The sequence below is a fragment of the Lethenteron reissneri genome, chromosome 19 (genome assembly GCF_015708825.2).
Source record: "Lethenteron reissneri isolate LAM-NWPU_2019-01 chromosome 19, ASM1570882v1, whole genome shotgun sequence".
NCBI classification, from domain to species: domain Eukaryota; kingdom Metazoa; phylum Chordata; class Hyperoartia; order Petromyzontiformes; family Petromyzontidae; genus Lethenteron; species Lethenteron reissneri.
In genome coordinates, this window is record NC_083797.1 from 11,311,088 (window position 1) to 11,455,266 (window position 144,179).

The 144,179-nt window shown below is 48.7% G+C and overlaps 3 protein-coding genes across 5 annotated transcripts in view; 1 reads left to right on the forward strand and 2 right to left on the reverse strand.

The window, feature by feature from the left end:
- Positions 1-19,062: 19,062 nt before the first annotated feature.
- On the reverse strand, positions 19,063-111,020 carry LOC133344252 (GRB2-associated and regulator of MAPK protein-like). The gene is given in 8 exon segments (XM_061554327.1): positions 19,063-21,538; positions 21,541-22,102; positions 28,731-28,918; positions 29,579-29,737; positions 29,739-31,202; positions 37,645-37,775; positions 78,985-79,125; positions 110,589-111,020. Coding segments are annotated over 8 exon segments (3,294 nt in total). The 5' UTR covers positions 110,689-111,020; the 3' UTR covers positions 19,063-20,989.
- Positions 111,021-117,575: 6,555 nt separating this feature from the next.
- PAK1IP1 (PAK1 interacting protein 1) lies at positions 117,576-137,985 on the reverse strand. The gene is made up of 10 exons (XM_061554328.1): positions 137,862-137,985; positions 133,955-134,120; positions 132,835-132,955; positions 129,113-129,187; positions 128,647-128,699; positions 127,984-128,129; positions 124,657-124,754; positions 123,916-124,015; positions 122,727-122,847; positions 117,576-118,899 (listed from the first exon to the last, which is right to left on the reverse strand). Exons 1-10 carry the CDS (start codon positions 137,925-137,927, stop codon positions 118,637-118,639), a joined length of 1,209 nt encoding a protein of 402 aa, XP_061410312.1. The 5' UTR covers positions 137,928-137,985; the 3' UTR covers positions 117,576-118,636.
- Positions 137,986-139,003: 1,018 nt separating this feature from the next.
- TRNAU1AP (tRNA selenocysteine 1 associated protein 1) overlaps positions 139,004-144,179 on the forward strand; it is a 29,492-nt gene continuing 24,316 nt past the window's right edge. For 2 of the 3 annotated variants that reach the window (XM_061554330.1, XM_061554331.1), the window contains exon 1: positions 139,005-139,239. In XM_061554330.1, coding sequence (XP_061410314.1) covers positions 139,216-139,239 — 24 coding nt within the window. In that variant the 5' untranslated portion in view covers positions 139,005-139,215. Of the gene's footprint in view, positions 139,240-144,179 lie in introns of all 3 variants that reach the window. The other variant, XM_061554329.1, reaches the window with a different exon arrangement.

The window sequence follows — 144,179 nt, forward strand, 5'->3', positions numbered from 1 at the left end:
GGTATAAAATGAATTAAATCACGACGTTTCGATCGCAACACAAGCAATCGTCATCAGGTGGGAAAACCACAGCAAGAAAATGTGTTGCTGAAGTGGGAGAGAGATGCCGTGGTAAGAGCTTATATAGGTAAGAGAGGGGGGAGGGGGCAAGGGAGGGGGCGAGGGAGGGGGCAAGGGAGGGGGCAAGGGAGGGGGCAAGGGAGGGGGCAAGGGAGGGGGCAAGGGAGGGGTCAAGGGAGGGGGCGAGGGAGGGGGCGAGGGAGGGGGCAAGGGAGGGGGCAAGGGAGGGGGCAAGGGAGGGGGCAAGGGAGGGCGCAAGGGAGGGGGCAAGGGAGGGGGCAAGGGAGGGGGCAAGGGAGGGGGCAAGGGAGGGGGCAAGGGAGGGGGCAAGGGAGGGGGCAAGGGAGGGGGCAAGGGAGGGGGCAAGGGAGGGGGCAAGGGAGGGGGCAAGGGAGGGCGCAAGGGAGGGGGCAAGGGAGGGGGCAAGGGAGGGGGCAAGGGAGGGGGCAAGGGAGGGGGCAAGGGAGGGGGCAAGGGAGGGCGCAAGGGAGGGGGCAAGGGAGGGGGCAAGGGAGGGGGCGAGGGAGGGGGCGAGGGAGGGGGCGAGGGAGGGGGCAAGGGAGGGGGCAAGGGAGGGGGCAAGGGAGGGGGCAAGGGAGGGGGCAAGGGAGGGCGCAAGGGAGGGGGCAAGGGAGAGGGCAAGGGAGGGGGCAAGGGAGGGGGCAAGGGAGGGGGCAAGGGAGGGCGCAAGGGAGGGGGCAAGGGAGGGGGCAAGGGAGGGGGCAAGGGAGGGGGCAAGGGAGGGCGCAAGGGAGGGGGCAAGGGAGGGGGCAAGGGAGGGGGCAAGGGAGGGGGCAAGGGAGGGGGCAAGGGAGGGGGCAAGGGAGGGGGCAAGGGAGGGGTCAAGGGAGGGGGCGAGGGAGGGGGCGAGGGAGGGGGCGAGGGAGGGGGCAAGGGAGGGGGCAAGGGAGGGGGCAAGGGAGGGGGCAAGGGAGGGGGCAAGGGAGGGGGCAAGGGAGGGGGCAAGGGAGGGGGCAAGGGAGGGGGCAAGGGAGGGGGCAAGGGAGGGGGCAAGGGAGGGGTCAAGGGAGGGGGCAAGGGAGGGGGCAAGGGAGGGGGCAAGGGAGGGGGCAAGGGAGGGGTCAAGGGAGGGGTCAAGGGAGGGGGCAAGGGAGGGGGCAAGGGAGGGGGCAAGGGAGGGGGCAAGGGAGGGGGCAAGGGAGGGGGCAAGGGAGGGGGCAAGGGAGGGGGCAAGGGAGGGGGCAAGGGAGGGGGGGCGTTGCGTGGACGCTGGAGATGGAGACGTGGAACTGTACTGGGGGAAGTGGGCGGGGCTGGAAGTGGGAGGCTGAGAGAAAAAACAAATTTTCTTGCCGTGGTTTTCCCACCTGATGATGATTGCTTGTGTTGCAATCGAAACGTCATGATTTATTTAATTTTATACCTACGCGATTTTACCGAAAGAACCAAAGAGTATGGATCCCAGCAATCACGAAAACTTCAAATCTAGATTACAATTTCACATTGGGGTGGTCAAGCCAGGCAATCGCATCGGGAGCAAACGGAGTGCATCATCGCTGGGGTCTGCTTCGCATTCGTTGGAACGGGCATTTGCGTCGTTATCTATCGCACGGTCCGTTCTGGATGACCACGGTCGCACACGAGAGAGTTTGACATGTTCCATCTGTGCATCATGCAGTGGATGTGGTCTCGGGTGGACTGTGAGCTTCGTGGAAGATAACAAAAACAACACCAGAGATGTTCTGCGTTGGGTCTTTCACAAGGTGACGGAGTGCAGTAATATTTCATCAGGCTCGCAGACATCTGAGGCCACCCACCTTGAAACGCCGCGAAATTCACCCACGGCTGCAAGCATCTCAGCCACACGAATTGGCTACCGGAGCGGAGAGCAAACAGTATTATCCAATCTTGATTTGAATCTTGATTTGAAGCTTTATCCAACTGGCAACGTGGATCATTGTTAGCGTCACGATCAGTTCACTTCCCCTCGGTGCAAAACAAAAACAAAGATTCTTGCCCTGACGGGAGGTCACGGAAATGACGGAGTTTCGTGTCAGCGCATGGCCCACCAAAGGTGCAGCGGTGCTGAGATGTTAACTGCCTCGCCTGGTATGCAGGAGATCGTGGGTTCGAGCCTGACCCTGACGCCTGCTGCTGTATAAGTGGAGTTTGCATGTGCTCACCATGCTCGCGTGGATTGTTTTCTCCGGCTCCTCCGCTTTTTCCTCACCTCCACATTTAGAAACACGCGTTTAGAATATTTGGCCGCTATAGATGTCCACGTGCTAAGCCACATTGGTGAGCTTTCTTTTGTGATAGCAAGGTCGCTTCTGAAAAAGAGCTATATAGCTCAGTGGGCCTGACTTGGTAAAATAAAACATTGTGTAGTTTTAAAAAATCCTCTTTGGCCCTCACTAAACACAGTTCGCCAACGCCGCATGAAAGGTGTCCACACGTTCCACAGCGATGATTTTTGTTAAACAAAAAAAAACGCGTGGAGTTCATGTGAGTAGGGCCACTTGGCAGACTAGGAAGCCACTGGAGCTATGGACTTTGAAATAATCTCGATTGAAAACTCATTTCTTTAGAACTGCTTTTTGTCGTGTGTTCGTTTCTTGTCCGTTCCCCCGCACCTCCGATTAGCGCGGTTGGCTACGTACGCTGCAAAATAAGTTCAACGTGCATATGGATAATATCAAAGTGTAACAATTTGGCATCGTCAAGTAGTTAGTTCACATTTTCCTACACAGTCTCGAAATGAAATGTACACGATATATATACCACTGTCAACACAGTCCCTGCTGTTTTAGTCCCAGTGTCCAACAAGGGTGGAGGTTGTGGTCATTCAGTAAAGCACTGCACGTTTAATCTAGATTTGAAGTTTTCGTGACTGCAGGGATCCATACTCTTTGGTTCTTTCGGTAAAGTCACGTAGGTATAAAATACATTAAATAAAATCACGACGCTTCGATCGCAACACAAGCAGTTGTTCTGCTGCATCGGTTCCGCCTGATGACGGTCACTTGTGTTGCGATCGAAACGTCGTGATTTAATACAAATTTATTTTATTTTATACCTACGTGACTTTACCGAAAGAACCAAAGAGTACTCTGCACGTTTGTCTTGCAGCAATTAACACTCACGCCATATAGTGGTTTTTTTTGTTGCAATCTCCATTTACGTCCCTATGAAAGTGGGCCATTGGGTTGGGATGAACCTGAATGTGTTGTGCTGCTGTGCGATGGTGGAGTATGAACGTGTTTGAACTTTTATGAATGTCTATTGATCGTAGCCAACCGTGTCAATCTGCAAGCGCGGCGTTACCGAGACGATGTGTGTCTGCCAAACCGGTGTCTGAGCGATAAAAAAACACCTCGCGGTTCGTTTCAAATTATTTACATTTGTCCCCGTCCGTTCTGCTCCTCCTGCTTCTAATCATGACCAATTGTCGTCATCATCATCATCATTCGTGTAAATATGGTACGACTAAACTAGACTAAATTTCGATTTAAAGCTTTCGTGACTGCAGGGATTCATCTTCTTGGTTCTTTCGGTAAAGTCACGTAGAAGGGAAGTAATAAAATAATAAAAATAAAACATAATAAAACAATTCTCACGACGTTTCGGCCACAACGCAATCTTGCCAGATAAGGCTCACTGAATCTATATGGCTCTTTTTAAGAAGCGACCTGGCTATCACAACTAACAATAGATCAACAAAGTGGCTTATCGCGTGGAAATGTAGAGCAGCCAAATACACAAAACGCGTGCTGATTCTAAATGTGGAGGGTAAAAAAACAGAGGACCCAGAGAAAAATCCACGCGACCACGGGGAGAGAGACACCGCAAACTCCACGTATACAGACCTCCTGGTCGGGATCGAACCCACGACCTCCTGTATACCAGGCGAGGTATTTAACATCTCATCAGAGTCGGGATCGAACCCACGACCTCCTGTATACCAGGCAAGGCAGTTAACATCTCATCAGGGTCGGGATCGAATCCACGACCTCCTGCATACCAGGCGAGGTAGTTAACAAATCATCAGGGTCGGGATCGAACCCACGACCTCCTGCATAACAGGCGAGGTAGTTAACATCTCATCAGGGTCGGGATCGAACCCACGACCTCCTGCATAACAGGCGAGGCAGTTAACATCTCATCAGGGTCGGGATCGAACCCACGACCTCCTGCATAACAGGCGAGGCAGTTAACATCTCATCAGGGTTGGGATCGAACCCACGACCTCCTGCATACCAGGCGAGGTAGTTAACAAATCATCAGGTCGGGATCGAACCCACGACCTCCTGCATACCAGGCGAGGTAGTTAACAAATCATCAGGGTCGGGATCGAACCCACGACCTCCTGTATACCAGGCGAGGTAGTTAACATCTCATCAGGGTCGGGATCGAACCCACGACCTCCTGCATACCAGGCGAGGTAGTTAACACATCATCAGGGTCGGGATCGAACCCACGACCTCCTGCATACCAGGCGAGGTAGTTAACAAATCATCAGGGTCGGGATCGAACCCACGACCTCCTGTATACCAGGCGAGGTAGTTAACATCTCATCAGGGTCGGGATCGAACCCACGACCTCCTGTACACCAGGCGAGGTAGTTAACATCTCATCAGGGTCGGGATCGAACCCACAACCTCCTGTACACCAGGCGAGGTAGTTAACATCTCATCAGGGTCGGGGTCGAACCCACGACCTCCTGCATACCATGCGAGGTAGTTAGCATCTCATCAGGGTCGGAATCGAACCCACAACCTCCTGCATACCAGGCGAGGTAGTTAACATCTCATCAGGGTCGGGATCGAACCCATGACCTCCTGTATACCAGGCGAGGTAGTTAACATCTCGCCATTCACGTGGCTTGAAGGAACAGGTTGAGGTGCGTCACACCACGAGGTGCGTCCAGCAGTGAGCGGGGCGAGTGAACGCGCGCTCGCCTAGAGGAGGGGAATGTTCGTACAAAACAAAACCCCACGCGAGCAGATGGAACAGATAATACACAGCAAAGACAGGATGTCAACATGAGGAACTATATGACTGCAAGACTGACTTCCATGGATAAACGCAGCACGTTTGTCAATAGCGTTGCGCTAAAAAAAAAAGTTAACGAGTACACATCATGGGCAAAGTTTAGAGCAATGTCACTTCCTTATAGTTTTTTTCATGAATAGTGGTTCTGTTATATATGTATATATTTGTCACGTGCGCTTATGCGCCACTGCCAATGGGAGTATCACACACACAAACTAAACACGTTGTTTTATTCCTGCGCATCGATGCATTTATCCAGCAGCACGAAGAGAACACCGATGGAAACGGGATAACGCATTTCATTCGCATGGCATCTGCCGACAAAATGTTTTGTCATTTTAATGGGGCGAGTGGAGCGTGGAAGCGGGGGAGCTTGCTGGTAGACAGGGAGAGAGAGTGAGAGAGAGAGTGTGAGGGAGAGAGTGTGAGAGAGAGAGTGAGAGAGAGAGTGTGAGGGAGAGAGTGTGAGAGAGAGAGTGAGAGAGAGAGTGTGAGGGAGAGAGTGTGAGGGAGAGAGAGTGTGAGGGAGAGAGAGTGAGGGAGAACAGGGACCAGTCCTACACCATCCCCGGACGAACCATCCATAACGGCATCTTCCTGGTCAGGCACCTAATCGCGGTGTCCCAGAGCTTAGGCATCCCAATCGCGTGTCTGGCTCTTGACCAGGAAAACGATTTTGACAGGTGGACGACAAATACCTGCTGAGAACCCTCCAGACCTTTGTTTTTGGGGATGGCTTTGTCCGAACGATCCGCCTACTCTACACCAAGGTGGAGTGCATTATCAAGGTCGACCTCACTGCCTCGGTCAAATTCGAGCGAGGAGTGAGACAGGGATGCCCATTATTGGGTAAACTATATGCCCTGGCTTTAGAGCCTTTTCCTGAGTCTCATAAGGCGGAGAATCAGCGGCCTGGTGCTCATGGAACCAAGCGTCAAATTGGTCCTGACGGAATATACCGACGACGTCCTCCTCATCCTGCGCTCCCTGGATGATGTCGCCCTGCTGCACGAGTGCCAGCAGGTCTTTTCGAAGGCCTCCTCATCAAAAATTAACTGGCAAAAGTGCAGCATGCTACTGGTTGGAGCGTGGGATATGACCAAGTGTCCCGAGAAGGCAAAAGCCATCAATTGGAGCACAACATCGCTGCACCATCTGGGGATGTACCTGGGACCAGAGGAGGAACCAACGCAGAGGAACTGGTTCGAGCTGGAGGAGAAGGTGAAGGAGCGTCTGGCCACCTGGAGTCGCCTGTGCAAGTTCCTCACCTTCAGCACAAAGACGTTGGTGGTGAACTAGCTGGTGACATCCATGCTGTGGCACCGACTCTTCTCCTGCACCCCCCCCCCCCCCCATGAGCCTGGCGGGTCTGCAGTGCTCCAAACAACTATTCTATATGGACCTGCAGGGCCTCCCACTGGGACAACTGCCACCTTTCTACAGAAGCGTCCTGCAGACATGGAGCTCCCTCGCCGTCAGGAGGCTGAAACAGCCGCGAACGGCCGAGGATCTGGTCTTCAAACCAATCCTCAGGAACCCGCAGACAAAGCTGCCATCCACCACCGCCACCTCTGGCATGGAGAGGCGCCTCGCCAACGCTCGGCTCACCAGGATGGGAGATCTGGTGGAGCCTGGAACACGGGGTCGGTGGCTCGGACCAGCAGACAGTCGTTCGGATGGCTGCCCGGATCCTGGCCGAAGCCAAGGGGGCCTTCTCAGCGGCAGCGGGGAGAACGCCCCCCATCGACGTTGGGGATGACGAGGCCCCTCTCGGTCCCCCTCCACCGGAGCTCTCCGTCGTTCAACTGCATCGTCAATGCCGACAATTGAAGGCGGATCACGACCTGTGCCGGCTGGAAGACCTACTGGAGGTGGCCTTCACTAATGTCAAGAGGAAGGTGCTCTACTCCTACATGGTCCGGTTTCACCAACAGGACACCCTGAGGAGCCACATGGACCAGGCCTGGAGGAAAGCCCTGCCCTGCATCTCTCCGGAGAGGCCTCGCTGGAGGCAACTCTACTCCAGCCTGACGTACAACCGCATCGGCGACTTCAGCTGGAGCATCGCCCTCGGCACCATCACCACCAACGCCTCCCTGGCGCGCTTCACTGACATGTCCCCGGAGTGCCGGTTCTGCGGTAAAGTGGAGACGGTGGCGCACCAATACGTGGAGTGCAAGAGCCTGGACTCGTTGTTCAAGGTCCTGAGAAACAGCCTCCTAAAGTTCAGCCTTCACTTCTCCTTGACGGTCCTCATCTTTGGATACCCGAAGGGCGACGGATCCCAACATCTTCACGGGCTGGTCAACGTGCTCGTCGGCTTCGCCAAGCTCGCCGTATACAGGGCGAGGGAGGTGGCCGTGGAGGGGAAACGTCCTGTCCAGCAGCCTGGGCATCTTCCGCGCTCTGATCGGAGCCAGGGTTTGGCTGGAGTTCCGCCATGCCCACCGCGGTCGGTTTGGCGTCATCGTAAGGCGAGGGGGTTGGTGGCTCACGTGCGGATCTGCAAACTCCATCGCAACGCTACGTAGAGCTGCGAGGTGGCCAGCAGGTGCCAGTGCAGCGGATAAGCGGTGTTCGTGGTCCTGTCTACTGGACATCTGTGAAAAAGAGCTTTATGGCTAATTGGCTTCCTCCGATAAATAAATGTGATTCTGATTCCATCTGCGATAACTTTTCCTCGTAATCTTCACTCATGTTTTTCTCTCTCTCCCCTGTGTATTCAGGTTTAGTTTGTTGTCATTCCACTCCGCTCCTCCGATTAGTACGGTTGGCTACATACGGTGCGGAAGAAATTCAGCGTGCATACTCCCGCGTACAAAAACAACCATCCCAAGGCAGGAGCATTGTTGAGACTCAATGAGGAGTGATTGAGTGATTACAGGACATGCAATGATGCGCATTCATCGAATATAATTGATTATGCTCGCAAATTACGTGCATCAAATGGCTCGTGAGATAATCAAATGACTTCCAATTTATGCAAAACGTACACAACTAATGTGCAAATATTAATGTAAGACTAATGGCGCAAACAAAGGAGAAACAACAGAATGAGAAATAGCAAATGAAAAATAACAAAGGAGAATGAACAAAGCAGAAACAATGGATGTGAGTAACAAACGGGAGACAACAAAAATAATCGATACTGGGATCAAATCGCTGCCCTTAAACCGGACAACTCATAACCCAGTGGACAGGGGAACCGTTCGATGTCTAATGAATTCACGCGATTATCATCAGCGTCGTCATCCCTCTGGGATCGGGGAAATCATCGGCACTATCTGATGAGGCTGTGCACATTGCATGATGGAATGTCAACAGCAGGCATACAATAGGTGGACTTTGCTCTGCAAAAGTAATTTTGACTTCACACCACTGGCTACGGACCAAACACGACCATATGAAGGGCCCTCACCTATCTGAGCATAGGGATACCCTTAAACAATATATATGCGATTGCCGTTCCTGATGTGAGACTTACTTTGAAATAAATAATATATTGCAAAGAGCCAGCCGTAAGCAACACGTGTTGTAAATCCTTATTATGTTCTTGGAGCTGAGAAAGTTGACATTTGGCACAAACCGAGCCGAGTCTGTGCTTGTAATGAAAAGCATTCATGACAAAACAGAAATGTTTTTAGATTTTCGATAACTAAAAATTGCAGGGCAAGATTTTTTTAAATCATTTTTTGTTTAACACGTAACTTTCGCGACCAATGTTGTCCATAATTGAGTTTTTTTCTTATTAGATCGCATAAATGTTAAGTGACAAACTGTACTAATTGGCTGTGTCGGATGGTGACGGTTTTAACGACACATTTCCATTTAGGTGATCTAACCCAAAAAAAGCCTCTATTCAGCTTTTTTGTTTGTTCTACGTTTTTTGAACCTCGCCATACGGAGGTTCTCGACTCTCCCGTTTCCATTGGCAGTGAACTCAATCGCGGTGCTCTGATTTTTCCCAGAACTCGAATTTATGGACAATTCCATTTCGTAACAAACAAAAAAGTGCCCTGTCCAAGTTTTTCCGAGTCACTTGAGAGAACTGAACCGTTCCCGCCGCCCACCGTACTATCTTTCAATCGTCGTGTGACACACGTGTCAGCTCGAACCAGGTGCTGCTCACGGGGAATTGAAAGCAGTGGGAGAGGAGTTAAACAAATAATCTCGGAGAAATCTGGATCCTGCCGAATTGTCAGCAACCTGAGGGCAATTTGAGTATGCGCTCCAGTCGTGTGCTTTATTAATCGTAAAGGTTTTTGGGTGAGATCGCGTAAATAGAAATGTGTTAAATCTTGACTTAAAGCTTTCGTGACTGCTGGAATCCATCTTCTTGGGTCTTTTGGTAAAGTCACGTAGATAGGTTCAAAGAAAATAATTAAAAAAAATTACCGAAAGACCAAAGAATATCGAAATGTGTTGTTAACCCACCAGCACCCGACGCAGCCAATTAGTACGGTATGTCACAAAAACAAAACGTAGCAATGAGTTACTACTTCAGCACTATCGGTGTGTTGGGGAGTAAACCCACAACATTTACACCCGCGTAGGACATTTCGAGGATGAATACAACCAGCTTCATCAGGCGATTTGCCAGAAATATAATGAGCCAATTGATGTGTAGGATGTCCCATTATGGAATAAATAACCACATAGTAAGTGCGCACAATCAGGTCGATAACTCCGATTGCTACCGTTACAGCGCATCGCGATACATACCACACGGGACACACAGGGCGCCGTGACTGTTCACAAGGGGGCAATTGCACGCGTGTCAAAAGTGTCCCCTGCCTGCAGAAGCTTGCTCGAGTGCTCCGAGAGATGGGGAGCTCTGAGCTGTGTCGAGCGAACAGACGAGAATTGAATTCAAACACCCATTTCATTATAAAACGTTGCAAGCACAATTTCCCAACACTGCATGTTTAAAATGTACAGATGTACAGTCCTTTTATCAATCCACTGCCGGATGAGGGTCTCTCCCGTGCCTTTTGGTCTCAGGGGCTGTCTGACTATACTTCACCACGCTGGTGAGCGCGGGTTGTTGCAGGGAAGGGCTCGGATCCGGATCAGACATTACTTGCTAGCAATGCGAGGCATTGCTGGGAATCGAACTCGGGTCGCTGGGTTTATAGCACAGTGTGTCAAGCCCTGTGCCACTTTTTCCACCGCATATATACAAATTGATTATTGCACAGGCGATTCAAGGCACGTTTTGTGCACCTAAGAATGTATGTTAGTTGACGCGTCTATCATTACACCGTCTGACTGCACAGACAAGCCACATTGTGTATGATACACCAGAAGGAGACCTACACAGTGCACACAGTCATGGCAACACAGCACAAGCCAAGTCGGCCACGGTTAGGCCATTTAATCAGATCAAATGTTGCTCCAGAGGAATATAAAAAACAACGAAAGAAATATACCGACAAAAGTACTGCAATGTTGCTTCAACTAAAAGTGATTTAAATAGCCAAACATAATGATAGTGTCATAAAACGAAACGATGTTTACGACTCGTAAGGCAATGTTTAGTAACGTGCAAGCAGCTGATGACTTATTCTAAAGTACCGTATCCTGAACAACGGCGGTTAGTTCGTTGTTAACCTACACATGATATAATCATAACAAAAACAAACTAAAAATGACAGATTGCTAAACGTTTGTGCAGCGGTAGCGTTTGTTGTTTTAACTTGCTGACCTCACCCTCCTGGACATCTGTGAAAAAGAGCTTCATATCTCATGGGATTCCTCCAATATAAAGAAAGTTTCTGATTCCGAACTCACGCGTTTAAGTGACGTCACAGACTCACGGCTGCGCAGGGCCGTCTGGGTATTTGCAATATGGCGCTGAACAGCGTGCTGTTGCGCGTGCGGGAACAGCAGCGTCGTGCGATCTAAGCATCCTGGAGAACGATAACAATAAAAGGTTGTAGAAGCTGCAGAAACGTTCAGTAGTTGACCGTGCAGACCGGTGACGCGCCTGTCTCTCTCCCACAGTGCACCTTCAACAATGAGAATTCAACCCCGACGAAATTTGGAGAGCTGAATTGAGTTCAAAAGAACTCACAAAACAAACACCTTGTCGTGAAAGACTCAACGCAGCAAATCCCTGGGATTGATCTTCCATGAAGCTCATGATCCACCATAAAACTCATCTGCACAAACCATAGCAGATGCGAATACCTGATGCACAAATGGAAAATTGAACACTCTCCAGGAGTTTGCGACTGTGGTCGTACAGAACAGACCGTAGCAACGTATCACGACGTAATGCCCGATCCACAAATACGAAGGAGACATCACAGTGATGCACTACGTTGATACTCATGCGGGTAATCTGGCATGTCCACCCGAACGTGAAATTGTAGTTGTTGGTCTGCATCTACATCAGCCGTACGAAAAGAAGAAGACGTGTACCCAAGTTGTGCAGAAGGTTTCAACAACAACAACATGGACACGAGTTTGGTAAAAAAAAAAGTGTTAACGTTCCAAAAACACAGGCCCTGAAATGTGACCGTGTTCACATCTCAAACGACCACGTGCGCTCCTGTGCCACTCAGGGGTTACAACACCGATGGAGGGGGGAGGATGATATTGCAAGAGGGGCGACTTGAGATGGAAATAAAAAAACGGTTTCATACCGTCAAATAATATTCTCAAAACTTCAGCGGCCCTGGTAAACAACTCCCCTTGGGTTGGCAAGAACGTGAAAACGTAAATGTACGCCACGAATCGTCCCATCAGCACATCATCCAAACCTACGGGTCGCGAACAACAATTCAGTGCGCGCGGTAGCTTAACGCAATTCAGATTTTTTTTGTAAATGCGGCGCTTTCAATGCTGCAGCCGGCCTGCGAAGCGCTGCGTCGTGTAATGTTTTTTGTTTGTCATGAGCTCTGTGACACCCACCGAACGCTGTTCGCGAATGGCGGCAGCCGCGTAAACAGCATCGGCTCATAGGGCATCAGAGGGCATCAGTGGGCATCGAAATGAGTGAATTTTTTTCAACGAAATCTTAAAGCGTACATTTCTTTTTTTAGATTGGCATTTAATGAGGATGGTTGTATTACGTATTTATTATGCATTTTATTATACTTTTAGTTCATTATAATGTGATGTTATTTTTAAACGTTCAATTCTTATTCGTGTTTACATTGTGTCAGTCGCCTTTGTATTGAGTCCTGTAAAGCACTCTGTATCTTGTTTTCTTTGCACGAAATGTGCTATGTAAGTAAAGTTTCATTTGATTAGAGGGGCACCGTTTCCTGCATTGCAATCTCAGCGACGTCATCGCGTCAGTTTCTCTCCTTCGAACTCCAAACTTCAACGTGAAGTTTCTTCCCGATGCTGCTTACGCGATCGCGTGGCCTATTTCAGCCGGAACAGTCCACAAATGCTGTTCCCGGAATAATCTTGGCACGTCACATACCATCTGACCTACTTTGTCCCCGCTGTACCCTACATTCCTATAAACCCGTTCACCGAATTAAAATAATGCATATAGATACAACAATAATGAAGGATTATTATGGATAGGCATGCTTTGTACTCTCGCGGTAGTCAGTGTCGTTGTGACATTATCAGCTCGGGGGGGGGTGAGGCAATCGGTCAGGTGGGGTACCCCACTATTTGATTTGTCTCGCACGGTCGCACCTCGTCTGTTATAATATCGCGGCCCCCTCTTGCCACATCATCGTTACACAAGTTGTTCTTTCACGGTGTTTCTGAGAGCATATCTCGTCGTGGTTGTCAAGGGGGCCCCAGCTCGTAGCCACCAGGTGGGGCCAAGGCACCCCCTGCCTGCCCCACGCTACGCTCGTTACGCTACTGGGGGGTGGGGGGTAGTCCCTTATGCCATCTTCCTTACGATAAAAAAATTAACCCGTAAAAACAAAGTTTTTCACTCTAAATCCTTTATATGCGTGGCGGCTAGAGTCCTCTCGTCCTCTGGCTTGAGGTGGCTGCAATCTATGGGTCAGATGATTGTCTGCCAGCATTAAGCAATTGGTAATTAAATATTTATTTATTTCCCCTAAACAGTGTAACATTTTGGAAAAACAATTTCACGAAAATTTATTGTCACGCACAACGAGGTTGTGTGGAAAATGTCAGCTCGATTGGGTCACGGGAAGTGGGTTAAAAAACGACCGAAAGATTTGCACGGTCGTAAGCAAGCAAGCAAGCACGTAAGCACGCAAGCAAGCGAACTTAATATAAAGGATTTAAAAATGCTACTTACCACTGTCAATCATTGCTCCTCCGATACAGGGCCGTGTAATCCAATAGGCACTTCAGCAATTGTTTCTTGCTGTGGTTGTCCCACCTGATGACGGACGCTTGTGTTGCCCCCGAAACGTCGTGATTTAATGTATTTTTCACCTACGTGACTTTACCGAATGAACCAAAGAGTATGGATGTCTGCAGTCACGAAAGCTTCAAATCTAGGGCCTCCGGAGAAAAAAAAAGAGTGACTGTGTTTTTTGTTTGTATGCTACACGTTTTTTTTACACCAAGATATCTTCTTGAATAAATATATTTATATTGGCCGCTCGTTGCAATTTCTTTGCAGCGGTAACAAGCCGTTGACTCGCTGTGAGTGAGGCATATTACATCTAAAATAAGTCAAACAAATCTTTAAGCTTCAACGAAGGAAAAGCAACATGACGCTCGCCATGCGGTCGTCCCGTGAGAACAATGAATTTGTTATCGATGCAAATGAAAGGCATCTGTTTAAAGTTGCACCATCCGATATGATAATCATAGTAAAAAACAAATAGTTGAATAAATGTTCGCTAACATTTTCAAGCTCACCTTTTTTTTCAATAATTTCTCATTAAATCTGCTTATCTGCGGCAAACAGCGCACTCCCATCGAATAAGGGCACGGACTACATAATGAAGGTGTCAGTTACGACATCTGTCCAGCGGATGGGCGAAGTTGGCGTGAAACAAGCGGAGTGACAGCGGCGGTAGTAGTGACATGGGGCAGCAGCAGCAGCAACTTTATAAAGTCATCACCAAAGGACGACGAAACAGAAGTGCCTCAGGCCTACAAGAACCTTAATCCAGCCAATCAACTGCTTCCACGATGCCAACGGTGGCGTTGTAAGAGAGACGCAAAGGATCAACTACAAATGCAGCCGAGTACAATTTACAGGCAGGACACATGGAACGTTGGGCCAAAGTCTAGTCCATTGGTTCCAACCTCATGCCAATTGACTCGCAAGGGTCAACTACAAATGATAGTTCAGTATATAGCCGGGATACACATTGGACGTTTTGGTCCGCTCGTTAGAAACCGAATGCCACCGGCGGTGACCCAACCGCTTGCCGTGTATAGGGGCCAGCCATTGAGTAGGTACGCAAAAATCTGTCAAAACGTCACCGCTCCACCCCTCCCTGTACGCACGCGGACTTTTAACACCCCCCACCTGCGTACGTACGCCTGACGCACCCCCTCACCCACCTGCGTACGTACGCCTGACGCACCCCCTCACCCACCTGCGTACATACGCCTGACCCCCCCCCCCCCCCACGTGCGTACGTACGCCTGACGCACCCCCCCCCCACCTGCGTACGTACGCCTGACGCACCCCCCCCCCCCACCTGCGTACGTACGCCTGACTGAGCTGCTTGTCTGACAGCTGAAGAAACTGAACTGTGGCTCATTTGAAGGCCAATGTAGACAAATTATTATCGAGGCTTCACACCCCCTCCCCCCGTTTCCTATGCATACGTACATTGCCAGTAGACCTCCAATACGCAAGCGTACGCATTTGGGTTAATCCCCCCCCTCCCCCCCTCCATGCGTACGTACTAAATGGATGGGCCCCTTAATGGGTAAACTGTGTAAAATAACAACGGTCAAAATGCTTCTCAAGAGGAAGATGCACATTTGTAAGAAGGACTACGGTAACATATCTTGGGTTCGCACCCCCGCCACCCCTGCCTTCCAGGAACAAACGATTGCCCAATCGATGACATCACGCTGCCGGCAACCCATGGCAAGCAGATTTGGGCTAAGCAATTGGCTCCTCGTGTTGCTGGGAGGGCGGTGCTACGTCGGTGTTTACGGGGTTCGTGGGGGTCGCCACTCGTTCAGGAAAGCCGCCTTTCGACGACACCTTCCACCGACCGCTGGGAATGGGGTAAAAAGATAATTACGTCGTTGCGAGCGTTTCAATAAAGAGCGAGCATCACCATCAGCATCATTGAGAACGCTCAAGAGCAATGCGCGTGGCTATTTGCAGTCGTTTCGTGGGTGTCTGGTTAGTCCCGTTGAGTCCAGTGATGGGTCATTCTTGCAATTCAAATCCAGGGAGTGTTTTGTTGTTGTTGCAAGACGCATGAAATACTGGTTCAACGTGTTACCGAACGCTATACAGTCGTCACAATACATCGTTTTTTTTGTTCATGCTTTTAAATGCCATTTGCTTAAGGAGATTAGTGAATATTTACAACTTTCAAGTGTTGAGCATTGTTGTAAAACCTTGTTCCGTAGCAATATGCCCCCCTCTTTTTATAAATATAAAATTACAGTAATGCCACAACTTGACTATGAGCTGCAGTTACCAGGATTAATATATCACAGTGGGTGGGCACTTAGTGAAATTAGAAAATCACTCCCAACTGCACCATTTGTATTAATTTATACTTAATCGATGACAGCATAACATTCATTATCTGCAGGTAAATGAAATCCACCCAGCCACGGTCGATCCAATGCTGGATGAAGGCCTTCCCAATCCACCACCAGCTCTCACGATCCTGACAATTCAACAATCTACCAAGTGTCACGTGGTGTTGTGCCCCCAGGTGCAATGGGCATTGCAGTCAGTTCTTCTCTGGGCCAATCCCAAGGCAGGAGAGCTAACTCTCTACCTGCCTCGTGTGACCTTTAACCTTGAGCAGGGCACATTACTCGGAAGGAACTCCTGAGAACTAATTGTTGTGTTCAGTGTGCTGTCCCCCTCTTCCCGCACCTCCGATTAGCACGGTTGGCGATGTACGGTGCAAAAGAAGTTCAGAGTATATAACACACTAAATGCATTCTGCCAGTATTCATGTTTTTACTGTGTTTGCAATTGCAATTCGCTATTAGCACCAGACTTTCTGAGAACGATCAATTGCACCATTAGGGAACTGCAGAATTCTCAGAAAAATCGCCAAGAAAGCTTGAGGGCTTCACTTACGAAATTACGTGCTCAAACGAGCGAGCTTGAGAGAAGCCGAGTTGATGAGTCTCACCGACCACCCGGGATGACCTGAGACACCGGACTTGTGCACTCAAATCTTTGGACACGCTCTATAAACCGTACATATTCCGCTTCATGTGAGATTCGGACTCTTTGTCTTGTGTGGTGGCCCTTAATTATAATAATAAATAAAAATTGAAGGTGGCAGATGAGACCAAATTAAATCATAAATCCTTAAATTTCGATTTAAAGCTTTCGTGACTGCAGGGATTCATCTTCTTGGTTCTTTTGGTAAAGTCACGTAAAAGGGAAATAATAAAAAAAAAAAAAGAACAGGGTTGTCCGACACCTGAGGACGGCTGCTTGCGTTATGGCTGAAACGTCGTGAGAATTGTATTTTATTATGTTTTATTTTTATTATTTCCCTTCTACGTGACTTTACCGAAAGAACCAAGAAGATCATAAATCCTAGCCAATATTCGAATATATATTTTATAACGTAGTAAGAAGATTACATGGGTTTTCACGGTTGTGCCGTTATATCTGTCGGAGCTGCTTCTTCTTGAACAAAATTGCAGAAGCTACCATGACTTGGGAGCGAAAGGTCGGACATCGTGCTGGACAACATGCGGTGCGACCCACAAACACATCCAAGAATTGAGGATGAGTCAAAGGTCATGTCTGTGGGCCTCGAAGTGAAACTCAACTCCCGTTTGTTACTGCTCAGGATTTGTGAGTAAGATGTGTTTTATTCCATTTAACGTTGATTTTGAGGCCCACTGTCCGTGCCAAAAACTAATGTATATTAATTGATTGAATACTTAAGAAATAAATAGCCTCCTTAACGATTGACACCACTTGAGATGTTTTTTTCCCCGTTATGTCATTCTGAATACGTGGATACGATGAACGTAGCCACTTCGTTTGTTGCTTAATTCATTTGAACGCATTTCATGGGAAAGTTATTCATTCCGACAGGCTAGGCACATTTTTGCTCAGTAATTGAAATTCGTGGGTAGACTGATGGATTCTAGATTTGAAGCTTTCGTGACTGCAAGGATTCATACTCTTAGTTCTTTCGGTAAAGTCACGTAGGTAAAATTAATAAAAAATAAAACAATAAAAATCACGACGTGATTGTGTTGCCTCTGAAACGTCGTGATTTTTATTGTTTTATTTTTATTAATTTTACCTACGTGACTTTACCGAAAGAACTAAGAGTATAGACTGATGGATCTTTGACGAAGCAATGTTGCTCGCATGGCAAAATTAAAACGAGAGCTGTACGAATTATGCAAGTACTTTGCCGCATTGGGAGCTAATTGCACGGCGAGTTAATTGCATTGCGAGTTAATTGCATACGGAGGTTCGCTTTGACGATTGCTGTTTGAGCGTAAAGTCAACAGACGTGTGTCCTTGGGGGGGGGGGGGGGGGGGGTGGGAAACTGGTCCACACAGTGCCAGATTTAGCTAGTGCGGGGCCTGTAGCATATGTTAAAAAAGTCGCCCTCAATAAAAAATCACATAAATATTAAACACACGTTTTTTTTACTTGTATAGTAAAGTAATTGCATGTTTTCATTTGCTATATGGCCAGATAATACGACAAATCGTTAACCTTAAACACCCAGTCGTTCATAAAAGTTGAAGGCGGTATAGTACTATAGTAATAGAGAAAGTGCAGAATCACTGAACCGAAATTGATAGCTTGAAAGCATTTAGCGAGGGGCCCTTGAAAGAGCGGGACCCGTAGCATATGTAGCTACTTTTGCTACTGGGATAATCCGGCACTGGGTTCCACACCATGCAAATGTAGAATCTTGCTTGGGCAATGGGACACTTTTTCCTCCCCCCTTTGGTTTAATTTTTGGGCGCCTAATAAAAACGATTGCAGCATTCCATACACACCAAGTCAGCATACTCGGGCGTCATGAACTACCAACGAGCAGTGCCGGATTATCCTCGTAGCAAGAGTAGCTACATATGTAGCTACGGGCCTCGCACTTTCAAGGGCCCCGTGCTAAATGTTTTCAAGCTATCAATTCCAGTTCAGTGATTCTGCACTTGCTCTATTACTATAGTACTCTACTGCCTTCAACTTTCATGAACGACTGGGTGTTTAAGGTTAGCGATTTGTCATATTATCTGACCGGTATAGCAAATGAAAAAATGCAATTACTTTACTATGCAAATACACAAATTTGTGTTTTAATATTTGCGTGTTTTTTTTTTATTTAGGGCCCCTTTATGACATATGCCACAAACCCCTGCACTAGCTTAATCCGGCACTGCCAACGAGTGAATTTATACAAACATAAAATTGACTTGACTGAAGGTAAATGAGTGGGGGCCTTAAGAACAAGGAGATTATTTATATTATTTAGCTCCTATGAATAACCAAATAATAATCCACTTTGTTGAGCTATCATTTGTGGCCAGGTCGCTTCTGAAAAAGAAGGCAATACCTCAGTGGGCTTTTCCTGGTAGGATGGGGATGGTTTAGTTGTATTTTTATGTGTTTGGGCGATTCGTTTACCTTTCTTGTACTTTGCACGACTATTATGCTTTTGTATTGTTTGTTGTTATAGCGTCCTTACCTGCCCGTACTGGACGTCTGTGAAAAATTGCGTGAATGATCATCAGATTCCTCCAGTATAAATATTCAGATTCAGGTAAGCACGGCTAATAAAACAGATTGTGTATATTGCGTGTATATGGAGAAAAAAAACACTGGGAAAATAAAGTGATTTTGTTTGTAATGACGGCGAAAGAAATCCAAAACGCTTCGGTCAATTGTAGTCAATGTATTTTTTACAACGGAGGACGTGACAGGCTTCAAAAATGCCACATTCATTGTTCTGTGCTGGGTCTGAAGGCCATGAGGTGAAGGGCCGGTCCGTCAGTCTTGCTGCAACGGCTCCCACACATCACGGCGCACGCGTTAATCATTCATCATCATCACAGTGATCGCTGGAAAGGCATGGCCGTGAGTTCGATAGACAGAGACGACTCGCGAAACTTTAAAGGAGGGCCCTAGGTCTTCGACATCTTTAACACTCAACGTTCTTGACAGTTACTCCGCAAATTCCCCTGTGGCCAGCGAATGGCAAAACAAAATATTATGATTCAGCATTTGTAACATGACATCAACATTTTTTGTTCTAAATCGCAATAGCTAAATAACAAAACATTGGATACTTCTTCTTGGTTCTTTCGGTAAAGTCACGTAGAAGGGAAATAATAAAATAATAAAAATATAACATAATAACATTATTAAAATAAAACATAATAACATTATTATGTTTTATTTGTATTATTTTATTATTTCCCTTCTACGTGGAAATAAAACATAATAACATTATTATGTTTAAATTGTATTATTTTACTATTTCCCTTCTACGTGACTTTACCGAAAGAACCAAGAAGATGAATCCCTGCAGTCACGAAAGCTTTAAATCGAAACATTGGATACCGTTTTTTTTTTTAAATGGAAACGATTCTTCTTACCGGACGCCTGCAAGGCATCCGGAGTAACCATTGCTGATATCAACGCAGTTTGTGTGGCTTGTCGCGTATTCAGGATGTTCACGAGACAATTTAGTGAATGACTGAAAAAGTGGAAGATAACTCGGAGCAATATTTGCACATCGTTGAAGAACCTATGTTGATCTTAATACCTTGGAGACGGCATTCGTGTCAAATAAAACAAGCACAAACATTGAACGTACTAATTCTTCACAATCGTTTTACGCTTTAGCATAAACAATAGAGTTTCTAACAGATGCTTTACATACTCGTATATACAAATTATATAAGCAATACTGTGTAAGAAATGGTCAAAACATTTTAAAAATGGAATATTAAATACAGCATTAACTCCTCTTTTCCATCATCATGTTATCCATGATCCCTGATATCTTCCGATTTTCTGAAATAACTGCTGGGTGCACGAACATGCGGATAAGAGTCGTGTTGAAAATGTCATCTTAATTATCCGTATTTTTCACGGATAAAAGAGTCATACAGAAAATTCATACGATTCCGCGCATTCTGAGAACGGAGGAGTCACACGGTAAAAAATGTATCTTGATATCCGTGTTTAGCTGTGACTTTTTGTGGACAAGAGGAGTGTTTTTTTCAGCGCTCCCCCTCCCCATTACCCAAGTCCCATCCTGACAAAACGACACAGAAGAGAGCCGTTGTCACTGCACGAGTTCGCGCGTGCGGTCCTCGGCGGAACGATCCTCGTTACCTACGGTTTCGTTCACGTTACACGACGCATGCGTACAAAATGGAGGCTTAAAAATGAGCCCAAATTTACGTTGGTGCAGTTTTATCTTCTTTTTTTTAGCATTCGCCGAATCCAAAGTTTTCGACCGCCCCTCGTATATACATACATACACACACATAAACAGGATGCGTAAAGGCCTTTAGTTTTTTTGCGAAAGGTTACTCAAAAATAAGTACAACAAATTAGTTGTGAAATGAAGTTAGTGCTTTCACGTTTTACCGCCAAATCAGTTAACGAAGCCGGCGCATAACGGCCTAACCATTGCTTAGAGCATCGTGAGAACGTTACAGTAGACAGCAACTCTGATTAATGCCAATAAATAACTGCACGGTGTGCGTTCGGTTGTGGTGTAAACCAACGGACGCGAGCGCTCGTCGCAAAGGACTTAACGCGGCGTCGCTCGCGAACCGTCGACGTCGCCGGCCTCACAGTTTTGGGCGCCACCCAGCGACGAACTGCAGCAGCTTCCTGGCCTGCAGCTTCCCCAACCCAAAGTCGTTGAGGAGCATTTCCTCCGACAGCTGAGCGAGCAGCGACCCGTCCACCTTCTCGGAAGAAAATTTTGCCACGGGCCCTTCTGGCAACCCGAGAAAACGCAGGCACCGGCACACGCCCTCCACTGACAGCCCTGCCAGGTCCAACGGGGGCCTCCAGGGATCTTCGCCGAGCTCGTGGCCGCCCGGGCCCGTGTCTGTGTCCGACAGCCTGAGGTAGGCCTCGCCGCCCATCCCCAACGAAAAAACCTCTGTCCCGTTTTCCACCGGAAGCTCCCAGGACGAGATGAGTGGCGATGGCGCGAGCGGGCCCTGGTGGAGCTCGGCGGCGCGCCCCGGTTTCGGAGGCCGCGGTGGAGAGAGCGGGCACACGGGCCCGGCGGCACCCGGCGTGCCGGGCTGTTGCACTGTTTCCGCAGACAGGATCCTGTCAAAGGGCGGGAGGCTTCCGCGCGCGAGCAGCGACAGCACCGGCTGCTTCACCACGCAGCAACCGTTGTGCGCGGGCGCGGGCGGCCGCCTCTCATCCGGCGCGGGCATGAACGGGTCGAATGGGTCGCCGCCGTCCGCCGGGCTCGCCGAGCCACTGCCGAACGGAGGGCAGAGCGAGGGAGGCGGAGCGCCGCAGCCAGTCGCCCACCCTCGGGATGCCGGCGACTCCTCGGGGCTGTCGGCGCCGCAAACGGCCGCGGGCGCGGTGGCCCCGGCGTCGGCCCGGCGCTGGGGCGCCTGGTGGCACCGCGCGTGGGCGGGGACCACCGTAGAAGAAGTTTACGTGCTTGGACAGCGACGCGTCGGGCGTCAGGTAGTGGCCGCCATCGCTCTCGCTGGAGCCCCGGCTCCACGTCTCCGACCAGGAGGTCTTTACCGACTGGCCGTCGGAGAGAGAAGGCCGGGCCGAGCGGTCGTGTTGAGGGCCAACGGTGACGGCGCCGCCGACTGCCACCATTGCTGTGATCGCAGGTCCAGCCGCAGGGGTAGCAGAAGCCGGCTCCGGGGTCCGTGTTCGCTTGGGCCATCCACGTCGCGTTGCTCCTCACACCCCTGGATAAACAATTCGCGAGAGTCAAACCACCGTCAAATGTAAACGTAGAGGCCTGAATTTTCCCGCTCAAGTGACTGCTGACTGAAGAATATCCACAAGAGGGAGCTCTGGAGAGCCCCTCTAAAGAGGCATTTGGCCTACTCTTCCATGCTGACCAGACGTCATAGAAGAGGTGGGAGTACCCACAATTTGCATCATCACCACCCGCAGACATGCGTGTGATGGTGGTAGTGTACCTGTGAGTGTAACCCGGCTACCCGAGTTCGATTCCTGCACACGGCCAAAACCAGTGATAATTATCTAAACTGGTTCCGAGCCTCCTCTAGGTCGACTCAGCCTCAAATGTGTACCTGATGCGATGCATAAACATCACTACTCAAGAGAAAAAGGTGGCCGGGTGAGGTACTGACCATCCACCCCCTCGGGCCGGCCTTCATAGGTGCTTGCTAACAGCACTTGGCCCAAAAGTCTGTTCTACATTGGAAGCCTCACTCCCCACCATCAAAATGTATAATTTCCATCCCTGCCTCTGGGCCAACAATGGAGATGTTCGTTATTCCATGGAGACAGAGAGATTGCGAATTCACATTCGTGACACAACCTTCCATGGCGAGTGCTCTTTGCTGCACAAGTGAATGAGAACACCGTATAATATCTGACATTTCACTAAGCCAACAATACGATCGTCAAATTACTTGCAGGAAAATTTTGTACGCGTAACATTATACGTCTGCCTCCGCAACATAATGCAATGTGTAAAATGTATAGACCGCCATCGGTCAGTGAATAGACTCACGTTCACTTATTTTAATAAAGTTAAATGGCTGTCGGCAGCTATACAACATTTCATATGTATTACCGCGAGGAAGTCCACAAAAGTTATTTTAAAACACTTTGAGTCAGCAATTTCGAGGAATAGAAGCCCCCCTATTTAGTCAGAAACGGAAATGCGCCGCTCCCAAAATGGAAAGATGAATGGGCTCCATAAAGCGGGCATTACCGCCGCCCGCTTGCGGATGTGATATTTACGGAGATTAATGGACATCGGCGCTGTGGAGGGCTCGATCCATTCTTAAACGGCCGTGGCACTGTACGGCACTTCCCCTGCGCGTGACCTTGGCAGCTCACTCGAACGGCGAAAAAACCTGAATGAGTGTCGGGGCTCCTCGGTGACGATCAATAGCATTTCGTTGTGTTTTCTAACAGCAAAGCGGCCAAGCATAACGTTTGAAGTGAGCGAGGAGGAAATAAACCACCCCGGGCCAGCAGTCGACACAACGCCTCGCAAACAAGATTCATGAATGGAGAAGAGAAGCAACATTTCTCCCAATGCAAGAGTGGAAGTGCACGTGTTCGCACAGAGACCTTTGCAAATACCAAATAAATGCTCGAGACGCACTATAAGAGAAGCCCTGTTCAGTGCACAATGAGGCGGTGGTGTGGCCCGTGCCGTACCATGCCCTGCTGCCTGTTCTCTCCCGCGCGTCTCAACTCTGCACACGACTCTGGATTCGGACCGTGAACCTCTGCAGTAAGTGGCGAACGCGCAACCGCCGGGCGCGTGTCACCGCCTCCAATTGAACCCACACCGACGCTGGGATTGCAGCTCAGTGCATGAACCCCTATGACACCGCTTGCTACATTACAACCAATACTTACATGCAGACACACACATTCACTCCATGTGTTGCATTGTAGTTGTAGGTACGTGATGATTACCACCCCGGCGATGCAATGAGTCGTCGCAATTCGGGGTCTGGATTCGATCCAAGAGTTCAATTATTTTCTAGGCTCGTTTTTACCAACTCATTCTTTTAAATAGTTTTTCACTTGTATGGTTATTTTGGTTCCTTTAGCCTTAAATGTTTCATTAGCTGATCGTTTGCATGCACAGTGTATGCAAATCGTAAGTAATCTATTTTCAAGTGCAGGACTTTATACACGTAAATCATCGATTTTAAGTCGACGAATCGATGCATTGCTGGATGCCTACAAAGTCCAATGTTCGATGGAATCTGCACCGTGCGCACTCAGGGCGGGTTAGCACGAAGATGCGCACGCCCATCTGCTAAGAGGCGCCACTGCCATTAAATATTGAGAGCGTCAGCCTGGAGCACATGTGGGGCGTTTGGGGCATCTGCGTTGAGACTGCGAGGCAGGAGAATCTGGGAGAGCGAGTGAGAGCGAGTGCGATGGGGGAGAGAGAGTAATCAGAGAGACGGATACATAGAATAAAAATAAGGCCCATTGCAGTATTTACCCAGAAAAGCCTCACCGAGTCCTAAGACTTGCAATCAATTGTTCATTCATCTACAGAACCTACTTACACACCGTGTAAATAGGTCGTGCGTCTATATGCAGTTTAGGTCCTTTTATCGGAATATTTATTTGTACTGGAGGAGGAATCCGATGAGCTATGAAGCTATTTTTTACAGATGTCCAGTCGGGGCGGGTCAGAACGTTACAGCAACAAACAATACAATGACACGATAGGAGTGCAAAGTACAAGAAAAAAAATCACCCAAACACAGACAAATAGAACGAAACCATCCCCATCCTACCAGGCAAAGCAGTGAGCTAGGTAGCTTATTTTTCAGAAGCAGCCTGGCCACAAATGATAGCTCAACAAAGTGGCTTTTCAATTGGACATTTATAGCAGAAAAATAATATAAATATCTTATTTTGACATGGGGGACCCATACCGCAGATCCTCATATCCGCGGGCGGTTATCCGCAAATCGAAGTCTTCAAAGCGACGCCAGCTACTCATTTAACACCGAGTCGACCTAGAGGAGACCCGGGATTGGTTCGGATAATTGCCACGGACGTCAGTCATGGCCCAAAAACTCGAGCTCGGGAAACGGTCAGTTGCGCTGGGTAGGAACCGAAGAACCCTCCCCGGTGAAGGCTGCGTGGACCACACAGCCTTGTGGGGAGGACAAGCTGGGGGGGGGGGGGGGGGATGTCGACGGACAATTTGGCTCCTCCTGCTTCCGTGTGTGCCGAGCAGCAACTCTTCGCTGTGAATTTAAAGAGACCGAGTGTGTGTATTGATCGTGGAGAAGTGCAATCAAATAATGCCCGCCGCCCGCCACAGTCTAGGGAGATCCCATCCAGCAGTGGATTTGCAAAATAGCTATGTATACATACGTACATACACTCACGATGGATAAACAGACATTTTTCGATTTAAAGCTTTCGTGACTGCAGGGATTCATCTTCTTGGTTCTTGTGGTAAAGTCACGTAGAAGGGAATTAATAAAATAATAAAAATAAAACGTAATAAAATAATATAATATTATGTTTTATTTTTATTATTTTATTACTTCCCTTCTACGTGACTTTACCGAAAGAACCAAGAAGATAAACAGACATTGTACGGTTACACAACTTACAACGTAAGAGGTGCAGCACGGCTTGAATGAATTGATGATTTAAGGTCATAATTGCATTCAGATAACTCATAACCTGCAATGGGTGAACTCGTATCACAGACTTCCACAGTATGACGCACACCTACGGATGAATGATTAAATGTAAGTCGAAGAGTCACAGAGGTTTTACCATCCACCTACAATTCGGACGGTTGGCTACGTACGGCGCAAAAGAAGTCCAACATTCATACAAGTGCTGCTGCGTGGCGCTCACTTCCTGTCAAGGCAGTGTTTCTTCACACGTTGTCAGAGGGGGTGAGGGCTACTTTTGCCAATAAGGCATTACCAGTGTGACGGCCGCCACACATTTGGAACCATTGGGGTTTGACTGCAGCACGACGAGGGTGTTTTCACATTTGTGTATTGTCGGGGGCCGCACGTCAGGAGCCGCATTGAAGGCCACCAAGGGGCCTGCCATTTGCCCGCGGGCCTTGCAATGAAGAACACGGTGTTACGGGCTCAGTCGTGGAAATTCGCCGTTTCCTGAGTGCGAGTTTTTATCAACCGCAATTGCGATGATGGGCCGAATCAAACCGCCGGCCGAGATTCCAAGATCGCAAACCACCTCGGTCATTGCGGGAGCCGTGAACCCTAAACCCCCCCCCTGCCCCACGCTACTCCGCCACCAAACCGGACACGCGCCGCCGATGGATGGCGGTGTAAATAGAAACAGGAACAATATCATACGGCACGAGAGACAATGTCAGCTTCTGACCCTCATTTCCCAGTAAACCCACATTGTTTCCGTCGGTATTGCAACAGCTGTTTGCTCTCGGGCTGCACTGCCAACGGGATCTGGATCGCTGTCTCAACACAAAACGTGTGTGTGCACCAAACTCAAACAACTGGTTTCCAAAACAAAAGATAATATTGTGCGCTGCTCTCAGCTTAAAAATAATGAGAATGTTTTATATATATACACACACACATTAAAAAAAACACTTAGCAACAATAATAGCAACGAGCGCTCACAAGCGAGTGTCATAGTGCGCATTTAAGAATGTTTTTTACGATTCATGCAAATTATAATTGTATCTCCTTATTACTACCATGCTCATGTATGCACCTCCAATTATCACGGTTGGCTACGTACAGTGCAAAAGAAGTTCAACATATATATACATTACGACTACGCTCATTTTTGGGGCACCGTGATGGCGAGATGTTTAACTACCTCGTCTGGTATACAGGAGGTCGTGGGGGGTTCCATCCCAACCCTGACGCCTGCTGTATATTTGGAGTTTGCGTGTCTCTCTCCCCGTGGTCGCGTGGATTTTTCTCCGGGTCCTCCAGTTTTTCCCTCCACGTTTAGAATCAACGTCACGCGTTGAGAGTACTTGGCTGCAATAATTCCCACGTGACAAGCCACCTCGTTGCGCTATCATTTGTGGCCAGGTCGCTTCTGAAAAAGAGCTAGAAAGCTCAGTGGGCCTTACCTGGTCAAATAAAATTGTTTAGTTAACTTCTGTCAACACTGGGTGAACGGATACGAATCCGTGCGTAGAACACATACAGAAACACACTCGCAAAGTTTCGTACACATGTGATGTGGCGCACGCATTGCGGAGCCTAAGCATCGATATTAATTGATGTTACAATGCATCGTTGCACACGCACACACAGACCCCTAATACTCATCAGCCAAAACCTCGCCAGCAAAAGTGAGTCGTGGACTGCACCGTCCACTAAACATAACTGCCGGGCGCTGCGATTAATGTGGCCAACGACCATCTGCACATGAATCATCTCTCAGAAGCAAGCCTCCGGCCTCCGACATTATAGCCCCTCATTATTATTTCATTAGGAAGTGAGGTCATTGTAGTACTCCCTCCCTCCCTGTCTCGCTCTCCTGTCTCTCTCTCTCTAGCTTTACGAGGAGTGGCAAGGGCTCGTCCCCCGGAAAAGCGGCGTCCGCGCTTTGTTTCTCCCGCTTACGTTTTCTCGCGACGCGTCGGTCATCATCCGTCGTTCGTTTGCTATTTTGCTCGCTTCCTCGCCACCGCCTGTTCCGAATGACGCGACGACGTCCGGACAACCGGCTTGAAGCGCTGCACGCCGCGCCATCGGTCGCGATCGCAGGCAGCCCCCCCCACGGGGGGAGCGGCACCGCGCCTGGCACGAGCGCCACTCAGGGACGCCGCGTACGTCATCGGGGAATTACGGCGCTGCTGATCGCGGGGGCCCCTGTGCGCGCGCTGGTGGGTTCGGCCTTTCCCACCGATTTCCAGCAGAAATATGACAAGATGTGGAGAGAGCAGCGGGCTTGTCCCTAATCTTTTAACCAAATTTTTGTAACAATCGCATTTTCCTTTGACAGAGTTCGCACTACAGATTAGCACGGATGGCTTTCGTGCGGTGCGAAAGAAGTTCAACGTGCGTACATGCATATGTCGTCATAATCTTCCAAGCATCGTCAAAGCACCGTTATCCTCATGGGACCTCCTTTTCGAGCAACAAAACAGGTGTTGAGATGTTAAAACACCAAAACTGAAACCTTTTACAAGGAATCATGTCTGCATTAACCACAATGCTTGTGGTCAGAATGCAAACAAAAACATACTCTGATAGTATATGCATTGTCCTTGAAACTGATTGGTCCACACCAGAGACAGCTTTCTTTCGAGCCTCGTCTCAAACAGTGTTAGACCAGAGGATCCCAAAAGGTGTACAGCCCAAAGACAACGCACTATCAGGGTAATGAGAGCTTGGGGTGAGCAGACAGTACCTATTCTCATATTCTCATATTTTAGTACTGGCAAATGAGGTCCCATGATAAGGTGTTAAGCCAATCAGGGTCACCACTTGCAGAAGGAGTGCCGGCAATCGGTGATCACACTTAAGTGGTGTCGGGGATTTTATTGCGCAACTATGCAGCGCGGAAAAACTGATCACGGTGCCGCATTAAGGATTACTATCTATCCACCCATCCCATCATGCATCCGAACCTAGCCAGGCGGTACTGCCGTCAAGAGATTACCCATACTGCCCTGTAAGAAAGTTACAAGTTCTCATGCCGGATGGGCTCAGGCCATCATCCCTACGGAATTCAGGAAATTGTTGTCACCGCGCCGGAAGTTCAGCAGCGCGCGTCGTTCCCGCCGTGGGTTGAGAGAGTTTGGGCGGAGTGTGGGGGGTATGGGGTTGGAGGGGGGGGGGAGAGTGGGCGGTGGTGGTGGGGGGGAGGGTCACGTACACGTGGTGCAGCCCGGACGAGTAGTACGAGAGGCTGGGGCTCGGCGAGCGTGCCGCCGCTTGGCTGAGCTGCGGCCGGGGGGTGCGCGGAGGCAGCCGGGGGCTCAGCGTCGGCGTGGAGGGGGGCTTGGTGCTGCGGGGGGGCACGGGGGGCGCCTGGGCCTGCATGGCTCGGCACTCGGCCTTCACCTGGAAGGAGACACGGGCGCCACGCGCGTGCGGCGGTGCCGGCGGACGGGCAGATTAATGGAGCACGGGGGGGATCGATGTTTCATTCCACTGCCAAGATTTGTTGTTGGGTTTTTTTACTGCAAAAGCTGTCACTTTGTTTCGAATGTTGTTAAGCAAAAAAAAAATGTTTTAGTTTCAACTCATAAAGATTGTCAGTTTGATGTCAGGTATTGTATCTGAGCTATATGTAACAGAAAAACACAGGTGACGAATAGGTTCAGGACAGAACTTCTGAGCAGGGGTGGCACGGTTGATTCCCAATGCCACCACAATTTGAAAAATAGTCGCAATTTAATTCGATAATTATTTTTCCCCAAATGGTTTCACCAGAGTAATGATTCACATCCCTTTATCAATCAACAGGCCGATGAATGCCTCACCCCATGCCGCGTCAGTGGTGGGGGTATTATACAGCCATACATCACCGCACAGGTCAGGGTAGGTTCGTGAAGGCAGCGAAAGGTGCCAGATGTATCGTTACAATGCACGATTGCGAGGAACGCGCGATAGCAACCGACGGCGGTGAGCAACCCCAACGACGGTGAGCAACCCCAACGACGGTGAGCAACCCCAACGACGGTGAGCAACCGATGTATGCCTGTCCTCGCCGAGCCTCACCGCCTGCGACTTTGGCGGGAGTGGCGGCGGGGGCAGCGAGCGGTCGTGGTGCCCGGCGCGTGGTGGGGAGCTGTACACCGCGGCCGCCGCCGCCTCCCTGGCGCCTGGCGCGTCCACCTCCCCCCGGCATCCCCTCCCTCCCCGCGTCAGCAGCCGGGGGCTCCCGGCGGCCACGGCTCGCTCCGACCACAGCTCCTCGTACGGAAGATCGGCGCCGGGCGGGCGTCCCGAGTGCGACGACGACGACTGTTGCGGCGGCGGCGGCGCGCGCGGCTCCTCGGGCAGGACGTACTCCCCGTCGTCGTCGCCGTAGTCGTCGCCGCCGTCGCCTCCGTAGCCGTCGCCGCCGTAGCCGTCGCCGTCCGTGCCAGTTCTCGTCGTTGACGGAGCGACGGTCGCGCGACAGAGGCGGCAGGGCCGCGACCCCTCGGGGCGACTCCTCTTCCGACGAGCACGTGCGGGAGGAGCGGGCGAGCGACGCCTCGCTGCCGCCGCCGCCTCCGCCGAAGCAGCCGAGCTGGAGCCGCCCCCCGCCGCCCCCGCCGTGCCCGCACCCCGGCGGCCATTGCTGGAAGGGGCAGCCGCTGGGTTCGCGCGTGTAGGGCACGTGGCCGCCATGCGGGGCCGGCGCCGACCTCCCCGGCTTGGGGCTCGACACGTCCCGGCCCCCGGTCGTCGCTCCCGACGAGCCGCCGCCGCCGCCCGCAGGAGGCGGGGGGTCGACGAGCGGCGCCTCCCGCACCGCGCGCGAGAACTCGTCGATGTCGAAGCTGCGCTGGACGAGCGCCAGCCTGTCGCGCACCGCCCGCTCGTAGGCCTTGTCGGCGCAAGCCAGCCCCTCGGGCAGGGCGAAGCGCGGGAGCGTCGCGCCGACCTGCAGCGTGAAGTGCAGCGGCAGCGCCGTCTCGCCGCCCAGGCCGTCGGGGCGGATCGCGCAGCACACCGCCACCATCTTGGCGCGGATGCCCACCAGCTTGTAGCGGTGTCCCTCCCGCATGCTGTGCTGGTCGTAGGGGTTGCGCGGCGGCGGCGCCGACGGCGGCTGGGGTCCAGCGGGAACCCGGGACGTCGTTCCGCCTCCCCCTCCCCCCCCTCCTCCTCCTCCTCCACTTCCTCCGCCCCCAAACACGACGACCCCGGCGGGCACCATCCCGCCCAGGCCGCCGGGCCCCGGCACCTGCACGCTGACGGGCAGGCGCGCCCGCTCCAGGATGGAGCGCAGCGTGTGCTCGCCCTCGCGCAGACGCAGCTCCAGCGGGCTGCGGGTGCCGAAGCGGCCGCGGCACTGGAAGGGCAAGCTGAGGCTCTCGTTGGTGCGGTGGTTCATGCAGATGAGGCACGGCATCTTGCCCTTGGACGGGCGCAGCACCGACGAGGGGGCGTTGTTGTTGCCGCCGCCCCCTCCGCCGCCGCCGCCCGAGTTTCCGCCGCCGCCGCCACCGCCGCCGCTCACGGCCGCGTTGAGCCGGCCCAGCTTGCGCAGGAGGGCGTTGAGGCGGAAGCGGTCGCGGCCCGGCGGCTTCCCGCACAGGATCTCGGCCTGGCCCATGAGCGTGAGCTCGTCGCCCGTGCTCAGCGAGAAGTTGTAGACCTCGCTGTCCTCGCTGAACTCGCCCGACGCGACCTGGGCGCAAACGCAGCAGCAGCAGCAGCGTTAGGGCGGTGGCCTTCTGTGGAAAGGTTTACAACAACATAAAGAAAGATGATCCCCGTTCTAAACGCGTTGTGACTTGCAAACTCCGCGACCGGAAAGTTGGATCCGCGTCGTGGTCAATGAGATTGCTGGCGGAACAGCGGAGCGACGTGCACGTGCCGCGCTCAGTGAACCTGGCAACCCGTGTGTGATTCCCGGCCATGGCCGATGTCAGTGGGGAGCGATCTCTAAACTGGTCGTGGGCTTCTCGCGCCCTATGACTACGCGTGCAATGAGCAGCATGGTGAAGTATGATCAAGCACCCCCCCCCTCGCATAATGAGCAAGTGTTCATGCAGCAGTGGATTGACAAAGAGCTTTAAATAAAATCTAATTGACTGCAGATGCTGTCATTCTTATCTATCTTCGGTGATCTCAACTTAACACAAAGTTCAAAATCTCTTCACCGTATATTCATCACGATGGCACAGTCAACACTCCTGCTCGAATGGAGCCTTCAGAATAATGGGCACAGCTAAGATTTTTTAAAGTTGGGTGAAAACTCTTGCCACACGCCCTAACAACTGCGCCACCCAGTCAGGCAGATTGGCTCTTACCTGCTTACGAATGAATAAAATAGCTCAATAAATGTATCAAGGGATTGTTTAATTTATTTAATTAAATTACGATCTGACACAAAGAAACCACACACTGAATAGTTGCGTGAAGGATTCATACGATTTAAACTATAAAACAAAAAGCGACGCTTAATCATTAATGCCAGGGTCTGCCAGCGCAGCAGCAGCAGCGCACGCTGTAATTTAAAACGACAACGCAAACGCGAGCGGTAATTTTCACGTCCCCCAATTAACCTACGTGAAAAGGTGCTTCAATTTCGCGCGTCCATCCCAGAAAATCGCTCGTCGAAATCGAGGACGCCGTTGGTAGGCGCGTGAATTTTGCCGGCCCTCGCAACAAAGTCGTCGACCCTCAATACACGGGACAATGGATGTTTTCCCCCCCTCCATTTCAGACCAAAACACGCGGAGACCCACTCTGGGCCTTGGAAGCGTAGCTTCATTATTCGATTTGCATTGGGAATGATCAATCATCTCGATAGAGGCAGGCGGGGGCAACTCCCTATTTCAAGGTTCGACTGTGGGCCCTCCCTCCCCTCCTTTCTCCCGACTCACTTTTACTGAAATAGCCTTGGATGTGTTTAACCCGTATAACAATCATATGTAGGCTACAACATGATTGCAGTTGCGCCGTGTATTGGGGTTTAGAGAAAGACAAGTCTCAGGGTGACAGTATTAATACAACGATGCCGGACCCATCGGTCAAGGATTTCCCCAATTGGGGGTGGATCGCACGACTTTACGCTGCTCAAACTAGATTCTGTTTGTCTTGGTGTGTGTTTCGCTCGGTGTGTCTTTGTGTGTGTCTCTCTCTGCGTGTGTGTCTGCCTATGCTGTGCCCGTGTCTGTGTTTTATCATTCATTCTTACCCGATGATGGTTGCTTGTGTTGCAACCGAAACGTCGTATTCTATTATTATCTGATTTTATTTTCTACGTGACTTTACCGAAAGAACCAAAGAGTAATTTACGCTGCTCCATTGATACGACAGCAAGATGCGTGAATCATCGGGATTGGTCCATGGTAGTAGACCCCGGGTACTGTTTTTATTATAATGAAATAATGTTGTTCAAACAATTTTCTTAATATTTTTTTCCGTTTTTTATCTGTTGATTTGAGTCCAACCCTGTGACCGACTGGGCCCCTATGCGTTGCATGACGCTACCAGATGCCCTCCCCATAGTTGTGCCCCCGGATAGAGTCATCAATAGAGGTATCAATAGAGGTATCGATAGAGGTATCGATAGAGGTATCGATAGAAGTATCGGATGCACTCTTTTGCCTTCGGAAAACAAGTGCAGAATTGGATTTCCACGACAACAATAACGGGCTCTTGATACACAAAATATGAATGGTGCTTCAAAACAAATGTTAACACTTATATGGGACTATCGTTTTTAATGGAAAATGAACGAAGACACTGTCACATGATAACAAATATATGGTAAGAGCCATCACCGTCAACACGTGGCCTGGAATCTTCTCGAGGTGGTCTCCAGAGCCCGGAGGCACATCTCTTGTAGTGTTGCCGCAAATTCTCTTAAGTGTTAACATTATTTTGAAGCACCTTGTTTCTATACTCCTGTGCAGCTTCATAGGCTGTTGGGCAAAGTGCTCTAAGAGAGCACCAATGAAAGCCTGCTTGACACACGAGGGGGTGGGGTGTGGCCGGAGGCATTACCGGTCACCTTTGTCTCCCCGGCGTTGATGCTTAGCCCAGCACACAAACATGTATGAACATACAGAGACAGATTCCCCGTGTCGCCTTTAATATACTGTTGGAGCAAGTGCTGGTCGCAAGCAGCAAGGAAGGCCGGAACGGCACACGAGGGGGTGGGATAGGCTAACACCAAGCCTGGCTACAATTTGTCTCTCCAATGCTAATGTTTACACACCGCACCAGGTACTAATTTATCAGGCCGAATTGACCAACGGGAGATGCATAACCTATTCAGATATTCGCCATTGGTACTGGTCGTTGGCGGGAGTCGAACTCTGGTTCGTTGGCGGTTTTCATAGTGCAATGCACTCAGCCACTATGCCACCCCGTGCCGCAGAACACGTGAACACACACAAACACAGAACACACACACACCCCGAGCACACGCTCACACACAAAATACACACACACACAGAACACACGCACACACACAGAACACAGGGGCACGCGCACACACCGAACACACGAGCGACAGTGCAAAGGAAGGAAGGAGGCTGCATGGTTCCGTGGCTCAACACACCGCGGCCCCCATTAGCGCACGTGTCTGCACGCACTGCGGGGAGGGCCGGTGGATCTACGAACCGTGGCCACCACACAGCGGTAACAGCGTGCACCTTGAACCCCCCCCTACCCCGCCGGTGAGAGGCACAGAGAGAGAGAGAGACGGAGCGTGCGAGCGAGCACGCGAGTGCGTGAATAAAACGACTGAGCTTTGCAACAATTGCGACACCAGGTTTTCCTTTTTTACAGCCGGCAGCGGAGAAAAAGAGAAAAAGAATGGGCATTTAAAACATCGACGCTCGTCGGAGTGTGGAAACACCGTGGCAAACCGACTGACATCAACCCCGCGAAACATCCCGCTACACTTGCTAGGGTGGACGAGAATTCCAGCTACTTTCGTACCGTACGAAGCCAACCGTGCTCACCGGAGGTGCGGGACTGTGAAACTATGAAACAAAACGAAAATGTTTTTATTTCACCAGGTAAGGCCCACTGAGCTGTAAAGCAATTTTTTTAAGCGACCCGACTACAAATGATAGCCCACCAAAAGTGGCTTATCACGCGTAAATTTATAGCCAAATAAATCTATAAACGCACGTTTCTAAACGCGGAGGGTAAGACCGGAGGACCCAGAGAAAAATCCACGCGACCAATGGGGAGAACATGCAAACTCCAAATTTACAGGTGTCGGGATCGAACCCACGGACCTCCTGCGAGCGAGTTAACATCTCGCCACCGTGGCGAGACGTTCACTAGCGAGCGCTTGAGCAGAACGCATTGGGGCCTCGGAGGGAGGATGGCCAACGTATGAGACTGCTGATCGAATGGCAGCCAAGACGGAGGGAGGACACAACTGGCTGACAGCTCAGAGGCCCGTGCGGTGAATCACTCCATACAGAGCACGGAGGAGCACTGTCTAATGCTGGCCTGACTCCAGAACTAGTTCTGCAGTGTCTCCTTCTGGGGCCCCGACACGACACGAGGCTTCGCTAACTGTAAGCCCTCCGGGAGGGGCACACGTTTCTTCAGCTCATGACAAAAAAACATATTAACGGGTTGAGGAGAAAAATGTAATACTAAACTAAGAGTCGTGTCAATTTTTGATTTAAAGCTTTCGTGACTGCAGGAATTCATATTCTTGGTTCTTTCGGTAAAGTCACGTAGAAGGGAAATAATAAAATAATATAAACACCTGATGATGATTGCTTGTGTTGCAGTCGAAACGTCGTGCGAATTTTTATTGTTTTATATTTATATTAGTTTATTATTTCCCTTCTACGTGACTTTACCGAAAGAACCAAGAATAGTCGCGTTAATGTTTTTGTTTAACCGCTAACTGCAATTAGAGAGAGAGAGGCGAATTCTTTTTTAACTCCCGGTCTTTTATTTTGGCACGAACCAACACGCTTGAACGCAGGGCACGAGTGCCAATGAAGGCCTCGCATGTTTGAGCGAACAAATTGCTTCCGCTGGCTATGTGGTCCGAGGAAGCAGCACTGACGCTCTTGGCACCCTCCTATCGATTTGAACCTTGCGTGTTTGTGGGAAATCAAGAGGGCAGCCCTTGCCAAACAAACCCCCCCTCTCTTTCCCGCCTTCCCTTCCTGCCTCCACACACGCTCGCACAGATCGACTCACCCACACGGACTCAAAGTCAGCATTAGATCGTTCAACTCGGGGCCAAGTGTGGCTTTCATGAGCAACCACTTCTCACGGCAAAGTTCACGACGTCGCCTCGCTAAACCGTCATCTCCAAATCCGCTCGAAAGTCACGTTGGGGGCTGCGGCGTACGTGCACGCCAGAGGGCCGTGCTTTCGTTGCGAAAACGGTTTTCATTCACCGTAGTTTTTACCTCTGTCAAACACGAGCTCCGCGCACAGCCTCACGGGACAATTACACGAAAGTCATATTTGCAACGCGCGACGCTCGCACGCACGTTCAGCAAATTTGGCAGCGAGTTTAACGTGTTTTCCATTGTAGACTAAAAGCACTTAAAAAAAAAGCTATCTTCCAAACGCGGGAGCTTATTCGCTTGAATTGCGTGCAATTGTAGAGTGCACGACAAACAAATGACGTGCTCTAATCCCCTGCTTTTAAAACCGCCTTTATTTAGCACCCGGCGAGGATAAAAATTACCCCTTGGCTCCTTGAAATGTTCAATAATTGACACTGCTTCAGAGCCAACTGGGTGTGCATGGAGACACGTGCCACCAGCAATAAAGACCCATTGAGATTACAGCTGCCAAACAAAATGTGCACACACCACACACACACCACACACAACACGCACACCACGCACACAACACACACACACACACCACGCACACACCACGCACACACACACCACGCACACACCACGCACACAACACACACACGCACATAACACACACACGACTCACACAACACACGCACACAACACACACATGACACACACACACCACGCACACAACACACACAACACACACACACCACGCACACACCACACCCACCACGCACACACCACACACACGCACGCGGGCACAGGTGCACACAGATGCCATTGTAACATTTTACTCTCGTTACAAATTGGTGCCAATTCGAATGTGGGGGCGTGAGCAAAACAGTCAAACAATTTTACATCCAGCCAGGTGAGGTTTTTTTTTTCCCTCTGTCTGTAATGCGCAGCTGATAAACGAACACGGAGCCAGGTTTCAAATCACGTACGACAGGTTCGCTGAACGGGTGACGAGGTTTGTTTGGTAAGAGGGCCAGAGCTTGAACGGGAGGTAAGAGGATGTGACGGCGGAGGGACAGGGAACAAACAGGGGTCTAAACGCGAGCGAGAAGAAGGAGAGCTTTATAGCTCATCAGATTCCTCCAGTGTCAATAAATATTCTGATTCGTATGGGGCGCCACGGTCGTGAGATGTTCAATACATCGCCTGCTAGACAAGTTGTCAGCTCGATCCCGACCCGAACGCCTGATGTATATTTGGAGTTTGCATGTTCTCCCCCGTGGTCACGTGGATTTTTCTCGAGGTCCTCTGGTTTTTCCCTCCACATTTAGAATCAACATCACGCGTTTAGAGCATCCGGCCACTGATATAAATTTCCACACGAATAGCCACTTCATTGAGCTATCATTTGTCGCTTCTGAAAAAAACATCTATATAGCTCAGTGGGACTTACCTGGTAAAAAAATGTAATAGCTTATAGTTTAAAACCCTCACTGGTGACACTAGTGGACAAATATCCCAAAGCACGTATTATTCCCTCCCGAAACAAAATCTCTTGGGCAAGCGAATAACTAACCAGGCAGCACGACTGGCGAACACCTTGGCGAGGAAGGGGTGCAGGCCCCAGCGGTAGTTATCGTTAACAGTGAAGAGTACCTTGACGATTTAAAGCTTTCGTGACTGCAGGGATTCATCTTCTTGGTTCTTTCGGTAAAGTCACGTAGAATGTAAATAATAAAATAATAAAAAATAAAACATAATAAAATAATTCTCACGACGTTTCGGCCACAACGCAAGTAGCCGTCCTCAGGTGGAGAACATTCTACGTGACTTTACCGAAAGAACCAAGAAGATGAGTACCTTGACGCTGAAGGAGATGTCTTCCATGACAAAGACGCGGTCTGGAAACGCCTTGGCCACCTCCTCGACGCTGTTGAAGTACTGCACAGGGTCCTTCATGTCCCGCTCCTGCTCCAGCAGCTTGAACTTCCCTGCGCCGGGCGGAGGCGGGACGGCTCGCGTTAGAAGACAGCTCGATTGACGGCGGCAACGGCTTCAGCACAGATTACAAAACCGGGCCTTACTTGCATGCGGTCAGGTCTGTGGCGTGTACCATGTGCACTGTGCGTGCACAACAAAAAAGCTCTCAGCCCTTAAGCGTTTACGCAACAAAAAAACACCAGTTCCTGAAGAACTGCATTGTGGTCACCGTATCATGCGTGTCACCGTGGCACGAGTGAGCAAATGTGACGAGCCAACAGGCAGCGGTGAGTCAGAGGCAACCGGTCTGCACGTTGTAATTATTGATGAATCGAGGCTCCGTTATATCTCGACGAATTTGCTCGGTCCTCTAGACAGGTCTCGTCCTTCTTAGAGCTCATCAGTAGGGTACAGACACCACGTCAGCCCAATTGTGAAAGAAGTTCAACATACACGCATATAATTGAAATTACACGCAGCAACATCGCACCCCCAACTGCACAACACGTGACAGGATCCTCCTGCAAGAGAATCATGAGCCTCAGTGAGGCTTTCCTGGGTGAACAAGCAAACAAATAATATGAATCATGAATGCTGCGCTGTGCGTGAGTGTGGATTGGGTATGTCTGGAGCAACGGTGGTGCATTGGTTAGCACATTGCGCGACAAACTCCGTTCGATTCCAACCTCTGGCTAACATCAGCAGTAGCAAGTGATATCAGACCCGGTCCTGGGTCACCCGTAGGTCGACTCAGACTTAAATTAGTACCTAGTACATTGTGCAGTGGGGAAACGAAGGTGGTCAGGTGTGTGGTTGGTCAGACCACTCGCTCGTGCTCCGTGCCGGACTTCATAGGTGCTTGTCGACAGAGTTGACCCCAACAGTCTGGTCAAGTGCGACAAGGGATATCTATATGCCTTTGCTATTCGGCTTGTACGCTGTGCATTTCCCACTGCCCTAGTTCAATGAATAGTCACAATTTTACTCATCTCAAGTTTATTTTTACCGTCTCAGTTCGTGTTGTTTCTCAACGCCTTCATCGCATTCGTACGGTTGTGTTGGCCCTATTCGCGAAGACGTGACTTTACCGAAAGAACCAAGAATATGAATCCCTGCAGTCATGAAAGTTATAAAATCGAAATAAAATCAGTGTACCGTGTACATCAACCGCGAGTGACCGACGCTTATGCGCGCTTCTACGCGGGCGTTCCCGAGCCTGAGAACCGAGGTGGAAGATCGATTCCGTCGATGCTTCACGTCGCAAAAGAGCGGCGCGTTCCGATTATGCCATTCACAAGAATAGCCGCCAGTGGAACGACTTCTATGAATGGTTCTGGCTTCACACTGCTGGGGTTTGTAGTCGTCACGGTTTGCCAATGCTTGTCACGGTGATCACGGAGTGCCAATGTGAATGTGCAGTCAAGGTGCGGGCAAATCAAAGCCACTCTCACTTATCCCCGGCGCTATAGCACGCCAAGTACGTTTAAAAAAGAATATCAAACAGAATACAAAGTGCACTGTCAATGATGTTAGGGCCTCACGCGTTACGTACTTTGTTAACTGTATCTATGGTGAGGAATATTTTTTGCGCGCATTATGTGTGCGAGTGTGGACATGCGTGTGTCTATCTGCGTGCTTGCGTGTGGGGTAATGTAGCGGTTAGCGCTGCGCTGCGCTACGAACCCGGCGACACGGGTTCGATTCCAGCTCACGGCCAACACCCAGTGACGATTATCTTAGCCGGTCCTGGGCCTCCCCTAATTCGATTCACCCTCAAATGAGTACTTGCTGTAGTGTGTCAAATCATCGCCACTGGGGAGACAAAGGCGGTCGGGCGTGGTGCTGGCCACCCACCCCCTCGTGTCCTGTTCCTGCCATCATAGGTGCTCACTAACAGCACTTGCCCCGACAGTCTGTTAAGGCTATGTGGGCGAATTGTCTTCTATTTGCATGCTTGCGTGTGTGTGTGTCTTTATTGTACATGTTAGTGTGTGTGTGTACTGAATGTGCATGCACGTGTCTGCGTGCATGGACTAAGTTGGCACAGCAGGGAGCACAGTCTGTGCATCTGTCAATCATCTCAATCAGTCAACCCATTACGCCTGGGTCTGTCCCGTGAACTCCTTGCCAGCGAGCCTTCGAAAGTTGATGTTGCCTCGAGGTGCACCCAGCCTGGCACAATCTCTGTGGTGATGTCACAATCACTCAGCGGCCAATGGCAGTTGCTGCTGTTCATTGTGGCAACATTAACCGCTGCGTTCGTGCGCTTCAGAACTCAACGACGCAAATTTGATTCCTGCTTAGGGCAACATCATTGGCGAATATCCGATCTTGTTCTGGGCCTCTCCTAGGTCGACTCAGCCTGGACCACAACACCTTCTCGTCCACTGTGCCGGCACTAATAGGTGCTTGCCAAACAGAACTTGCCCCGACAGGCTGTAAGAGGCTGTACGAGGTAGCTTTGTCTGTGTGCATGAGCAGTACCGGACATTAGCCCCCATGACATCTGTTTGCTCAAGTTGCAAAGAAGGGAAATGTTAACCCCGGTCAAATGTGTATATTGTGTGTATGTACAAGTATTGCACACGCGTGCACGTCTGTATGTATGTTCGTGTGTGGGGAGCGGTGGTGTAGCGGTTAGCGCGTTGCGCTATGAACCCGGCGACCCGGGTTCGATTCCCGCTCACGGCCAACACCACAGTAACGATTATCTGAACCGGTCCTGGGCCTCCCCCAGGTCGACTCGGCCTCAAATGAGTACCTGATGCGGTGTGTAAACATCGCCACTGTGGAGACAAAGGCGGTCGGGCGTGGTGCTGGCCACCCATCCCCTCGTGTGCCGTTTTGGCCTTCATAGGTGCTCGCTAACAGCACTTGCCCCTACAGTCTAAGGCTATACGGGCGATATTTGTCTTTGTGTGTTGTTAGCGAATTGCGCCGATGAAGGTCGGCACGTCACACGAGGGGGTGGGTGGTCAGCACCACGCCCGGCCGCCTTTGTCTCCCCAGTGGCGATGTTTACACACCGCACCAGGCACTCATTTGAGGCCGCATGAACGGTTCAAAGACTCGCCACTGTTAGCGGTCGCGGGCGGGAATTGAACTCGGGTCTCTGGGGTTCGCAGCGGGGTCACTGGGGTTCGCAGCGCGCTAACTGCAGCGGCACCGCTCCCCGCAGAGACATGCACGCACAATGCACGCCCACGTGCGTGCCACGGGCAGCACTTGAGCACGGGCAGCACTTGTGTCCTGAGAGTCCTTCGTTTTTAAATGCCACGTGACAGAGATTCGTCTCTGCGACGCGACGCGGTGTTCGCACGGTGGGGATGAGTTTTATGGCTTCCTCGTAACCCCCCCCTCCCCCCGGGTAAAAAACACCGAAGGTGATCATTAAACAACAACTAAAAAAACCGAAGAGTTCTAATAACTTCCCTGGGTTCGGAGAGGGGGTTTGTCAACATGCCGTAAACCTCGATGAATACCGTGTTTGTTTCTCGCTGGAAGGTAGTAAAACTAATAACAGCAGATAACACGAAAACATGAAAAAAACACATCAGCGACGAACACCCAAGTCAGATGGGTTTCCTTTAAAACGACGGGAAGGGGCGGGTTCTCATCTCCCGTTTACAGCTGAGCGAGTGGTGGATATTCGGCATTCCTATGGCAGGGCCAAGTCATTCCACAGGCCAGCATTGTCGCGTTCCCCACACGGTTGTCGTCGCTTTATCCGACCGTGAGTGATGATGGGTTGAGTCAGCCCCCCCGACCGAGATTCGAACTCGCACTTTTACCCTTTGCAAGAGGCCTGTGCTTCGCAGCGTGTTGAGGTTGCTCTGGGCAATGCTTGTTTTATGAATGCTCATTTTATGAATGGCCTGCCTGCCATTCACACAAAGACAAAGATCCCTGAAACAGACTGTAGGGGCAAGCGCTCTTTAGCGAGTAGCACCTGTGAAGGCCGGCACGGCACACGAGGGGGTGGGTTGCCAACACCACGCCCGGCCGCCTTTGTCTCCCCAGTGGCGATGTTTACACACCGCACCGGGTATTCATTTGAGGCCGAGTCGACCTAGGGGAGGCCCAGGACCGGTTCAGATAATCGTCAATGGGTGTTGGCCGTGAGCGGGAATGGAACCCGGGTCGCCGGGGTTCGTAGCGAGGCGCGCTAACCCCTACACCACCGCTCCCCACCCCACTCACACACTCACTCACACACACTCACATACTCACACGCACGCACGCACTCACACAAAACAAAGATACAGATCCCCCATATAGCCTTAACAGACTGTAGAGGCAAGTGCTGTTAGCGAGCACCTATGAAGGCCGGAACGGTACACGAGGGGGTGGGTGGCCAGCACCACGCCCGACCGCCTTTGTCTCCTAGTGGCAATGTTTACACACTGCACCAGGTACTCATTTGAGGCTGAGTCGACCTAGGGGAGGCCCGGGACCGATTCAGATACTCGTCACTGGCGTTGGCCGTGAGCACACACGCACACTCAAGCGCACACACACACACGCACTCGCACACACGCACACACTCACTCACACTCACACACGCTAAGCATGTTCATAGCATTGGCTCGACGCACTTCCGCCTGTCAATCTGATTGCGACATCTCAGCGCCCCGGGAGCCTCTTTGGCAGTCGGCCAAACGGAAGTGTCTCGCGCCCCCCCCCCCCTCCTCCCTCCCCCCTCCACCACCACCAGTGACCCGAGGTGGGCGTGACTGTGACCACAAGGAGGAGGAGCTCTAGGTGTTGAAGCCCCGCCCACCGCATTCCGCCCACACCTACAGGGCCGTCCATAAATGACGTCACGTGATTTTGGACGATTTTTGACCCCCCCCCTCGTCACAAAAAATTTGACCCCCCCTCAAATATGACGTCACAAAGCTCTGCCCCCCCCCCAAAATCATATTATCATTTTGAATATAAAACATGCTTCAAATCGCTTTAAACTATTGTCATTGTAGTGCGTATTTAATGTGGCGCTGCACTCTGACGTTGTAGGAGAAAACATTTATTAAAAAGTATATTTAATTAAGTAGAACGTGTTGTCCATATTTATTTAGATTTGCGCATTTTGATGTGACGTCAGATTTCTCAAACACCCCCCCCCCTCGTCACACATCGTCACAAATGTCTGACCCCCCCCCCCCCTTAGGTGCGTGACGTCATTTATGGACGGCCCCCTACGCCGCTACCCCTACCCCCGATTCCGAGCATGGGAGCAGTTTTTGACGTGAATATTTGGAGAGGGAGGGGGGGGTGCCAGGGGATTACTTTATCTCTCACAGCAATAATCGCGGGTGCATATAATTAATAAATTAATAGCACTATTAAGCTATTAATGTATTGATTTTAATATGTTCATCGAATCATTAATAGCACTATGTAACACGATTTTTGTCCCTGGGTAGTAAGTGTTATTTTTTTATTTCTTATGCCTCATATTTAGAAATTGGTTATTATTCCCCACAAACGTTGCTTTTGTGACCAGGACTTTACGTGAAGGAATGACAAAAATGCACACCACGTTTTCTCACTGAAAATAGGTACATTTCTAAATATCACTGTCCTGCTCACAAAAGCAAAGTTTGTGGGGAGTAATAGCCATTCTCTGTACTTTTGAGGCATAAGCAATTAGGAAATAACACTTACTACCCAGGAACAAAATTTGTTTTTGTTACACAGTGTTATTTTACTTTTAAATCTTCATTGTAAACTACTGAAAATAAATGGATACATTTGTCCAGCTTCAGAATAATTATTTGTACCGGATAAATCCAAAGAGCTGTAAAGCTCTTTTTTTCACAGATGCCGCCCCCCCCCGCCCCCTTCCCCCATTGGGGAACCACGGGGAGCCTCATGACTCGGATCTGGAAAAATCGAGTTTGGGAGCGGATGAGCGGCTCGGGTTGAAAGGCGGCGGTGGGTTTGCCAGCGTTTGCTCGAACTCCGTCGGGCGCGACGTGGCTTGGGTCTCGACCACGACGGCGACGGCGGCGATGGCCAATTTGCGATTTGACGGCGGAATTTCACCGCTGCTGCCGCTGCCGTCGCGCCACGACTCGCCCCGTGAGAACGTCGCTCGGCCGGTACATCCCTTTCGGAGCAACTTTCTTCCTTCCGCGAAGCAACACAGCAGAGGCGCGCGCGCGCGTGCTACGGCTCGTTGTCGCACTGCAATGATACGACGTGAACTGATCACCGCGATCGACATCGTTCGTTATCCAGGTGGGAATCCAATGCGTATTTCAACTATAAATAGGAGACGCGTGCAGCAATGCACGCGGCACACACACACACACTAAATATACTTGAGCAGGTTGCACCCTCTGACAACACTCATCCGGGTGGGAGGCCACATGCCCAAGTGCCACATACTTTCCTGCGCTCTATTTCCGGACTGTGACCTTCATAGCAACCCCAGAACCATAGACCAACCACCCCCCCCCTGCATCTCTCACCCCAACTCTCCCCCACACACCCACCCACCCACCCCAGCCAGACTTCCCTGCACCCCACACGCACATAACGCACCACCCACAGCTCGCTCTCTCTCTCTTGCTGTGTAGTAAAAAAAAACGCGAACTCACTCTGCGTCAGAGTCCCCAATCAGCCGCAGGTTCACATTTCCACGGCGATGTCATGTATTAAATGAAAAATACAAAAACTGGTTTACGAGTTCGCCCACGTGGTGCATGTCTGTTGGACGTCGTTCGCCACCGTACATAGCCACCGACCTGTGCTCATAACGACGACAGTCCCAAGTCCACCGCCTGCTAAAGACTCAGCCCCCGGTTTTAAATTCTGACAGCCAAGACGTGACGGTGGTGATGATATCGTAATAATGATCGTGGGGTGATGGTGGTGTTAATAATGATAGCATGATGATGGCAGTGATGCGTGATAATTATATCACAGTGATGATGATGGCAATGATGGGAAATAATGATCGGATGGTGGTGATGGGTAACAATGATAGCACGGTGGTGATTATGATGGCAATGATGGGTAATAATGATACACGGTGATGATAATGATGATGGGTCATAATAACGATAGCATGGTAATGATGATGAGTGGATGTGACTGTGTCGTGGTGCCCTGGAGTTGCTGCATTACCCCACACACACTCTCTTTAAAAAAAGGTCCCTCCGCAGGGCTGAGGGGCGATGCCCCCCCCCCCCCCCCCCGATTTCAAATATTAAACGACGCACTGTGAGTCTGCTGGCTCGGCGCACACGCTAAATAGGAGAGTGCCCAATATGAGCCTCTACGCATTTGGCAATTTCCTCCACGAGTTTTCGCTAAATTCGGACCGGTGGCAGCTCGGAGGAGGGGCATTTGATAAACGGTGGCCAAGTTGGGGGGCTGTGTTTGAGGCAAGGCCGTAGCTATGGAGTCAACATTGGGGGGGACTAAATCTCCAGGGGGTCTGGGGGTCCCCCCCCCCAGAAAAAAAATCTCAATTTGAAAAGGAATTTGCTGCCATTTCCTGCCTAAAATATTTAAAAAATTCACTAACACATAGGATGAACTTTTTATTTATTTTTTACAATAATGTCGAATAGTGTATTGTATTACATTGCTGTTTTTTTCTTTTTAACCTTTTCTTGTTTCATTGTATGTAATTGCAGAGTTTCGGGATTAATAAAGTACAACCGTAACCACAATCATATAAACAGAAATCTATTTTATAGCAATATATTGGGGGGGGGGGACATTTTAAGCATATTTGAATTTTGGGGGGGATGTGTCCCCGAATTCAAATTCCCAGCCATGGCTCACATCAGTTAGCCGTTACTGACACCAGCCCTGGTCATCAAGTCCAAGTAACCAACCACCACCACTGACCAATGTGGTCATGTATGGTCGAACAAGGCCCACGACCAACGTGGCTCCGGGAAGCCTTCGGCATCCAGCAGTGAATTGACAAAAGCACCTTACGCGACCACCGCCAGCGACTAATTGCCGCTACATTCACACGCTCAAGTTTATACAGCAACACATATATACGAATAGAAAAATACGGATCGTTACGTGGGCGTTTCGATCCGTGAATCTTGAGCTCTGAGAATCCATATTAAATCGGTGCACGGTTACAACTGTAATCCGTGAGCCTCGAATGGCCCCTCGCTCCACGCCTGTCCACCCACTGCCAGGCCCCAGCCCGGGTGGAGATTCATGCCCCACGTGGCATTACTTGTGTAGTGACATAAATGGGGTCACTATGGCGGTTAGCACCAGCGACCGTCACAAGAGTGGAGCTATGTGTCTTGGGCCTCTCTCGGGCACCAGAGTGGGCATGCAATGGAAGCAGGCCCTCGGGGGCTTAGTCCTGGTGACAGTGACAGAGAGGTCGAGTGAGGACATGGCAGTCTGGGTGACTCCGAGAGGGCACGTGATCGGACGAGATGGCAAGAGGGGGGCCCAAAAGAAGGGGAGAGGGACACGTGATGTAGGGGCCAGAGTCTTCGGGAAGGATCTGGAAGGGGCCCTGGCCAAGGGCAGAACCCGGCCACGCCGCGGCCGATGAAGGCCGAGTCCCGAGCCCCGATCAGGGCTGTTCTCTGAAATCAACCCTCGGCGCCACGTCTCTCAGATCGTCGGTCTTCGCTCGGCATCGTGGGTCAGTCAGAATGTTACGGACTGACCCGGCAATGTAGTTGGCCCGTTGTGGCTTAGTTAATACTCAAGTGGCTATCACCTCTGTTCTTATTCAGTACGTTTATGTCGTTACCCGGTTGGGGTGTTAAAATAAACGTGTTGCCTCCGTGAAGAACACTCCACTTGCAAGGCTTCCTCTCTCCATCCTACCCTGGATCACCCTCCGCCACCCCCCCCCCCCCCAACCTCCTCTCTTCCACCCAGCCCATCCGCTGGACTTCCGAAGGAGCTTGGGTTACGGCTGCAGCTGTCAGCAGCGTCTGTCAATCATTGGCTGCCCCCGCGCGCACTCCACAGGACGGTGGTGGGGGGGGGGCTGCAGGGAGAGCTACCCGGCCAGGAGCGCAAAAACTGGAGGACCTGGAGAAAAGTCCACACAACCAACAAGAGAACACACAACCTCCAAATATGCAGCAGGCGTCAGGGTCTGGATCGAACCCATGAACCTCCTGTAAAGCAGGCGAGGAAGTTAACATCTCGCCACCGTGCAAGAACTGATGATTGTAATGATAATCTATTATTTACTTATTTATCTATCTACAAAAACGAAACTAATTTGTAGGACTTTATTTTCAGGAGGGTCCTGCATCCGGTTCCTCCAAGTTTTCCCTCCACATTTACTGACGTTTAGATTAACTAGCTGCTATAAATGTCCACGTGATAAGCCACTTCGTTGAGCTATAATTTGTGGCCAGATCGCTTCTGACAAAGAAGCTCATAGCTAAGTGGGCTTTACCTGGTAAGATAGAAAACATTGTTTAGTTTTAGATTTGAAGCTTTCGTGACTGCAAGGATTCATATTCTTAGGTTTTTTCGGTAAAGTCACGTAGGTAAAATTTTTAAATTAATAAAAGTAAAATAAAAAATAAAATAAAATATATTTTATTTTTATTTTAATTTTATTAATTTTTATTTTTTTACCTACGTGACTTTACCGAAACAAACCTAAGAATATTGTTTAGTTTTATTTGTATATATATTTTCGAGTGACTTGCTTACCTTTCATATACTTTGCACTCATATCGTGTTTTGTACCGTTGGTTGTTGTAACGTTCTGATCTGCCCCGACTGGACATCTGTGAAAAATTACTTTATAACTCATCGGATTCCTCCAGTGTCAATAAATATTCTGATTCTGGGTTTCAATTTCTGATTTTAAAATGCTTTCAGCCAATTAATGATGAGTGTTCATACAACTGGGAGGAAACCGGAGCGCCCGGAGAAAACCCCACGCAAGTGAGGGGGCAACGCTCTATCCCCATACAGATGGTCAACAGACGGTGATTCGCCGACTTGCTGTACTGCCTTCGCCTAGCGAGCCAGGGTCTGGCACCTCCTCGACGCCCACGGAAAGGGAGTTTCACAACGTAAATGTGATCCACTATCCCTCGCTGCCTCCACACCCCTGGATCACAGGTCATGTGCACAAGGCACAACCGCCCGGCTGATGATGGCGATGATGATATCATGATTATAGTATTAATGATCAGTCGATGATGATGATGATGATTATCAGATGATTGACGATGATAATTATGATGAATAGACGGCGATGCTCGTGTGCTTATGATGAGATTATGATCACAATGATTATGAAATTAAGTTCCAATCATCATGATCAGATCAGACGCGCACGCGTGAATGCGTGAACTTGTCCGGTGAGCAATGCAAGCGAGTCCTGTCGAGCCCATTCCACCGGCACAGTCAACAAACGCTCATCGTCTCGGTTCAACACGGAGGCCTTTCGCGACCAAAATCATCCGGCGCAGAGGTTGTGTCGCACGGTGGACAAACGAGTCTTGCGTGCAGCACATAATCCACCGTAGTAAGGTGAGCTTAGCCACACGCCCCCCGCCCCCCACCACCCACTTCTAAATTCTTAGCCAAGTCCAAAAAATGTCGGTGACAAAAATGAGCACGATTCATCTTCTTGGTTCTTTCGTTAAAGTCACGTAGAAGGGAAATAATAAAATAATAAAAATGAAACATAATAAAATAATTCTCACGACGTTTCGGCCGAAACTTCGTGAGAATTATTTTATTATGTTTCATTTTTATTATTTTATTATGTTTTATTTTATTATTTTATTATTTCCCTTGTACGTGACTTTACCGAAAGAACCAAGAAGATGAATCCCTGCAGTCACGAAAGCTTTAAATCGAAATGAGCACGATTATTTAGCGATGGGTGCCATGGCCCTTCTGCATACACTCAGCGAGGGCAGAAAACACGATAGACACAGGCCCATCGTTTACGCGTTTAACATTCGTCTCAAGTTTGTTTACCAACCGTGTCGTGCCCCCCCCCCCCACACTTCGTTTTGTGGTGCCGGGTGTCCGGTCATTACTGGGCCCCCATCTGCCACGTCCACAATCCACGTGCGGGAGACACGAAGCTTAATCTTCTTCGCGAGGACCCACAGGCTGCCCCCCCACCACCACCACCACCACCCCGCTCCTGTTTACATGCCCCGGTTAAGCCGCGATTGTGGCTCCGTCAGACCTCACCAATCGCCATTTTCCACCTGTCAAACACAATCTGCGTCTCTCCGCTAAGCACTTATGAATAATGACAGTCGAGTCAAAGTGCCCTCCTCCCCCCAACCCCTTGCCCGGGAGGGCGGCATTATCTTCCGAGCGTCCTGGTTTGGCCGGGAACGTCCCGGATTCACCAACGGCGGTCCTGGTTGTGTCCGCCCACCCATCAATAGAAATTTGTGAGAATGTGACTCTCGTCTCCCGGTTTCATATTTTGTGACCTCATAACGCAGGCAGAGGTCGGAGTGCCTGAGCAGTGGGCGGGGTTGGCTGACGAGTTGGGAGACAATTCACGTGGGAGAGGCTTGCGATTGTGCCGGACACGGCTACGTAAAATCGGGTGGTGATGATGATGATGGAGGGACGGGGGGGTGCCAACGTGATCTGTGTCCTGGTTGAGCCTCCCAGAAAATGTTGCAGCCATACTCTCATCTCTATGAGTGGGCCGAGTCAGTAGGTGAAATGTCCACTTTGCTAACGTGGTGAGGGGGGGGGGGGGAGTTTTCTCTATCAGATGACCATGCTGACTTCCCACAAAGCGGTGTTTAGTTCAAGCTAAACTATGTTTTCTTTTACTAGGTAAAGCCCACTGAGCTATATAGCTCCTTTTCAGAAGCGACCTGGCCACGAATGATAGCTCAACAAAGTGGATTATCATGACGTGGAAATGAAACGCATCGTATTGATTCTGAATGTGGAGGGAAAAACCAAAGGAGCCGAAGAAGAATCCACGCGACCACGGGGAGAGAGAGACATGCAAACTCCAAATATACAGGAGACAGGGTCGGGATCGAATCCACGATCTCCTGTATACCAGGCGAGGTAGTTAACATCTCGCCACCGTGGCGCCCATCATGCCACTCTGGTTTATCGACCACAGTGGTATAATGAGCTCAATCCTGATCCGGGATGTTAACCTCATAATCTTCAGATTGTGAGCCGATTGTCTCTGTCGACACTACCAAGTGGCTGGTCCGTAAACCATAATCGTAGTCTTACACTTGTCTTAGAAAGACTGTGAGTCTTAAGACTATTTCACAAGAGTTCCTGCATGCTTGCAATTTTTGACACTCCAACATCAACTACTGTATAATTTACATTCGCGAGGAACAGAAAACTCCTGCAATGCATGCGGAAAAAAACCCCAGTGCAGATAGGCCAGCAACTCACTGGTTGTTCTGTAGCCCAAGAGAGTGGGTTTGTCGTGAACATGATGATCTGTGCATGATCCACCGACCTGGCTTACAGGTCGGAGTAGCATCCTTCCAGTTTTCAACTTCTCTGTTCTTCAACTTTGTGGTGCAGTGTCCGCTCCATGCCTCTAGCCGGATCTCAAAACGCACATCCCACTCCCCCCAAAAGCACGGCATGGAGCCTGCCTGACAGAACATGGAGCGGAGCACTCACAACTCACACAATGCGTACGGCACACGCACCACAACAAGGCATGGAGCCTGCCTGACGGAACATGGAGCAGAGCACTCACAACTCACACAATGCGTACAGCACGCACCGCAACACAGCATGGAGTCTGCCTGATGGAACATGGAGCAGAGCACTCACAACTCACACAATGCGTACGGCACGCACCGCAACACGGCATGGAGTCTGCCTGATGGAACATGGAGCAGAGCACTCACAACTCACACAATGCGTACGGCACGCACCGCAACACGGCATGGAGCCTGCCTGACGGAACATGGAGCAGAGCACTCACAACTCACACAATGCGTACGGCACGCACCGCAACACGGCATGGAGCCTGCCTGACGGAACATGGAGCAGAGCACTCACAACTCACACAATGCGTACGGCACGCACCACAACACGGCATGGAGCCTGCCTGACGGAACATGGAGCGGAGCACTCACAACTCACACAACGCGTACGGCACGCACCACAACACGGCATGGAGCCTGCCTGACGGAACATGGAGTGGAGCACTTACAATGCCTACGGCACACGCACCCCAAAACGGCACGGATCACGTCAGGTGGATCCAGATAGAACTGATTGTCGACCGGGGTAAACAAGCCCATGGCCTCCAAGCCTAAGTCCAGAAGGCTGATGAACTTTACGTGACATTTCACTTTGACACGGAGGTGGAGTTTTGCGCGTGTGTTCGGGTTGACTGTATCGGTCGCCATGTATCCCCCGTGGATTGGCTCGACGACGCACGCAGCACGGGTTCCGCGCACACGTGGCGGCGTTTCACCGAGCGGTCAGCCAACATGGGTCGGTGCTTCCAACACGGTCTACCCCCCAAAACTGCCCACGCCCCTTCCCCACCCGCCAACTCAATTAGTAAAAATTAACCCGTAAAAACAAAGTTTTTCACTATATAAATCCTTTATATGCGTGGCGGCGAGAGTCCTCTCGTCCTCTGGCTTGAGATGGCTGCCACCTATGGGTGAGATGATTGCCTGCCACCATTAAGCAATTGGTAATTAAATATAAAAAAAATCCCTAAAAAGTGCAAAATTTTGGGGAAAAAATTTTACGAAAATAAATTGTCACGCACAACAAGTCTGTGTGCAAAATGTCAGCTCGATTGAATCACGGGAAGTGGGTTAAAAAACGAGCGAAAGATTTGCACGGTCGTAAGCGCGCAAGCAAGCAAGTGAACTTAATATAAAGGATTTAAAAACTGAAAATGAGTCGGAGTTCGTGAGCGTCCGTGGTTGCAGGTGTGAGCCACCGCGCCCAGCGCGCAACACAGGGCCCTCGTGGGCCACGCGCTTTCGTGTTGTCCCTCGCAGTTCCCCGCCCCCGTGCCCCCCCCCCCACGTGCCCCCCTCGTGCCCCCCCCCCCCCCGTGCCCCCCCCGTGCCCCCACCCTCGTGCTCCCCACCCCCCTCCCTGCCGTCGTGATCTCCAGCCGGGGCGAGTGTTGGGAGGAGAGCGACGTGCGATTTGATTTTGGAATGACTGATCGATGGGCAGAGCTCGTCCACCACCCCCCCTCCCCGCGTCCCCCCCCCCCCCCCCCACCGTGACGACTTTAAGCCAATCAAGTTTAGGCAAAGCGGATGTCGCCGATGTCGGTGGCCGGCGAGACGAATGCGCCGCACCCGGCTGCCACCAGACCCGCTTTGAGCGAACGCAACGCGGCGGAAGCCGTTCCTGACGCGGTCCGCGCACGCACCGGCGTTAGGCGAGGACATTGATGCGGAGGTCTCTGCGGGCAAGCGTTCGCAACTGCGACTGGTTATGAGAATGCGCGTATGTGGAACTTCTTTCGCGCCGTACGTAGCCAACCGTGGTAATCGGGAGGTGCGGGGGAAGGACAGCACACTGCAGGTGGTAGGTGCGCAGCTTGAATCGTGTTAGCTGACCGAAGTTTCTCAGTCGCGAGACTGGCTTGGAGAAGCGGTGGCGAAATGTTAACGACCTCGCCTGGTGTACAGGAGGTCGTGGATTCGATCCCGACGCTGACATCCCTGTATATTCGTTTGCGTGTCTCTCTCCCCGTGGTCGTGTGGATTTTTCTCCAGATCCTCGGGTTTTCCTTCCACATTTAGAAATCAACGTGCGTTTTGGAGTATTTGGCCGCGATAAATTTTCATACAATGAGCCACTTCGTGTTGAGTGATCATTTGTGGCCATGTCGCTTCTGAAAAAGAACTATAAAAATCAGTGGGCCTTGCCTGTGAAAGTCAAAACAGTTTACAGCTTTGTTTCTAAGTCATTTCGTTGCTAATGTCAAACGAATATCAAACGTCAAACCAACTTTCCTTCGGTGGTAAAAGCGAGCAATCGCACTGCACCCACCTGTCCCGGAGGAGAGAAAGCCCGAGTTGGCTGAGTGACGGGAGATAAGAGAGCTAGCCCTTGTCAATGGCCCAGAACATGCAACTTATCTTGGGCAACAACGCGATGCACATACACAAACACACACGCAGAGACAAAGACCCCCGTATAGCCTTCAACAAACTTTTGGGGCAAGTGCTGTTCGCGAGGAGCACCTATGAAGGCACGACACGGAGGCACATGACGGGATCAGTGGCCAGCACCACGCCCGGCTCCCCTTTTCCTCCCGAGTGGCGATGTTTACACGTCGCACCGCGTACTCGTTTGAGAGCGAGTCAACCTAGGAGATGCCCAAAATGAGTTCAGATAATTGTCACGGGTGTTGGTCTTAAATCAGGAATCGAAGCCGTGTTGTCAGGTTCGTAGTGTAGCGAGCTAAAGCACTAGGCTACCGCTCCCCCGCTCGCACTCAAAATCGCACACGTACGCTCACGGACCATGTCACGGGACTTTTTGCGTTGTGTTACAAAAAATGATTTCCTAAACTCAGAGACGCAAAAAAAAAAACAATCCAACGAATGGACGCGCATTATTATTATTATTTTGTTCCGCCAAAACCTCCTCGCAGGATTAACGTGGTAAATATTTTCGTCAACTTTTATGACCTGGACCAAACGTCTTTCTGGTAATCGTGAAGACCTTACTTGACTCTGGACGAAGACGATTACCTAAGTGCAATTGCTTGACAAACTTGACAGATTTAAAAATGTGGTTTGTTGTGCGTGTATGTTGTTGTTGTTGTGCATAAACAGGATGGGATGGACAGACACAGGGACACACACGCGCGCGTGCGCGCGCAGACAGAGTGATTGCCGCATTTGAAAAGTAGTCAAGCCATTGTCCGCAATTTCCATTGAAACGATACAAAAATACGGCTCTGAAAGAGATGCAAAACAACAGAAGCCCAACCAGCAAAGGGGGCTCCGAAGACTTGAGCACAGAGCGGAGAGATCCCTGTCACAAAGGGCACATTGTGTTGGCAGATTGGCATTCAGAGCAGCAGCAGCAGAAACCTTGGCAAGTGAATGCACAGGGGGTGGGGGTAGGAGGATGGAGGGGGGCCTGAGCATGGTGGAGCGGCGGCTGTGGGAGGAGGGGGTGCTACGGAGTGGGCTGGAGTTCCCACTCTATGTACGCTTCATTTCACATGCAGCGCGTAAACAAGGGGCCGTCATTATTATTCACGTGACCATCACGTCCGTCCGGCCACCGTGTCCCCGCTGCTCTTCGGCTACCGCGCGCGCACACACACGTACACACACGTACACACACACCACTTTACACACGCACGCACACACACGCACACACACGCACGCTACACACACACACGTACACACACGCACGCACACACACACACGTTACACACGCACGCACACACACGCACACACACACGCACGTACACACACGCGAGCACGCACACGCGCACGCACACACACGCGCACGCACACGCGCACGCACACACACACACGCACGCGCACGCATGCATGCACACGCACACACACACGCACGCACACACGCACGCGCACACACGCACACACACACACACACGTTACACACACGTACACACACGCACACACGCGCACGCACGCGCTCAATGCGTGCGTTTCACTCGCGCGTGTTGAGTTTCTTCCCCCACCCTTCCTCCTCCCCCTCCTCACCGCACCTCCGATTGGCACGGTTGGCAAGGTACAGGCTCTCGCACGGTGCGACAGAAGTCCGACAGCGTACGGTGGCACGCATTCAATGTGCTCGACGTACAATCCGGCGGTCACCGCCAGTTTGATCCGATGGTGCAAGTTCGACACGCGTACGTACCGAGGAAGACAGCGTTCATCCATCCCCCCCCACCCCAAAATCACCCCTGGCCAGTTTGCATAATAGACTATTGCACGTACGCGGAACTTCTTTCGCGTCGTACGTAGCCAACTGTGCTAATCGGAGGCGGCATTGGCTCAGACAGGCCTTCATCCAGCGGCGGATTGACCGTGGCTGTTGAATGTGACGGTGATGATACTTGTCTGAAGAGTAATGCCACGCGCTGTTGGTGAACGTGTCGTTCGCGATAGCTAGCACCTTATGGGGGGGGCGGGGGGGCACCATTGACCACAAACTGCACCCCCACCACCACAACCACCCCCACAACCACCACAACCACAACCACCACCACCACCACCCCCACCCCCACCACCGCCACCATCCCCAACTCCATCTCCAGATTTCCCGCAGGGCCACCACGGCAGCTTTCGGAAGTGATCACATGCACCCCCCCTCCCTCCTCCTCCTCGCACCCCGACTCCGACACTTACGCAACTACTCACACGCACGCACGCACACAAAGGCAAAAGATCCCCCCCGTACAGCCTCGAACGACTGTTGGGGTGAGCGCTGTTTGGTGAGCGCCACGGCCAGCCGCCTTTGTCTCCCCGGTGCTGGCGTTTACGCACAATGCCAGGCACTGTGCGTAAGGGAGGCCCAAGGGAGGCCCAGGACCGGTTCAGATCGTCGACACTGATGTGGGTTGTGAGCGGGAATTGAACTTGGGTCGTGGCAGAGTTGGAGCGCGGTGCGCCAACCACTGGGCCGCTGCTCCCCGCATACAAGCGCACAAATGCACAGAGACGCGCGTAGACCTTTCGCACGGACACACACAAGGACACGCGTGCACATGCGCATTCAAACACATGCACACACGCGCGCGCGCGCACACACACAACAAAAGGCAAAAGTTCTCCTTTTGGCCATTAGATCACGGGGACAAGTGCTTTTCGTGAGCGCCTATTAAGGAGGGCAGGGCACACAAGGGCACGGCGTTGCCAGAACCACACACATCCGCCCACCTTTGTCTCTTTGCACACACGCACGCACACACGCACACACGCACGCACGCACCACCAGACTGCAGTGACTGCGGGCATTGCATGAGTCATATTAAATGCGGGGGGCAATGACCATTTCGCCTCCACCTCTGCTTTATGAGTTACGAGTCGCATCACAAAAAAGACCCCCCCCCCCCACCAAAAAAATATTGGCGCGGGCGTCTGTATTTTTGTTTCTCTTGATGAAATAAAAACGAGAGAAACTCCCGCCCTGCAAGGCGTGCGTGTGTATGTGTGTGCACGTGTGTGTGCACGTGTGTGCACGTGTGTGTGTGTGTGCATGTATGTGTGTGTGCACGTGTGTGTGTGCATGTGTGTGTGTGTGCACGTGTGTGTGCACGTCTGTGTGTAGAGGGGAGCGGTGGTGTTGCGGTTAAGCGCGCTGTGCTATGAACCCGGCGACCCGGGTTCGATTCCCGCTCACGGCCAACACCAGTAACGAATATCTAAACCGGTCCCGGGCCTCTCCTAGGTCGACTCGGCCTCAAATGCGTACCTGGTGCGGTGTGTAAACATCGCCACTGGGGAGACAAAGGCGGTCGGGCGTGGTGCTGGCCACCCACCCCCTCGTGTGCCGTGCCGGCCTTCATAGGTGCTCGCTAACAGCACTTGCCCCTACAGTCTGTTAAGACTATACGGGGGATCTTTGTCTTTGTTTGCAGGGTTGACGAGGACGATATATCCGACCTGGCCAGCCAGGCAGGCAATGGGGGGACAGGACAGGAAATCTCATGGATTGTGGAACTTTGATGTTGTGCCAAGAAATGAGCCATTCCGGCCACTATTGCAGCACGCTCCTCGACAAGAGACGAGACCGTCACTCACGCTGAGCAAACACAACAGATGCCCCCCGTTTAGCCTTGAACAGGCTGTTGGGGACAAGTGCTGTTGGCGAGCACCTATTAAGGCCGGCACGGTGCGGACGAGGTGTGTATAGTCAGCACCACGCTCCCCGGTGCTGATGATTACACATCGCACCACGTGGCCCAGAACAGGTGCAGACATTTTGTGTGGGTGGGAATCGAAGGCAAGACACCGGGTTTCTAGCGCAGTGTGGTAACCATTGCGCCACCGCTCCCCGTTTAATACCCAGACACGCACAACACCCATACACAAACACTCCCTGGAGGTAATACCTTAATCACAGGTTTGATTCCAGGCCACGGTTAACATCAGATGCGAGTGATATTGGAATTGGGTCGCAGATCCTATTGGCACGGTTGGCTATTTGCGGTGTTGCAAGAAGCTCAACATACACGTGCATGGTCCAGGGCCACCCCCTTTGACCATCATGGTGAAGTAAGGACAGACAAGCCCCATGAACCGCACAGAATGAGGAAGCCATTATTCAGCAGGAGGACAGGGGGTTGTATATTTAACTAAAATAAAATTCTTCTTGGTTCTTTCGGTAAAGTCACGTAGAATTGAAATAATAAAATAATAAAAATAAAACATAATAAAATAATTCTCACGACGTTTCGGCCACAACGCAAGTAGCCGTCATTCAGACTCTGTCTCCTCGACAGACCTGTTCTCCATCTGAGGACGGCTACTTGAGTTATGGCCGAAACGTCGTGAGAATTATTTTATTATGTTTTATTTTTATTATTTTATTACTTCCCTTCTACGTGACTTTACCGAAAGAACCAAGAAGATGAATCCCTACAGTCACGAAAGCTTTAAATCGAAAAATTAAATTAAATTGACACAACAGCAATGGAAAATGGCCTTGCACCGCAGCCCTTCGGGGGGATGCGTATCGGTGTGATCGCTCACACACCGGCGCGGAGTCACGGCGAAGTTCCCCTTTGGTTGAAAGGATTTCAGGCGACCTCCCTGCCCCCACACACGTGTAGGCCTTCCCCCTCTGGGAGCCACAATTCCACAACGCGGCTATTAAAGTTATTTATTGCTGGAAAACGGAAGCGTTAATTTAATAATCGACTTCCGCAACACAAAGCCCCTTCCCCCACCTCCCACAAAGTTCACCTTTCCCTTCGCCTCCTACGTGCGAGCGAGTAGCAAACTGAATCAGAATATTTGTTCACGCTGCCGGAGGAATCCGATGAGCTATGAAGCTCTTTTACTCACAGATGTCAGCGAGTTACAGTAGCAAACAACATAAACACACGACAGAAGTGCAAAGGATAGGAGAGGTAAACAAATCATCACGAAAATAAAAGGACTGTCAATAAATAAGTAAATATATTCAAAACACCTCCTCCTGCATCCCGGCCGTCGCACGCGACCTCAGAGTTTGTTTTTGCCCGATAATAACATTTACAGCGGTGGTCATGCCACCCAGTATTGGCATCTTAATCATGGTACTTGAAGATTTCTGCTCTAAATCTATATCGTCCCAGCATACAATCAGCTGTGACTTCTCCGGTCTGACAAAGCCACCTGCACCTACAACCCAGTGGAGTATGCGCGTGCGTGGTTGCAGCTGTAATGTTCTCGTAGATGTTCACATATCTGACATTTTCACATATCCGCCGACATCTCAGTCCCTCCCTCCCGCCGAGTCGAATATGTAACCTTGTGCTGCGCGCGTTGCTTTGCGTTAAGTTGCAAGTGTTGATCAAAGCTTGCCAAGAAAACGAAACGATAACGCCCTTATAGTAGTAGCCACTGGTAAAGGAGGTCTCATAGTGATAACGCCCTTCTTTTCATTGAACAATTTAAATCCTCCCCCCTGGCGCGAATGGAGCATCTTGGCGATGGGTTAAAAGGGAAGGAGAGAGAATGAATATGGGCCATGTGGTGCCCATGTTTACCGAACCCCAGCATGAATGTAACCGTGTAATTGGGGGCCGGGGAGAATGGATAAGGGAGTCGGAGATGGACTCCGGACACTACGCCACCATCCCCCGTCACGTAGTGATCATTGCTCCTGGAAGATAACAAAACAACTGACAAACCCGATGCTGTTTCGCCCCCCCCCCCCCTTTGATATTCCCACTGTATCCTTGGCTATTGAGAAACTATAAAGAATGATGTTTTATATGCAAAGATAAAAAAAACTAATTTAAATCCTCCAAATAGATCAATGCGGATGGGCGCAGCAAATGTTTCGCGAGGTCACCAGTGATTTTCCAGGGAGCGGATTTCCGCGTTTATTCATTATCACCGCGGCACAAAAAGCAAAACGCCGCATGTGCAGCTCCTGGCAGCGAGCCTGCACCTGTCCCACCGAGGGTTTTCGCTGGCCGGCATGTCCACTTCAATTAGCCGCTGCCACTCAAATTGGCTAGCGAAACACAGCGCTGCGCGCACATTTGAAATTGGCCCAGAAGACGCGGTGGGAATGAAACCGTTGCAGAGCGGCGGTGGCGGTGCGCACGCCGCGCGGAGTCCCGCGAGGCTTGCGGAGGCTGTGGCGGGGAGCTGAGTGCGAGCTGTGCTTGCGCACGTGTTTGTTGAACTTCTTTCGCACCGTTCGTAGACAACCGGGCTTATCGCAGGTGTGGGGGAAGGACCACAAACGGAGTGTGACCGGCGAGACGAATGCGCCGTACCCGGCGCCACCGAACCCGCTTTGAGCGAATGCCACGCGGCGAAGGCGTTTCCTGACGCGTTCCGCGCACACACCCCACACCCGCGTGAGTCGAGGACATTGATGCGGAGATCTCTGCGGGGAAGCATTCGCAACTGCGACTGGTTATGCGAATGCGTGCATGTGGAACTTCTTTCGCACCGCACGTAGCCAACCGTGCTCAGCGGAAGTGCGCGGGAAGGACAACAAACTGAACACAAAATGCAGCTCCGAAGATATTAGTTACGTAAACCAATTAGAATATGTTACGGACGTAGGTTTTGCCAGTTGTGCTGCATTAATCTCCGACGTGTCTTTGGGATGTGCCGCGTATAGTTGGGCACTTATGTCCGTTGTTTTCGCTAAACGCGCTGCGAGCGTCTTCAGCACGTGCAGCGAAACGTCGGACAGCTTTCGTAAGAATGCGGCGGCACGACCCGATGAACACATTTTGGAGAGCGGCTTTAATACTTTCTGCAAATGACGATTTAACTCCTCGGAACAGAGGAGTGCCAGCAGTTTGCAAGCGAATACAAAGTAAATATCCTCACCGTTTGTGCGTGTTGCGTCACCCCGACTCCACACCCAAAGGTCAAAGAGCAAAACAGATCTCTCCTGTGACCATCCCGAGATAGCGGTCGAAATTCCACATTCCTATGGCCCAATCGAGATCGAGATGCCGTTGTGGCCAAAGCCGTCAAAGCCGTCGATGCCGCCACACCTCGGTGCCATCGCTCCCGACCCTTTGCCAGATCACCGCAGCTGCCCCGAAGGCCACACGCAACCTGCGGGATTGCGCCCTCACACTGGGGCAGAACCAGACTCCGAGATTAATGCTGTCGAGTTCCCCATGAGAATATCCAGCCTCGCCCGGATGCGCCCATTTACAGACTCCCGAAAGGCGATCGTGACCATGACCCTTGGAATCAAAGAGGCAGTGCCCTTATCGAGTGATCGCCACAGACGACGAAGCATTTCACGACAACTTTACTAATTCTTTTGCTCGTACAAATGTGGTGGGTGTGAACGTATGACGCGTGCGTGTATGTGTTTGGGGAGTAGTGGCCAAGTGTGGCATATATTCTGGCAACCCGGTGTAACAGGCCGTAGTATACCCCCAGACCGTAGTATACCCGGGGTTAGAACGGCCTAGGCTCGATTATACCCGGGTATAGTATGGCCGAGGAAAAAGTATGCCCCTCTAGGCCAAATCATACCCCCATTATAGTAAGTGTTGAGCGATATACACATGAATAACTACAATTTTTCCAACATTTTATTTAAAACTGTAAACACATAGACTTTGATTGCTTCAACCAGAAACACTTTAATAATAATAACCCTAACCCTATCCCACTAACCCTAACCTTGACCCTATCCCTAACCCTATCCCTAACCCTAACCTTAACCCTATCCCGAACCCTATCCCTAAAAATTATTCAATTGATCAAATTGAGATTATTACTTCCATGTATACGCTTTTTAGATATCGATTGAAGTTCGTTTGAACTTTCACACGGGGCATCTTCTGTCCCAGAGGGGTATGGTCTCGCCCAGTCGAGTTTAAACCCCCGGGGGGTCTAGTTTAGCCGAGGACACTTTATCCCCCCGGGTAGACTCTGGCCTGGGCCAAACTATTCCCCGGGTTTAATCGGGGCAGGGGTTATTTTAGCCTGTTACACCGGGTTCAATTCCCAGATTTCGCAAATCGTTGGCGATCGGTATCCAAAAATCTATCCTCAGATTCTCTTCCCGAGGTCAACTCGGCCTCCATCGAGTGCCTGATACGATGGTGCTGTCACCGGAAGTGGGGAGACCACGCTGGCCAACGCACGATGCTCGCCACGCCACCCCTCGTGTGCCGTACCGCGCTTCCTCGGTGCACTCCAACAGCACTGTGGGTTGCGGATACTTGCATTAGGTTACCGGTATTCAAAACACTGTTACACTTTGAGCCGCGTCTTCTAATCACCCGACGTTATTGTGTTTAAGCGCTGAAATAGAACACGCTATTTAATTCGGCGTGCATTAGGCCGGCTTTGGCGGCAAAGATTAGTTGCGTTGTCAATGAAACGGGATCCACGGGCTTTGTGAACGTAGCTCGCAGGACTCGCCGCGTGAATCACGCCGATGCCCACTGTGCTCGCGTGGGAATTCTTCAAATCGGCACGCTTGCCTGCTGCCAAGGGGGCGCAGGTTCAGGCTCGCCGTGTAACGTCGTGATGATTTGTTTTATTTCGGTAAAGTCACGTAGGTAAAAAAAAGAAAACAAATTAATTAAATGACGACATTTCGGAGGCAACACAAAACGTCGTGATTTCATTTCTTTGTTTTCATTTAAATTTCTTTTTTCACCTACGTGACTTTACCGAAAAAAACAAAGCGTATGGATCCTTGCAGTCACAAAAACTTCAAATCTATAATTGTTTTATTTTATTTCATTTCTAACTACGTGACTTTACCGAAAAAACCAAAGAGTGCGTGTAAGGTACATCACACCAAGATGCACAGGGGCGATCCATTCACAGATACCCCACGATCAATCCAAGCCGCCACCACCCCCCTAGCGATCCTGTGGTGTGCTAATCAAATGGAGTGGGGGCCCGCATATGAAAGCATTTCATCACTCCATCTCCTCATGGACGCGTTCTATTCTTGGGCTGCCGCTCCGTGACTACCGTAGGGTGAAGTTGCAGAGAGAAGGGCACTTTATTTCAAAGCCCCCCTCTGTAAGATGTAAAGCCATCCCTTTCACAATATTCAATCAGCTGTTAAGAAGAAAATAATAGGGGGGGGTATTAGAAGTCAGTAAGGTATCCATAAACGGATCACCCGCATGTGGAAACGTAATTGTTGAAAATGTGTACGTTTTGCCGCTGGGCTCAACGTTGGCAGCAGGTCGTGATGGAGTGACGAAACATTGGGCATCAATAATTCGGAGGTGTTGATGATGCTACTGCTGCTGCGTTTGCAGTGGTGCACGATCGTAAACAACAACAACAACCACACGCTCACATTCCTCAAACAAATACCGACTCGCCCAGCCTGTACATTGCCCCCGAATTGAATTACCCCGGGCCAGCGTTGGGTTACCAGTGCAGTGTGCACAGTGGGTGGCTCTCTGAATGAACACCAAATGAGTAATTTGTGGCCCCGTGTCTGCCGTGGTCACATTCAGCCTCTGTCGCACTTCGTATGGTGTTTTTCCCGTCCCTGAATTCCATCGCTGCCTCGCATATTGTTCATTTCGGCAGAGGATCAAAACACCCCGTTTCAATTAGCTTTCAAGCCTTTTCTCGAAAACAAATTCGGACGAATTGCTTTCAAACCTCTGCGCTAACCATTAGCATTGCAATTGATCATCATTATTCCATGTGCAAAATAATAATTGGGGTAGAGCAGTGACATCACAGTAGTTTAGTGCATTTCTCTATGCACCCGGTGACCCGAGTTCAATTCCCAGCCAACATTAGTGGCGAGTTACATCTGAACTGGTACCCACACCTGACTCGCTTACTCACTGGCTCACACCATTGCTGGCAGAAGGGCCTCCGCTACGAGGAGCGTACGTTGGCCTACTCTTCAACACTCGAAAGAGGAGGGTTACCCACACTTTGCACGACCACACGCGACCCGTCGATCGACTAACCGTGGCGTACACACGTTTGTCCTGCAGGGTGGATGGGGGGGGGGGGGAATTAATAATCTTAAAACAATAGAAAAATAATAGACCGCGACGTTTCGATCGCAACAACAAGCGACCGTCTTCAGGCGAGAGCTCCCTCCGTGCAGCCACGAACGCTTCAAATCAAGACTAAATAAACAGTTTCAACTGCCTCAAATAGAGAACCTCTAGTTCGCCCGCACCTTGTGGTAAAAGCACGGTTGGCTACGTACGGTGCAAAAGAAGTTCAACACACGTACCTACATACGGAACGAACCTGGCGACGTCTGGATTGCAAGCGCAGCGTGCCAACCAGTATACACCGCATGGCAGCCTAGGTACGGGCAATGATGAGACTCCTGCTAACAAACGTAAAAGCGTGCCTTGCATTGTGAAATCAGACGGAGGGTGCCAGGGACTATGCGCTGACACGGCTCACCGGTTCGGCGGCGCGAACGCCTCCGGATGAACGAGCTGCCACGTCTCGACAGCCACGCAGACACGCGCGCGAGCGGGACATTGCGCAACAAACGCTCAAAAGCTAATTTGACAAAACATCGAAGCGGGTTGTTTAACGATGCAGGTTGCTTGCGGCAGCGTTTCCAATTTTACAGCTAACAAGTGTGTCGCTCGGGGGATAATTTGTTAAGTATATTATTTAACACCGTTGTTTGAGCCCTAAGAAAAAGTTATGCGTTTTTTTTTTTCGATGCAATAAAGTGGCTGAAAACTCATTATCCATTGATGCGGTGCATTATGGATACTTAGTTTGACTTCCATTCTATACACCACCCACATGAAAAATAAAAGGCGCAGGATTGCATCAATATTTGGGCTTTTGAGATATGTTTTATCCGGTCGTATTAATTTAAACCAGCACAACACTCTCTGGACTTGCTTTAGACCATTGGCTCCCCATCAGCTCAGGTTTGTATAAATTAATGCTGCTGGGTTGCCAGACGTTATTGGCAAGAGCACCACTCATCTAAACCATGGGTGCCTGGTCAATGCCAAAAGCAAATAATATTTCTAAATACTCATTACATCTGCAAGGAACACATTTGCAACATTTATTTCCGGCAACTAAATTTTCTCGTGCGAAAAAAAGTGAGCAAACATCCGATTGCAATTTTCATTCTTCAGATATTTGGCGAACGAACGAGATTTTATTCGCAGCGAAAACATCGACGCACTCTTCCGCCACAGTTCCCGTGAACTTCACTCGGCGATTGCTCAACCCACGTGGAGGAATCGGACTACAAGCAGACTCTGTTCCGTCCCACCCACACTGTCTTCAACTACCACGCCGCAGGTCACGGCACTGCTCGTTCTCGTTCTGTCCAGACACACTGCTCCACGTTTTGAAATGAGTTTTGTAAACTCTTTTCTTTCGTGCCTGCCATTTGTCTTTAAGTTTGTTGTCCTTCCCCGCACCTCCAGTTAACACGGTTGGCTACGTACGGTGTGAAAGAATTTCAACATACAAATACACCTTTTGGATTACCTCACATCGTCTCTTTTCCAAAGCTCTTATAACCTTACCTAATTCAAGAACCAAATCACTATATTCTTGGTTCTTTCGGTAAAGTCACGTAGAAGGGAAATAATAAAATAATAATAATAAATTCCCTTCTACGTGACTTTACCGAAAGAACCAAGAATATGAATCCCTGCAGTCGCCGAAAGCTTCAAATCGAAATTTCACCCAATCACTGTTATCACAAGTGAAATAATGCCGTTTGTGAGAGCCACTTGGTATATTTAGGCTTTTGAACCTGTGCTCAGTATGTACGAAAATAAATTTTTTTTAAATCTCGCATGACAACACTGCTCGCTCAGATGGGTGTGCAGTCAGTTCAAGATTACACACCACACCAGGCGACCCTGTACCTAACTTCTGAATGCTGCGAAGCCTGCCAAACTAAATTAGATGTAAGTGGTTCTGGGTGCGGTTTCGTTGGCTCGAGCGATATCCGAAAGACATCAGTCACCTCCGGCTGACAAAATAACAACTTGGCACCGACGCATTGCAGCATGCTAAGCCCACAACGACTGCCAAAGGCAAGCCGTGTCAGGGTAGGGTCCCCTCCTCCGGGCTGAACACGCTCTGCCAAGAAATATTGAACGCCAAATAACACCCCGCGTGACCTGACACAGTGTTCAGCCGAGGAGCCGAAAACGCGCAAGATGAACGTCTGGAGAGGGGGGGGGAAGGGCTGAATGACGTTTGCCCCCCCACCACCCCCCATAGCAGAGCGATGAGTCTGCACATTTGACAGCCCGGGCTCAAAACCGTGACGCTTCAACACGACGAGTGGAGAACTCCGTCTACTCGGAGGAAGTCTCTGACGGAGGATAAAACGATCACATCCAGGAGGGGGCCCCTGCTATACAGGATGGGTCAATTTTGTATTTTTGTGTTCAAACAATGCTGCGGGTTTCTTATTTGGTTTCTCTTCATGGTAGGCACACAAGCCCGGCACAACGCGTCGATGGTGTCTGGGGAGGGGGGACAGAAAACCCGCGTGGGAGGCGGGGGGTGGGGGGTACTTTCGGTGCTTGACCGTGTCTCAGTGGGGCTGACGATGGTGCAGGTTTCTCAAATCCCCTCTGACCTCTGGCATCTATCCACCCAGCGGTGCAAATGAGCACGCCACAGTTAGTCCATCGGCGGGTCGCGCGCGACGGCATCACGTGCAACTACCTTTCGCCTCCTCCAAGGTGTCTGGCCAGTGTGGAAGAGTAGGCCAAATACACGCTAGGAGGGGCGCTTTGAGAGCTCCCAGCAGTGGCGTGAGCAGAAGGTTGTGGCGCTGCACCTTCATCGTTTACGTGTGTGCATGGGAGGAGACTGGAATGTCCAGAGGAAAAACGTGCGTATGAAATACCATTTTGCATGCCACGCAGGGTGTTTCATGATCCCCATGTGATCACTGATGGAAACAAAAAAATGGCGCTTGCATTTGACTTGGCCAATTCTACGTCAACTCTGCGTCTAACTAGCTAACAACTGTCTGCTTTCAGCAGCTTTGCTCCTCTTTCCTCCTGATGACGATCGCTTGTGTTGTGATCGAAACGTCGTAGTCTTTTGTTATTTTGTTTGTTATTTTCTTTGAACCTACCTACGTGACTTTACCGAAAGACCCAAAGAATATGAATTCCTGCAGTCACGAAAGCTTTAAGTCAAGATTTAGCTTATGCTGCAGAACAAAAAAGACAAAGATCCCCCGTATAGCCTTAACAGAATGTAGGGGCAAGTGCTGTTAGCGAGCACCTATGAAGGTCAGAACGGTACACAAGGGGGTGGGTGGCCAGCACCACGCCCGACCGACTTTGTCTCCCTAATGGCAATGTGTACACACAGGCCAACACACGCTCACTCGCGAATTCAGTAGTTAAAATATATCCAGTTCCCATGCTGATGAATCCCATTGCTCACCGCTTTTTTAATGAACACCCCCCCTGGGCAATCCACGCCTCGTGAAGCACCCACGGCAATCTGTGGCACCTTCATTAAATTGGCACCTTCATTAAATTGGCACCTTCATTAAATTGGCACCAACAACTGCTCGCAAACTGCTACCGAGTTTGAGTTGAACGCGAAGTGACTTTTGGTGGACTGCCTGCTTAGAGACATGGTTCAGAGACACGAGCATTCGTAATCATGAGAAGAATAACAACAACAGAACGCCGAAAAGGTGCGCACACAAAAAAAACGCACGGAGAGACGCATGCTCGGAATTACACCCAGAGACGGAAAGACGGACACACCGGTGCGCGAGAGAACGCGCACGGGTCAAAGAATGGGCGTCGCGGCAGCGAGATGTTAACTACCTCACCTGGCATACAGGAGGTCGTGGGATTGATCCCGACCCTGACGCCTGCTGCTGCTGTATATTCCGAGTTTGCGTGTCTCTCTTCCCGCGGCCGCATGGATTTGTCCTCCGGGTCCTCTGGTTGTTCCCTCCTCATTTACAATCGAGACGATGCGTCTGGAGTACTTGGCTGCTCTAAATGTTCCACGTGATGAACAACTTCGTTGAGCTATGGTTTGTGATGCCAGGTCGCTTCTGAAAGAGAGCTACACAACTCAGTGGGCATTCATTACCTGGGAGAATAAAAATGTGTTTAGTTTAAAATCGGGTTTTTTCTTTCTACGCGACATCATTCAAACGCTCAAGAACATTAAGTGGGCTTGGACCAGGATGCGTCGACAGACGGGGGACGGTGGCCGATGGTCACCGACGGAGCAACCAACGGTCAAAAAGCGTCCGGAGAGAGAGAGAAGGTCCGCCGGCAACATTGAGTTACGAGGACAGCTCATTCATGTGCAGGCGCAAGGTGGTGAGCTATTTATTACAGCGCAGGGATTGTGTGGGGGGGAAATGGGAGATGGCTTGGGAGAGGCCTTCATTCAGCAGTGGACTGATCATGGCTGATAATGATAGTGCTTATCTGTCAATTAAAATCATATATACTGTACACAAGTGACAAACCTGACGTGACTCACAGTTTTGGGAAGCCGTGTATGAAGGTTTCGTAATCAGTCACATTAATCAAACGCCGAATTGTGCAAATTTACATATAAATATATGTACACACACGGCAACGAGCAATTAATATGCAGATATTAATCCGGAAGCATTTTTTGTTTCCTTAAGCTTGCAAGTTTTATTACCGGACTGGCCTCTTTAGGTGTCAACGTAACAAGACAATAGTCCAATCTTGATTTGAAGCTTCCGTGACTGCAGGAACACATCCTCTTTGGTTCTTTCGGTAAAGTCACGTAGGTAGAAAAGTAATAGATCGCGACGTTTCGATCGCAACACAAGCGGCTACCCACCTGATGACGATTGCTTCAGTTAAAGTTTGTCAGTTTTTCAGCAGTTTTTCTAACTGACAAACTTCAGTTAAAGTTTGTCAGTTTTTCAGCAGTTTTTCTTGCTGTGGTTGTCCCATCTGATGACGATCGCTTGTGTTGCGATCGAAACGTCGTGATCTATTATTTTTCTACCTACGTGACTTTACCCAAAGTATCAAAGGGTAAGACAATAGTCCGCTTACATCTTTGCCTCCGTCGTGGAAACAATGCAACAATCACAGCCGTGGAAGGACTTTTTGAATAAGAACCGGACCCAAAGCATGGCCACTGAAATGCCACTCATTGACGCGCAGTGACAACCACAAGTCTCATCAAAATAAAATAAAAACCCACCGTTGTCTATCCACAAACTGGATTTCATTATTGGCCAATGTAAATGAATCTACATTGGATCCGTCAATTCGTTCGTCTCGACAAGCGTTTGGTCAGCGGTGCAGACATCTAGGGCCTCACAAAAATTATGGCCCTTTAGGTCGATCGGTTTCACTCGTCAGGCACGGTCGGACTGAAGTCCTTCATGCCTCAAGTCTCAAGCTAAACACTTACAAACGCTAGAAATCAAACACATTCCTGCGGAGGGAGCTGGTAGGAACGTTGGGTTGCTCGGTCAATGGCCAGGGTCAACGGCGGCGTGGTGTATTCCGCAAATATGCCCGACTGTGAGGGCGGGCACAAGCCGGCGTGAGTAGATTAAACGTTGAGTTTTATAAGGGCACCACGGGGTGACCAGCCCCTCCCCACCCAGTCCCACCCCTCCCAGCCCCTCCCTCCCCACCAAGCCCCTCCCTGCACGACGGACACAATAATCCCCTGTGGGCTGGTGTAACCAGGAGGTTCCTCCCAGTATCACTTTATATATGGCCACAAGCGTCAGTGATCCAAGTAACGCACTTCCCGTAGAGTGACTCTGACACCGGCATAAAGAAGCTGGCGCAGTCCACTACTGCACACTGGTGAATGCACGGCCGGAGTATAAAAACTGTTCTTTAAAAAAAAAGGAAGTGGTCCAAACATCATCCCACGAACAGGACCCTCTTGAAGTCTTGAGATTCAGGTGATTTGCAATGCATCCAACCGCAACAAACACATTCAGAACATGTACTGCGGTGGGACTATGCACGCACCGAGCACTTTTGCTTGCCTTTGCACACAGGAGGAAAATGCTACTTATTTGCAGGAATAAATTAGACTTTCGGCAGGCCATTAGCCCGGGCCATGACATTAGCGGCAAATACAATCGCCTCGTCAGAGTAATTGGTGCTCGCTCGAGTCAAAGAGTTGATTGGCTTTGGAGGAACGGCCATTCGTAACAATTCACAAGGTGGCAAAACAACGGCCTCCAACACGTACCCAATTAAGCGCCACCGTGAGCTGGCGGGCTTAGGATGAGACATTATTAGAAGGGCATTTTCCCCTTCAACGCCTCCCGTTGTCAACGTCTCCATTCAGCCGACTCATTATCTCTCCATTGCTCTCCCTTCTTGGTTATTCCCCCCACCACCACCACCCCTCCCTCCGATGAAAAATAAGGATAGGTTTAAGCCTTGCTGGCAATAAAACAGGTGTCAGGATGTTTAAACGTCACGTAGATACTTTTTTTGCAAGGCATTAAGTCTGCGTTAACCACACATACTTGTGGCAAAACATGCGAAAAAAACAGCATGTTTAACAGTCGTGAGACAAGGCCGTAAAAAAAGAAAGCTGTCTCTGGTTAGGCCAATCAGTTTCAAAGACAATGCATATATTGTCAGAGCATGTATGTTTGCATGTTTTACCACAAGTTTGCGTGGTTAATGCAGACTTGATGCCTTTGCAAAATGCATCTATGTGGTGTTTTAACATCTTAACACCTGTTTCATTGGCCAAAAGGCTAAAACCTATTTTCATTTTTCATCATTTTTGATAGCGACAAAAAAGGTCCCATAGACTGCCTCCCTCTCTTCTCCCAATGTTGCCGGGAAGCTAAAGGCAACCGACTGGTCTGAACCTTTGAGCAGCGTGGAAATAAATATGAAATACAAACTCACGTGTTGTTTTGCGGTGCATGATGGGTGAAATCATTTACCGTATAAGCAGGTTCTCTCTCCACATGCAGTGTAAATACAAATATGCTTTAGTCCATCGGCATGATTGGCTTTGAACACCAATATTATAAAGCAGCAAAGTCCACTCGCAAGCAAAATCAAGTCTGTGTGTCACACTGATTAAACCAGCAACAGGGCGTAAAATGTATTTGTTTGCCGGCCATAAGCAAGAGATGTCAATTCCACATTCCCATGACCGGGGCCAGTCTGTTCGTCGTCTATCCACAAACTGGATTCCAAGATGGACCAATGTAAATTAATATTCATTTGAGAATTTCCTTTGACCTTATTTTGTTGCTGTACTGCACTGGTGCGCTGACGAAGGGTCACATACGTGGTTATCTATTCATCACATGACAGTTATTTTCAGACAACGGGCACCAAACGATATCAACGGGACAAATGTTGTTTTGACGCAAGAAATACAGGACGGTAGAAACATGGTAAACTGAAATCGATCATTTCATCGAATTGCAACCCCAAACTGGGACCAGCCTTCAAACCGTTGGGTTGAATGGCTGCCTTCCAATTGTAATCCACACTTCTCGACGAACCATATACAGGTGTGTGCTTGCAAATCATCTGGATATGCCACCCATGAGTGATGGGATTAACCCATTCCTGTTTCGAGACATCTGCAGGTTGCAGGGTGGGTCCCGTTCACCGATGAATCTCAGAACAAGAGGCATAGCGCCGTTGTACTCACCGCGGAGAACCGTAGCGACACGACCGCAATCTATGATAGCTGGTGCCAAACTGTGCCACACACCCTCCCGCATGGCCTTGTGGGCGCCCCGGAACCGACAAACTAACTTTGTTTTAGTTCTTCTTTGGGTTCGGAGGAAAAACGGAATGGGAAAGGGTTAACTAACGTGCCGGAGTGAGATGGATTGTTGTGACAACATCGCAGGACCGCGAAGGATGGCGGCCGCATAGCAAGGCCTTCGCCCAGCAGATTCGGTGACTTGTTGCAAGAGGCGCTGGGCAGGCCTTAAGACAGGGGCGGAGGTGGTCAGAGGAGTTAACGCATCCCAGCGAAATCATTTCAACAAAACGGATTACTGCATCGCGAGCCCACCGGACATGGCGACGGCTCGGGTAGGGGAGGCCTTCATCCAGCAGCGGGTAGATAATGACCGCTGATGATATAATAATGGTAATAATCCGCCTCTTCCCTGCAAACTGCTGATCAATCGTCTGCCAAGGCGCTTGTCGGGAGGCTCCAGAAGGCACCTGCATTATTGATGATGTTGCTTGAACCAAATTGGTTTGCGGTTCCCCTGGGGAACGTGGCGGTGTTTGCAATAGGAGCCGAAGAGGTGGGTGGGTGTGGGGGTGCGGGGGTGGCAATGGATTAGGCCTGGGACTGGAATCGCTGTACAAACGAATAAATGGACTCACCACCCCCCACTCCGTCCACCACACCCTGCTAACGAGGCTTCGGCGCCGTCACTCGAAACAGAAGGAGCAGGAGACAGCATGCTCCCTGGAAAGCATCTCTTTAGTGGGGGACCCCCCCCCCCCCCCAACGACATATGCTGTGTAGCAAGTCACGGCTCGCGATCTCAAACGAGCGCCTCCGCTCGCCGTTACCCCACCGAATACGAGCGGAGTTTAATTTGCAGGAGCGTTACAATGAAATTCGACTTCTTGGTTCTTTCGGTAAAGTCACGTAGAAGGGAAGTAATAAAATAATAAAAATAAAACATAAAATAATACTCACGACGTTTCGGTCACAACGCACAACGCAAACAACGCAAGCGGCCGTCCTCAGGACGGCCGCTTGCATTGTGGCCGAAACGTGGTGAGAATTATTTAATTATATAAAAATTTATTCTTTTATTATGTACCTTCTACGTGACTTTACCGAAAGAACCAAGAAGATGAATCCCTGCAGTCACGAAAGCTTTAAATCGAAATTTAATGAAATTCGAGTTCAAACAGAGGCTATTATTTTTACATTCTCATCTGAAGTGCTGAACGATACGTACAAATTGAGAAATATATATACGAGGCAGATATTAAACGATAAAACGCTTGTTGTAAAATGGCAATTTATATGGCCGTGTCATCTTTAAGTGGGAAGTGGAGGGGAGAGTGGACTTTGAAGTGCCAATCAAACGCATCGTGCATACATCACACAATAGCATTTTGCTTGAGCTGGAAAGGATTCATCGTCTCTTGTTTATACTTTTATTTTTCATTTTTCAATATCCAGGGGCACGTGGTTTCTTAGGACTGCTCTAGGCCAATAATATCTGGCAACCAACGGTGGCGAGATGTTAACTACCTCGCCTGTTATGCAGGAGGTCGTGGGTTCGATCCCGACCCTGTTGAGATGTTAACTACCTCGCCTGGTATGCAGGAGGTAGTGAGTTCGAACCTGACCCTGCTGAGATGTTAACTACCTCGCCTGTTATACAGGAGGTCGTGGGTTCGATCCCGACCCTGATGAGATGTTAACTACCTCGCCTGTTATGCAGGAGGTCGTGGGTTCGATCCCGACCCTGATGAGATGTTAACTACCTCGCCTGGTATGCAGGAGGTCGTGGGTTCGATCCCGACCCTGATTAGATGTTAACTACCTCGCCTGGTATACATGAGGTCGTGGGTTCGATCCCGACCCTGATTAGATGTTAACTACCTCGCCTGGTATACATGAGGTCGTGGGTTCGATCCCGACCCTGATGAGATGTTAACTACCTCGCCTGGCATACAGGAGGTCGTGGGTTCGATCCCGACCCTGATGAGATGTTAACGCCCTCGCCTGGTATACACGAGGTCGTGGGTTCGATCCCGACCCTGATGTGATGTTAACTACCTCGCCTGGCATACAGGAGGTCGTGGGTTTGATCCCGACCCTGATTAGATGTTAACTACCTCGCCTGGTATACATGAGGTCGTGGGTTCGATCCCGACCTTGATGAGATGTTAACTACCTCGCCTGTTATGCAGGAGGTCGTGGGTTCGATCCCGACCCTGATGAGATGTTAACTACCTCGCCTGGTATGCAGGAGGTCGTGGGTTCGATCCTGACCCTGATTAGATGTTAACTACCTCGCCTGGTATACATGAGGTCGTGGGTTCGATCCCGACCCTGATGAGATGTTAACTACCTCGCCTGTTATGCAGGAGGTCGTGGGTTCGATCCCGACCCTGATGAGATGTTAACTACCTCGCCTGGTATGCAGGAGGTCGTGGGTTCGATCCTGACCCTGATTAGATGTTAACTACCTCGCCTGGTATACATGAGGTCGTGGGTTCGATCCCGACCCTGATGAGATGTTAACTACCTCGCCTGGCATAAAGGAGGTCGTGGGTTCGATCCCGACCCTGATGAGATGTTAACTACCTCGCCTGTTATGCAGGAGGTCGTGGGTTCGATCCCGACCCTGATTAGATGTTAACTACCTCGCCTGGTATACATGAGGTCGTGGGTTCGATCCCGACCCTGATGAGATGTTAACTACATCGCCTGGCATAAAGGAGGTCGTGGGTTCGATCCCGACCCTGATGAGATGATAACTACCTCGCCTGTTATGCATGAGGTCGTGGGTTCGATTCCGACCCTGATTAGATGTTAACTACCTCGCCTGGTATACATGAGGTCGTGGGTTCGATCCCGACCCTGATGAGATGTTAACTACCTCGCCTGGCATACAGGAGGTCGTGGGTTCGATCCCGACCCTGATTAGATGTTAACTACCTCGCCTGGTATACATGAGGTCGTGGGTTCGATCCCGACCCTGATAATATGTTAACTACCTCGCCTGGTATGCAGGAGGACGTGGGTTCGATCCCGACTCTGATGAGATGTTAACTACCTCGCCTGGCATACAGGAGGTCGTGGGTTCGATCCCGACCCTGATTAGATGTTAACTACCTCGCCTGGTATACATGAGGTCGTGGGTTCGATCCCGACCCTGATGATATGTTAACTACCTCGCCTGGTATGCAGGAGGTCGTGGGTTCGATCCCGACCCAGAATCCTCCAGTTTTTCCCCTCCACATTTGGATCAACGTGCGTAAAGAGTATCTGGCTGCTCTACATTTCTACAAGACAAGCCACTTCGTTGAGCAATCATTTTTGATAGCCAGGTCACTTCTTAAAAAAAACCCATATAGCTCAGTGGGCCCCACCTGTTAAAACATAAAATCGTTCAGTTTAGTGTTTAACAAACCAAAGTCTGGTGATTAAATCCGAAAGGTCAAAACCGATCTATAATTTTGCTCGATAATATTTGTCTGGAAAGCCAATGGGCTTGTGGGCAGGAAACTGTTTTATTTCTGCGAGGAGACGCTCCTGTCCTGCGGGCCTTGGCGATGGCCTTGCGCAAATACTAAATGTTTTGATTTCCTCTTCATTAAGAACTTCACTCTGAAGCCCTGATTGTGTTTTTCTTTACCGTTGCACCTCCGATTTGCGGAGTTGGCTACGCACGTTGTGAAAGAAGTTCAACACACACTGTACATAGCGGCTTTTGGCAAACCATCGGACAAAGACGGCCACCGCATCGCGCGCTTTCAGATGCGCTTCTGCGGACGTCTGGAACGTTCTTTTTTCTTCTTGGTTCTTTCGGTAAAGTCACGTAGAAGGGAAGTAATAAAATAATAAAAATAATAAAAATAAAACATAATAAAATTATTTTTCTTATTTTTATTATTTTATTACTTCCCTTCTACGTGACTTTACCGAAAGAACCAAGAAGATGAATCCCTGCAGTCACGAAAGCTTTAAATCAAAAGTCTGGAACGTTCTTCCTTCCGATATTAGGAAGCCGCTGGAGCTTTGCACTTTTACATGTAGATTGAAAACTAATTTCTGTACAACTGCCTTGTGTGTTTCATTCGTTGTCCTTCTCCCGCACCTCCGGTTATCACGGTTGGCTACGTACGGTGCGAAATAAGTTGAGCACATATACATACAAACGCAATTTATCAAAACATCACATTGACTCTGAAGGGAAGGAACGTGGTCTTGGCAGGACACATCGGCGGAAGTGACGGGTGGCATTTGGGACGAGACCAGTGATGGAATGGCAGCCAAGGGGGACTGGGAACGCACATCAAGAGGGGGGCGATCACTGTGTAGATGGAGCGACGAATCGGGACTCGGGTTCACAGCGCTGAACCCGAAGCACTGTGACACCACACCCAAGCAGAATGCACTGTATGCACGCATAACAGAGTCAAGTTGAGCGGAATAGTCACTTGAAGCGTAGGGCAAGGGGCAAGGCTAAGAGAAGAATGTGGTATTCAAAACTGCATTTCCTGAAGAAGGCCAGTGAGATGAAATGTCAGTGGTCCCCTTTTTCCTCTCAGCACCAGGAGAGGGGGTTGGGAATAAAAGCGCCGTTTCTTGTTTGCGTGTTGTCGCGTTATTTACGGTAGAATTCTCACTCGAATGGGCGACTCGTGCGTTCAAGACCGGCGTTTGTGCGACGGTTGTAAACAACAATGCGATGACTCCAAAAAGTGTGCTGGAAAAGTTGTAGTTTCGCAAAACAGTGGGGTTGCGTGTGTATGCTGTACACATATATTCATGAATTAGCAGTCAATGGCGAACAAAACTGCGGTGCATTAAATATTGACGCGAATAAAAAAAACACGACGGATGTTAAAGCATGAGCCAACAAAAACGTGTAACCTGCTGGAAAATGTCAGCGCAACGCATGCTTGCTGAGACGCGGGTGACCATCCCCTGGACTCACAGCCCACGTTTGGCCGTGCGTTGGTCAACCCTCGCGCGTCGCCAACGTTGTTCATTGAAAATATTTCCATCCAAGAGCGGCTTTCCAGATGACTCCATTCCCATGACCGGCCCTCCCTCCCTCCTCCCTCCAGCTGGCTGGCTGCGTTCGAGGCATATAACTCGCAGACAAACACGCGCAACTCCGAGCGAGCACTCATCATCCCATTCCCTTGTGGTTTTTTTTCCCACAAGTTGGAGGGGAGGGGGGTAAAACCCCCACCGAAGTAACTCCCTCCAAACTGTAAAGTTTCTGGTTACTCCCAGCAGAGCCCAAAGATCCAGGGACCCCCCCGCCCCCCCATTCTACTGTTGCAGCAGCAGCAGCGGCTGCGGCGGCAGTGGCAGCTGCACAATGGGACGTTAACGCCACACTTTTATTTTACGAGTTTATCTTTTAAGGCCTCCCCCCCTCCGCCCCCGCCAAGTAACAATCCGTGACCGGTTGAAGTGGAACCAGAAAAACTGGTTGCTAGCACACCCACGCTCTGGCCAGCGTTGCTTGCTTGTGCCGCCGCACACACGCAAGCGCAGGGCAGGGGGGGGCAATGATGATGGTATGTGCATGTGCCTTGGGGTAAGGTTAAGTATTAGCCACACACCCCCACACGCACACACACCACACCAAGCCCCTCAAAAGCCCCGTCATGGTGCTTTAACGTCGGATTGGTGGAGATGTCGCCGAAGCTGGGACACCAGAGCCGTGGAACCGAGTGATACATCCGTTCTCCACGAAGAGGGAGGGCACAGCCGACCTCCGATCTCGTCCGAGTGAAACTGCACGCTCGAATTTCCTTCTTCCTCCAATGAAATTCACGAAAACTCTGCCGCGCGGGGGTGCGCGGGGGGGCATCCCGACGCACCGGGATAATTTGAGGGCAATTGTTGGTTCAAAAAATGTAAATGCAATAGTTGTCACGGAATTTTCTCCGGTATTGTAACAAAAATATATACACTATGTCCAATCTGAAGACAAATCTTATTGCTTTTTCTCTAAGCCCCCCCCCCCCCGCCCCTCCTTCCAATTTCCAATCAGATCACAAACAGAGGTCACATGACTACCCAAGGTTGAGTGCTATGTAGGCCCCGCACCTCCGATTGGAACGGTTGGCTACGTACGGTGCGAAAGAAGTTCAACATACATGCACATAAAAAGCGTTGTTCAAGCAAAACTCACTTCTCAACAAACTCTCGACGAACTCTTGACATGCTTGCTCGGTGTAAATGCGTTGCCGGTGTAAATGCGTTGCCGGTGACAATTACCGGCCACAAATTCCCAAACATTGCTTTCGTGTTTCATGGCCTTTGGATTGGGTGAACTTAACAACAAAAGCGACGGACTGAACTTTTTTTTTTCAACCAGTTAAACATTTGCAAGGTCCTCCTCTCTGCTAACATCCTTTAAAGAAAAATACGTTTTACAGCCTCGTTAAGAACTCTAAAAACACGCGCCGCTGTTACACTGGACCAGAAAAGCCAACGGCGTGAACCCTATGAAAATCCTCTACGCTAAAAGTGTCTTGTTTAAAAGGCTGCAATCCCTTTCTCGGGGCAGGGTGCGGCATTTTGACGCAGAAAACCGAGCGGGAGCATTAAATGTGTCGAGTGCGCGGAAGTCAATTCGATTTAAACAACGCGATAAAACCAATTTACTCGGAACTGTGGCGTGTTAAGCGTGACTGCGTGATCAACGCGACAATACACAAACAACTAGAATGGCCAAGTGATCGCCATTCTCTCGAAAAGGCATTCGGTATTCATTTCATGAGAAAGTGGTGGAAATTGCACATTTCATGTGCTGAGAGGTACCAGACTCTGTGAGCCATTTAGATAACTGCCGTTAACTTCTCCCCCAAAAAATGTGGACTTATTTTAGCAGCCCGAAAGAAATGATGATGATGAAGGTGATGGTGAAGCTTCGAGCCAGACCAGGCTGGAATTCGAACTCACGGTCGTATCATTAAGCGGCCTTGCTGCCTTACGAAATATGGCATCACACAACGTCTGCCCCAGGCCTGTGGGAATATCTCTGGCTACAGCCCGCTCCTCGTGCGAGTGAGAAATGAAACACGAATCCCCTGGCAGAGCACAGGTGAACGGGCAAGTAGTCAGTGATTCAGCGGAAAAAAAGTTAATAATCCTATGGGCGACGTGAGCGAGTGAACTTGGCCAGCGAGTGAGCCAACTCGATAAATAAGTGAACTCGGTGAGTGGGTGAATTTCGCGGCGAGTTAGTTAGTGAACTCGAGCGAGTGAACTTATGAGCGACTGAACTGATGATCGAGTGAACTGGTGAGCGAGTGAGAACTGGTGAGCGAGTGAGAACTGGTGAACGAGTGAGAACTGGTGAGCGACTGAACTGGTGAGCGAGTAAACTTGTGAGTGAACTTATGAGCGAGTGAACTGATGAGCGAGTGAACTGATGAGCGAGTGAACTGGTGAGCGAGTGAACTTGTGAGCGAGTGAGCACTCCTAAGTTGTTGCCGTTTTCCTCTCCCCGCACTTCCAATTAGCACGATTGGCTACGTACGGTGCGAAGGAAGTTCACCATAGTACATACGTACGGCATGCATGTCAACTTGGGTGCACGCCAGCAAAATTGGGATCGAGTGAGAGAGCTATTTAGCCGGCCAGTGAACTTGGGAATGAGTTACCGAGTGAGTGAACCCAGGGGTGAGTGAGAGCGGGTACTGGGCATACAAATTATCAACTGTGAATGAGAATTGTGCCCAGGAATGCATCTCAATGTGGATTATGCTAATTACTGTTGCATTGATCTCCCTACAGCAGTTCAACCCACAATGCAAGAAATGAACTGTGAATGAGCGAGTGAGAACACTTGGTGCTGCTGCTCGTTCTATGCAGGCGAGCGAGCGCATTCATTTGGGTGTATGCGCGTATCGTACGGACGCGTGCATTCATGCGCTTGAAACAAAGACAAAGATCTCCATATTAACAGACCGTTGGGAGAAACGTGCTGTTGGCGAGCACATACGGACAGCACTCCACACACAGAAAAGGCATGAAGAAGCATGCACGGGACTACACGTACAGACACAGACTTCGAGACACGCAGAAGCATTTACAGTACGACAACACAGAGACAGACACCGAGGCTGCGCGTGAACACGAGAGTTTGCCGTCCTTCTCCCACACTTGCGATTAGCACGGTTGGCTACGTACGGTGCGAAAGAAGTCCAACGTACATACTTACGCAGCCAAACGGAAATCACACAAAGATCCCACACAAAGCCGTCAACAGACAGTCGGGGGGGGGGGCAAGTGGAGTTTGCGAGCAGCAGCGGCGCCGACTAAGACCAAGGCGCGTGTGGCCAGATCACAACCCCCGGCCGCCTTTGCATCCCCCCCCACCACCACCACCGCTGTCGTGTGCGAGGCCCACCTGAGTAGTGCACGGGGATCTCGATCTTGGGCCCCACCACGTAGTGGCCCTCCTCCAGGCTGTGCGCCGTCACCGCGGTCCACTGGCGGCACGAGTGCACGAGCACTAGGTCCCCATCGCGCAGGCCCTCAATCGCCTGGCCTGCTCGCGCGCACGCACGCACGCACGCACAAGGAGCAATACTTCACGAACCAAAGACGAATATTGGCGTGCCTATGATGGCCGGCAAAAAATGCGCACACGATGGGGTGGGTGGCCAGCACCACGCCCGGCCGCCTTTGTCTTCTTCCCGGTGCCGACGGTCACAGACCGCATTTCAAGTCGAGTCAACCTAGGGGAGGCCCGGAACTGGTTCAGACGTTGGCCGTGGACAGGAATCGAGAACTGCAGAACGCCGACCCACTATGCTCTGGCTGCTGCAGCCGCGGTATAGCACGTGACGCGCACAAGCAGCGGACGCGAATGTTTACAAATGTAGTTGGGCAACCAGACGCCCAAAGTCAAAGATAAGTGGGATAATATGTTGGGGCTGGTGCTGTTAACAGGCATCAATTAGATCAGGCGATACAGATGCCTGGGTAAACAAGCATGATAAATAAATAAACAAACACTCAAGCTCAACCGGTTTAATTATTAATCCCACTCCATCACTTATGTCGATCACAATATTGCATTTATTTTTTTGGCTCAGCCGATTTAAGTGAGACCCAGACCAGGTTTAGAGTTAGTAGTCGCCAACCGGTACCCTGTGCCTGGGATCGAACCCAGGTGGGAATGGTAGGCCATTGTCAATGCTTTCCCACATACACAGACACACTCGGTCACCCCCTTGCCAAAACACGGACACGCGAACATCAACTGTGATTTCTAGCCAGTCGTGTCATCTCATCGCGCGCACTTAAATCGCACCGTAGCTTGCGCTCGCCCCTTCGAGCCCATTCCATTTGAATCCCACTCCCTAAATCACCAGCCACGGGCAGAGGCATGCCATGCAAGCCGTGCCCCCCCCCCCAAAACGCAATATCACTCCCGCTAAGATGCGAGGCAGACGACGGCTCTGGCCTAAGCGTTACTTTCGTGAATAAATGGAACTGAGAATTCTAGATTTGAAGCTTTCGTGACTGCAAGGATTCATACTCTTAGTTTTTTCGGTAAAGTCACGTAGGTAAAAAATGAAATTATAATTAATAAAAATAAAATAATAAAAATCACGACTTTTGGAGGCAACACAAGTGTCCGTCATCAGGTGGGACCGTCACAGCCAGATTTGCTGCATCAAGTGATCAAATCTGGCTGTGATGGTCCCACCTGATGACGGAGACTTGTGTTGCCTCCGAAACGTCGTGATTTTTATTATTTTATTTTTTATTAATTTTTATTTCATTTTTTACCTACGTGACTTTACCGAAAAAACTAAGAGTAGGAACTGAGAATGCCGACAGTCGAGAATGGCACCGACTCGTTCGCACCGAATGTGCATATTGTGGCAGATCCCTGTTTGCGACCTTTCCCATGCGGTTCTTCTCTTCGCGTCTCGTTGAGTTACCGCACACACGTGTTTTTTTTGTACAGGGGGGGGGTGGAATCAAGCTAAGCTGCGTGGTTAATCTGTCTGGCTCGCTGGCTCGAATTTCAGTTAAACACGCATAAGCGACATTACTGCGCATACACGCACACAGACACTCAGACCCGCGCGCGCGCACACACGAACGCAAAGATAGATACCCTATTTAGCCTTATAGACTAAACGAGGAAGTGATGTTAGCGAGCACCTATTAATGGAGTCTTATAGCCAGCACCAAGCACGTGATTACACACCGCGATCATTTAAGGCCGAGTCAACCCCACATGCAACGGACATTTTCCGTAGAATGCAATACAACTCATGTACATGGTATTGTAAAACTATTTTAAGTAAAATCAACTATTTTATTTTTATTTTACCCGGACAGGCCCACTGAGGTATATAGCAGCTCCGTTTCAGAAACGACCGGGGCACAAATGATAGCTCAGTGGCTTATCGCGTGGAAATTTACAGCAGCCAAACACTCAAAACGCACGTTGATTCTAAATGTGGAGGGGGGTAAAAACCGGAGGATCCGGGAGAGAAAAACCACGCGACCACGGGGAGAACATGCAAACTCCAAATACTCAGGCGTCAGGGTCGGGATCGAACCCGTGACCCTCCTGTATACCAAGGCGAGGTAGTTCACACCGGATCAGATAATCGCCACCGATGTTGCCCTCAACCGGGACTCGAACATAGGTCGCTGGGTTCGTAACGCAGGACACGAACCCACTGCTCCAACCCAGTTAATATTTGCACGCGCACGCTAATAGGAGACAAATCCACACACAACGCAACGAGGTTGCCGATGAGTAGCAGATGGGAGGCTGTGCGTGTGCATTCCTCTCGTCAATACAGTGCAGCGATCCCCTCCATCCTCCTTGTTCTTTGTTTGCGAAGCCACTCCGGCAATAACGGAATTCCGAGCACGGATTTCTGCGGACCATCCCGTGGCTATTTGGTAGTGGCAACATTCTTAACAAACAACAGGCTTCTTGGTTCTTTCGGTAAAGTCACGTAGAAGGGAAGTAATACAATAATAATAAAAATAAATGAAATAGATGAATCCCTGCAGTCACGAAAGCTTTAAATCGAAAAAAAACAACAGGCTATTTAAACACTGCGTGCCAAATTGGCTGACTGGCTGCGAAAAGCTTTAAGCACAGCTCAGAGGATTTTGTTTTATTCCCCCCCCCCCCCACGCCGGCGCACCCCCCTTTAATTCACTTAATGCAGTCTGACACAGCAATGAAAGAGCTGGAGCACCATGGCAAAATAATTGGACGTTTTCCAGCACGGAAAAGTTGAACTACCTCACCCTGTCCAAGAGTGCGCTTGGAGTTGCTCAAGTTTGTTCGTGATCCCAGGCCCAGTGCTGGGAATTCCACATTTAGCCATGTCCCCCACAAGTCGCAACCACTGCTACCCGACTTCCCACCGAAACTGTGCAGCCTCCCTGCAGTCACGAAAGCTTTAAATCGAAATTTAACCGCCACTACGGGGTGGGATTCCATAAAACTTTAAGATCCTTTAACAAGCTCTGTGATAAGAAGGCTCAGCTAATCGAGTCTCTCACCTTCCTGAAGAGATGCCGCGACTCTAAGGTAATACCAATATGCAAAATTATTTTGTCAAGGCGCTCTTTTTCCCCCCTCCAACCCAGCTTAAATATACGCTCCAAGCTTGGTGGTGTTTCATTCTTCACCTGAGGACGGCTGCTTGCGTTGTGGCCGAAACGTCGTGAGAATTATTTTATTATGTTTTATTTTTATTATTTTATTACTTCCCTTCTACGTGACTTTACCGAAAGAACCAAGAAGATGTGGAGCCTCATTAGGCAGAATTCGTTTTACACATCCCAGAGGGATGATCGGCGATAACGATGATGGTAAAATTTACACGTACGCTTTCGTGACCGATATTATTATTCACGATAACGATTTTTTGGGGGGTTAGATCGCGTTAAATGTTAATGTCATACACCCACCTCCACCCGACACAGCCAATCGGTGATGTGTGTCACGTGAACAGAATGCACAAATTTGTTACTCCGACGTTGTAGAGCAAACCCGCAACATTTACAATTTGAGTTATGACGTTTCACTGGTGATTATAACCTGCATCATCACCCGATTTGCCGGAATTGTGAAGACATCTTCCACAACAGGAAGACGTCATGGATGATGATGATGATGACAACAATGATCCGCTAAGCCCACCCTGGCCAGGGCATGAACCTACACCCCACACAAATTGGATCTGTGCTGCAGCTCTACAAGTTAGGCATTCCCAATCTCAAAATGATAAAATAAAGCAATATTTCAGTCCACCAGCCAATGCAGTCTTCAGGGCCACTGTTTTCAGGCCGCATTTTTCTGCTGCGCAGGCAAATTCTGGACCGGTGTCAACTTCCTGATGTTTCATCAGCAAGGGGCAGTCCAGACCTGTTATACAAACACTGTACTAGATTCGAAGTTTCCGTGACTGCAAGGATCCATACTCTTTGGTTCTTTCGGTAAAGTCACGTAGGTATAAAATATAAAATAAATTAAATCACGACGTTTCGGGCGCAACACAGGCGTTCGTCATCAGGTGGGGACACCCACAGCAAGAAACAACTGCTGAAGTAGTCCCACACCTACGTGACTTTACCGAAAGAACCCAAGAGTAAAAACACTGCACTGCAGGGTTGACCGACGTAGGAGGAATATAGTGCTCCTGCATGAACCCCGTTCAGTGTAAAACAGCAAGGCCGTGTTATTGTTTGCTTCACAAGCGAAGAGATGCGAATCGCAAAATGAATGTGAGAATTAAAAAAAAAATCGAGATCTTCCGCCAACTGTGAGCGGCGCTTTATAGACGCAAAGCCAAACTAACAACACACTGCCGAGGTGGATGCAGACACCGGTTCCAAAGTGTCCAGGTCGAGGGCGAGAGCTTCCTTTCGCTGCTGGTCAACGAAGAACCCCTTCGCGTCCAAACGAACAAAATCGCCTGCAAGGATTCGCCACCAATTGTTAGTGGGCGAACAATGCGCGTCACCGCCACCGTCGTCACCGCCGCCGTCGTCACCGCCGCCGTCGTCACCGCCGCCGTCGTCACCGCCGCCGTCGTCACCGCCGCCGTCGTCTCCGCCGACGTCGTCACCGCCGACGTCGTCACCGCCGACGTCGTCACCGCCGACGTCGTCACCGCCGACGTCGTCACCGCCGACGTCGTCACCGCCGACGTCACCGCCACCGTCGTCGTCACCGCCACCGTCGTCGTCACCGCCGCCGTCGTCGTCACCGCCGTCGTCGTCACCGCCGCCGTCGTCACCGCCACCGTCGTCACCGCCACCGTCGTCACCGCCTTCGTCGTCACCGCCGTCGTCATCACCGCCACCGTCGTCACCGCCACGGCCAAGTCTCAAACAGGTTCCAGCCGACGGCTCGTGGCGGCTTTGCGCTGTCGCAGATATTTCTCGGTCGCCCGAGGCGAGGCGCGTGTGTGCGTCGTGAGCAGCCCGCAAAAAGGTCAGGGAATGTATCAGCATCGCGTGGAAACCATGGGCAACTCTTGCGTGCATACACGTGCAAAGGTAAAGCCAAAGATCACCCGTGTAGGCTTAACAGACTGTTGGGGCAAGTGCTGTTAGCGAGCAGCTTTCAAGGCCGGCACGGCGCACGAAGGGAGTGGGTGGCCAGCACCATGCCCGACCGCCTTTGTCTCCCCAGTAGTGATGTTTTTTACACACTGCACCAGGTACTAATTTGAGGCTGAGTCGACTTAGGGGAGGCCCATGACTAGTTCAGATAATCATCACTGGTGTTGGCCGTGAGCGGGAATCGAACTCGGGTCATCGGGTTTGTAGCACAGCGCGCTAACCACTTCACTACCTTTCCCCACACATACACACATACGTGCACGCACCCACACACACATCCATGAGTGGAATGCCCAAGAGCTGTAAATGATTCTTCTTCATACTGCAATGACGCATACCGTACAGATTATCATAAAATCTGGCCAGGTAGCATGGCCAAAACGTTCAAAACAACAACATTCATATAGTGTCCAAAATGGACATCAATGTGCTGCACAGATATATATAAAGTTATATGAAAGGCAATCACTCATGGGCAGAGGAAAACACAAATCCTTTCGGCCTAGCCTTGAACAAGGGCAGCGACTCATCCGGCACGGATGTTGGTGCCAAACTCTGGTGGCAGCAGAGGAGAATTGAGTGGCGCCCACCGAGCGAAGCTGACTCAACAGAAAGCGTTGCTTGCTGGAGCCGAGAGTACTTGGGGGTAGAGTGAGATGTGAAAGGGGTGGTGGGGGGGGGGCATGGGGCAAGGTATAGCGAGTGCACCCGTGAAATGCATCAGGAACTGGGGGCTCAAAATCAGAAGGTGGCGAGGTCAGTATCCAGTTGAGGGTTCTAATTTGATTATCCCTCCGAGGTTGATGAAATAAGTGCCACTTTGTGGAAGGTCAACGGGTAGGCTGGCTCCCACCATGAAACCGTGGAATGTTTACCTATAGCCCCAGGAGCCAGGACCACCAGCTGTGCTGAGTGCTGCCCAAGTGCTCATTTGAGAAAGAGGACACTTTGACTTAAAACTTGAACTAAAACAATTGCTGCTGGAAAGTATTGGCTTGCAAGGCTGCTCGATGAGAACATACGTAATTGTTCTACGTGATGAGATGAAAGTGATGGGAAATGTTGAATTTAAAAAATGGCATTGACGAAGGACATTCAATTCTGTCCATAGTTCGCAAATACCATTGGATAATCTATTCACTCGTTCCAGTCTTTCATTGAATGTCTTTTTCATTTTCTGAAAACCAAAAAGAAAGTGTAACAAACATGTAGTGACCGAGAATGTGAATAGGCACGGCACCGTACTTACACATGTAGGTGCAAATGAAATGGGTTTACTGTACAGACTAAATAATGCATGTGTGCATGCATTGCATTGCAAGTTTTCAAAAAACAACGCGGGCTCTCACAGGCCATACTTTTGGTTCTTTCGGTAAAGTCACGTAGGTATAAAATAAAATAAATTAAATCACGACGTTTCGGGCACAACACAAACCATTTTTCAGCAATTGTTTCTTGCTGTGGTTGCCCCCCTGATGACGGACGCTTGTGTTGCGCCCGAAACGTCGTGATTTAATTTATTTTATTTAAAACCTACGTGACTTTACCGAAAGAACCAAAGAGTATGGGTCCCTGCAGTCACGAAAACTTCTAATCGAGATTACTCACAGGCCAGCCGATGGCTTTGTTCACACAATCTTCGACCAATATTGGCCGTTCAACTCCAGACCAGTGGTGTAATGATACACAAGACAGATGGACACGAGAGAAAGTGTTTGGATTGCCTTATAGACTCCAGGGGCAGGTGCTGTTAGCATACAGCTATGAAGGCCATCACTGTGCACAAGAGGAAAAATGGTGCGGCCAGAACCACGCCTGGCCGCCTTTGTCTCTCCAATGCGGATGTTTACCACATAGCAACATGCATGTAGGGGAAGTCCAGATAAAACAAGTTCTGATGCCGCTTGCCACTGATGTTCGTCACGGCAGGGAAATTTTACTTTAGTCGCCGAGTTCATTACGCTGTGCGCACGAAGGGGCCGTCCATAAATGACGTCACGCACCTGGGGGGGGAGGGGTCAGACATTTGTGACGATGTGTGACGAGGGGGGGGGGGGGTTGAGAAATGTGACGTCACATCAAACTTTAAATAAATATAGAATTGTTATAAATAACACTCCTACAACATCAGAGTTAAATACGCACTACAGCGATTTGAAGCATGTCTTATTTTCAAAATGGAAATATGGGTTGGGGGGGGGGGCAGAGCTTTGTGACGTCATATTTGAGGGGGGGGGTCTGACTTTTTGTGACGCCGTGTGACGAGGGGGGGGGAGTCAAAAATCGTCCAAAATCGCGTGACGTCATTTATGGACGGCGCCTTTACACGGAGCACCGGGTACTCATTTGAGGCCGAGTCGACCGAAGGGAAGGAGGTCTCTTAGCTTCAGACTCGCGTGCTGCCTTCTTGAGCCGTGGCCACCGATCAAACTCGACTCACCGACGAGGTCGTAGGGCGGTGCTGCTGCTAACCGCTGCAAAACCACCGCCTCAACCCACAAAGACAAACACGTGAACACACACCCCACGCAGTACGCTCACTCACACACTCACGCACACACACTCACACACACTCACGCACACACACACACTCTCACACACTCACACTCTCACACACTCACACACACACATACACACACTCACACTCATACACACTCATACACACTCACACTCACTCACACGCTCACTCACACGCACTCACTCACACACTCACTCACACACACACTCACACACTCACTCACACACACTCACTCACTCACACACACTCACTCACTCACACACTCTCACACACACACTCACACACTCACTCACACACACTCATACACACTCATACACACTCACTCACACACACTCACTCACACACACTCACTCACACCAACAAGAGACATCGTTAACTAAACAAACACAGAGCAGCCCCGCCACCCCGCCCGCTCTGCACACTACGACACAAGGAGGCGACGTCACTTTGCCATCGAGTTCGCCCTGCGCTGCAAGGGAAGCAAGTGCTGCCCTTGACTTGGCGGCTTGCAGCTTCCCCAAATGTCGAGAACCAAGGGAGGAGGAGGAGCAGGAGCAGGGCATGCCGTGTGAACACAAGATGATGAATGCGATCGTGCAGCGCGCCAATGCTTCGAGACATCCGGCCGGGCACTCCTGCCACAATCGCCCGCTGACCGTAGCAGCGATTCCAGCTTTATTTGATGCGTATAAAAAGCGACATTGAAATAATGAAAAGACCGATGCGGTAAACTGTAGCTGTTTTGATTAAAACGAATGCATCAGAAGAACTCGGCTGACCTCAAGCTCTTTGGAAGCGTGGATTAATTATTCTTTCCAAACACCCTTTGGGCTATGTACGCTGACAAGAGCGTGCGTGCATCCGAGGGAAGCGGTGATGCAGTGGTTACCGGCCACCTGAGCTTGAATCATCGTCATCGCTAGCAACGGTTGGCTACGTACGGTGCGAATGAATACTCTTAGTTTTTTGGTAAAGTCACGTAGGTAAAAAATTTAAATTTAAATTCATAAAAAAAGTTATTAATTTTAATTCCAATTTTTTACCTACGTGCAAATTAAAATTAATAAAAAAAGGATTAATTTTAATTTCAAATTTTTACCTACGTGACTTTACCGAAAAAACTAAGAGTATGAATCCTTGCAGTCACGAAAGCTTCAAATCTAGAATTAGGTGCGAATGAAGTTCAACATACATAGACACACAGTGGTGAGTAATGTCCGAACTGGTGTTCCGGCGCAGTGTGCAAACTTCAGCGCTCTGGAACACAGAGGCGGCTGGGCATGGCTCAGGCCACAATGCCTTATCGTGCGCTGTGCCGGCCCAAATACCGGAGCTGGCGAACAGCACTTACCCCAACGGCCAGTTAAAGGCCACGCGGGGGATCTATTTGTCTTCGTTTTGAGGGAGGTGGTGGAGGTGCAGAGGCTCTTTCATGTTGCTACGAGCCCATCAATCCGGGTTCAATTGCCAGCCACGGATAACAGCAGTGGCGAGTGGTGTTTGACAAAGTTCCAGGCCTCCTCTAGGTCAGTGCAGCCTTAAATGAGTAGCAGGTACGTGCATACAGTATGTGAACATTAGAACTGGGGGGGGGGATGCAATAGAGCATTGGTGCTGGCCACGGCAGTCCTTGTGTGCTACATTGGTCCGAATAGGTGCTTGCTAATACAATAATGTAGCAGTTAGTGTGCTGCACTATGAACCCAGCATCGCGAGTTCGATTCCCGTTCACAGCCAGATGATCACCTGAAGTAATCCTGGGCCTCCCTTAGGTCGACTCAGCTTCAAATGTGGTGTGTAAACATCGCCACTAGGGAGATCAAGGCGGCCGGGCATGGTGCTGGCCACCCACCCTCTCTCGTGTACCGTGCTGGCCTTCATAGATGCTCGCTAACAGCACTTGCCTCTTCGGTCTGTTAAGGTTATCTTACCAAAGGATATCATCCCAAAGACAACATTCTCTTTGGTATGTTGGTGAAGCACACTAACATGCAATCTTAGTAATCTAGGTTAGACTCTCGGTCATGATATACAGAAATTTTACCTGGGCCTCCCCTATGCCAACTCGACCTAAAATGGGAAACTGATTCCGTGTCAATATCAGCACAAAGGTGGCTTGGTTTTTGTGGCGCTGACCCAACCACTCGCTCTTGTGCGGCGTTGTGGTGCCGTGCCACCTTCAATGGGTGCACGCTGAACAGTGAAGCAATTCTACAGACGTACGAACCTCGGATTAAAACGAGACCTTTGTATCTACGCGCAAAAGTGCACAATTTCGAGCATAAACGCACGCGAAACGTTTGTTTGCGTAACACGAACACAAGCGAGACTTGTTTCGAAGCCGCGGGTGAGTGCGTGCGCTCCGTGCTAGTTTAAGGCGACAGCAGCCTCCGTGATACGAATGCTGTGCTCTGGGTAATTGAATCGATATTGAATACACTTGCAGTACGGTTCTAGCCTTCATCCCAAAACACTCGCAGGAGTCGTGAATACGCGCGAAGCGTGGCTGTCACGAGCCCGGCTTCAGCTTGGCCTCGCCAAAAGCAAAGATCGTGAAGACAACCACACAGCGGGACTCTGATAATCGGCGATTTACAGGAATTTGCGGTTCGCGACTTCTCCTATAATCCGTGGGACCGTTGATCCTGAAATTCGCAAATTAAATCGTGGATCTCTTCCGGCGGAAGTTTAGGTTACGTAACATTTTTTGTTTGTTTTTGGCGGACTATCAGACCAACCTCCACGGAGTGCAGGATCCGAGATATGCCGCCCCCCCCCCCCCCATATCATCGCTGTACAGGCTTATCGTACATACAGAAACACACACTCACTCACGCACTCACACACTCACGCACTCACGCACTCACACACAAGTTAGACACTCTGTGTGTGTAGTGCACTTTGGGTGATCTCCCCGCATACGTGGGTCATCTCCGAGCACTCGTTATTCCCCACTACTACAGGCAGGCCCCTTTTCTGCCACCCACGTTTTGATGCACGTATCACGCGTGTGAGAATTGCGTAAGCCCAGCGCTTTTGAGCGGTCATGAAAACCTCAGTAAAAGAGTTCATCAACTACCTTTCACCTCTGTCACTGGCGCGGAGGGAGCCGGGTGTGTGAACCTTTTTTTTTTTTACAAGGTGACGTCTTTAGCGCAGGAGGGTGTCAGCTTGCAAACAAATTTGGCTCGGTAGAATTTCATTGCGCACGTCGAGAAAACATTAAGGCGTGCCTTTCCAACAAATGTGTCCGCGAACGTAGAGGGGTTGTTGTTTTTTTTATCACGGCATGGAAACCACTACAAACACTGGGACGCCGCACCTCGAAACCGAGTCACATTACAATGCATGACAGAAGTTGCCACCGCGGTGTAATGGTTAGCACACTGGACTCGCGATCCAGAGGTCATCGGTTCAAGCCCCCCCCCCCCCCCCCCCACAGCGAGGAAGTTGAAACGATGGTGTAAGTTTCTCAGATTCCCGTCCCTCAACCCCCGCCTGTCCACTCAGCAGAAGGCGCGGGTCACATCGCAGCTCGTCAAATGGCAAGTCGAGTGCGGTGGGGTAAACCGTGGGTGCTCACAACTCTTCAAAGACAACCGGCAGCCGGCGTGGAAGATAGTAGGCCCACATACTCTCTGGAGGGCCTCTCTCGAGTGGAGGGCCCTTCCCGTGAGTGGTGGCACGAGCGAAAAATTGCAGGGCTGCGCCTTGACCTTTTTTTTTATTATGCGCGAGACGTGCGAACGCACACGCGGGCCTCACACGCGAGCCTGCTTTTTGACTGCACTGTATCGGTAAATACCCTGACGATGCCTGCTGGATAATTGGAGTCTGCGTGACTCTCTCACTCTCTCTCACCGTGGTCGCATGAACTTTTCTCCGGGTCCTCCGGTGTTTTACTCCACATTTAGAATCAACGTGCGTTTAGATTGTTTGGCTGCTATACACATCCACGTGATGATACGGCACTTTGTTGAGCTATCAAATGCGGAGGCCAGGTTCGCTTTTGAAAAAGAGCCAAATAGCTCAGTGGGCCTTACCTGGTAAAATATAAAATCGTTCAGATTAGTGTTAACAAACCAAAGTCTGGTGATTAAATCCAAAAGGTCAAAACCGATCGATAATTTTGCCCGTCTAAATAAACACTGCTGGATAATATTTGTCTGGAAAGCCAATCGGCTTGTGGGCAGGAAACTGTTTTATTTCTGCGAGGAGACGCTCCTGTCCTACGGGCCTTGGCGATAGCCTTGCGCAAATACTAAATGTTTTGATTTCCTCTTTATTAAGAACTTCACTCTGAAGCCCTGATTGTGTTTTTAGTACTTTAGCGAGAATAGGAGCAGGGGGGTGCTCTCGGTGGCATAGTGGTCAGCACACCCATCCTGGGTCCAGGGTTCGCCGGTTCAAATCCAACCTCAGCCCCCACCGATGGTATCTTTCTGCGGGCACGCCGTTATCAGGACCAGCATCGCTGTCGGTTAACGTGTGCAAGATGCTCGGAGATTCCGATGCAGGCCCGGACCTCCGGCTGCTCTCAGATGGCGAGGGGGAGCCGGTGAGAGCTGTTGAGCGAGGGGGGTGGGGGGGGGAGCACCCGAGCAGTGATTCGCAGCGAGGCAAAGTGAACATGCTCTTAGTTCTTTCGGTAAAGTCACGTAGGTAAAAAATGAAATTAAAATTAATAAAAATAAAACAATAAAAAAAAATTGCTGCAACAAATCTGGCTGTGACGGTCCCACCTGATGACGGAGACTTGTGTTGCCTCCGAAAGGTCGTGATTTTTTATTTTTTATTGTTTTATTTTTATAAATTTTAATTTCATTTTTACCTACGTGACTTTACCGAAAGAACTAAGAGTATGAATCCTTGCAGTCACGAAAGCTTCAAATCTAGAATCAAAGTGAACATGGTTTTTGGGAAGCCCATATGCGCCCCCATAGCGGCGGTCCAGTTTGCACGAAACAAAACCGTCGTCAAATCTTGGGAAGCGTGCGCAGCCAAACGTGCGCAGGAGCGTTGGCACAACCTCGGTCACGGCGACTCCGTTCTTAAACCTCGGCGGAGCCCCTCGGTCGTCCCCGTGACTCGCACGAGTGCGACGCACAATCCAGATGTTTTGACCAGTTCCTTTCTTTGCCGTTGTTTCGCACGCCAGTCGCCGGGAGGGAACGGCGGTGGCCAGACAGAAGTGAAACGAGCGCACCCACAGCCAGGACACCCACCTGCGGGAGCAGGCCCGGAGTGTCAGGGGTGCTGGAGCGGGCTGAGCCCCCCCCCCTCCTCCTCACCTGACAAAGGCTAAGCCATCCCCCCCCCCCTGAAAAATTCGTACACTCAAGTAAACATGTTTGCATCTAAAACAAGTGCGACTAAGCGATGGGTGTCGCAGCCTTTCCACACACACACAGGGGAAGAGAGCTAGAGCAGAATTCTTGCTAGACTCAGGCAGGGAGTATTGACGGAGAAATACAATATTAATAGGTTTTACCCTTTCTGGCAATGAAACAGGTCTTAAGATATTCTTGGTTCTTTCGGTAAAGTCACGTAGAAGGGAAATAATAAAAGAAAATAAGTATTAAACAATAAAAATTCTCACGACGTTTCGACTGCAACACAAGCAATCATCATCAGGTGTGGATTTCACACCTGACGATGATTGCTTGTGTTGCAGTCGAAACTTCGTGAGAATTTTTATTATTTTATTATTTTATTTTTTCCCTTCTTCGCGACTTTACCGAAAGAACCAAGAATATGATTCCCTGCAGTCACGAAAGCTTTAAATCAAATGTCTTAAGATGTTCAAACACCAAATAGATACCTTTTGCAAGGCATCAAGTCTGCATTAACCACACGTACTTGTGGCGAAACACGCAAACAATCATGCTCTGATAATGTCTATGCATTGTCCTTGAAAATGATTGGCATACACCAATGACAGTCTTCTTTATGGCCTCGCCTCACGAGTGTTAGGCCAGAGAACGCCAAAAGGCGGAGAGGATTGTTACTCACCCTGAACAAGCAGAGTCTGCTCACTTACACTCACTCACTCTCACTCACCCACACTTACTCACACTCTCACTCACCCACACTCACCTCACTCACTCACACTCTCACTCACACTCTCACTCACCCACACTCACCTCACTCACCTCACTCCTCACACTCTCACTCACCCGCACTCACTCACTCACTCGCACTCTCACTCACTCACCCACACTCACTCACTCACTCACACTCTCACTCACCCACACTCACCCACACACACTCTCACTCACCCACACACACTCTCACTCACCCACACTCTCACTCACACTCTCACACTCTCACTCACACTCTCACTCACCCACACTCTCACACTCTCACACACTCTCACACACTCACTCACACTCTCACTCGCACACTCACTCACACTCTCACACTCACACCCGCAGAGTCTGCTTGTTCTGGAGGAACAACTGAACGCCACTCAGCTACCCCCGATGCCGTGGAATGGCTGACAACATTAAAACATACAACTGTAGCCTGTTGTTTCTTTTTCAAACGCCAGAAGAAGGAGATTCTGTTTAGAATTGCACGTGTGTTTGAAGTTCGCTCAAGAGTTGCTGCGTGTACTGTGCTCTCTTCCTGCACAAACTTCAACTGGTCAACAGCTGCGTCAAACCAGCTGTATTCCCTCTGTAATCCACCAACCCTTCGTGTCAATTGCTAAATTCCATTGTGTTGACATCATTGCGAACAAGTGAGCCACCTGGAACAAAGGTTTGAAGCAGAATAATATTCTACGGTGATAACAACAATACATAGTGGCTGTTCTCAATCAACTCAAGAATGAAGGCCTACCCGTGCCATTTCAATCACGTTTTTTTTGTATCATACTTCACCCACATGGTCAGCGTGAGATGATGGAGGAGGGGGCGGGGGTGGAGAGGTAAGGGGAGAACAGGACCCGTACCTGTCAACCCCTTACCCAGTGCCTACCTTATTACAGACCAATTCAGCCCTTATTGGTCATCCCGTGCCCCTTATACATTTCAACGTTCATTTTACAAAGTCCCATCACAAGGGAGAAACACAAACAAATAGATTACTTCTAGATTTGAAGCTTTCGTGACTGCAAGGATTCATATTCTTAGGTTTTTTCGGTAAAGTCACGTAGGTAAAAAATTTAAATTAATAAAAGTAAAATAAAATAAAAAATCACGACGTTTCGGAAGCTTGTGTTGCCTCCGAAACATCGTGATTTTTATTTTATTTTACTTTTATTAATTGTAATTTTTTACCTACGTGACTTTACCGAAAAAACCTAAGAATAGAAATAGATTACTATTTTTGCCCGTATTGAAACGGCTGTACGCCGTATGTACCTGAAAACTCAATCTCCCTGTACAAGAATACGGGGTAAACCGTACAGGGCTGACAAGTGTGGGACCCAGTCCTGATATCACTTCGCCACTGATGTCAGCTTGGGGTCAGGAATCAAACAAAACTCGGGTTGCTGGGTTCATACCGCAGTACACGAATCACTTACCTCTGCTCACCTACTGATATAGAGCAATACAATTAATTACTGAGCAACGCTCGTGAATTCAAGATGATGATTATCAAGATGGTGACGACGACGACGATACAACTGATGCACGCAACTAATGATTTTAATGAGCTTTTGCTGCAACGGTATCGCCGATGGGCTTTTTCAAGAACCACTCGGGCAATGGACCCTCCGTGCGAGTTGCAGCTGAAAACTCCGTGTTTATCGCCCAACTATTAAACACGCGGCAATGCTGTTCAGCACGGGCCATGCCTGTCCCACTTGCGCGCCTCTGGTGTCACGCTCAACACATCGAGCAGACACTCGAGAGATACAGGGTGGTCCAAAAGTCGGGATTCACATGTGGATATTTCACTGATTTTGACACGAGCATTAAAAGTTTGCATTGCTTAAACTTTAAGTTGAAAAGTTGTCTATGATCATTATTAATATCTATTTTGCGTCTTCCTTTTCAGATGACGTTTAAAAAAGATACATTTTACGAAGTATGAACGAGTTCTATCAGTTTTAATGTACAGTGAGCTAAAACAGGCAGCTGTAATCATTAAACAAAATCCTAAATTCACTTCAAAGCACAATGCATGCGTGATGCATTCTTGTTGCTGGAAGTCAGATCGACCATTTGTTAAAAAAAATAAAAATAAACGTACGCGACGTGTTAAAATAAATATCATAACCCTATGTGTCCCTGACCTTTAGGCCACTAAAAAAGTTCACTCGATGTGAGCGCACGCGTGTGGTGTGTGTCTACGTGACCGCTTCTGGGCCCTACAGAAAAGAGCGAATATTGACAAATGTGGTTTCGATTGAACCCAAGTGACTGCCGAAATGTTATAGGGCATTAACACTGGGCGGTCAACCACAGGCCTTCGAGGAATAGGTGTGTTCATAAGAACGCATGGAGGAAAGCAACGGCAAAAAGATAACAACGAAACCTTCTGTCGACAAGCATCCACTACGATTTGTTTCTCCCCAATTGTGCCCCAACTGCACACTCAGCATCGTGTCATAATCAGACTAATCCATTTGGCAATCTCATGCAGCAGCAGTGCTCCCCGTCCATCATAATGGCGGCAGAAGAAATTATTTCACGGGAATTTCTCTCAAGAAAACCATTCAACTGCCTTTTATCCTTTTACACAGTCAAGGGTCACATTTTTCTCTCACGCTGTTAATTTTAAAGTATGGGGGGGGGGGAAATATGTCCTGATTTAAATGCAAATATAATGCGATGGATATTTTTTTGTTGCAGACAATAGCGACTGGAAAAATAAAAATTAATTAATTTATCCCCTTGGACCTCCTTTGCCAGTAGCAAAATATGATAATTGGTTTTTACCCTTTTATCTGGTAACAAAACTGACACCTTTTTTTTACAAGGAGTCATGTTTGCATTGACCACAATACCTGCAGTCGGAATGCAAACAAAAAACACAACTCTGATAATGTATGCACTGTCCTTGAAATTTATTGGTCCACACCCGAGACAGCTTTCCTTAGAGCCTAGTCTCACATGGTGTTGGACCAAAAGGCGTCATCTGGTGTCATCTGGTCCAACACCACGTGAGACTAGGATCTAAATAAAGCTGTCTCGGGTGTGGACCAATCAATTTAAGGACAGTGCATACATTATCAGAGTTGTGTTTTTTGTTTGCATTCCGACTGCAGGTATTGTGGTCTATGCAAACATGACTCCTTGTTAATAAAGGTGTCAGTTTTGTTTCCAGATAAGAGGGTAAAAAAACTATTATTAATAAATTAATTTTATTTTACCAGCTAAAGCTCGCTTGAACTACAGAGCTCGTTTTCAGAAGCGACCTGCACACAGATGATAGCTAAACCAAGTGGCTTATCAAGTGGAAATGTACAGCAGCCAAATACTCTAAACAAGTGATATTGATTCTAAATGTGGAGGGAAAACCGCAGGACCCGGAGAAACATCCACGCAACCACGGGGAGAGAGACACAGCAGGCGTCAGGGTCGCGATCAAACCCACAACTTCCTGTATACCAGGCGAGGTAGTTAACATCTCGTCACCGTGTTGCCCGCTGCACTTGGAACCCTGGATAATCACGCATGTGACTGTCCAGATTGGAACCCAGGATCTGTGTTGCCAGCTCAGTGATATGACCTCTGACCTCTGAGCCACCTCAAGCATCACAAATGTTTTACCAATCAACAATTGCTTCCACTTCAATACTATCAACGAGCAGATTAATGTCCCTCAATAAATACTTGCTATTCACCAAAGCCAACGTAACCAGATTAGGAAAGGAGGATTTTTCTTTCTTTCTAGAATTCAATAATGGGCCCTTTATTTTTAAACCAAGCATTTCTGTAACATATCCAATTCACCGTCTATACATAAACTCAACAATTTCTGGTCTGACACTGGTGAGAGAAGGTCATAAAGAAGGCCGTCTCTGGTGTAGGCCAATCAGTTTCAAAGACAATGCATATATTATCAGAGCATGTTTTTTGCATGTTTTGCCACATATGTGGTTAATGCAGACTTTATGACTTCCAAAAGGTGTATATTTAACGTTTGAACATCTTAACACCTATTTTATTGCCAGAAAGAGTAAAACCTATAATTATTTTTGTTCATCATTTTGGATTCTGGCAAAAAGGTCCCATCGATACGATTTCTGATTGGTAGCAATGGTGGAATTGGATAAATCTCTTTCGCGAACACAACAATGTTCCCCTGCATAGAACTGCTGTGGCCACCTATTACAAGGCAGGCACTGCAACGCAAGGGAGGTGGCATGGCCAACGCCACATCTGGCAGCCTTCGTCTCCCCAGTTCTGATGTTTACTCACTCCACCAGGTGCTTTCTGCTGATGATGTCACAGATCTTAGCCCTGACCCAGAATCACATTCAAGTGGCTGGGCTCACAGCAGTGTGATAACCAGTGAATCAGCGTACCAGCACTCTCTCTCTCGCTCTCACACACACACAACAAACTGAAGTGCACCTTGACCGAACATAAAATGAAAAGCGCATAATCCAGTACTGTAGTGCACTTTGTATTCTGTTGATATTAAACATCACTTAACATACAGTACTTTGTGAGAGGGGCTTTGATTTGCCCGCACCTTGACTGCACAACCCACTCGCATTGGCGCTCCGTGCTCGCAGTGACAAACATCGACGAACCCTGATGACCACAAGCCCCAGCAGCAGTGTCAAGTCCAACCATTCAGAGCAGTTGTTTCACTGGCGGCTATTTTTGTGAATTACATCATGGTATACTCACCTTTTTACGACTCTCTCCAACAAACTTTTTTTTATTAAGTGTGTGTTGTTGAGATTTTTTTTTAAATGCAGCCCAGTACTGGCTACAATGGTATTTTTTTAAATTATTCAGCAATCACTTGAGACTACGCATTTCATTCTGTCGACATCAATTCATTCACTGTGTCTTAATGGGTTCTCATGCCAAGTCGACTACGATATTATATACAGATCCCCCAGTATAGCCCTAACAGACTCGAGCAGCGAGTGCTGTTAGCGAGCGCCTATGAAGCCCGGCACGGCACACGAGAAGGAAGGTGGCCAGCACCACGCCCGGCCGCCTTTGTCTCCCTCAGTGGTAATGTTTTTTTGCACATCGCACCAGGTATTCAAGTGAGGCTGAGTCGACCTAGGGGAGGCCCAGGACCGGTTCAGATAATCGTCTTGAAACCCCATTAGAGACCGGTCTGACAGTCTATTGTCTAGAGACCCCATCAGAGACCGGTCTGACAGTCTATTGTCTTGGGACCCCATCAGAGACCGGTCTGACAGTCTATTGTCTTGAGACCCCATCAGAGACCGGTCTGACAGTCTATTGTCTAGAGACCCCATCAGAGACCGGTCTGACAGTCTATTGTCTTGGGACCCCATCAGAGACCGGTCTGACAGTCTATTGTCTTGGGACCCCATCAGAGACTGGTCTGACAGTCTATTGTCTAGAGACCCCATCAGAGACCGGTCTGACAGTCTATTGTCTAGAGACCCCATCAGAGACCAGTCTGTCAGTCTATTGTCTTTGGACCCCATCAGAGACCGGTCTGACAGTCTATTGTCTAGAGACCCCATCAGAGACCGGTCTGACAGTCTATTGTCTAGAGACCCCATCAGAGACTGGTCTGACAGTCTATTGTCTAGAGACCCCATCAGAGACCGGTCTGACAGTCTATTGTCTAGAGACCCCATCAGAGACCAGTCTGTCAGTTTATTGTCTTGGGACCCCATCAGAGACCGGTCTGACAGTCTATTGTCTTGGGACCCCATCAGAGACCGGTCTGACAGTCTATTGTCTTGGGACCCCATCAGAGACCAGTCTGTCATTCTATTGTCTAGAGACCCCATCAGAGACCGGTCTGTCATTCTATTGTCTAGAGACCCCATCAGAGACCGGTCTGACAGTCTATTGTCTAGAGACCCCATCAGAGACTGGTCTGACAGTCTATTGTCTTGGGACCCCATCAGAGACTGGTCTGACAGTCTATTGTCTAGAGACCCCATCAGAGACCGGTCTGACAGTCTATTGTCTTGGGACCCCATCAGAGACTGGTCTGACAGTCTATTGTCTTGAGACCCCATCAGAGACTGGTCTGACAGTCTATTGTCTTGAGACCCCATCAGAGACTGGTCTGACAGTCTATTGTCTTGGGACCCCATCAGAGACCGGTCTGACAGTCTATTGTCTTGGGACCCCATCAGAGACTGGTCTGACAGTCTATTGTCTAGAGACCCCATCAGAGACCGGTCTGACAGTCTATTGTCTAGAGACTCCATCAAAGACCGGTCTGACAGTCTATTGTCTAGAGACCCCATCAGAGACCGGTTTGTCAGTCTATTGTCTAGAGACTCCATCAAAGACCGGTCTGACAGTCTATTGTCTAGAGACCCCATCAGAGACCGGTCTGACAGTCTATTGTCTAGAGACCCCATCAGAGACCAGTCTGTCAGTCTATTGTCTTGGGACCCCATCAGAGACTGGTGTATTGTCAGAGACTAGTGTATCAGTATGCTGTGTAAAGACCCCAACAGTAACCAGATTCCAGGAGGATAATCCATCTCATATTCATGATATACACAGTACTGTACGTATGCAATCTCTCCCAAGTTGTTAACATTAATTTGTCAATGCACACTACTCCGGCATGACGATGCGTACATCACTACATGGCTTCACGTGTGTACAGTACAATGTCAAATATGATACTACAGCGGGGACGGTGACAATTTGCAAACTGCCGAGGTGCAATAGCTTGACTCAAATAATAGGCGTGAATTGCACACAACGGTGTTCAGGATTAACTAATGTCATGTATTCTGGGTCACTAGTAGACTGTATCAAGCACGTGGCTACTGGATATTGTGGATGTGGTGTGCCGAGTCCAGAAATATTTCCTGTGTCGCTGACCCGGAGAGATCAAGATGAAATGAAGGTCTGACTGCACATGCAGTACTGTACTTAAAGCAGGATGCAGTACTTAGTATGAATCTCCATCATCAATAATGATGCATTCACTGCTGGGATGAAGACTTCTCCAAGTCATCAGCATCTCTTCACGGTTGTGGGGTTATGTAAACAATCCGCCTAGCACCTGCACACAAGGTGATGACATCGCTCCAGCTCCCCAGTGGACATCAGACGCGTTCCATTCTCTCACAAAGAGATATAGCAACACGTTGTGAAACAAAACAACTTCAAAATAACATAATTGTTCACAGAAATTGCCTAATTTCAGCAAAGCCATAAACATTATAATCAACACAAAACACGCTCTGAAATGGTTATCTATATATATATCGGGAAATGTATTTGCACTGAAGGAATCCGATGAGCTATACAGCTCTTTTTCACACACGTCCAGTCGAGGCGAGTAAGATCGTTACAACAACAGCGCATAAACACGATAGCAGCAGTGCAAAGTACAGGAAAGGCAATCAAACCACCCAAAAACACACGCATGAAACGAAACCATCCTCATCCTACCGGGCAAAACACACCGAGGTTATGAACCGATGTTTCAGAAGCGACCAGGCCCGCAAGCGATGGCTCAACAAAAGTGGCTTATCACGAGGACATTTCGAGCAGCAAAACAATGGGAATAATCTCAGTGCATCTTTCTCAAAGCCGTGCCCGTATAGTTTCGAGATCACGGGATGAAACCCTTTGCCCCCTTTGGCACGTTGGTTTTCTACTTCTGAATGGGCCCCCTTTGACACAGCCAGCAGCAGTGAGCCTCTCAGTCTCTTTACTCAAGCTGCTTGCCACGGCACTACCAAACAGCGCCCCATATCAAGAGAGAGAGAGAGAGAAAAAAAATCCGTTCCAGGCACTGTACACTTTTGCCAGATGCCGCTATAACGTTTGAGAAGCGCGCTTTCGCCATCCTTGTAGGGAGAAACGTGTATCACAACATTTGGTTCCGATAAATCAACACGGGACCACATGTGGGCTGGGGCGGAGACGAGCCGTGGAATGTAGGAGCTGACGATAAGAGCCGGTGGGCCCCCCCTCTCCTCTCTCTCTCGGTCTGCTACCACAAGGGCTTCCAACCATCACTGCACTGGGCGCCCCGAACATAAAACTGCGTGCGCTTCACGACGCAGGCAGTGGGGATCGATCGTGGCCGACGATGACACCGTTTTGGCGGAGCGTGCACACACATCGGGGTCGGCCGTGTGACCTAAGACAACCCAGGCACCCTCGGAAAAAAAAAACACGCGCACGCCCAGTCGATGTTTTGAGGGCCAACTTTTCTGATGCGTTTCGTGACCCGAACTTTATGACCGCGCTACAACGCGCCAGGGCTGTGCTATTGCTTGCGGCCGAGTTGACCGCAGCGAAGACCAGACCAGGTTCACACATTCCATTTTACAGATCGCCTTGAATGGCCATAAAATAACGTAACAATTTCGATTTAAAGCTTTCGTGACTGCAGGGATTCATCTTCTTGGTTCTTTCGGTAAAGTCACGTAGAAGGGAAATAATAAAATAATAAAAATAAAACATCATAAAATAATTCTCACGACGTTTCGGCCACAACGCAAGCAGCCGTACTCAGGTGAAGAACAGGACTGTCGGAAAGACAGCGTCTGAAATGTAACAATGTAACAATGTCACGATGATATTACTGTCTGTCGAAACCTATCCCAAGAGTTTCTTGAACCGGATCAATTGCTGCTGAAATTTTGCACCACCACCCCCGCCCCCCTAAGGTCTAGAGGGGGAGGCGGGGGGATGATGGGATTGTATAAAACACGTGCATTTTGTTTATGAAGAATGGGACAATGTACGCTTATGTATTTCGATGTACATATGACAAAAAAGCAACAGCCTGAGTAACTCTGGCATCACAACGCCCGAAAGAGGGCATAAATACACGGCAACTATGGCAACACTCTAATACTGTTCATGTTTCTATAATGCAACTTTGAAGGGGAAAATATTGCACCCTTTTTCCCCGCAAAATGCAATAACCCCCTCGCAAATGTGCTTCCTATCAACTGAGGAGCCTCATCATTGCAAGCACGAAGGGCACACACACACGCATTGCTGCAGTGTCTGCTCGAGCAATGCTGCCTGCATACAGTGTGGGCTTCTTGTCAGCAGCGTGTGCCTGTGTGTGTGTGTGTCTGTGTGTGTGTGCCTGTGTGTGTGTGCCTGTGTGTGTGTGTGCCTGTGTGTGTGTGTCCCTGTATGTGTGTGTCCCTGTGTGTGTGTGTGCCTGTGTGTGTGTGTGCCTGTGTGTGTGTGTGCCTGTGTGTGTGTGTGTGCCTGTGTGTGTGTGCCTGTGTGTGTGTGCCTGTGTGTGTGTCCCTGTGTGTGTGTGTGCCTGTGTGTGTGTGTGTGCCTGTGTGTGTGTGCCTGTGTGTGTGTGTGTGCCTGTGTGTGTGTGTGTGCCTGTGTGTGTGTGTGTGCCTGTGTCCCTGTGTGTGTGTCCCTGTGTGTGTGTGCCTGTGTGTGTGTGCCTGTGTGTGTGTGCCTGTGTGTGTGTGCCTGTGTGTGTGTGCCTGTGTGTGTGTGTGCCTGTGTGTGTGTGTGTGCCTGTGTGTGTGTGTGTGCCTGTGTGTGTGTGTGCCTGTGTGTGTGTGTGCCTGTGTGTGTGTGCCTGTGTGTGTGTGCCTGTGTGTATGTGTGCCTGTGTGTGTGTGTGCCTGTGTGTGTGTGTGCCTGTGTGTGTGTGTGCCTGTGTGTGTGTGTGCCTGTGTGTGTGTGACTGTGTGTGTGTGCCTGTGTGTGTGTGCGTGTGCCTGTGTGTGTGTGTGTGCCTGTGTGTGTGTGTGCCTGTGTGTGTGTGTGTGCCTGTGTGTGTGTGTGCCTGTGTGTGTGTGTGCCTGTGTCGTAGGGAGTGGCGTTGTAGCGATTAGCGCCTTGCGCTCACGGCCAACACCAAGTGAGCGATTGTCTGAACCGGTCGTGGGCCTCCCGTAGGTCGACTCGGCCTCAAATGAGTACCTGGTGCGGTGTGCAAACATCCCCACTGGGAGAGACAAAGGCGGCCGGGCGTGGTGCTGACCACCGATCACCTTTGCGTGCCGTTGCCGGCCTTCAAAGGTGCTACTCCCTAAGAGCACTTGCCCCAACATTCTGTTAGGCTATAGGGGGGATCTTTGTCTTTGTGTGTGGTGGGGAGCGGTGGTGCAGCGGTTAGCGCGTTGCTCTATGAACCCGACAATCCGAGTCCGACTCCAGCTCACGGCCAACATCAAGTGACAGCGATTGTCTGAACCAGTAGTGGGCCTCCCCTAGGTCGACTCAGCCTCAAATGAGTACCTGGTGCGGTGTGCAAACATCCCCACTAGGAAAGACAAAGGCGGCCGGGCGTGGTACTGGCCACCGACCCTCTTCGCGTGCCGTTGCCGGCCTTCAAAGGTCGCTACTCTCTAGCAGCACTTGCCCCCATCAGTCTGCCGAGGCTACCCGGGGGCGTCTTTGTCTTTGTGCGCGCGAGTGTTTATCTATGGAGCGCCAACAACTTCCGTAAGCGATACGAGTTGGGCCCATCCCCATCTCGCTCCCATGCAACCCTCTCGCCACGCTCACCCTACTCCGCCTCTGTCGACAGGCAAGTGTGTAACTATATGCTTAGGTTTTTTTCGGTAAAGTCACGTAGGTAAAAATTTGTAATTAATAAAAGTAAAATACATTTTAATTTTTTACCTACGTGACAAGGGAAGAGAGCTAGAGCAGAATTCTTGCTAGACTCAGGAAGAGAGTATTGAGGGGGAAAATACAATATTAATAGGTTTTACCATTTCTGGCAATAAAACAGGTCTTAAGATATTATTGGTTCTATCGTTAAAGTCACGTAGAAGGGAAATAATACAATAATAAACAATAATAAACAATAAAAATGCTCACGACGTTTCGACTGCAACACAAGCAGTCGGCATCAGGTGTGAAATCCACACATTTTCTTGCTGTGGATTTCACACCTGATGATGATTGCTTGTGTTGCAGTCGAAACGTCGTGAGAATTTTCATTATTTTATTATTTCCCTTCTACGTGACTTTTCAGAAAGAACTAAGAATATTAATACTTGCAGTCACGAAAGCTTCAACTCTAAAGTGTGTAACTCTGTGCCCCCCCCCCTCCCCCCATCATCAAGAGGGTGCTGCTCAGCATTAGGGAAGGTGGGCAAAGCAGCCTTGTGATTAAGACTCGAAACCAGTGGGTGCCTTAATCTTTACTGCAGCCTTTCCGCCCCTTTCAATCCTAATAAAAAAATGACAATACCTAGGTTTGATGAAGCAAAGTAGTTGTACGTATGTGCCCGTGCTTAATGTGTCTTTCGATGATTTACGTTCGAAATAAATCTGGCCATGCCTCACATCCCCAGGGGAAAGGGCATCTCGCGTGCATCCCAGGTTAACGACCACTGCTCTGAACGCGTGGCGATGTTGATTCGAAATGTGGAGGGGAAAAAAAACCCGGAGGACCCGGAGAAAAATCCACGCGACCACGGGGAGAGAGAGAGAGACACACAAACTCCACATATACAGCAGCAGGCGTCAAGGTCGGGATCGAACTCACGACCTCCTGTATATCAGGCGAGAGAGTTGACATTTCGCTAATTGACATGATTACAGCAGCCTTCCTGCAGTGACACAGGGGATGGGAGCCCGAGCAGAAAGCGTGACAAACAAGATCAGATTGCATCGCGTTTCGTTCTGTTTTGGGTTAAACTGGCTTTCCGTCCCACAAATGTGCGTGTATGTTTGTTTGATATACTGACTGCGCTGTGTCACCCTTGTACAAGTTTGCTTTGTATATCTCTCCCCTAAAAAAAAAGACACTATCAAGGGTTTACGCCTCAGGGTTTGTGGTCCAGAGTGTGGTGAATCTACCAGCTGTGCGTATGTGCAAAGTAAAAAAAGGAAAATCGTTTTTCTTTAATAAGCCGAGTGAGTTCCCCCCCATTGATGTCCTGTCGCCAATGTGGAAACCACAGTTACATAACGTCATCGATTACCGCTACTGCAGCTCGCGTAGCCAATTCCACTTTAACATAATCACCACAAGGTTCTAGCGTAAAAGCATCGTTTTGGGACGTCCAGTCGTGTGACAGAGAAGAGCCCGTTTCATTGCCCATTGCCAGGTCTAACATCCTCCATTGTTCTTCTAATTGTCCCCATAGAGACGCTCGTACATGTGTGTGCGTGTGTGCGTGCGAGGCGTCACCAGTAGACGTCTCATGGGGAGATTGGCCCCCACCATGGCAATGTGGAATTTCCACGCTAGCCGTGACGAGCCGTCACTTCACCGCACCTGTGTGGTCAAGTTGAAGGTGGGCCCTCCCCCCCCCCCCCCACAGGGCCGGTTTCGGATATCAATCACTCGCCACCGACCTTACCGTGGACGGGAATCAAACTCAGGTGTTACTGGGGTCATCCCGAGGAGTGCGTTCGCCACCACCACGCACAACCGCTCCACCAGTGCGGCCAAGCACCGAAGACACGGCGTGTCCATATAACCGAGTTGTTTTTGGGGGTGTTTATATCGCGTAAACATAAATGTGTCGTTAAACCCACCACCACCCGACACGGCCAATTAGTAAGTTTCGTCACGTAAACAGAAGGTGCCAATCCGCTCCTCGTACAGCACACATCGTAACGAATTGGCACGTTCTTGTTTACGTGACAAACATTTCTAATTGGCTGTGTCGGGTGGTGGCGGGTTGAACAACGACACATTCATATTTACGCGATATAACCCCAAGAAACACTGCATTATGGGATGATATTGGTCGCGAAAGCCGACGACTACGTGTTGATCACGGTATGTGATTACACTCAAATGGACTCTTACACATTCATTGAATGAACGAGAACGCTCGACCCGCACATTTCCCGACGCGCAACACGTTACACGCGATGGAAGCCTCCACAAAACAAGAATCGAGCGCGTCGTATTAATTCCATTGCTATAAACGTGCCGCGTCTATTGTGCCACGTGCATACTACATCGGCAGCGTACACAATTAGTGGCGACCCACGAGGGCTGACGGACAGCCGACACGGTACATGTCAAATTGTGTTGCTCTTCTCTTCCACGTGATCCCCATACGAGCAGCGCGCTGTCGCCTAGAAGGATGTTGTGCTGTGTAGCAACACGTGTGTGTGCGTGTGTAACCATATGCTTGGCTTGCGCAAAGGGTGCATATCTCACGGCATGAATCACTCCTCTGAAATGTTCCCTGTCCCCCAAGTGTAGCGTTGAAGAAAGAATTTCCGGTAATATTACACAATTGGCATTCTTTCCTTCCTGGTAAACTTCCTTGAAAAAAGAACAACATGTCGTGAGTTGACAACAGCAACAACCACCGATGTATTGTGGTGTGTTACTTAATGATTTGATTGCACGAAGATACAGGAAAACAGGTTTCTCCCTCGGTTATTCACCCGTGAAACGTGATAATTGTTCGTCTCTGAACAATCGCTCCTCGTGACAGTCCTCCAATTTTAGTGTTGGGTTTTTTTTTTCTTTTTAAAAAAAATTTGGCCAAATCTTTTGGGCCAGTCCTGCTGCGGAGACTTGCGGTCAAAGTATGCCAGTCCCGTTCTGTTCTTCACCGATAATCCACAGCTCAAACAGGACAGCTAAAATAACCACTGGCTCGAAGCCACTGCAAACCTCGGGCATTTGCCAAATGCGCACTGCACATACAGTACGTACTTGCACGTTCATTCTCACTTTGATGTTATACCCGACTGCTGTTACAGTATTAACATGCTGCGGTGCAAATTGTTATTAGTCCGTGCACTCCAGGTATGAAACATCAACTATAAAAATGCTACTCTTTGGTTGTTTCGGTAAAGTCACGTAGGTAATTTTTTTAATTTCATTAATGAAAACAACTCAATTAAATCACGACGTTTCGGGCGCAACACAAGCATCCGTCATCAGGTGGGAAAGCATGGTCTGTTGCTGATGCAGACTGTTCAGTTTTTTTATTTTTTACCTACGTGACTTTACCGAAAAAACCCAAAGAGTATGAATCCTTGCAGTCACGAAAGCTTCAAATCTAGAATTATAAAAATGCTGTACGAGTGGATACTAGTGACTGATCACAGATTTTTTTCATGCCAAAAGTTTTTGGGTTAGATCGCGTCAGTATAAATGTGTCGTTAACCTCCACCACCCTACACAGCCAATGAGTAAGGGGTTTGTGTCATGTAAACGAAACGCCAATAAGTTACTACTTCAGCCCACCGGTGTGTTGGAGAGTAAATCTACGACATTTATTTCAATTGTGTTTTTGTTTGCTTTAACGTCACACTCAATGGAGATACATTACTGAGATAAAGTGCCACAGTAATTGATTCATTGATAATTGGAGGTGAACATTTGGAAGCATTTATCAATAGACTTCAGGAAATTTAGAGCGTTTATGTCACATCCTTCCCCGAGTTACAATGAACTCCAGAGCCATGCATCGATTTTTGGCGGCCTAATATTGAACATTTAGATTGTTTTTGCATATTGGTCTCGATAATTCTAAGCAAAATGTCAGCTTTCAAACCCCTTTTGTGATATTTAATCCCACCACCTACACACGCCGTACTCTGCACCACTTAGAGGTGGTTGCTGTGTATTTGTTCTGCATATTGGGGTGTCTTCATCCAACAGTGGAATAACCATGACTAATGATCATTGCGAGGGCTTGCCATTTTTATGTAGAATTCCAACTGTTGGCTTAGTACTGTACCGACAAAAGACCAGTCTCCCCAAAAGCATATTAGGCGCTGATATTCATGTAAAATGGCCTATTATTATTAGTATATACTGTATAAGTCTAGAGAGCCGCCCCTCTCGCCTGAACAGACTCAAGACTATATAACTTGGTTCTTTCGGCAAAGTCACGTAGAAGGGAAATAATACAATAATAAAAATATAAAACAATAAAAATTATTACAGCGTTTCGACTGCAACACAAGCAATCATCATCAGGTGTGAAATCCACAGCAAGAACATTTTTCAAATTTTTCAAATTTTCTTGCTGTGGATTTCAAATGTTCTTGCTGTGGATTTCACACCTGATGACGATTGCTTGTGTTGCAGTCGAAACGTTGTGAGAATTTTTATTGTTTTAAAAAAAAATTTTTTTATTATTCCCCTTCTACGTGACTTTACCGAAAGAACCAAGAATATGAATCCCTGCAGTCACGAAAGCTTTAAATCAAAACTCAAGACTGTTGGGACAATTTCTGTTAGCGAGGCACCTATCGATATTGTGGGTCTGCCAGCAGCACGCCCGGCCGCCTTTGTCTCCCCACTGGCGATGTTTTACACACTGTGGCTGAGCCGGGGGGCACGGCGGGTTGCTGGACGCGAGCAGAAATCGAACTCGGGTGGGCGGATTCCGTAGCGCAATGCGCTATCGATTGCACCGTCGCTCCTTACCTTACGTACAGGTGTCAAGCGGCACGAATAACGAAGCCTATATGACGTTGCCTCTGCAGTATTCACAGCAGGCACATGTCTATTATATTCTAGATTTGAAGCTTTCGTGACTGCAAGGATTCATATTCTTAGGTTTTTTCGGTAAAGTCACGTAGGTAAAAATTAATAAAAGTAAATAAAATAAAAATCACGACGTTTCGGAGGCAACACAAGCTTCCGTCTTCAGGTGGAACCGTCACAGCACGATTGCTGTATCAAGTGATCTGAAGACGGAAGCTTGTGTTGCCTCCGAAACGTCGTGGTTTTTGTTTTTATTTTATTTTTATTTAACTTTTATTCATTTTTTTTTTTACCTACATGACTTTACCGAAAAAAACATAAGAATGTCTAATATAGGTGGGTGAGGTTTTTTTGGGGGGGTTAGATCGCTTAAATATAAATGTGTCGTTAAACCCGCCACCACCCGACGCAGCCAACTCGTAAGGTTTGTCGCGTAAACAGCACGTGCCAATTCGTTTCTACTTCATCACAGCGGTGTGTTGGAGAGCAAATCCACAACGTTTACAATCTGAGTACATGTAGTTATAACGGCAGAGATTTAGGCGGTGAGCTGTACATATGCGGCCCTTAGTCGATCCGCGTTCATACTCGTGCAAGAGCATTTTGCGGCACTGCGAGCACACACGCAGGTGAGTGAGTGAATGAATGCTGCTGCTGCGTTATGCAAATGCCGTGAGCCGCGTTCGGCGACGGGGGAGACGGGTCACCGACCACTTCTTACTCGAGCTGCTCGCCTCCGGTCACGACAGGTGAGCGCGTGGGAGTGAACAACTTTACAGCAGCAGCAACAGCAACAACAAAGTCAAAATAACGAAACTACATCAAACGCAGCGCAAAGGACGGAACAAAAAAAAGGGTTCCAGTCAGCCCATCGATTGTTGTCGATACACAGAGGTCACGACACAGGCTCGCTGCTCTTTTTTATAAGCCGCTACCAAAGACAAAGATCCCCCGTGTAGCCTTAACAGACTGCAGGGGCAAGTGCTGTTAGCGAGCACCTATGAAGGCCGGCACGGCACACGAGGGGGTGGGTGGCCAGCACCACGCCCGGCCGCGTTTGTCTCCCCAGTGGCGATGTTTACACACCGCACCGGATACTCATTTGAGGCTGAGTCGACCTTGGGGAGGCCCGGGACCTGTTCAGATGCTCGTTACTGTGGTGTTGGCCGTGAGCGGGAATCGAACCCGGGTCGCCGGTTTCGTAACGCAGCACAGCGCTAACTCTTACACCACCGCCCCCCACACACTCACTCATCTGAAATGTGAATCACTGCACACACGTGTGTGTGTGCTGTGTGCATCTTCAGCATGCAAGGGTACGGGAGTGCGAGGTCATATACAGGTGTGAGTGTGTGTGTACAGTGCTGTATTGTGCCGATAAAAGAACAAGGTAGTGTGTGTTGTGTTCATTGTGCATATTCAGAATGCTGGTGTATCTATCGGTGGTGTGTTCACGTACAAGTGTGTTCACCCTAGGAACACGTGTGTTCACATGCACGCTGGGGGTGCGGTATTAATCTAAAAGACGGTTGTGTATGGGTTAACAGCCGTGTATGGATTTCGTACCGAAAGTTCCGTGTGGATTCAAAACTTAATATACAAGTATGAGTGCATGTTCGTATACAGATGTGTTTGTGTGCGTTGTGTATCTTAAGAACAGTTAGTGTAAAAATGTCGATTTAAAGCTTTCGTGACTGCAGGAATTCATCTTCTTGGTTCTTTCGGTAAAGTCACGTGAACAGTTAGTGTGTTCATTGCTCACATACAGGCATGTGTGCATTGTGTATCTAAGAACAAGAGCTAAGCATGTGCACGTGTCCACATACAGGTGTGTGTACCACCAGTTTGCGTTTCTGTTCATATACGGGTGTGTGGAACAAGTCAGTGAGCGCGTGTGTTCATATGCAGGTGAGCAACGATTTCGTGTATGTGTTCATGGGCAGGTATCAACAGTTAGTGTGTGTACCAAGTGTGTGCACGTAACAAGTATGTGCACGTGCTCATATACAGGTGTGTATCAACAGTTAAGTGTTCACGTGGTGTGTAACAAGTGTTCACGTGGTATCAACGGGTTAAGTGTTCACGTGGTGTGTAACAACAGTTAGTGTGTGTACCAACAGTGTGTGCACGTAACAAGTATATGGACGTGCTCATACACAGGTATCAACAGGTAAGTGTTCACGTGGTATCAAGTTAAGTGTTCACGTGCTCATACACAAGTGTGTGTGTGTAGTATGCACCTAACGAGTGTTCACACACAACCCGTGCGCATGAACGAGCCCAAGCAGGTCTGTGTGCGGTGAGCATGGCAGCGGCTGCGAGGCGCGCACGTGCAGTGTGGAACTCACCAGGTTCGACTCGGAGCAGCAGGGGAAGCTTGTACCTGCTGACGATTGTGTCCAGAGGCAGGGCCAGTGGACTCCATTGTATGCCACCCGGCGGCTCCATAATTCATTAATCATTTCTCATCATTATCATCATCGGCAGCGCAATCGTCATCACCACCTATCACTGCAGCAGCAACGGCATCGCCGCCGCACGTGGCAGGCTCACAATCAACACAACGGGCATCTTCGTAGTAGTTGTCATCGTTAGAATCATCTTCGTCGTCGTCGTCATCATCACGGGAGCAACACCTTCTTTACAAAGTCATTATCCTCCTGGATGAGCAACGCAGCTGCTGTTGACCGAAGTCGACGTTGAGTTTGCACACTCGCAGCTCAGCAGCGCGGAGGAGGTAATGAATCGGTGTTCGCCATGCAGGCTGTGTGTGCTCTGTGTGTGTGTGAGTTTGTGTCTCCCTCGATCCCTCCCCCTCTCTCACCCTCAACCCACTCCACCCCACCCCCCACACACACTGCGCGTGTTCTGCCCTCTACCGTAGTGGCCCGAAACGCAGCGCACCTCGTCGAAGCCGCAACGGAGATGCGATATTTAAAAAAAAATTAAAAACAAAGTTGGGGGTCGTGTAGCAAAGCACCTCTAAACACCCCCCCGCGAAATGTTTGTATATTCACGCGCGCCTATATGATCCGTTGTACATTTTGACCTGACTACTACACGGCGTACGATTGTGTTTCATTCACCAAAACGTGCACAGACCCAGTGGACGCATTCAATCAGAACGACGACTGTACCGACATCCTCTTAAGACTCGCACCGTTTGGACTACTGCACAGTCCTTGTACTCGGCACTGCGGGTTCTTTATGCCACAGTCGATATCGATCCTGCGAGATGTCGCAACTAGACCACGCACGTTTTCATTTCATGAGATTAATCCTCAACCATAATCCGCATGATCAATTGTTGGTGCGTTGCGCGATGATGTTGCATGATTTTATTATTGTGATCATGATGTTTGTTTATACAGGAAAGCTTCGGCGAGTCTCATGACTCGTTTTTCAAGAGTGTCCTGCCACGTTTTCGCCAGTCTGGCGGCGCTGATCGCGATGCATAAAATCCCACTCGAGAAAATGTGATGATGACTTTAAGAACTCCCCCACATCGACATCGCTGACCCCACACCACCGCCACCACCATCGCCATCGTCACCACCATCAGCAGCACCAGCCGCGCGTTGAACTAAAAACTGACGGCCACTTTTTCTGTGTGAATGTCGCACGCACGTGAACGCGATTGTTCAATCCCAGACTTAATTCAAACCTGCGTTTCCCATAAATATGCTAAATTCCTCTTCATATGCAAATTCGTTTGTCAAGGCGCTCTTCCTCCTCCCTCCCAGCTTAAATAGACGCTCCAAGCCTAGGACGTGTCATTCAGACTCTGTCTTGTCGACAGACATGTTCTTCACCTGAGGACGGCTGCTTGCGTTGTGGCCGAAACGTCGTGAGAATTATTTTATGTTTTTATTTTATTTTATTATTTTATTACTTCCCTTCTACGTGACTTTACCGAAAGAACCAAAAAGATTAATTCAAACTGTTTTTCGTCTCGTTCCGCATTGACGCGCGTTATACAGCAACCTGGCCGTTCGCACACACGCAGCCGAACACACACACACACACTCTCTCGTTTGCTCTTCGGCCACGTTATTCATCCAGTGGCTAAGTAATCACGAGGTCGCCGGTTCGATCTCCCGGTGCGGCGGGCGAAGGTTGCACGTTTCTTAAATCCCCTACCCGCCCCAACACCCCCACCTCTGAATCTAAACACCAGTTTAGACGATTGGCAGGTCAGGTGTGGTGGGTAAAGTGTGGGTACTCATAATCAACGTTTTTGGGTTAGATCGCATTATTTATAAATGTGTCGTAACCCTCCACCACCCGACACGGCCAATCAGTAAAACAAGTGTCACGTTTACAAAAGACAAATAGTTCACCACTTTAGCCCACCGGTGTGTTGAAGAGTGAATCCACATTTCTAATTTTTGAGCACGACGTTTCGCTGGTAATTACATCCAGCATCATCGGGTAATTTGCCAGAATAGTGAAGCCCTCCACTTGCTCCCGGTCAAACAGAGCAGCAGGGTGACGTCATCATTTAATTCGGGCCAGCGTGGAAGAGTAGACCAAATACCATTTTAGGGGGGGGGGGGGGCAATTGCAGGGCTGCACCTTTACCACATGCTAAGCAGGGTGGGGTGATGTGGTTCGCACACTGCCTATGAACATAGCTACCTAAGTTCGATACCTAGCCACGGCGAACGTGAGTGGCGATATCTGAACTGGTTCCTTTTTTTTTAACCAACCCACCCTCCACCAACGTGGTGAAGTATGGTTAAATCCATGTGATCCACAGCGTGGGGAAGCCTTCAAGCCTTCATGGATCAAAAAAGATGGACTGAATATTTCTCCCATATGCCAATTGTGCTATTGACATGTCATCAGATGTACTTGCATCGAATGGAACGCTCGGTCTAACAAAACAGGTCCATCATCGCACGTGTGGAGTACAAACGGTGCGAGTTAAACGGATGTCGGAAACAGTCCGCGTCTGTACGAGTTCAGCCCCCCGTACACATTGGATGAATGAAACACAATCGCACGCTATGATGTTGGGCGAAAATATAAAACACTCAATTATAGGCGCGTGTGAAGATACAATTGTTAGGTCACGATGGCTTAGAGGTGCTTTGCTATACGACCCCCAACATTGCTTTGAATGCGTGATCCTTTTAAAATCCTTTATATTAAGTTCGCTTGCTTGCTTGCTTGCGTGCTTGTTTGCTTGCTTACGACCGTGCAAATCTTTCGGTCGTTTTTTAACCCACTTCCCGTGATCCAATCGAGCTGACATTTTGCACACAGACTCGTTGTGCGAGACAATGTTCGAGAAAAATTTTTTCCTAAATTTTACACTGTTTAGGGAAAACAAATTAAATATTTAATTACCAATTGCTTAATACTGGCAATCATCTGACCCATAGGTGGCAGCCATCTCAAGCCAGAGGACGAGAGGACTCTAGCCGCCACGTATATAAAGGATTTAGAGTGAAAAACTTTGTTTTTACGGGTTATACTTATATATAGTTATTTACTTTCCAAGAGCGCATCTCCGTTGTGACTGTGCGTGCGCTGCGTTTAAAGCCACCGCACCTCCGATTAGAACGGTTGGCTACGTACGGTGCGAAAGAAGTTCAACATGCGGTACATACATTTGCCACTCTCAGAACTCGACATTAATCGAGTTCGGGGTGATTCAACAAAATGTTTTTTCGTGCAGCAATTTGTGACTATCAAGGCCTTCAACTCACTGCAACTTGAAGGGCAGTTTTAAACATGGGTAGCTGCAACCCAGATTCGAACCCATGATCTCAGCGGTGCTGGCTTAAGTACTCTGATAATTGAAAAACAGATTGCAGCCCTACTATCAATCTACTTCTGGCCGATATAGCCTCCGGTTGGAGATGTGGTACTCATCACAAGATAGCTAAAAAAACTAGTAATATTTGCTTGTAAATCAGATGATGATGAATTGAGGAAGTGTTAACGGGGAGCTGGAAATTGACTCAATGATATGTTGAGCGAGTATCATAGCAACATGTTTGTATGTGAAAAAAGCCCTAATATATCCCGTGTCATCCTCATAACTGAGTTTATGTTCATGACAGTTTCTTGCCATCTCCACTGGGAGTCCCGTCCATTGCAACCCTGTTCCACCCAGCACAATCCACTGTTGTACTGTCATTCTATGCTCCCGCGATTGATCCCCACCTTCTCCAACTCGAAATGACCAGCGTGGTGAAGTATGGCCAAATAATCTCCACGAGCTGCTCGGTTTGACGAGGCCCTCCTCCAGCAGTGAACTGACACAACGGCTGTACACTTACAATATTTAAATTCGGTAACCTGCATTGAAACCCGTGGTCTTAATCAGTGAAAGGCAATCATGGCAGTGCATTGATTATTGAATCATTCTGTATGGAGTCTTGTTAGCTCAGGTGTGTGTGTGGTGGATTTCCTACCACGTGACATAAAACACAGATTAAAGGGATGGGTCAAACATCCCATCACAGGGCCAGTCTGCAAAAAAAAGAGTCGAGGACTCGGTGAGGTTTCAATTGAACTAAAGGAATTATCGTTACGTGCATCTTTAAGTGGACCACGCTACAATACAGATCATAAGACAAAAAAGCCACGTTTGTGTCTGCGATACGGCTCTCTGTACGACGCAGTCCCCTACCCCCTTTGTTTATTTTCGCAGTCCGGCACAAAGGTGAGAGCGCCTCCTGCCGAGCCCACAGGTAAAACAATATAGACCCGGTGTCCTCTCCGAGCAAGAAATGCCACTTAACCACAACCACTACGTTCTATACATTATTTAACAAGCCCGACTCTGGCGATGAGACTCACGAGGTCGAAAGCAGCTCCAGCGTTTCCATGCTTAACAAATGCTACTTCTAGAGATTATCATTAGTACGGAAGGCCTGGATAGCGGGGAGGGGGGGGTTTGCATCAATGTAAAATATAATTTCGCCTACCAGACATTGGCAGCAGCTGTGCGCACGCAATATTCATTCATAAAAAAGTCCACTCGGCATCGCACTCAATCCAACACCACGCGTGAGCGCGCGCGCAACGGAGACGAACGCAACACGCGCAAGAGCTCCGCGAATTTCTGGGGGTTTCGGCCGCATTGCAATTCGATCCACTTCAGGAGCTATTTGACCACATTCGCGTTTTAAATAATGAGCGTCCACCCCCCCCACCCCCTCAATCCCTTGCGACACCCACGGCCATTCTCTCCGTGGCCGGCTGTAACCAGAGACGTGAAGGCAGGTGGGCAGACTGCGGAAAATTGGGATTGAGCAGTGAAGTCAACTCGATTCACCTCGACCTCAGTGACCCCAGCAGCCTCCTTCGAACGAGTGAGCCATCTGTCTGGAGCCCCAAAATACTGACAGGAGGGTTCCTCTGTACATTACGCACAGCTTCTCCAATGACTTTTCCTCTTAAGTGTCCCCCTCACCCCTTAATGTTACACTAATTACAGTGAAGCTCTTCCTGACAGGCTTCTGGCCAGTGTGGGAGAGTAGGCCAAAACCCTCCTTCTAGTGGAGATCCCTTCTGCCGGCAGTGGCGCAAGCAGGCAATTGCAGGACTGCACCTTGACCTGTATAGTACTTTTTTGCATCACGCTATTGGTGTATAACGTAAGCACAGAGAACTCGCTCGTCAGTTCCTGAGTCGTCTCACGTCAACGGCTTCAAAATTGCTCCAGATTTACTGCCATTAACTCAGATCTACATTTTTGGCACAATGATTCATCGATTCAAACATTCTTACGCTCATGACACGTGCACTGAATGGTGCACTTAAGGAAATATTTTTTACAATCTATGCAAAGCGTACACGGATATTATATAAATAGCAACATACGCTGTGGTTTATTACATCGCAGTATGGCGAGATATGGCAGCGGCTTGGGAAGGCCTTCATCCAGCAGTGGATTGATCATGGTTGATAATAATACACTAAAAGACAAAACAATATTACACGTTAAAAAAAACAAAAGAAATCAATACTTAAATGCGATCGTGATACCCTTTTTCAGTCATCAAAATAGCAAGTTGACTACATAGTACATCGTTTAATCTTCTAGCTTGCATACATTTTCAGCTTTTCAGAAGGGTCGTTTATTTAATCTGCACCTATCTGCTGAACAAGCCTTCAGTAATGGGAGCTTGATGGATTTTAGGAACCAAAGCAATGTTTCATTGCGAATTTTATTTACGTGCAGTTATCAGTGATTTATTTCGCCATACATGAGAACACAGTTTAATCTCGTGTTTTTATCCCGGCTCGGTGATCCTTCGCCGGCTAAACCACTTTACAATGGTGTATGTTCAATGGCCATCATCAATCCACTGCTTCATGAGATCTAATGCGTGTGGTAATGTGAGACCATCTGTGAAGAGAGTTTAGGACTTGGGGCTTCCTTCGCCAACCAGCATTGACCAGCATTGTGAAGCATGGTCAATCTCTAATGACTAACACACCTACTGTTGTAAATACATGTATCATTACACACGCAGTGTTTGCCACAAATGAACCACAATACTTAGTTGATCTCGTTAAGGAGCATAAACCATCACCCCAACTCCGGTCAACTTCGCAGCGGCTTTTGAGGAGTCATCGAGCAAAGATGGTCACGGCATCGCGCGTTTTCCAACGCACTTCTGCGGTCGTCTGGAACGCTCTTCCTTCCGATGTTAGGAAGCCACTGGAGCTATGCACTTTTAAATCTAGATTGCCAACTAATTCCTTTAGAACCGAATTTTTTGTGTCCTTAGTTTGTTGTCCTTCCCCGCACCTCCAATTAGCATGGTTGGCTATGTACGGCGCAAAAGAAGTTCAACATAATACTGTACATTCTCTAAAGTCCACTGAACAGTAGGGGAGCTTGAGTAATTGCTGTAGAAAATATCACGTGGCTGAAAGCATTTAACTGTTGCCTAATTTGAATTTTTTTGGCCGTTGTGGTGATCACCGTACCATTCCATCGCCCCTGCAGCCAAAATGTCATGGTGTCTGGTTTGTTCTCTTTGGAGCAATTAAAATATAAACCGTATTATTTTTGCAACGGTTTTAACTTAACTTCACTTGTGTTTGTCGTGGTCAAATCTTGAAATCAAAAGTTAGTCTACTACGTGCTGTCCTAATCAATTCATAATTTTGCACACGTACTCAGATCCAGAGACAATGCATGCCTGTATCCTTTCAAGCAATTACAATTTTTGTATGGACGGCTTTTTAATTATATCTTTTTGTGTAGGTCAAAAACGCCGCTGTCCCTAAACTGTGGAATCGGCTCGCACAAAAACGCAGGCGCCGCACGTGTCTCAGGCGCCATTGACGTACTTCTCGACCGTGAGTTAAACGGAGTTGTTATTAAAACCGTTGTTTAAAAAAAACACTTTTTTTAAGGAGTTTTGTTACATGAACCACAGCACGATCACTGCAACTGCAATAAACGTTGCTGCTATGTACATGGCAACACGGCGTAATCAGTGGAAGGACCAGTGTTTAAAACAAATATCTCCTAAAAATAAATCATGCACAGGACACGTACTGCTGAAGAGATTTTGAAGATTGCATTGTTAAACTAAAATAGATGCCCATTTATTTTCTTTCCCACATCATCATTTTGAGAGGGTGAAAATGGAAGGCAATGTTACAAGCAATTGCAGTTGTCCGTCATATAAATCACTCGAAATGTGCCCGATTTCATCAGACTTGGGATGTTAAGCAGGCATTTAGCCTGATGAGCACGATTGTGTGTAATGTTGCAGGCTGCTGCTGCTGCTGCTACTGCTGCTGCTGCTGCAGGGTTATGTTGTCCACAGAGGGCAGCACGGCAACATCGATTGTTGTGCCGTAACAACAGTCCCTTGGCTTCACCGACCCACACTGACCACGTGAAGTATGGTCAAATAACCCCATGACCCGCACTACGTGGGGACGGCCTCATCCCGCAGTGGGCTGCACAGCTACATCGAGCATTTGTACAATTCCTAGAGCTTACGGTGTTATGAGGATAATACAAAACAACACCCACCAACAGACCGGCATGGTATTATAGTATTTATACTTTGTAGTTTTTAAGTTAATGAGCAAAAACACTGGGTTTTAAGAACAATTGCGTGCAACCGATTATGATTATTATTTTTTAAACGCAGAGAACATTGCATTAAACATGAACAATTTATCCGGTTTCATTTTAATTGGGATAAAAAAGTTAATCAATTGGCGCAGCGCGTCTATAAAGCGAGCACTCGAGACCAGTGGGCCCCCCGCAACGGTAACACGCCAGGGGTTTGTCACGCGCGCAAAGCTCACGGTGCGAACGTATCCACCAGCATGATTACACTTGCCAAGGGTGACACTCACGACAGTCAAAATAAAATATATCACACCACTTCCCGTCACGCCATCTCTACTCCAGGCTTTGCCGCTTCTTTCTTTTCCTGTTTGCTTTCTTGCCGGTGGCTTTGCCAGGCAATGGCTTCTCAGGGGGCGATGGCTTCTCAGGGCGCGATGGCTTCACGGGGCGCGACCGCTTGCGTGCGAGCCTCGCGTCCCTGGCTTGCGCGGCAGGTGCGGGAGTTTCTTCGGGGGCTTCGGTGGAGGCTCCTCGCTCTTTGCCCACCGCCGTGCTCTCGCGCTTCTTCTTGGCCTTGTCGCCGGCCACCTTCGCCCCTGCAACGAGGACGGGGAAAAGTTAAAATCGGCAAGCGTCGTCGCTTTGGCAAAACTACAGGGGGGGGGGGGGGGGGGGGGAAGGAGCCCTCTCCCGATGAGCGCTACACAGGTGTGTTGGAACACGCTTGTAACCTATATCACCTGTTAGGCAGTACAATGAAAAAATGAGAATGCCAATTATGTAAATGTACAAGTAGGTTTTCACGGTCCATATTAGGATTCATAAATAGTTTAGATCGTGAAGGTTTGTCATTTTTTTTAAACTATAACCCTCCACAACACGGCAGCCAATCAGAACAGGTTGTCACGTTATGGGAAAATATGGTAATTGATTTGGTTTATCACCCAAACTGGAATGTTGAAAACCCCAAGCAAAGTTTAGACATTTTTATTAGATCTTTTGCTGAAAATTACAAATGACGTTTCACCTACACGATCGAAACCAAAATAAACCAATTATGAATCATGTCAATGATATGCTTAATATAGTATGACGAGCAGATGTGCAGTGAAAATCCAACCATCTGTCACTTGGTGAAAAATCGCAATCGTGAATCAATCCTTTACACTCGGAAGTGACTTCACCGCATTGGCTGGCTACGTAAACAACCCGTCCGGCACACGGGTGTGAGGCAACGCAGCTGCGGCCTGCGTAGCGAAAGCTTCCATGACGGCCTACAACAAGGCCGCACGCATTCACACGAATCGAGTCACGCCGGAGAGGCACAGCACTGCCGATTGAGCCCCGGGACCGTGATGCCCCCTCTCTCTCTGGGCACCGTAAGGGCGGGCGAGGCACAAGGCACTGGAGGAGCTGGGACAATTGGTCTATTAAACCGACTAATCGTCAGTTTTTATCTCCGTGTGTATAACCCACGTGCGTTTAGAGTATTTAGCTGCTGTAAATTCTCATGTGATAAGCCACTTCGTTGAGCTATCATTTGTGGCCAGGTCGCTTCTGAAAGATAGCTATGGGCCTTACCTGGGAAAACATTTTTTATGACAATCGAGTAATGTTTCTGCGGTCAATTATTGACGGCCCACATCGTGAAGACAGATAACCCCCCAACGGAGCCAAGCGCAGTGCGACTCAAGTAGCGACGCCGATGACATCACCTCACGTCCAGCGGGCACACGTGGAAAAAGGTGCGAGAGCTTCACCCCCACCCCTCAGCTCTTTCCGTATTATCCTATTAGTCGAGCAATACAACCAATAATCAGTAATCGACTCCACAGAGGGAGCACGATAAACACGCCCGCATGCCGTGCCCCCCCCCACCCACCCCCGTGCACTCGACTCGGGCAATTTGAAACAATGCGATTATCAAATCGCAAAGGCTGCGTTTTTTTGCGATTTGAAAAGTACTATTAATTTCCTATTGGAATTGTTTAAATTTGTTATATTAAAACTTTATTTAACTTAACAATTATTATTCTATGTTTTATTGATCTATTTCAAGAACATTTTAAAAATAAATACATGTTGGAAGCAATTAATATCTTTTAAGTTCTCATCCTTGCATTAGAATATATAGAGCAGTTCATATGTTGATGGTTTCACGTGGTAATGCTCCATCACATGTTTTAAATCTATTACACAGGGAATATTGAACTGAAGCTTGACTTTAACAAATTTAATCCGAAATCAAATCGCAATCGCAATATCTGTCAGAAAAATCTCAATTAGATATTTTCCCCAAATCGTTCAGCCCTGCTGCAGACCCATGGAGACGGCACAGTTGAGCAGGAGGGGTTAATGCGTGGCTGAGAGCAGGGGGGCATTAGCCCCTGTCCTTGGCCCTGCTGACCCAGCTAAAATCAATGGTTTAAATTAATGCTTCTTGTGTCGGGGTTGGACAGCCTTACAAATGAGGTGCGCGCATCTCCCGGTGCATTTGTCCGGCATAAATAATATATTTAAGAAATTTTCTTAAGTTACTACATCGCAGAGAACCGTTTAACCGCAACAGAAAATAAGACGCGGCGGTCATTTTCATACTCGTCCTTCTGTACTCGGAGCACTAAAAGTGATCTGCTATTTATTTAATAATAAAATGCCAAGGCAATATGTATTGACACCAGCGAAGCGTTGTACTGAAATTGTTCATGTTGTGGGATTTACTCTACAACACACACCGGGTGTGCTGGAGTAGTAGTTGGCAAAATTTTTGTTCACGTGACAAACCTCATGAATAGACTGTGGTCGGGTGGTGGCGGGCTAATGACACATTCATATTTACGTGATCTAACCCAAAAAAACTGTATTAAGGACGAATATCCTGATGAAAGAATGACATTAACAGGAGCACAAATTGAAAAGTTTACAGTAATTTAAAATGAACTGCATCTTTCTTCTGGAGTCGTTGCTCCCACATCTGTAGTGCCGCTCTCACGTCTTCCAAACATCTTGCGCCAATTAAACTCAATGTTTGTTACACGGAGAATCCCATTTAGCAAGTTACCCCAGCTATATTTGGTGGCAACGGCCACAGCCGCTAACAACAACAGAGCTATTGCTGGGGCGGAGAGGAGCCCAGCCAGGAGCCAGCCAGGATACTCGAGGCATAGATTATGTTTAATACTATAAACTATTTTTAAAACCTTTTACTTTACCAGGTAAGGCCCACTGAGCTACATAGCACGAATGATAGCCCAACAAAGTAGCTTATCATGCGGAAATTTATCACAGAGGACCCGCGCTACCACGGCCAGAAATTCATGCAAACACCAAATATACAGCAGGCGTCAAAGGTCGAGATCGAACCCACAACCTCCTGTATACCAGGCGAGGTAGTTAACATCTCGCCACTGTGGCGACCCTCGCCACCGCGACATATGAAGTTGTTGGTCCATCTAGCCAAACAACCCCCTTCTTGTCAATGAATTTGAGTTTAGTTGTGAAAAACTTTGTTTTTACGGGTTTACTTGTTGTCAATGAATTTGAGTTTAGTTGTTTATCAGATGATCCCATTTAGACCGGTTTCACGGCTATTTTACAAGTGAGCTCCGTGGTGCACGAGCACAGCAGCAACGACAAAACGTAGATTAAAAGAAAACGTCAATATTGCAGAGAATGCGTACAGGTCCTGAAGGAATATTGCACAACTAAGTGGAGATGGCCAACAGTGGCAAACAATGGAGCGCTGCTTTCCCACGCCAGCGGCTACAAACCCATTGACAAAACCTGCTGAAAGACGCAACACGCGGCACACAGAGCAGAAAGATCGTGCACACGCATCGATTGTGTAATGCTTTCCAACACGCGGTTGTCCTTGGAAGGGAGCGTTTTATTTATTTAACAGTTGGAAAGCCAATAGCTGGGCTGGGTTTGCAAGAAGTTGCATCCTGGTCTGCACTGTGGCTCAACTGTAGAACTATCCAGCAGCACGACTCACAACCTCTTCTATCAACACGAAGGAGCAGAACCGTAACAGCCAGGCGTCATTTCTCGGTGGCAGGCCCCCAAGTCTGCAACGTTGGCCATCGTCGTACCCGATGTACATTCGCTGCAGCAGCGTTCAATATACACCGCCTTTTAAGAAACTCACTCGCAAGGCTCACCACCTCTTTCAACCTTATTTCGCCTGGCTTTCGAGCGATACCGAGCACGGCTCCCGCAACTCAACAGTCAAGGTAATTTAGGTCCGTGAAATATTGTGCGCGTGACAAATTGCAATACCATTATGGGCACCACCGATTAGCACGTTTGGCTTAGTACGGTGCGAAAGAAGTTCATAGATTAGCAAATTACCGATGCGCAGCAGATGGCGGAGCCAGCTCGCGCCTCAACAGACGAGGGCAGCTTGGTGCACGGCAGCACTTACGTGGTCCCTGCTTGCGCTTGGCCTGGGGCTGCGACGCCACTTCCTGCGGTTTCCAGACGGCGAGGCAGGTGAGACGAGCCGTCGTGTTCACTTCTAGCAGCATCTCGGGGGGCTGCTCAGGCTGTGGGCATCAACCACGCAACGCGCACACATACCTCTGATTAGCACGGCTGGCTATGTACGGCGTGGAAGAAGTTCAACAAACTGTACATACATTTGGCACTCTCAGAACTCGAACTGAATCGAGTTCAGGATCATTCAACACAATGGGACTTCAACTCACTGGTACTTGAAGGCCAATTTGAAATGCGGTTAGCTGCAAACCTAGATTCGAACCCAAGATTTCAGCGGTGCTTACCTAGTACTCTGATAATTAAAAAAACTAATTGCAGCCCTCTATCAATCTCCTGCTGGATTGATAGCCTCCGGTGGAGATGTGGTACTCATCACAACATAGCTAAAAATATTAATTTTCTTGTAAATCAGATGGTGATGATATGAGGATGCGTTGATGGGGAGCTCGAAAATTACTCAATACAGAGGCACCGATTCCGTTGACGCTTCCCAAAGACGACGAGGGGCAATAATGAATCCGTAACATGGCTTGCAAGAGTAGCTTACAGTGAGAGCTGGCATCGTAGCTTAACATCCATAATCTAACCGTGTTATATTGAAGCTTAACATTTGCACATCTGTAAACATTGCCTTCCAAGTATATCTTTAAATAACAACAAACGTCAACGAGCTCCCACTTGTTCTAAGAGGACACAGTTTAACTGACTGTATTTAAAATATTAACTATTTTTATTTACCAGGTAAGGCCCACTGAGCTACGTAGCTCTTTTTGAGAAGCAACCTGGTCCCAAATGATAGCTCAACGAAGTGGCTTATCTGGTGGAAATTTCAAACAGCCAAATACTGTTTATTAATGTGGAAGGAAAAACCGGAGGACCTGGAGAAAAGTCCCAGCGACCACGGCGAGAACATGCAAATTCCAAATACACAGACGTCAGGGTTGGGATCGAACCCACGACCTGCTGCATACCTGGCGAGGTAGTTAACATCTCTGCATGACCAGGGGATGAATGAAACCCATTGATATCCATGAAACAGCATTTCCTCTCTTGCAAAGGTGACCTGACCGCAGCGCACGTGGAGCGGGAGGAGGGCAGCGGTGACGGACACTCACCGACTCGGGCAGCACTCGCCACAGCTTCACGCTGCCATCGCTGGAAGCGGACGCCAGCACGTGCTGGCCGTTGTGTTTCTCCGTGTACAGCGCCTTCACTCTGAAAGACGACGTTGATAAAACGCACGCTGCGTCACTGACAAGCGCGGTACCGTGAACTCCGCAGGATAATAATGGGGGAAGCGGAGTGGCCCAGTTACAACAGAAAATGCAGTACGTGCAAAACACACGGAATCTAGGTTATAGAAACGTATCGTTTTACATGTGTCAAATGCAGGTGAAGATGTACAACGTGCCACATGCTCTTCGTTGATTTTATAAATAATAGGTTTACTTGCTAACATGTTTGCGGTCATCGATGGGTGAGCAGCAGCTCGTAATTTGAAATGGCGCGCACGCAAAGGTGCTCATTTGTTTTTTGCATGCACAGTTACTCCGCAGCCCCAATTGTGGCCATGCAAACCAAACCACGGACAATATAGTAAACCAACGCGTAGTCCTTCAACTGAAGAGGAATAGCAAAACTAAACATGAAGAACCTCTCGTGGCTAACAGACCTCGACACTGGCACGCGTCTGTTGAACATCTTACACAAGAATAGAACTCCCACTGGTGGCCCTGAGCTAGTGGTGGACTGAAAAGTTACGCGGCCGACACGCGGTACCCTACACTTCTCCACGAGGTGCGGTTCTAGACGTCGATCGGCGTTCGAGCCCGCGCGAGCGTGCCCACTCCGCTCACCTGCTCTCGTGCGCCTTGAACGTGCACACCTCCTTCAGGGTCTCCACGCTGTGCAGTCGGACAAACTCGTCGCCACCCGCCGTCGCTATCAGGTCCTCCTGCAGGCCCACGCGGCATTAGCATCCGGTTCACACGGCGCACACGCATGCATGCCACACGTTTCGGTGCTGCAAACCAATGCTGCTATCCCCTCGTGGGTGCAAGAGGTCGTGGGTTTGATCCTATCCCTGATGCCTGTATATTGGGAGTTTGCATGTTCTCCCCGTGATCAGGTGAATTTTCTCCAGGTCCTCCAGTGTTACCCTTCACATTTATGAACATGTATTTAGAGTATTTGGCTGCTATAAATTTCCATAAGATAAGCCACTTCGTTGAGCTATCATTTGGGACCAGGTCGCTTCTCAAAAAGAGCTACGTAGCTCAGTGGGCCTTACCTGGTAAAATAAAAAGTTTAGTTTAGTTTTAGCATCGCTAATGATTGCCGTCCTGTGCAAAAAGCACGTAAATAAGATCATCATTTTTCTTTTCTGCCATGGAACAGGGAAGACCGGTGTACCCGAGGCGTGCCGATTGGTTACGTCTTCTCGACTCTGTGCTTCCCACACAAAAGATTCAGGAGACCAACTCCCTAGATCGGCAAGTTTGGGGGATCTGTCCCATCTCCAGACCTTGGCGTGATCAGCCTGCTTTCGCAAGCCATCAAAAAGTCTCGACGAGAAGACCTGGGGTTGGATTGATCCTCGACAGTTTGACGATCTTATGTCCGTTCGGCCATCAAGTGTCAAAGGCATGTTAAAGAGCCCTTGACAGAAATACACAATCATAGGAGCACGTGCGTTTATTACCGAGCACTCTCATGCACCATGTCAACCTCAAGAGGTCAGTATGGCCAATGGCACTGACACCCACATACCTCAACATACCTTCATACCGAGCGCGGTATCTTAAAGCTTTCAAGTTGAAATGAAAAGTTTGGAAGTGACATACAATTTGTTCAGTTACAGATGATTAACAATATGTATGAATAATATTGGCAATCCCACACACTGATAATGGCTCAGTTCAAACACGTGGTTCTGCTTACTGATGACGGAACATCACTTGGGCTGCCACGTGAATAAACAAAGGGACGCCAACATCGAATGGGTTTAAGTTGGCAATCACACTCCTTAAAAGTCCTTGTGTATAATACTGAGTAATAATGTTAATCAACGGAAATTAGCCACTTTCCAATTCGAGAACAATACCAGCAGCTGAGCGTGTCCAGAGATGTACTCCACACACCTGCCACACAAACATGACTTTTTAGCACATACGCATGGAGGGGGGGTTAACCCAAATGCGTACGTTTGCGTATTGGGGGTCTACTCACAATGTACGCACGCATAGGAAACGGGGGGGGGGGGGGAGGGTTAATCCTCGATAATAATTTGTCTACATTGGCCTTCAAATGAGCCACAGTTCAGTTTCTTCAGCTGTCAGACAAGCAGCTCAGCAAAATAAGTGGCCAAGGTACGCAACTCAAGTCTTTAATGCAGCCGGTGGTGGACTATCTGTTTGCATAAACGCGTTACTATTTCAATATTTATGCGTGGATTAAATATGGGCCGTTCTATAACATTTTGGGGGGAGGGTGTAAAAAGTACGTGTGCGTACAGGGAGGATGGAGGAGTCAAGTTGACAGATTTCTGCATACCTACTAAATGGATGGCCCCTAACCAAAGGGGCTTTCCCTCCACTAACAGGAGCGACACGTAGGCTAGTATTGTAACATACCCACCCCGGGGGCCGATGCTTTGGGTCAACCTGGAAAAGATGACGAGGCACCGCCAGCCTTTCACCATAGAGTATTGGTGCCTTTCATCAAAATCTTTGCCACGATCAATCCACTGCTGGATGAAGGCCTCCACCCCCCAAGCTGTCGCCATCTCTCACGGTCCCGCCGTGCGACAATCCACCAAGTGCCTGCACGCGAACACTTTTCGTCGCTCTATCTCCATGGTGGACGTGCACTTTCAGGCACGATCCCTCATTTGGCTGCCACTCGGTCGTTAGTGTGGACAAGTTTCTTCACAACCGGTGTGCCAGCTCGGCCAAGTCCCAGGTGTGTCGAGGTATTTTCGGAATTATAAAAAAAACGAACATCACTGTTCGAAAGGAGGCACAGACGCAAACTCTCTTCCCTGCCGTTCAGCAGCCGATCCATACAACAGACAGCAGTCAGCCCCCACCCCCAGCCCTCTCAACTCCCTCGGTCACGCACTTGGGCAGACGGTGTCTCGCGGAGACAGAGCAAGCTTGAACGCAGGTGTCGTGGAATTAAAAACATTGAGAAGTGCCGGTCTAGACGACCGGGCACCATCCCTTCTAGAGGCGCATCCTGCCTCATCCCACTTACTTGATTGTTCTTAAAACTTTATTTAACACGTGTATACACTCTAATCCGTGGGGGTTTATGCATTTAAGCTACGTAAATTGCAGGCAGGCACAGTCAGCAGTCGCCAGCTTGTGCCACAATGCGTCTAGCCAACGTCTTGCTCGCCGATAAATTTATCTCGAGCAGGGCATTAAATTTGACAGGCGTGAAACAGCTCAACATACTAACGTACGCAGCAACAATATGCCATATGAATTTCTTTGCAAGAGCAACCTGCGCAGAATGCTGCACTTAATGGCGCCAAGATGCTAAAAAAAATCTATTTTTGCAGTCACTGTTGAGTGCTAAAGCCATTACATAATTTGTTTGCCTGCTATCACATAAAACACATCACGTTCACAAAAGAGCACCTGGAGAATGGCGTTGCATAACACACGTTGGACTAATGGGAGAGCGGATATCGAGGTGGAGGAGTTCATGAATGGCAATGTCACGTTCATCGGGATGTAACCCCGGGCACTTCAACCAGGTGGGTGTTCCACATGGGGCTACACTCTCCGCAACGTGTCAGCCAACAATATTATTGAGTGGATCAATTCCTCAATTAATCTCGAGATCATGACAATAACTTGAAGTGGCACGACCAGATTGTGTCACATTGGCATTCATCTGGTCGTAACGTCAACGCGGGAGAAGGCGCGTAAACGTAAATATTTTTAGAGTTGATAATACATCTCCCGAGTTCGGGCAACCCTTGGGGTCATTGCCCGGTTGTCTCTAGGATAAGACTTCACGCCGCAGATTCGCTCATTCATAGATCGTATTTTTACGAGAGTTACCGTGACCTCGTGTTACGGAGACAGACAGGGTAAGAATGCATCGTTCGCGCTTTCAGCCACAGCTGGAAAGCGTCAAAAAATTGCAGGCAGTGGTGGCGGCGGACGGCTTACGGTGACGAAGCGGATGGAGGCGATGCGCGCAGGCATCACGATGCTGCCCGTGACGGTCGCAGTCTCCAGCCGGTACACGTCGAGGTGCGGGCCCGAGCACAGGGCGTATACGTTCCCGCTGGGGGACCACAGCACCAGCTCAGCGTCTGCGTGCAACGCCGCCACCACCACCACAAAACACATGCACCCCCGATTAGCACGGTTGGCTGCGTACGCTGCGGAAGAAGTTCTACAAACATACATACGTACGTACGACGTGCTTCAATTGGAGACTAGTCATTATTCCCTAACCTGGCTGAGTGCGATTTTGGTCAAATTTGCCCAATGAAGGGTTCTTCAACTGGAGGCCTCGGGCCCCGCTGAACCCTCGCTAACGTGAGATATATATATATATGGATCGCCGAGACGTAGATACAAAATCGGGAGGGGATCAAAGAGAGGCCGAGAGACGGAGCTGCAGATAGGAGATAAATATGAGCGACGTTTTTATGGGAAAGTCCTAAAATTGGATTTGCGACCTGCCAATTGCGAGTCGATATCTCTGACCACAACCATCAGTGCTCAAGTAAAAATGTCTGGTTTCTTGAGTCAAGCAAAGTTTAAGCACTGCCAGCTGATGAGGGTGTATTATTGTATTTGGTAAAGCCTCTTATTATGCCTTACTCCGCTTGATGTTCTTGATGAAGGCTGACCTTCCTTCAACCAGGTTCCACGTCCTGCAAAACAAAAAAAATTGAATAAATTCAATAAAACGTGAATTTAAAATGATAATTGACACATTTCCCAATTTGCAGCAAGAGCAATACGCACATTTAAAGTATATAAACAAACCCCCATTGTAGTTTAAATTTAAACAAAGGTTGATTGCAATTTGACTAATTGCAGTTCGCTCCTGAGATAACTCAGTTAATACAGCACTGAGCTAACGATTGCACGACCACTGGTTTAAATTTCAAGCAGCGTAAAAACCAGCCTCATGAATGGTTTCATCAACCTAATCAGTCTTCATCTGCTCTGTGAGACCAGTGAAATGAACACCGTCTGGTAAGGCTACACCTCTCATTTTGTACTCGCACAGTCTTGCCGTAAGAATGTGCAATTCCATCCAATGGCTGTATGTGCCGCAAACCTGAGAGTCTTGTCCGTGCCCACGGAGAGTGCCAGCTTCCCTGACGGGTGAACAGACATTGCCGAAACATGTCCCCTGCGACACGCAAACAACATACATGATGAGAGCACGTGAAGCTGTGTTATTAGGAAGCCGCCGGAGCTATGCTCCAGTGAATCTAGAATGAAAATGTATTTCTTTAGAACTACTCTTTGTGTTGTTTGTTGTCCTTCCCCCACACCTCCGATTCGCAAGCTTGGCTAGTATGGTGCACAAGAAGTTCAACATACATACATCGTATATACAGCTGACACGTTTGGTGAATTAAGTCGATCAACAGATAAAAAATAAAAAATTGAGAACGGTCCAAATATCCCCTCCATCCCCACGTCGCCGGCACACAGGGCCCACTCCTTTTCGAATGACGTCAGCGGATTTTAACGAATAAAGTCAGCGGATTTTAACGAATAACGTCAGCGGATTTTAACGTCCGCTTTCAAGCAGGTGGTGCACACTTATGCTTAATCATCTTTAGTTCCCTTCTGCCTTTTCTTTCAGAGATGGGAAACAAAACCATTTCACTTCTCCGGTCTGTCAACCCTGTCCCGCCAAGTGTTTTCAACCCCCGGCTCCTTGGCTATGGGCGGGGGGGGGGTGGTTTGTGCGGGGTGTAGGTGGGGTGAAATATCTCAGGATGATGACATCAGCCCCCTCGCTTTGGAATCTTCCCTCGTTAACTCTCACATCCCATCTGTCGCCGTGACGAAGGACCCATCGCGGCGAGGTTGTCATGAAACGTACCACGGTTAATACGCCTGGAGTATTAACCAGGGTGGCTGACAGGCTGACGGGCTGGAACCTCTGTAACAAACGGTGAAAGCTGCTACACCAATTCGAAAGCATCGCTGCCCCGATTCGAGTGGCTATGCGCAGAGACTGGTGAGGATTTGGCTCCACGATTTAGCACCGGAAGCCTATGCTCACCCAGACGGAACGGTATTATGTGAAAGCAAACACTCACTAATGTATTTTTATGAGCAATCAATAGTGCTGCGGGGGAGGTGGGAGGGGTCTTAGTTTAAAGGGGCTCTGCACGGGTTCATGGTTGATGCGAGTCTTTTGTAAACTTACATCAATTACGGTTACCAATAACAATGCACTTTACTTTTTAAAAATATTTTTTCCAGTAAAACCGCAGAGATATTTCAAGACTCTTTCAGCAAAGTTTATTTCGATGGAAGTCTATGCGGTATTTCTTTGAAGGAGCCTTTTTAGTTTCCTGTTGGAGGAAACTGGAGTGCCCCGAGAAAACCTCCGCAAGCAAGGTAATAACAATCAGTGAGCTCTCACAAATGGGTCTGACGAACCCATTTGCTGCACTACCACCATCTCCTGCTAATTATGAAAATATCACAATTCTGTGCGATTAACTACCAATGGCCACTGGATTCGAGGAATGTACCACCCAAGATCAAATTTGACAAAGCATCATGGGCCAATGCTGCCGATGCCACGACAACTTGTCATTGCTCCCTGCCAGATACCTCAGCTGTAGCGCAGTCAAACCTGAATGCCAGTTTATTCGGGTCCCACCATCCGGCTCTAGGTTTTCCCCTTAGTCCATGCTGCACATGAGTCCCACCCAACACCAAGCTCCCCTTCTTCCTGATTACCGCTGCAATGATTTTTCTTGCCACTCTATTCCACACTGTGAAAGCAATAAATAGAACTCATTGCTGCGCTTTTTGTCGCAACACCACTTACAATATTAATATTGATCACGGGTTTTTTTCTATAAGTATAGAGCTCAATGAAACGTGTCTCTTTTCCAAGGGCGACCTGGGAGATACACAGATGGAAGGTACACGAAGATGCGGGGAAGCTGCGAAGAGATCCTGTGACAAAATACAAGGGTCGGTACTTCTTCTAATAGGGTGCCACGGTGGCGAGATGTTAACTATCTTGCCTGGTACACCGGAGGTCATGTGTGCGAGCCCAACTGACGCCTGTATATTTGGAGTTTGCATGTTCACACCATGGTCACGTGCATTTTTCTCCGGGTCCTCCGGTTTTTCCCTCCACATTTAGAAACGTGTGTATTGAGAATTTGGCTGCTATATCGCTCAGTGGGCTTTACCTCGTGAAATGAAAATAGTTTTAATCAACAGGTGGCTTTACGTCCCTGCGAAGGCCCGATGCACAGCTAATGACAAAGCAGCTAGGGCACATTATCACAAAGATGGATCCACAACTAAGGGCCTAGATTGCATACTGGTGAACCAGGGTCATCAGGGACACAAAGCGGGAATTTGTGTAGCCACCCTCGGCGTTTTATTTTATCAGAATATGTATTTCTATTGGAGGAATCCGATCAGCTACAAAACTAGTTTTCACAGATGTCCAGTAGCCTCACAGACTATATAAATCAAACTGTGAACCATATCCATATGGTCTTAATGCCATTTACACCAAAATGGAAAGGTGTGGCTGGTGGTCATAAGTGCTCCAATTGACAAAAACCGGCTGAATGACTCACGGAGATGATGGCACGGCTGAGTCAGAGCGATGAAAAAAGGACTGCTGAGATCATGGGTTTGAACGTTCAGAATTATCCACATCTGCCCATACGCCATGGCCTAATGGCACGAGCACTATTCCTGAATGTTTAATGACCGCGCCATTTAACAGGTGGCGCACGTCTGTTTGATGATGAAATCATTGGTCAATCAATGGCCTCCAGGACGTGGTGTCATCCCATTGACACATGTCCTCTTTTGCAAGGATGACGTGGGACACGTAGTGCCTTCGTGTTAGTAACAAAACCAAATGTATATAAAACACACGGCAGTCAACACAAAAGTATGGAGCCATCAAATGAAGTGTCAATAAATCAATGGAAAAATATGCACCAAAATACTATAACCACTACACCTCATAACAGAATACATTTTAATAATCACATTTAAAAAACCGTTACCGACGCACATATAATTATGATTAAGGTGTGTAACAAATCCTGCCCCACGTGATTCAATAGCAACAATTTGGAGTTGTGATAAGATTTTAAGAACTGATTCTTATTTTCCTAACATGGTTCCCGCGGTCTAAAACCCTGCATTGCTCACGCTAAAACCCTGCATTGCTCACGTGAACCAGTGACAAACAACATTTGTGAAATTAAAACGATTGATTTTTACGCGTACTCTTCAATGCACGTTCAATGAAGAAAACAATAGTCAATTTTAATTGCCAAACCAGTGCATCGTTACATGACTGTTTATTGCTACTGCGCGGACTTTTGCGGTTGTGCTGTATAGCTCTCCGATCTGCTTTCACATTGTACCGTGTTGTCCAGCAGGATGTCCAACGTTTCGCTCCACATCCTGAGAGCTTCTTCAGGAAATGAACTAAGCAACCTCACGTTCTCACTCGATTATATCGTGTTTGCCGGCTGCTAGTGTTTGCCGTAGGACAGGCGATGTTATTTAATCAGCTGTGTCACGGGCATACAAGCTCATGTTGCTTATGAATTTATTGTTATTATGGATGAATATCAGAAGGCTTTGTATGGTTGGATTCGAACTGGTAAATCCAAACTCTCAGGCGAGCGTGCTCAGGCTCCCAGTCAGCCTGATCTTCCAAAAACAACAAGGATATTAACAGCCAAGAACAAATTCCAGGATTGAGGGCGATCCTGCGTGGAGCGTGGGACCGGGGTACCGATCGCACACACACACACTCACTTGTGGGCACGTATGGTCTTCAGACACTTCCACGTCTTGGTGTCCCAAATGCAGATGCTTCCATCCTGCGCACCGCTCAGCATGTGCGTGCTCCCGTAGAACTCCAGACACGTGATGGTGCCTGGGGCACGAGCAATCCGACATCACCGTCATTAATTCGTGTCTGTGTCACATCACCAAAAGCCCCTGTCTATCCACGGTTGGATGAAAGCCTTTGCAAACCCATCACCGCCCTCCTTGATGGTCCAGTGCTGCCATCAGCCATCTCCCTCCTGCACACGCAACTGTTCTCATTGCTCCATTGCTGTGGTGGTCGACCTTGTGGATGCGTTCTCTCCTTGGGCTAGAATATGGCTAGAAGAATATAACCGTCGTTCATTCAATTTAGCTCTGTTTTACATCCCCTTCATTAAACCAGCTGTACATGTCATTCACAAGCCCCGTTGCTCAACCGCGTAATGCAGACATTTACTTATTAATACACATCTCCTTTGCCGTGTACATTTATTGCCTGAACATATTTGAAAAGGTATCAAGTACAAATCACTTATATATATCAGGATTACTGAAACAAAAGGCTCCAGAGAGGTAGTTGGGATCGCTATCTTTTTTATTACACGACTAGAGTTTAATTTAGATTCCGAGTAGAAACGCAGCATGTAGAAAATTTTGCTGCTATAAATTTCCACGTGATAAGCCACTTTATTAAGCTATCTTTATGTGGCCTGGTCACTTCCGCAAAAAGCTACATAATAGCTCAGTGGACTTTCCCTGGTCAGATAAACATTTTAGTTGTATTTGTATATTTTTCTAAACTTATTAATTTACCTTTCCTATACTTTGCACTCCTATTGTGTTTTTTGTATTGTTCTGACCCGCCCATACTGCACATCTGTGAAAAAAATGTTGCCGCTCATCGTATTCCTACAGTATAAACATTCTGATTCTGAATAACTCCTTACATGCGCCCAAAACCCTGTTCTCTTCTATCGCTGCTTTATTTTCTTCCCCATCCTTTGTGGACCTTCCCAGGACTCTCCACAAAACCATTAATTTCTCCTATAATGATTTCCTCCAATATAAGTACATATCCTGATTCTGATCGACGTCATCATCTCACCGCTGTGCTGCAGCAGTGCCCCGTGCTCCACCCTCCTCTGCAGGTCGTACAGGTGCACGGCCTCGTCGGCGCTGCCCGTCGCCACGAAGCGGTCGCTGGCTGCCACGGCGGTCACGCACGCCAGATGCGCCTGATGCGTGAAGTCCGCCACGGCCTCCCAGCTGCCCTGCAACCCAGCGGAACAAACCATGCAGTTGGGCCAAGTTTCGAATCTCGGTCGGGGGCAGGGCCAGATTTAGGCAGCAGGCAAACGAGACATTTGCTTCAGGGAGATAAACATCCAAAAGGGAAGAGCACACACACAAAAAAATTTGACTTTTTAAAAATTTACTTCACTCAATCGATTCCTCAATCTTCCAGACTGGGAGGTCTGGACCACCCTGCTCAACATGCTGCCGCCGCGACCCTCATCAGGACAAGCGGATTGAGAAACGAACGAACATACTGTGTTTAACAACCATGCAGCAGGCTTGAATTTAAACTTTTTTTTATTTTACCAGGCAAGGCCCACTGAGCTACAGCTTTTTTTCAGCAGCGACCTCGCCACAAATGATAGCTCAACCAAGCGGCTTACCATATGGAAAGTTCTAGCATCCAAATACTCGAAACGTGTGTTTCTATATGTGGGGAGAAACCCCGGATGCGTAGAAAAATCCACGCGACCACGGGGAAAACATGCAGACTCCAAATATACGGGCGTCAATGGTCGAGATCGAACCCACGACTTCCTGTACACCATGCTTGGGAGTTAGCGTCTCGCCACCAGGGTTTTCTTTGGTAAACAAGCTTAATACATCATTTACTGTAGGAAAGTCTCGCCGAAAGCCTGCATTTGGTTGCGTGGCCAATTCCATTTGTGGATATGTGGAGGCGGCAGTACCCAGACAAAACACACATTCAAAGCTCTACAATCTCGAGACTATGTACCAAACCAATCGCTGTACTGCCATCTGCTGGCTCGTCGTAGCATTCGCAGCTATTTGATTTTAGCTCCTGTCAAGCAATTATATGGTGGCCAATTCAAGCACTACACCAGGCAAGACGCCTGCTTTGCTTGCGAGAAGCGAAGAAATCGGGCGATTTCAAGATATGATCACAGGCAGCATCGCGTCGTGGAAAGCCAACATTGGTTGTCTTGTAATCAGTATGGCCTCTGCCATGGAAATCAGAATATTTATTTATACGGAAGGAATCCGATAAGCTATAAAGCTCGTTTTCACAGACATCCAGGAGACGGGTCAGAATGTTACAACAATACCAAACACGATAGGAGTGCAAAAGTATAGGAAAGGTTAAAAAAATGCATACAAATAAAACTCAACTATTTTGTACCTTCTGGTTAAAACTTTACCATATATCACAAGTAAAGCCCACCGAGTTATGAGCTAAAGTTTTCAGAAGCGACCTGGCCACAAATGACAGCCGAACAAAGTGGAAATCCACAGCAGCAAAAAAAAAATCAAACTACAAATCGAAATGCACGATTCCAAATGTGGAGGGAAACCCGGAGAAGCCGGAGAAAAAATACAATCCAAGCGATTTCTGTCGAACGCACGGCAGAAATGCACACAGCAGCTCCAGACGCACAATTTCTTAGAGACCTACACAGGCTAATCTTGAGAGTAGCAAACTTTCCAATGGGAGTTTGATGCCAGTCGTAGTATCCAGTAAAGACATTGAGTGAGTGGTGGGAATTTCACGTTCTTATGACAGTGTTGACCCCCCCCCCCCCTTCTGACCTGGTGATTTTTTTAAATGGCATGTCAAGTCATTTAAACGGCAAAGTCTCATTGATTATCAAGACCCTTTGCAAGGAGTACTTTTTGGGCTGTAAGGAAATAGGTAGCTGTAGGGCTAAAGTTGAAACTAGTTTTTTTATATAGAAAATATGTATACCTTAAGTTTAAACGAGAAGCGTTTACACTGTTATATTTCTGTTAAATAAGCATATGCTACAATAAGGGGGATTGGCCAAACATCCCAAGGAAAACTTCCATTAGGCCTTAAAATTTTTGCCCAAATTAAATCTTCGATTAGCAAGTTTGGCTACGTGCGGTGCTAACGAAGTTCAACGCACTGTCACATTGCACAAATAAGTCTCCAAGGCGACGAGGAGGGGAAAAAAATCCATTCGCAAACAGAAAAGAGGGATGATTTCGATTTAAAGCTTTCGTGACTGCAGGGATTCATCTTCTTGGTTCTTTCGGTAAAGTCACGTAGAAGGAAAAGAATAAAAATATAAAAATAAAACATAATAAAATAATTCTCACGACGTTTCGGCCACAACGCAAGCAGCCGTCCTCAGGTGGAGAGCAGGTCTGTCGAGAAGACAGAGTCTGAATGAGACGCGTGTTTGTTGCAAAGCCAGAGAAGGAGCAGAGAGACGCGTCAAGAGGGCGACCCGCAGCTGGAGACGGAGCGATGCGGACCACGAGGAATTGCGTGGCAGACGCGTGGCAATGTCTTCATCCAGCCAGGGGCGGTTTCTTCATTAGGGCGATTGGGCGACGCACCACCAATGTCATTCAACCACAGAGTCACGCTAGCCGTCACTGTGCCTCTGGATATAGTCCAATCAGCGTCATGTCACGTTCTGTGGAGTACCGCCTCTTTTTGGGCGATTTCCCTCCAGCTGAGAATCGCCCAGAGTGTTCCCATAGACTTACATTCAAAGATGTTTTTTTTCGAACGGGGGCGCTGCAATGCATTCTCTATGGCTTCCGGGAGGGCTCGCCCTAACGTGCTTACGTCATCATACGTGCTTACGTCATCATACGTAAGCACGTTTCATCCAACAATATAATTTGTTGCCACCTAGTGGAATCTTTAATAAAATAAACTTGAGTGGTTTGTTTTAATAGTGAGTATAGAAACAAACAAGATGTATTTTAAGAGTCACTTTATTTTTCATTAATATTAAAGAAGTGAAGTTGCCTTTACATGCTTAAGCTGTTAATTTATCCATTGCATGGGTGGACCTTATCCTTATCAATCATCCAGACATTTGCCCGCCCTGAGAGATTTTGCAGGAGCCGCCACTGCATCCAGCAGTGGAGAAGTCATTGGCTCTAGATTTTAAGCTTTCGTGACTGCAAGGGTTAATATTCTTAGGTTTCTTCGGTAAAGTCACGTAGGTAAAAAATTTAAATTAATAAAAGTAAAATAAAAAATCACGACGTTTCGGAGGCAACACAAGCTTCCGTCTTCAGGTGGAACCGTCACATACCGAAAACACCTAAGAATATGTCATTGGCTGCGAATGGTCGTTGTGGCGGTGACATCGCCTTGGTGGAAAGCCCCCCCCCCCCCCCAAAAAAAACAACTCAACACTGTGGCCTTTAAACTATGAAAAAAAACTTTGTTTTAGCAGATAAGGCCCACTGAGACACGTAGCTCTTATTCAGACGCTACCTGGCCACAAATGATAGCTCAGCCAAGTGGCTTATCGTGTGGAAATGTATAGCAGCCAAATATTCTGAACGCCCCGTTGATTCTAAATGTGGTGGTGGTGAGGGGGGGGAATTGGAGGACGCCGGAGAGAAACAAAAATCCACGCGACCACGTGGAGAGAATCGCGCACAACTCCAAACATCAATGCTTCTGGGTCGGGATCCAACCCACGACCGCCTGCATATCGGGCGAGGTGGTTAACATCTCACGCCATTATCGGACACATTAAAAAGCGACGTTTCGGGCAATGGCTCTACTTCACAGCACACGCAGAGGACCAGATACATTCACTCGCTAGTGCGCCATAGCGTGGTTGAGTACAGTAACACGGGATGATGGATGGATGGTATCCACGTGGAGACAAACTTTGTAACTCGCTACACGTGGTTCACACACAGAGCCCCCCCCCCTCCCCTGACGCATTTTAATATAAAACAATGAAACGTAATGAACTTACATCGTCGTTAACCTTCACTCGGTAGCCGAAGAGCACCTTCTCGTAACACCCCGCCACGATCTCCATCTCTGCAGCAGCTGCTGCTGCGGCGGCGGTAGCAGCGTGGACCCGTGAGCTCCTCAGATTTCCCAGCTCGCATAGGGCGCCCGCGGGTGTGTCGAGAGGGGGACTCGGCCCTAGTTCGGCCATCTTTGTACGGGAAGCTTCCCATTGGTTCAACGTAAAGGGAGGGTTGCGTGACGTCACGGGTATAACCCCTTACAAAGATGGCGACGTCGGCGTGTAACCACGTGGTGGCGGGTGGTGGCCCAATGGCGATGGCGGATTGAGGGTATAAAACGGAAGTGGCTGTGCACCACGTGACCCGAGCGAGTGGGGTCCTGAATCAGCTGCGCTCCACGTGGGTTCGCTCCTGAGGTGTCGGTTGCACATTCACGCCGGTGCCTCTCGCAATGGGTTTTTTTGTTTCGTATTTTTAAGTGTTTTAATATTTATTTTATTGCCAAGGGGATTTTAACAGAAGTAGTTGTATCGCTGTCGACGCAAACACTGCCTCGACAGAGAAAATGTGATATAAGGTAAAGTTTTAACCAGAAGGTACTAGCATTATAACTTGATTCAGCAGTTGGTTGTCCATATACTACTATAGCATACACCAAAGTACTGTATGTGTTGAGTGCCCTTCCCATTCTGAGCAAGAGGTGAAAATTCAAATTCTCATGGCGATGAATACTATTTGAACACGCGCCTTAAATAATAAAGCATCACCGCCTTTAAATACACAGTACAGCCGCTGTTCAACACAAATGTCTCCCAAATTGTTAATTTTATCCACCCCCGGAAATGATTGTGATGATGATGGGCTAAAATTCTCCGGTGGCCACAAATACCACCGGGAGACACCCCCTCCCCCACCACACAAAGTCACTCCCCCCTCATCCAGCAGTGGATAGTGACACAGGTATCCCTCTCGAGCACATTGTACTCCTACATCAATAGAGAGAGAAAGACAAAGACTGGGGTGGTGTGAGGACAGGCAGCTTGTAGATGTCCGCGTGGCCACCCTCCCACGTGCGTGCAGTGGCAGCAGGCACTCGCAGCGGGGTGCCCCGCGCTCTCCGATGACGTCACGACAGCGGCGCCTCTGCCGAGGGAAGGACCCCGCCGAGACGCGTGTCTCCGGGCGGTGCCTCCTCCTCCCTCCTGCTCAGTCTCCCGCCTCTCGGCGTCTCTCGTCCACCTTCCTCCTCCTCGTCCTCCTCTTCGTCTCCCCTTGTTCGTGGTCGTCGTCTTCCCCCTCCCCCTCCCCGACCCCCGGTCCACACAACGCCAGGACCCCCGGTCGGCTGCGAGCATGGCGAGCTTGTGGATGGGCGACGTACGTTGGGGTGATGGTGGGGGGACGTGTTCGTGCGCGTTAACATATGTTGAAGTGTAGCAGTGTGTTAATGTTTGTGTAATGTATATGGACTGCGTGTGCTGTAATGTTCAAGGTGTGCGTTAATGTGTGCGGCTTGTATAGACTGCGCGTGTGCTATGATGTTAATGGTGTACGTTGTGCGTTAATGTATGTGTCGTGTATGGTACTGCGTGTGTATTATAAAGTGTGAGGTGTACATTGTGTATAACTGTATAATGCGTATAATGTATACACTGCATGTGTGTATAATGTATACACTGCATGTGTGTATGTTTATAGTGTGCATTGTGTATTACTGTGTGTATAATGTATATACTGCATATGGTAATGGTGTACATTGTGTGTTAATGTATGCGGCTTGTATATACTGCGTGTGTTTTATAAAGCGTGAGGTAAACATTGTGTATTACTGTGTGAATAATGTATACACTGCATGTGTGTATAATGTATACACTGCATGTGTTGTGTTTATGGTGTACATTGTGTATTGCTGTGTGTATAATGTATACACTGCATGTGTGTATGTGTATGGTGTACATTGTGTGTTAATGTATGTGTCGTGTATATACTGAGTGTGTATGATAAAGTGTGAGGTAAACATTGTGTATTACTGTGTGTGTAATGTATACACTGCATGTGTTGTGTTTATGGTGTACATTGTGTATTGCTGTGTGTATAATGTATACACTGCATGTGTGTATGTTTATGGTGTACATTGTGTGTTAATGTATGTGGCTTGTATATCCTGCATGTGTGTATGTATGGTGTACATTGTGTATTACTGTGTGTATAATGTATATGCTGCATGTGTGTATGTTTAAGGTGTACATTGTGTGTTAATGTATGTGTCGTGTATATACTGCATGTGTGTATGTATGGTGTACATTGTGTATTACTGTGTGTATAATGTATATGCTGCATGTGTGTATGTTTAAGGTGTACATTGTGTGTTAATGTATGTGTCGTGTATATCCTGCATGTGTGTATGTATGGTGTACATTGTGTATTACTGTGTGTATAATGTATATGCTGCATGTGTGTATGTTTAAGGTGTACATTGTGTGTTAATGTATGTGTCGTGTATATACTGCATGTGTGTATGTGTATGGTGTACATTGTGTATTGCTGTGTGTATAATGTATATGCTGCATGTGTGTATGTGTACGGTGTACATTGTGTGTTAATGTATGTGTCGTGTATATACTGCGTGTGTATTATAAAGTGTGAGGTAAACATTGTGTATTATTGTGTGTATAATGTATACACTGCATGTGTGTGTTTATAGTGTGTTAATGTTTGAATATTGCGTACATTGAAAGTGTGTAAGTTTTACATTGCGTGTTTGTTTAGATTGTGTGCTACGGTGTTAGTGGAGGTCAACACGTATTCTTCCGCGATCACTATTATCCATACAATTTCTTTGGGTTAGATTGCGTAAATATAAATGTGTCTTTAAACCCGCCACCACCCGACACAGCCAATGATGTAAAGTTTGTCACGGAAACAGAACGTGCCAATTCGTTTCTACTTCATCACACCGGCGTGTTGGAGAGTAAACCCACAACATTTACAATTCGAGTACGACGTTTCGCTGGTGATTGCAACCAGCTTCATCAGGGGGTAGCCAGAATCGTGAAGAAATCCTGTCGAAGTCTTAAATAGGGGAATAAAGGTTAATGTAGTGTAATGTGAAGATTGTGAGTGTTAAAAGTTTGTTAGTTCATTGTGCATTAATATATACCGTACAATTCGTCTCATAAGATTAAAACGTTCACATTGTGTACGTATTAATCTTGTTTATATTTATAGAGCGTCCATATGCAGTACAGGGTGCTATACAGTACTGCATTTGCGGTGTGTCTAAATAAAGTGTATTGTGCAAAAGGTGTGTGTTATGTACGTGTTCACATGTGTAATGTACATGTTGCATATTTGTGTGTTCAAATCCCGCGATGACCGGCCTGGTGAAGTATCGTCAAACAACCGCGGCTCCACATGCATGTAATTTGACAAACGACCCCGTACATAGATACATTTAAGAGTGCTAACACGTGTGCCATGCGTACATGTATATGCTTGTTTTAACATGCTGGTCAGAATCGGCTACGATCTTCCTCCACCACTGGATCAAAGCCTCCCCCCAAAGCCACTGGGCCATAAAAACCTGACGGTCGTGTGATTACAATATTCTGTGTTGCTGAACGCGAGCAGAGAGATCTCTCGTCGGTAAAGTTTCTGGACCTCCTTGCCGGCTGGCATTTGTTTTCTCTTTTGCTTTTCCACTGTCCATTTGTCACGAACACTCAGCCATCGTAACTCCCCCCCCACACACACCCTCCCACTCTAGCAACGTGTCAAGCCCAAACTCTTCACTAAGTTTTCCGATCAGTAAAAGTGATGTCTTTTTAACCTGTGTTACAGTATGTTCTCTAATCTATGTGCCCCCCAATCGATTTCTCAGTGTAAACTTGGCTCCACTGTTCTTCGTGAGTCGAGAATGCCTACGTTTCTGATCCGTGTCATAGCAGGGCAATATGCACAGATTAGAAACTTTCTTGTATTGGAAAATTGGTTGAGTCACTTTCCGTGATTCATTTCAGTTTCCCAAAGTCACACCAACCCATGCCTTTGTCCGTGCCCTTATGTAACCATGGTGACCCTGGTTCACCTTCAGTGACGATGCATTTATTGAGGTTTTTTTAGACACCTGGCCACGATTATGCAAAGGACACGAGCCCACTTTTCACCCAGGCAACCGGAGGGCACCTGGGTACACAAGCTTCGTCGCGTTTTCCACGTGTGTCCCGCTGACAGGCATGCTCTACTGTGTTTGGGCACACTTGTATGTGACTTTTGATCGGCTCGTCTTTTGTCTTAGGCCTTGGCAAGGATAAGGTCAAAGGTAAAAACAACGATCCTACCTTTATCCTTCCTTTTACCTTACCACAATACAATCACACTACCCTTACATTTTACCTTTAGCAAGGTAAAGGTCAATGGTCAAAGGTCAAAAGTAACGAGCCTACCTTTACCCTACCTTTTACCCTTATCCCATACAAATTACCCGATCACAGGGTAATTACTGGGGTACTACACTTTAAAACGGTTTAACAGGTACATTTTAGGAAGAGCGCTTTATTCATGTAGGATACTCTCGATGATTCCAATTTTAAATGGAGGCCACGGACTGCGCCCACGGAGCTTTTAGCGAGCGGTAAACAAGGTGTTTACGGTAAACAAGGTGTTTACGGTAAACAAGGTGTTTACGGTAAACAAGGTGTTTACGGTTAACAAGGTGTTTACCGGGTAGCATCATTCTTCCGCGCTACCTTTACCCTACCCTTTACCTTACCCGGTAAAACGGGTAAATTACCTTACCTTGCCGAGGCCTATTTTGTCTTGAGACCAACCTTTTTCAGCCGTTCATTTCAGAATCGGAGTCTATTTATCCTGGAGAAATCCGATGAGTTTTGAATCTCCTTTTCACAGATGTCCAGTAAGGGTTGGGTCAGAAAGTTACTCCAACAAACAGGTATAGGAAATGTTAGCAAATCACATAAAATAAATTAACTTAAAACGAAACTTTTTATTTTACCAGATAAATCCCACATTGAACTATTAGTTATTTTTCAGAAGTGATCTGGCCACAAGTTGATAGCTCAACAAAGTGGCTTATCACGTGGACTTTTATAGGCACCAAATAATCTAAACACATGTTTCTATAATGTGAGATTGCTAATATTTTCTCCATCTTCTGTATATCTATGCCTTTCTTTTTCCAATCCAGTTTTAGGAAAGCATATTTTAATGTTGCCATGAATAACTTTAGACGGAGTTTGTCACCTTGTCCGGCTAATTCATGCATTTTCATTGCAGCTGTTCCATTTACATGAATGGTTTTTATTATTCGTTTAGAAAAAATGCAGTCCTTGGCTTGTGAATGTTTCGATGGATGCATCAATTTCCACCGAGTCAAATTCCTTTTCATAGTCGACAAAGGCCAGGCACAGTGGTATTTGATATACAATCAATCTCTCCAGGAATCAGATAGAGTTGTATGTAAATGTGTACTGTGTGTATGTATGCGCATGTCAACGTGTTTCCAGTATATTCAACATGTTTGTGTTTTTGTATAGATGTCATGTACATACGTTATATCATTGAATGTATCATGGTGGAATGGTAAAGTAGCGGTGAACATGCTGCTGTACGAACCCCCACCCGAGTTAGATTCCCGTTCACGGCCAAAATCAGTAACGAATATCTGAACTGGTCCGGGGTCTCCCCTAGGTCGACTCGGCCTCAAATGTATATCTGGTACAGTGTGTAAACATTGCCACTCGGGAGATGAAGGTGGTCAGATGTGGTGCTGGTCAGACGTGGTGCTGGCTATCCACCCCCTCAGTGACGTTCCAGCCACCATAGGTGCTCGCCAACAGCACTTGCCCCAAAAGTTTAAGACTTATACGGGGGTTCTTTATCTTTTGTGTGTCTTGTGTACGTGCAGCATATCTTGAAAAACGTCCATGTATGTATGTTGAACTTCTTTCGCACCGTCCGTAGCCAACCGTGCAATTGGAGGTGCGGGGGAAGGACAACAATGGTCCTATACATGTAATGCAACTCTTATCATTCAATGCATTTATTTGAGGTCCTGGATTGGTTCTATTTTTCTGTCGTGGACCACGTGGAACGTAAGAGCCTCAGTGGTCGTGTGAAGCGCTCACGTGTGTCATAGAGAATCGAAGCGGTCGCTTGTCACGTGACAAGGATTGATGCTCGTATCATGAGCGTAACAGGCGCTGTCGTGAATTTACATATTTTCGCTCGTGCGATATTACGCACAAGCGATATCATATTCTCCGGATGATAATATTTTCTTCATCTGTATTTTAAAG

Coding starts and splice junctions, on each gene's coding strand:
- PAK1IP1 (XM_061554328.1), bottom strand. CDS start 137,927: ATGGAGATCGTGGCGGGGTGTTACGAGAAGGTGCTCTTCGGCTACCGA. Junction 129,188..132,834: donor AAGACCATACGTGCCCACAA/GTGAGTGTGTGT, acceptor TGCGTGTCGCAG/GGGACATGTTTCGGCAATGT. Junction 128,130..128,646: donor CATCAAGAACATCAAGCGGA/GTAAGGCATAAT, acceptor CGTTGCACGCAG/ACGCTGAGCTGGTGCTGTGG.